The 120,037-nt window shown below is 37.2% G+C and overlaps 4 protein-coding genes and 2 long non-coding RNA genes across 15 annotated transcripts in view; 2 read left to right on the plus strand and 4 right to left on the minus strand.

The window, feature by feature from the left end:
* Positions 1 to 23,347, minus strand: part of LOC141444480 (uncharacterized) — a 52,811-nt gene extending 29,464 nt beyond the window's left edge. Inside the window, exons 1-13 of the mRNA XM_074110032.1 lie at positions 23,233 to 23,347; positions 22,593 to 22,646; positions 22,277 to 22,327; positions 20,066 to 20,110; positions 19,661 to 19,681; positions 19,292 to 19,339; positions 18,336 to 18,419; positions 17,815 to 17,838; positions 16,935 to 16,982; positions 16,790 to 16,834; positions 16,134 to 16,178; positions 14,346 to 14,366; positions 13,885 to 13,932 (exon numbers count right to left, since the gene is read on the minus strand). Coding sequence (XP_073966133.1) covers positions 13,885 to 13,932; positions 14,346 to 14,366; positions 16,134 to 16,178; positions 16,790 to 16,834; positions 16,935 to 16,982; positions 17,815 to 17,838; positions 18,336 to 18,419; positions 19,292 to 19,339; positions 19,661 to 19,681; positions 20,066 to 20,110; positions 22,277 to 22,327; positions 22,593 to 22,611 — 499 coding nt within the window. The 5' untranslated portion in view covers positions 22,612 to 22,646; positions 23,233 to 23,347. The remainder of the gene's footprint in view (positions 1 to 13,884; positions 13,933 to 14,345; positions 14,367 to 16,133; positions 16,179 to 16,789; positions 16,835 to 16,934; positions 16,983 to 17,814; positions 17,839 to 18,335; positions 18,420 to 19,291; positions 19,340 to 19,660; positions 19,682 to 20,065; positions 20,111 to 22,276; positions 22,328 to 22,592; positions 22,647 to 23,232) is intronic.
* A 2,275-nt stretch (positions 23,348 to 25,622) lies between these two features.
* Positions 25,623 to 49,814, minus strand: LOC141444669 (uncharacterized). 6 transcript variants are annotated; one of them, XM_074110250.1, is made up of 14 exons: positions 49,702 to 49,814; positions 43,239 to 43,332; positions 40,740 to 40,820; positions 38,681 to 38,761; positions 36,612 to 36,691; positions 34,487 to 34,567; positions 32,593 to 32,621; positions 31,987 to 32,011; positions 30,449 to 30,472; positions 29,551 to 29,598; positions 28,327 to 28,371; positions 27,032 to 27,076; positions 26,334 to 26,354; positions 25,623 to 25,681 (listed from the first exon to the last, which is right to left on the minus strand). In XM_074110250.1, exons 1-14 carry the CDS (start codon positions 49,763 to 49,765, stop codon positions 25,629 to 25,631), a joined length of 771 nt encoding a protein of 256 aa, XP_073966351.1. In that variant the 5' UTR covers positions 49,766 to 49,814; the 3' UTR covers positions 25,623 to 25,628. The 6 variants fall into 6 exon arrangements, with proteins under 6 accessions (XP_073966351.1, XP_073966350.1, XP_073966352.1 ...); XM_074110249.1 differs by having other exon boundaries at positions 40,740 to 40,829; positions 49,702 to 49,813; XM_074110251.1 differs by lacking the exon at positions 34,487 to 34,567 and having other exon boundaries at positions 40,740 to 40,829; positions 49,702 to 49,809.
* An 8,863-nt stretch (positions 49,815 to 58,677) lies between these two features.
* On the plus strand, positions 58,678 to 74,999 carry LOC141444554 (uncharacterized). Its single transcript, XR_012453180.1, has 3 exons — positions 58,678 to 58,728; positions 70,245 to 70,402; positions 74,923 to 74,999. It is a non-coding gene; the product is annotated as an uncharacterized lncRNA (long non-coding RNA).
* LOC141444534 (uncharacterized) lies at positions 64,500 to 80,078 on the minus strand. 2 transcript variants are annotated; one of them, XM_074110090.1, is made up of 4 exons: positions 79,749 to 80,078; positions 73,235 to 74,612; positions 71,073 to 71,172; positions 64,500 to 67,836 (listed from the first exon to the last, which is right to left on the minus strand). In XM_074110090.1, the coding sequence occupies exons 2-4, from the start codon at positions 73,716 to 73,718 to the stop codon at positions 65,910 to 65,912; spliced, it is 2,511 nt and encodes an 836-aa protein (XP_073966191.1). In that variant the 5' UTR covers positions 73,719 to 74,612; positions 79,749 to 80,078; the 3' UTR covers positions 64,500 to 65,909. The 2 variants fall into 2 exon arrangements, with proteins under 2 accessions (XP_073966191.1, XP_073966192.1); XM_074110091.1 differs by lacking the exon at positions 79,749 to 80,078 and adding an exon at positions 74,943 to 75,034.
* Positions 80,079 to 81,164: 1,086 nt separating this feature from the next.
* On the plus strand, positions 81,165 to 104,938 carry LOC141444533 (uncharacterized). Of its 4 annotated transcripts, none has more exons than XM_074110086.1 (9): positions 81,165 to 81,239; positions 81,342 to 81,465; positions 82,415 to 82,526; positions 84,439 to 84,569; positions 86,513 to 87,089; positions 88,144 to 88,274; positions 100,459 to 100,654; positions 102,147 to 102,237; positions 103,269 to 104,938. In XM_074110086.1, the coding sequence occupies exons 3-9, from the start codon at positions 82,499 to 82,501 to the stop codon at positions 104,764 to 104,766; spliced, it is 2,652 nt and encodes an 883-aa protein (XP_073966187.1). In that variant the 5' UTR covers positions 81,165 to 81,239; positions 81,342 to 81,465; positions 82,415 to 82,498; the 3' UTR covers positions 104,767 to 104,938. The 4 variants fall into 4 exon arrangements, with proteins under 4 accessions (XP_073966187.1, XP_073966186.1, XP_073966190.1 ...); XM_074110085.1 differs by having other exon boundaries at positions 81,342 to 81,461; XM_074110089.1 differs by having other exon boundaries at positions 81,342 to 81,461; positions 102,150 to 102,237.
* Positions 104,939 to 112,985: 8,047 nt separating this feature from the next.
* LOC141444662 (uncharacterized) lies at positions 112,986 to 118,150 on the minus strand. The gene is made up of 2 exons (XR_012453196.1): positions 117,880 to 118,150; positions 112,986 to 116,723 (listed from the first exon to the last, which is right to left on the minus strand). It is a non-coding gene; the product is annotated as an uncharacterized lncRNA (long non-coding RNA).
* Between the last annotated feature and the right edge of the window lie 1,887 nt (positions 118,151 to 120,037).

Consider the following 120,037-nt stretch of genomic DNA (forward strand, 5'->3'; position numbering starts at 1 on the left):
ATGATTAAAAAGAACATACTGACGAACAAGGCGAATGCGTCATAGAGGCCACCAATAAGTTCTGAAAATAAGTAACAAATCATTGCATTATTTTATAAAGTACAAATCAATATCGAACTAAAGTGAATAACGATATTAGAAAAAAAATATCCGGGTCTGAACGATTATGTTCTATAATCTTCTCTAATACAAGGTGGGCCCTGCAACAGGAGCAAAAAATTAAACCACAGCTTCCACTCCTTATCTTGAGCTAATTTTGCAATTTTACAACTTTTGAAAATAACTTGTATTATGATTTTTATTATAGTTTAATTAGACAAGCAATGTATTGCGAAATCAGTCATTTTGTTACGTGACAGGCGATGTGATTTAGGCTATTGGATGCCGTACATTGAAAATACCATTTAATTTGTTTGGAATAAACATAATGACAAAATTACTTATTTTTGAAAGTTGCAGTTCCATTTGAGTAGCAGAACCTGTGATTTAATTTTTTTGCTCCTGTTACAGGGCCTATATATAAAATTCTCGTGTCACAGTGTTTTGTAACAAAACTCCTCCGAAACGACTTGACCAATTTTTATGAATTTTAACTTAATTAGTTTTAAATAATTATTGATTATACCTATGTTAGTCTTTAAGGTATTTATTGTATGGGCCAAGTTGCCCGAAATAAATGAATGTATTATTATTAAAGCAAATGCCAACGAACTGAGATAAAATTATGTCATGAGACAGAAAAGGAGCGAAATAGTAATAATGAACGTATCAGACAAAGATGAAAGTATATCTCATCTCGTTGGCTTTGCTTTAGTGATGTTTCTCTTTTATGCCTAATAGGTATACATAGGTAAAACCTACGGGTAAAACAGATGATTGTTCAAAATAGTAATATAAATAAATAATAAGTAATCAAATCTTTATTCATTTAAAGTAAACATATTACAATATATGTCTAGAAATACTTACTTATATAGCCAACATCCGCAAGAAGCTTCTTAACATTACCGAGGGAGTCTGAAATTAAAAAGATTATAATTTTTCAGAAGAATAATTTTATATTCATTTACATGAAGAATTAATACGAAAATTATATTATAATATGCAATGAGTGCAATACTAAACATAACAAACAGAATGCAGTGCACTTGTTTAGCTCATATTTTGCCATTTTTCAAGATTTATAAAACAAGATGGCAACATATTAAGTTACATAAAATTGAGAACTTCAAAACTAACAATGGACTCAATACGTAATATAATATTTTGCCTAACAAGTATAATAAAAGTTACGAATGCTACCATTTTACATAATACGGTATTTGACTTTTTTATTTAAGTACTTTATAAATTAAAACTTGACAATGCATGTCAAAGTCAAAGTATCTTAATACAATTTAGGCTATAACAAGCACTTATGAATGTCAAAATGTCGATTTGAAGGGATCGTTCGATCGTTCGATTTTCATGTAATCAAATCAAACAGAAAAACAAATTTTAAGATATCTTTAAATATAACAGTTATAAAGGTTTGAATTTCAAGATTAGACAGAGAATGACCTTCTGTTCTGGCATGTGAGTAGCGCCTTACTTGCTGCATAGTGAAAAGCGTTTTAGAAAGAGACAGATATACTTATCGATTTAAAAAAAAACCGCTGTAAATCCAATTCTCAACGGAATAATTTTTTCTCTTCGCTAAACATTGTCTGTGTAGCAATATTTTTATAATATGGCAAAGCAAGAATATGGCAAATTCAACAGTTATCAAATACCGTATTGTTAAGTTTCTCATATAAAAAAGTGACAATTATATTAAGTATGTAGAATTGCAGCACTTAAGTAAGGGCCAGTTCCTTTAATTAATAGTTTCACTGAAAATTATACTATTTATTAGGTACGTTTAATTTTAAACTTTTTGTATTTGGATACACTGCCATGTTTTTATCTTATTATAAATAATATCACTGGTTATTTATATGAGGTAGGTAGGTATCTTTTTATTTCATTGTAACTACATTATAGTATGCTTGTATATAAGCATATTATTTTTTAATTTCTATGCATAGTTCTTATTAGAAATTGGCTTCTTTTAACGTACTTTTGTGAAAATTGTAATTTTGAAATAAGAGTAAAAGAAAATAGTTATTTTTACCTGGAAGACCGTTTGCAAAGATTTCTGTAAAAACAATAAGAATGTTAAAAACATTTATTAATATAAAGCTTTAACATCAAAGCAATATTGTCATCATTGACGAATAACTTTGATTACTTCGTAGCCACTTAAGTAACCTAATTAACATAAACTATATTTTACTTACGCAAAGATGGGAAGAGTCCATCCTAAAAAATAAAAACAAAATTAGGTTGCCATACAACATTCAATACATTTACATTACATACACATAACATTAGGTCGGCCATTCTCATTTCATTGTGCACCTGTCTCTAATGAAACTAGGTGTACGGTAATCCTTACCGCTTTTTTCCCGCACTAGTGACACGGTAATTAAATGGCAGGCAGCCATCTTCTAGATGTGCACTCAGTTTCAGTGCCGTGTCGATTTTGCATGACAAAGAAACGGTAAAATGAGAAAAACCGAGGTGCACTACAGCATTTTTTGACATGTCTTATTTAATGTGATTTTCTACCTATCATGGAAATAAATTACATTACATCGTTTGCTTGGTCATTTGCAAAAAATATGCACCCTTCATGCGTCCCAAACTTTTGTATGGAAAAATATTTATCAGGTTCGTTACATTTAAAAACATTCATACTAAAATGTAACAAAACTGAAATGTATTAAATATAATGACCCGGATAACTCACGTCTTAAATCGAGTTTAGCTCGACGTGTTTCGGGCTAATCCGTAACCCTTCGTCTTCGGAGCAACGCGACTCAGCGGCTGCTGCAACACGCGCACCAGCCGCTGAGTGAGTGAGTGAGTGAGTGAGTGTGTTTGAGTGCGCGTGTTGCAGCAGCCGCTGAGTCGCGGTGCTCCGAAGACGAAGGGCTACGGATTAGCCCGAAACATGTCATATTTAATATGGGTGAGTCTCACGGTAGTTTCATGTTCAAAACTGAAATGGATATTTGGTACATTTTGATGTCCCAAAATGTTGTATAGAAAAATATTTCTCAGGTGCGTTACGTTCATAGAAATGACATGGAACAATAACGAACTGAGTTGGAAAATTTGTGACCTATTTTCTCTTGTATGAGGTTCCAGTGTAGAAATGATTCTGAGTAAGCCTAAAAAAAACAGTTTTCTGAAAAGACATATTCTCTTATATGGAAGGTTCCAATGTAGAAATGATTCTGAATAAGATAAGCCCAAAAAAAATTAAAGGTACATCCAACAACCACCGCTTTGTCAAGATTTGACGCACTAAGAACCTCGACCTCTTGTAAACCGTTTAGCTCAGTGGTAAGAGAACCTGACTACGAAACTTGAGGTCTCAGGTTCGATCACCGGTCGGGGCAAATATTTGTATGAAAATAGTTATTTGTGCAACAAGAGAGCAAAGTTGTTTTTTGTTGCGAGTGTTGATTTTGAATCCCGAGTAAGCGAAGGATTCTATAATTGAATCACGAGCGTTAGCGAGTGATTCTAGGTAAGAATCCTGAGATCAGCAAGGGATTGAAATACACGAGATGCAAAAAAACTTTGGTCTCGTGTGACACATACAATTTTTCACCTCAGCAGCGAGAACATAATTTAAATGTAACATAAGAATAAACCACATATACCTACCTGTTTACAAAACAAACACACATTTTTTTAAAATAGAATCCGATTATTATCAAATATAATAATTACATTTAAAACCATAAAAAGAGTCCAGTAGCTACAATACAAATTGCATACTTATAACATGCAATCTTAACTTCTTGTACGAATGTCACACTTATTTTTTAATACTGCAAAAAGCCTTATCTCGGGGTAATTGAAAAGGTTGAACAATTAAACCTTTAAATATGATTTTTATTAAAATTTCTATTACATTAACATAAATAGATTTGTTAAAAATCATTCAATTTAACAAATAATAATTATACTGTAGAGGCAGTATACGGAATTCTTTTATAAAAAAAAAACAAGAGAAGCGGCTTTCGTGCAACGAGGTTGCATACTTTATTAAAAGATCGGGAAAATTTCCAAAATGTAAATTTTTCGATATATTTTGAATACCATAAATTTAATTTAAGTTTGTAATCGACAAATTTGATCCTATCTCTTGCTTTTTTCGAGTTGAAGTGAAATGACAGATCAAAGTAAAGTTCAAATATTTGGAATTCAGTGAGTAGACCCAACACTGTACTCAGCATTTAAAAAAAATAATTAAAAAGTTGTCTCAATGCGATTTTGCTCACTGATTTCTCATAGCAAAACCTGCCTGTTTGAGGTGCTGAGGTGAAAATACTTTTTTCTTCTGGAGTCTTGAGTGTTTAAGTATGTATATCTATTAATGTACTGTTTATTCATTGCCTAGTACGGTCAAGGACTTTAAGTCATGATCGAGTAACCATGGAACCATTTCGCAGTAGGTGAACGTCATAGTGACATCGCATTAAGTAACAAGGAGAATTGAAATGACTTTTCCTTTTAAAAGTTTCCATGGTGACTCAGGAATTGAAGTCTTGACCGTACATACCTGTAACAAACTTAATAACTAACACAGCGGATAAGACATCCAGATTATATCCCTATCCCGTGGGAATATCGGGATAAAAAGTAGCCTATGTGTTATTCCAGATGTCCAGCTAGCTACATACCAAATTTTATTACCGCGTTTTAATGTGAATACACACACACATAGTCACAAAATTGTACAATTACTCGTATTTTTTTTTATTCGACTCGATAACGAGCAAGTGGGTCTCCTGATGGTAAGAGATTACCACCGCCCATAGACACCTGCAACACCAGGGGGATTGCAGATGCGTTGCCCACCTAGAGGCCTAAGATGGGATACCTCAAGTGCCAGTTATTTCACCGGTCTGTCTTACTCTCCACGCCAAAATACAACAGTGCAAGCACTGCTATTTCACGGCAGCATTAGCGAGCAAGGTGGTGGTAGCAATCCGGGCGGACCTTGCACAAGGTCCTACCACCTGCAAAACTAGTAGTAGGATTTAAGAAGCTCACTGTATTTTCGGTGTACGTGGGCACGTACGTCGTCCTGTAGGCTCCATTCCAAGTCGATAGTTGTACTTTTCCGATTATATCGTAGATCTGCAGCTTGGAATCGGAAAAATCTAAAAATAAAAGAAAATTACTGTTTAACATTGGCTTTCTGTACAGACCCCTCTTCAGGCACACTGGGCACGTGCCCATGAGGCCTGCGATGCATTGGGGCCCCCTACTCCCTATTCCATAACCGCTCGGTTTGCGCTAATGTCGCCCCCTTCGCAGAGCTTTGTCGTATTGATGTCCATTTGTCCCATGATATTTTGGGCATTTCCATCTACCATTGCACCCTGCAGGGCTACTACGAAACTCGAAACTCGAAGTACGTGTCGTGCGGTCCCTCTGACATTTATACTATTTAATACGAGAGCGAGAGGGACGGTACGATACGAACTTCGAGTTTCGAGTTTCGTAGTAGCCCTGCTGAGTTTATCTCTCCGATTTTAACAAAATTTGGTAGGTAGACTCAGTCCATGATTATGAGCTGGAGAAACAGGGTCTCCAGATGTGTCCCCAAAATATTGTATGGACTCGCTGCTTTAATTTGATAGTGACACAACTAAAAATTCTAGGGCAGTACAGTTTGAAATATGTCACTATTCGAATAAAGTTAAATTTTAACGCTCCCTTTATTTTGAATTGTGTTACTAATGTCCGTTTTCATACGAATTTTTCTTACTAATTCGTAACAATTTTCCAACTCGGAATCATGGACTGAGTCTACCTACCAAATTTTGTAGAAATCGGAGAGATAAACTCAAGGTACAATAGTAGATAGAAATGCCCTTTTTAGGGCTCCGTAGCCAAAATGGCAAAAATTGAACCCATATAGTTTCGCCATGTCTGTCTGTCTGTCTGTCTGTCCGTCCGCGGCTTTGCTCAGGGACTATCTATGCTAGAAAGCTGTAATTTTTCATGGATATAATATGAAAACTATGCCGACAAAATGGTACAATAAATATTCAAAAAAACAGTTTTTTTAGGGTAGGTACCTCCCATAGACGTAGTGGGGGTGTTTTTTTTCTCATCCAACCCTATAGTGTGGGGTATTGTTGGATAGGTCTTTAAAAACCATTAGGGGGTTGCTAAGACGATTTTATGATTCAGTGGTTTGTTTGCGAAATATTGAAGTTTAAAGTGCAAATTTTCATTAAAATCGAGCGTCCCCCCCCTCTATAATCTAAACCGGTGGGTGGAAAAATTTGAAAAAAAAAACAGGAATTTGAATTTGAATTTTACAATATTATAATGGCAACACTAGTGTTGACGTTTTATGTTAAGTAATAAGGTTTTGGTGTAGTTTGGTTGCAAGTGTGTGCGTGCCACTGTGTTAGCACACGGATTGGTGTAGTTTGACCGGCCTCACTTTGTTGTTCGCAGCGCCCTGTCTTTAGTTTTTATTTGATCTGAGACCTTTAACTGAGAAATGATTAAAAAAAAACACACAGTGTAAAGGAAAGGAGCGGATACGATGGGCACTGGGAGAGGTGACTCTATTATTTATTATTGTCTATTATTATCTATTCGGTGGTGCGCCACTAGGCCCTGTTTCCATTCAAACTTACCTGGGAATTGCTTGTTTTTGTTGTATTTCGACAAGGCGACGAGGTATTCTGGAAAAAAAGTAAATTAATAATACTTATATACTTGTCATATTATCATTGACATTGTCATTTTTTTTATTATTATTACGTGTGTGGATATGCTGAATATTTACTTAAAAAAACATTGTGTAGGAGCGTCGTATTTATTGTTGTTTACAGGAACCGATATTTACTATACGTGCCTGTTACACAGTAGGTACAAAGTCATGACATGAAATAACTATATTTTTATTATTTTAATCATATCATTGCACCATCATTACAGGATACTTATCATTATATAGGTAAGTATTTACCATCCAAAGCATAGCGCCCAACTGAAAAGAAAAAATTAAAATTAAAATAATTAATTTTACGTACAATAACGTGACTATTATGATAGGATAAATTATTGTTAACTTGTAATTTCGCGGGATGAACTGCCTATTTTACTCGGGAAAGTATGGATGCGTTAAATTATTATTAAATTCGGCTCAGTAGCTTTAGACAGCTATGCACAAGTTTCAGAACCTTATCAGAAATGTAGCAATGTAGGAAGTTTCCGGAAACATTTTTTTTTTTTATACGACTGGATGGCAAACGAGCAAGTGGGTCTCCTGATGGTAAGAGATCACCACCGCCCATAAACATCTGCAACACCAGGGGTATTGCAGACGCGTTGCCAACCTAGAGGCCTAAGATGGGATACCTCACGTGCCAGTAATTTCACCGGCTGTCTTACTCTCCACGCCGAAACACAACAATGCAAGCACTGCTGCTTCACGGCAGGATTAGCGAGCAAGATGGTGGTAGCAATCCGGGCGGACCTTGCACAAGGTCCTACCACCTGCAAACATTCAGGAAAATTAAATGAGTAGGTATATTTTTTAACATGTTAAGAATATTATTATGAAGACAAGTAGATTTTAATAAGGCAAGCTGTTGAAACAACTAAAAAACCATGTATCTAGTCAGTTCTTGATCTGATTTCATTGTTGACTAAAGTCAAGTTTCTGTTGGGAAAAATTTATCAACTTAAGAAGGTGGTGAGTAAACAAGTTTTATTTATTGTATACTACGCGCTGGCAGACTCCTTGATCAATTACGGGTTAAACGTTTACGGCCGCACCTTCAGTACCTACATAAAGAATGTAGAAAATTTACAAACCAGAATAGTAAAATATTTAGTGGACAGGAAAGTAAAAAATATGTGTGATGATTAAATTGAGTTATTTCCAGTTCCAGTCGAGATGAAAATTAAGTATCTGATTTCTTTAGAAAACTATTATTTAAATGAATATAAATGCCCCGTAACTAATAAATACAACACGAGGAGGGTACGAGAGGGTAAATTAATACAGCCTCCGGCAGCCAATGATTACGGGTAAAGGTTAAATAAATATTTAGTGCCGAGTCTGTTTAACGAAATAGGGTGGTTAAGAGACAAACCTAAATGTAGTAAACCGGTCCTAAAAAAGGGACGGAAAATAAACCTTTTAGAAAAAATATGTAAAAAATGTAAGTAGGTATTTTGTGCATGTTAGTTTTTAGGTGTGAACTGTTTTGTATGGTGCATGATTCAATAAATGTATTGAACTTTTTATCGCCAACAAACTGGTAACAGTTTGGCGATACCAAAATTTAGTGTATTAGCATGTGCCGTTTGATTAAATAAAAAAAAGAACATTCCGTACATAATTTTTCGAAAGTTTCGTAATTAGTTGAGTTATTTCACGGAAATTTTGATTCAAGATAAATTCTGCTCTTTGACTCCCTTTGAACAGCGACCAATATTATGAAAATATTTCTCAAGCACACTTCAAAAATCTTGAAAAATCTTTATAGATGTTTTGTCAGTGTATATGTAGGTAAGTCAGCACCAGTACCCATACTAAGTATACTAGTTCAATGGTGTATGCAAAGATTCCAATTAACTAAAGACTACAAGTACATAACTGTGGCCCAACCCTTATCTTTTTGACACAATGCGCGTGTCCAGCCGTGGGATGTAGGTATAAAGGATAAATCTACAAAAAAAAAACTATAAATTTACTCACGTGCTCGCTGCTGGCTTTCAAATATAACACATGACATAACGACGACTGTAAGAAAAAAAATAAGCAAAAATAAAAAATATTGTACGACTATCAGAGTAGCCATTGTAGTGGCTAAAATTTTACGTAATTTTAGCAATAAAAATAAATATCTTGAGGAAGTTCCACGAGTGTAAGCGTATTAGCACACAATAGGTACAAAAGAAACGCAACTGAATTTCGGCGTGATTGCTTATACAACCGAATTTCGGTTGAGCGCTAACCGAATTTCCGCAGCTGATCACACCAATCGTGACATGTTGGCAAATGAATTGCTAATAATTGAAAAGACTGCGTACGTAATCACGCCAAATTTTCGTTTCGTAAATTCCACGCTTATGGTGTGTTATTTGAGCCAAACATAACCGAAATTCAGCCACATATCTTCGGCACTGTGGGTTTAGTTAGACACGAGATGGCTATTTCGTACGATTTCTGTGCTACAAGTAGATTTTGAACACTCCGATACATAAACAAATTACTTACTGTTGATTGCGTATGCTTTAAGGTCTTCGCCACTCCATTCATTGCAATCATCTGTAAATAAAAAAGACGATTAATTATAATTTCAACTTCACAAAACACATTTGCTCGCTAATCCTGCCGTGAAGCAGCAGTGCTTGCACTGTTGTGTTTCGGCGTGGAGAGTAAGACAGCCGGAGAAATTACTGGCACTTGAGGTATCCCATCTTCGGCCTCTAGGTTGGCAACGCATCTGCAATACCCCTGGTGTTGTAGTTGTTTATGGGCGGTGGTGATCTCTTACCATCAGGAGACCCACTTGGTCGTTTGCCATCCAGTTGAATAAAAAAAAAAAACACATGCTAGTCACTCACGCTATTAATTATACACTTGCATATGCCAAAGAACAAACAGCAAAGCCTACCTGTGTAACTTAACCTGTGTAATTGTTGTTATAAATAAATGTTTTTTTTTCATTCTTCTTTCTTTTCAAAGCGGCGATGGAGTACCAGCCACACCTCTTAAGTTCGTTGTTCGAAGATTTGTCAGTAATTTATTGAATCAGGCGTTACTTTGCGGAGGTCCATATCAATGAACTAAAATAATTTCCTTGCTCACCCGCGACCTTACGATAGCTAAGCTTATGCAAAATATGCGTGTTCATGCAGTTCCTCCACCTCCACACTGTAAGAACACACACAAATCACACAAACCCATCTATCACCACCACCACACTACACTGACGCGTTTCGAACTCAAACAGAGCTCATTTTCAGAGTGACACAACCGTACACCATGCTACCAGTTGTTAGACTAACGAACCACAACCACCGTTTTAACTTGTCACTGTAACTCCCCAAGTACCCACATACGTTTTATGAAACAAAACAAAACTACCCACAAATTATTAATAAAAAATTTTAACCGTCCTTCAAAACTACCTTGATTTTTTATTTATTTACGGTTGTGTCACTCTGAAGATGAGCTCTGTTTGAGTTCGAAACGCGTCAGTGTAGTGTGGTGGTGGTGATAGATGGGTTTGTGTGATTTGTGTGTGTTCTTACAGTGTGGAGGTGGAGGAACTGCATGAACACGCATATTTTGCATAAGCTTAGCTATCGTAAGGTCGCGGGTGAGCAAGGAAATTATTTTAGTTCATTGATTTGTCAGTTCTTCATCGTCAAAGGTTTTCGTTATTAATACGCAGTATTGCCTAATACTTATTTATTGTTAGAATCATACTTACTGTCAAACATGCCAGCGATGAGAAGCATGCGTTCGCAGACGAGCTTTTCGTTTACTGCAAAGAGACAATTGAAAAAATAATTTTCATGTGACTATACGTGGCATGCCTGCATGCGTGTGTGCATGAAGACAGAGTCTTCGACCAGTGTGTTGTTGCCAGTGATGACTTATGGCGCTGAGACGTGGTCCTTATGTTGCCTCTTAGATAGGCTCAAAGTCACGCAACGAGCTATGGAGAGAGCTATGCTTGGAGTTTCTTTGCGCGATAGAATCCGAATACGGAATTCGTCAAAGAACTAAAGTCACTGACATAGCTGGAATAATATGCAAATTGAATGGCAATGGGCAGGCCACATCGCTCGAAGACAGATAACCGTTAGAAAAGTCCTCGAGTGGCGACCACGAACCGGAAGACGAAGCGTTTGCAGGCCTCCCACCGGTGGACTGACGACATCGTGAGAGTAGCGGGAACCGGTGGATGCAAGTGGCAGTTGTCGTTCATTGTGGCGTTCTAAGGGGAGGCTTGTCCAGCAGTGGACGTCTCGGGCTGATGATGATGATGATACGTGGCATGAATAATCATAGAATATAAGATTTTTTATAATGATTTATGTTTTTTTTATTGAGTTCTCTGTACTTTGCTAAGAGCAAATAAAATATTTCTATTCTATTTTATTTTAAGACGGACAGACGGACACGTGGTAGCAATTAGATCTCCGTTTGGAACCTTTGAGCACGGAATCCTAATAACTACCCTAGGCTCGTCCTGCCCAATGTTCTCAATAGATGTTCACATTAGATTTAGTGGTTCCTGCCCAGCACATTTTAAAAATCACATATTCGAATTTGCCACCTACTGGTTGAAATTTTAGCAGTTTGCGATTTATTTTGCTCGTTTCTGATTGGTTGGAGTATAGGCTTTGCTGATCAGTGGCATGCCACAATGCAAGAATGGCGCGACTTCGCAGAAGAGGCAAATTGGACCTCGATTTGTCTTGGTCATCTTATATGATTTTAAAATGAGTATTATACCAAATAGAAGCCTAGCAGTTTAAATTAGTGGTAAAGTTTTTATTTTTGCTAAGTAGGATTTAAGTCAACTTTTAGAATTTTGTACTTTTTAAATCACATTGGGCAGAACCCACCAGATATAGGTCAAATTATTACTTGACTGAAGAAGAGAAAGAAGTACTACTTTTCAATTTTATGTACGAATCTATGTTGGTTAGTCTATTTCTTTAGCACACCCTTGAACTTAAAATATTTTTTGATATGAGGTGGTGCATATTATGTATGTATGTATGTAAACTCTTTATTGTACAAAAGAAAATTAACTAAATACAACTGACAAACTTTAAGATACTTGTACAAAGGCGGACTTATCCCTTTAAGGGATCTCTACCAGTCAACCTTTGAGTGGATGAGAGGAGAGGAGCAATACGTTAGGGTCATATCATACCTATTACATAATTTGATAATTTAATTCATCGTAATTTAGTGATGTATAAGGTATCTAATATGCAGTCAGTTGGGTTTTTAAATGCTTTTAAAGTTTATTTGTTATAGTAATGGTTTATTGACAGTTCGAAAATGTATGTATATTTTATTCCGTTTGATGATTATGTCGAAGATTATCAGTATATTGACCCACAATGTTTCGGTCGTCTCTTTGTTTACGTTTTATTTTCTAAGTATGGTCTTTACCTGCAAGAAGCAATTAGTTATTTTATGTTTTTGTTGATTTAAACTTTGTATTACAATAAAACAGCTTTAAAATTAAATAAATTAGTTTTTTTATCAAAAAAAAAAAAGAATAAAGTATATTACTAAAGCTTATGCCCAATGTTCTTAATAAATGACAATAATGATAGGTGACTATGGCAATTCTGCCTAATGTTCTTAAAAAAGAACAAAAGATATTCGACTCCAAAACAGCTCATTCTATCATGTACATAGTACCTAAATCCTAAACCCTTCTTGCCTTTAAAACCGAGTTTAAACTTGCAAGAAAAATCGTGCAAGCTGCATTACATTGCGGGGCCGTAAAGCCAACGGCCAATCGAACTTCGCAATGTAGGTACTTAATGCAACTCGCGTGATGTTTCTTGCAAGTCTAAACGGCTTAACGCCTTCATTTCAACAAAAATTGCCTTGGGCAGAACTTACTAACATAAAAGTGTGCTTCATTAAGAGCACTGGGCAGAATCCGGAACTTCCTATAAATGACTTTGGCAGGACGAGGCTATTTAAATTAGGCGTTTACTTAACTTTATCCAAATTCATAAGCTTTCGTTTGTAATGATAACATTTGATTGATTTTATAAACATTATTTTTCTTTATATAAATAAAAAGAATTTCTGGCGGCAAGATGAAGCCATTCATCGATTTAACGTTAAAATTAAAGTCACTCACCAGACAATGCTTTGACTCCTTTTCCTTTGGTGTACGCATCGATGTACTTAAATGCTTGTTCCTTGCTGTTTGTGACGTTGTAGAACTCGATGATATCGCTCTCACTGGTGCAGGTATCGATGTCATGGTAACCGTACCCCGCTAAGGTAATCCTTTTGGCAGATATAGGGAGTGTCATGGCCTAGAAGATTAATATGTCAAATGATGAATTGGTCCTTACTATGTAGGTTTCGTAATTTACTCTTAAATAAATCAATCAACTAGATGTCTCTACATAAAATGGATCTTGACAGATTAATATACAACGATGTGATCCTTTGAGGGCTACAATATAATGGTTTAAAGAACATTCTCAAAATGTTGAAATGCTCTAGGAAATTGAAGGGAACTTTCCATTTTGTAAGTTCTCTGTGAAATTTTCAAATCAAATACATTAGATTTCATTTGTTACGATCTGGTTTCGTCTCAGATAAGCGTACAGTAATTAAACTTAATTCTGTATAAATATAAATTTAAATTCCATCGTATAATTACATATGTACACTGTGAAATTGAACGATCAAAAATGTATTCTGATGGTATTATGTATCAGATGTTTGTACAACGTGTAACGAATCTCTGGACAGTGACAAAAATCTTGAGTAGAGTTGTTTCTCAGGAATGTTTTAATAATATAAATTATTTAATTAGATGAATAAAAAAAATAGTTGAAAATCAAATTTATGTATTTTCCCAAGTATTATATTTTAAATCAGTAATTTCTCCGTTAATACTGTCGCGTTTAGTATGAGTCTGTAGGTAGGTTAGAAATGCCTTAAAGAACACGTTCTATTCATCTTTAGCCAGAAGGTAGAGAGACGCTGTATGAATAAGGTAGACTGTTGTCATAACTAACCTGAGGAGCCGAAATAGCAGGCGAAGATCTTTCCGACGGCGGTCACGACTGAAAATAAAATACTGTTAAATACACACACACACAAACAACACGCCTGTATTCCCAAATGGGGTAGACAGAGCACACGAAACGTTACCGCTTCGGAGCTACTTTTAGCAACTGTTAAATAAAATGTTTAAATATTGCCGAAGAGAAAAAAAACGGAAGATCCACTGTGGAAATTCTGAAGACTTAATCAGGACCTAACCTAACCATGTATCTTGTGCATATATATACTGAGTTGTATGAGATTGATTTTCAATACGTTTCCAGAATAACTTTGAATTTGGCCGAACAATACACGCAACAATTTGCATGTTTAAACGAAAAACTTTTAATGATTATCAAGTCATAAAATTTCATGGATAAATAAATATAACAGTAGAATAAATTGCATGAACATTGATAACAAAGATACTTACGGTTATCGAGAAGCTTTCCAACTGAAAGAAAAAGAAAACTTTCATTACACGTTGATTAGTACATAGTTACCTACATACAGACGGACAGGTGGTGGTAATTAACTTTTTTTATGATATGTAAAGATGATTATTTATAAAAAATATAATATATATGTACTTACATCGAGCCTTATAAAAAGCAGTTTAGTGTTAGTTAGCAATATAAATAAATAAAAAACCCGACTGCCTTTAAAAACTAAATAGATTATAAAAAAAAACAAATCTTCAACACGATTTTGTTTGAATGAGCCGAGTGTTGAACTTTTGAATAACTTAAAACGGAGTTCTATACTTTTCGACTTGCTTTTTCCTTTTTAGTGCTTTTTCTTTCTTTACAAGCCTATACTACTTATCAATGTTTCAATTAATACTAGTTTTTTTGACAGTTTTTGATATGACTATATTTTTAAAACAAAATGAGCACAAAGCGTGGAGAAGCGGATAAGGTGTCCGCTGGGAGAAATGATCAAAGTCAAAGTGAAAGTATTTGTTCAACTTAGGCTATGCACTTATGAGTGTCAAAAAAAATCTACCATCGGTTCGGAAATACATCGGTTGAGAAAAATCCAACAAGAAAGTCAACAAGGTATATTTAGGGGTTCTCTATCGTTTGCCCGAATTTCATATGCCCGAATGTATCGTTTTCTAGAATTTTCATTTGCCATAAAGTAATTTATTTCTGAAATAGTAATTTCGTCAGAGTTGATATTAAACTAACCTAACCTAACCTACTGCATTCTATAATGATGTCATTTAGAAAAATCCTGAAAACAGCACGGTTCTATATATTTTATGGCAAACGTTGGTATGGCAAGTGAAATTCGGGCAAATGAAATTCGGGCAAGTAAAGGTAAACGATATTTAGGTGTATATCTTGAAAAAGACAAGATTTTAGGCTGGGTTATGTTAACCTCCTAACGCCCAGTCCTTAATAAAGGACAAAAATTTGACTTGGGCGTTTGGCTCAGCGAGCTATGGTGAGGGCTATGCTCGGATTTTTCTACAGGATCGAATTAGAAATGAGGAGATACGTAGAAGAGCCAGTTCCACCAAAAAAAAAGAAGCAAATTAGCTCAATAAACAGGCCTTAGCACAGAACAGATAACCGATGAGGCCGAAAAGTTCTCGAATGGGTACTGCGGAGGATGGCTACCACCGAGATGGCAGTGTGGCCTATTTGAAGCTGCTGGTTAACGGAGGATGCAGGCAGCAGGGCTACTAAGAAACTCGAAGTTCATGTCGTGCGGTCCCTCTGACACTAATACTATTTAATGCGAGAGCGAGAGAGACCGCACGACACGAACTTCGAGTTTCTTAGTAGCCCTGCAGTTTCCAACCGAAGCAACTAGAGGTCTATAGGGAACGCCCATGTTTTTTTTTTATTCGACTGGATGGCAAACGAGCAAGTGGGTCTCCTGATGGTAAAAGATCACCACCGCCCATAAACATCTGCAACCCCAGGGGAATTGCAGATGCGTTGCCAACCTAGAGGCCTAAGATGGGATACCATAAGTGCCAGTAATTTTACCGGCTGTCTTACTCTCCACGCCGAAACATAACAGTGAGCACTGCTGCTTCACGGCAGGATTAGCGAGCAAGATGGTGGTAGCAATCCGGGCGGACCTTGCACAAGGTCCTACCACCTGCAAAATGTATAAATGTATGCCGCTGATATGATAATGATGATGATGTTAAGACTTAGGTGTAAGGTATCTAATGATAAGACGGAGTCTTACTGCTAATACTTACGCCCTGGGATAGCGTTGTCAATGATTCCACCAACGACACGTCCAACTAGAAATAATAATAATAATAATACAATCAAGGCAGAAAAAAGTCAATGAGAAGTAGTTAATTTGAAGCCGAATAAGAATTAAGTATATTATGAGGACACAATTCCAAGCAATCAAATTTCAATTGTAAACATAAAATTTTCTTTAAAACTAAAGTACACTAACAATCGGGTTATGTGGTAATGCAGAATGCCGGGCAAAGCGGATTGGAAATAGGTAGTATTGCAAAAATTGCAGAACATTTTAAAATATGCAAGAATTCCGAGAAGTTTCCAGAAACTTTCTCAAGAATTAAAAAAAACTTTTATTCAGCAAGTTTCCTGTATGACTTTGACGTAAGTTTATTTTAAACAGAATTATGTAGGCTGTTGAACTAACAAAAAACATGCATGTAGAGAGCTCTTGATCTTGAAATATAATTTCTCTTATTTCTGAGAAGTTTCCAAATAGAAAGTTCACAACTTTGGAAACTTGTTTTCGGTGCAATGCTAAGTAATAGGAATTAAACATTTCCAGACCAGAAGTTACGATTGGGTCTTAAAGTAATTACGTCATTAGAACACGGGAAAAGAAAAAGATTATACAAAAAATAAATGTTTCATAAGAACGTACCAACGGTCAAAGAGCTAAATCCGTCTTCGAGGACACCAGGAAGTTCTGAAAATAAGTAACATTACATTAATAACTATCAACTAACCAAACGAACTTAGAAAAGTGAAAATGTAAATGTAAAAAAAGTGGAAAACTAAATACTTACTTAGACTAACGAGATCACTGAAAAGGATCTTTTCTTTACTGACGACATCTGAAAATAAATATATATTTTTCAAGTTTATTGATTAACTTACTAAGAATTTTACATTAGTTTAAGTACATAAGAAACTTATGCTTAAATGTGTACCTACAGTGTATTTTTGTTACAAGTACAAACTTTAAAGGTAGTTAGTAGGTAGGTAGTTTTACTCCTGTAATGATACTGTAAGTGATGATAATGTAAATAATTAAATAAATAAGTGTCCTAATAAACACACTTTCCCTTTTTATATGAAAAGTGACTATTTTTCGTCATAAAATAAATTAGCACGCAATATAGTATCACTACATGATCGCTACTTTGTTTTTATTTACCTATTACGATCTGGTAGTTACTGCCAAACTTAAAATTTACTGTAATATCGCTTTACAGTACTAAAACAAAAGACTGCTTATTTTGTGTTTATTTAAAAATACACGCTGTATTAAAAAAAGAGCGCCGGTACTAAATAAAACCATAAAGCATTTTGCCTTTAAAAAAAATATGACAACGATCAAAAATTTATAGTTCACCGAAAATTATACTACGTGATATTATGCATTATGACCATTGTTTGTTTCGTCTATTACATTTTTTAACTAGACATATTTGAGAACGTTTCCATGTTTAGAATTTATTTTATAGTCACTGTGGATATTTATATGGGTATATATATATACGACATTACGGTACATTAACACTGTCATATTTTTTTATAATTGAAGGTAGAGTTTTTAATTATTATTATTAAAAATAAATAAACAAAGAATTCTCCCTTATATATAAAAAAATGATATAGGCACTAAATATATAATTCTAATATAAGCAAACAAATTGTCCGTACCTGTAAGACCCTTTGCGAAGAAAGCTGTAAAATAATAAGTATGTTAAAGAAAGTTCCTATGACAATGGCATTATAAGAAAATCAACGGCACCAATACTAGAAGTATCGTTGACAAACTGCAAAAATGATTTTTCAGGACCATATTGCACGAATAATTTTCAATTCAATGTAGAAATTAGGTAAGTAGATTCTGTAACTTTTTTCGTATATAAGAGTATATTAGACCTCACATACAACTATTTGGTCTGGGTATTTACTCTAGTAACGCTTACTCGCTTAGGTACTTGTTTTCTTTACAAAAGCAATAACGGCTAATAAACTTTGTCCAAACTTAAAAAAATAAATGGGCAATTATAATAATACAAATAAATTTTAGCAAAGGTCGACATAGCTGCAATATTGTCGACATTTTCAATATCGGTAACAATATTAGCAACTTCCAATACCCAACATTTTTTAATAATGTTACTAATTATATCCTTTTAAACATCTTAATTTACGTAAATGACGTCTTTACTTACTAAGAGCCTTGATTTCTAATTTTCCATTCGGTTTGTGTACGGTATTGATAATGTCAGAGATCTCTTGGCGGGCGTAGGAGAGGTCTAAAAAAATAAAAATATGTGTAAGAAAATCATTGTTTAATCTTTTTCTTCCAAATTCCATTCTATTCCCTAGTAAAATACATACATTTAAATATCATATGAACCTCAACGAACCTAACTTTACATTAAAAATAAATAAATAGCAATTAACAATATGCAGAACATTTTTAGAATTGTTCCAGGAAGTTTTTGAAAAATATGGTGATAATTAAAACGACTTTATATTCAGCTAGTTTCTTGTGAGCATTTTTAATAAATGTATTATGAATAATATATTTTAATGTATCAGATATTTATAAGACTGACTGTTGAATTAACTAATGCATAGCTCCGGATAGTGATCACTTCATAATGATTCCGTTGCTAGCTAAATTTTAATTACTGAGTAATTTCAGAATTTCTCCTCTGTGCCCCGGTGGTCTTGTCCACTCGTACGCACAAGGTCACTGGGACATACGTTTGCCTAAATTATTTTTTATCCACCGAGTTTTTTTTTTCAGCGAGCTAGGGAACGAGCTATGCTCGGAGTTTCTCTGAAGGATAGAATCCACAACGAGGCTATCCGAAACAGAACTAAGGTCATCAACATAGCTCAGAGAATTAGCAAGTTGAAGTGGCAGTGGGCTGGTCATATCTGTCGCAGAACCGACAACCGCTGGAGTAAACGAGTTCTTGAGTGGAGACTGCGTCTTGGCAAACGTAGTGTAGGACGCCCTTCGGCCAGGTGGAGTGACGATCTACGAAAGGCTGCTGGTAGAAGCTGGATGCGTCTAGCCGAGGAAAGGGCGAAATGGCGCTTTTTGGGGGAGGCTTTGTCCAGCAGTGGACTGCTATAGGCTGATGATGATGAAATTTTATTTATCCAAATTTACCTGGGAATTGCTTGTTCTCGTTGTATTTGGACAAGATCTCAAGGTATTCTGAAATAATAATAAATAGGATATAAAGTTTTAACATAACATTAATTTGAAAATGTATTTATTTTGTTGTAATTAGTAGGTTGGAACTATAGCCCAAGCCCTCTTGTTCTGAGAGGAGGCCTGTGCCCAGCAGTGGGACGTATATAGGCTGGGATGATGATGATGATGATGAATTAGTAGGTATGGGTTAGCTGTATATTGACTTGAAGGAGCATGATTTTAGACATTCATTTTCACTGCTGACAAAGACAAACCCATCTTAACTTTACAGTTGATCTGAATTTTTACACATTAACTAATTAGTATTGTATAGATATTTACGATCCAAAGTCTGGCCTCCAACTGAAATGAAAAAAAAATCAATTAATAAGCTATCGCGGTATACTACGGACAAAACGAATATTAATAAATCACATTAGATTCACATACATATTTTATAAGCTCCGGTAGGAATTCAGCAATTTCACAAAGTGAAAAACCCATTGTTAATGTATAATAATATATCCGAAAAAAAAATGCCCCAATAGAGCAGTCTTCTTGTTGCAGAACCTTCTCAAAATTTCAAAAATGTTCTAAGAAGTTTCCAAAAACTTTCACGACATTTTAAAGTAAGTTTCATTTTTCTAACAACAAAGTGCACTACACAACTAAAGCGCAAGCCTCGTGTTTCTGAGAGGAAGCTGTGGATTTTATATAAAAACAATAGATTTATAAAAGTTTACTTACGTCCTTTCTGTTGCTTTTCAATTAGAGTACACGTCGCAATGATGACTGAAAAAAAAAATAGTACATTATTGCGGAGGTCAGCACGTTGCCGATTGCCGCATGAGTATTGGTTATAAGACCGAGCGCAACCGGGTCCTTCCATTGTAAGGGTCAGGTATTCGCATTCTGTCTGAAATGTTAGGGTTTTTCTTAAAAAATTAAAAACAATAAATATGCGGAATAATCGAAAAATGGGAACAACAACCGAAATATTTTATTCCGAATTTGCTAATTCCGATTTTCAAAACTCCGATTTTCACAATTCCTAAGACATATAATTCCGATTACTTAAAAACACGAAATTTATTTTTCCGAATTTCAAAATATCGATTTTTTAATATCCGATTATTAAAACTCCGAAGAATGAAAAGCACGAAATGTTATTAGCCCGAAGTACAGTATTCCGACTATCGATTTTCCGAAATGACATCGCTAACTCTCGAATTAATATCAATCAATTTAGATAAATTGCGACAAGGGACGAAGCACCATAACTGGGCGGAATAGGAACTCCGCGAAGCGGAGCTCCGTCGGCCTTGTGTCACATTGCTGAAAATTAATAACAGTTAATACTGTTTTAGGCCAATCTAACCTACATAGCTTAAGTTAATCAGTCGGGATTTATTATTGATCGGTGTAATAATATTCGGAATTTTGAAAATCGGTATTTTAGTAATCGTATTTCGTATTTTTGACATTTCGGATTATTATTGAGTCGGACTTCTTATTGTTCGGTTTATTCAAATTCGGGATTTTGAAAATAGTAATTTTAAACATTTATGAAGAATCGGAATAGTCATATTAGGAGTTTTAAAACATTCGGAATTATAATAATCGATATTTTGAAGTTTGTGATTCCGACTTTCAAAATACCGTCCTCTAAAATCTAAACTGTAGGGTGGAAAACACCGGGACACGCTCTTGGCCGGTTTTTATTTACTTATTAAAGGCGCTTTGCATTTTCTATCTCCTTTTCCACAAAGCAACATCCGTGTGAAGCCGGGCTGCATCATAAATTTTACATAAATATTATTTACAAATACCTTTCGTGAAAAATTATCTAACTAATCAAAGATCGCATATTCCTTGCATAGTTTAAAAGATCTGAGCGAACATACATACATAAGGGATAAACGGCGGAAGTTGCATTTAATTTAAACTAGGTGAAATACAATAATGATAAATGCTTGGTGACTACAGCCATCGCAAGAACACCATGACGAAGATACGTGGCTGAAAAACGACGTGATTAAGCCAGCAATGTTTTTTAATTACTAGCAACACCATTTGCCGAAATTAGGTACAGTCACCACCATTATCTGCCACAGCGGAGCGTGCAAAAATATCTGACACGTCCTTCCGGCCCTAGAAATAGAGTCGTATCAGATATTATAATATAATATATCACGGGACAATTCACACCAATTGACCTAGTCCCAAAGTAAGCTTAGCAAAGCTTGTGTTATGGGTATAGGCAACGGTTAAATATAATTTAGATAGATACATACTTAAATACATATTAAACACCCAAGACCCGAGAACAAACATTCGTATTTTTCATACAAATATTTGCCCCGACACGGGAATCGAACCCGGGACCTCAAGCTTCGTAGTCAGGGTCTCTAACCACTAGGCCATCTGGTCGTCAGTATGCACGCTTGTTGTGTCAGATATTGGTGCTGGTGCAATCAATCTTCGGTTAACGTTAAACGTCGGAACTTAAAATGTAAGACTGAAACCAGCCTTATTTAAAAATATATTGTATGAGTGAGACAGAAACATGTATGTATGCAGGTGAGAGAAAGAGAAATAATAAATGAGTCGGAAAATGGCTTTCTTGTGTTTTATTGTATCTTACAAAAATCAGCCGCGGAAATTCGGTCGTGTATATTCAGCACGGTGTCTAGACATGATTATTTATTTAGGTGCAACTCGATTTTACACTTTTTTTTTATTCCACTGGATGGAAAACGAGCAAGTGGGTCTCGTGATGGTAAGAAATTACCAACCCCCATAGACACCTGCAACACCAGGGCAGATGCGTTGCCAACCTAGAGGCCTAAGATGGGATATACTACGGAAAATTACGTCATACGGTGATAATTTCTTCTGTAAGTACTTCCTTTCCTGATTTATTTTTAATTAAAAAATTAAAGTATTATAATTACTTACTGTTGATCGCGTATGCTTTGAAGTCTTCGCTATTCCATTTACTGTAATCCTCTGTGAATAAAAAAGGTCAACTAATATTTTGACAGAAAAAAGAGGAGGACTTTGGCCTGATTGGGACACTAATGGGCTAATAAAATTCAGTCGCGTAATTTCTGCTCCATTCGGTTTTAAATAAAAGTCTAGTTTGTGCCATACGGTAATCAAAATGGGTTTTAAACTAATAGAACATTTGTGTGAGATCAAAATAACTTGACCGAAAATAAGCGACTCAGAAAATTACGTTCGTTTGCTCTCGTGTTGCTAAATCTATACTTACTCTCAAGCAAATCGGCCATGAGGAGATAGCGTTCGAAGATGATCTTCTCCGGTGCTGCAAAGAGAACATAAGATTAAAATAAAAGATGTTACAAAAACAAATAAATAAATAACAAATAGCATGGGACAATGAGGGCTATCGCGTATGAATTCGCCGCTAGAGGCGCTAGTGTAGCGTGAGGTCTCCGAAATGTCAAATCTCATAGTTTTTGTGTGAGCTACGCGGTTTATTTATAATTAGAATAGTTTTGTGAACATTTTGCAATATCTGTAATTAATTATAAATGGCAAATATGCGTTCCGGGGCAATGAATGTCTGTGTTTTGAGACAGTTTTGTCTTTCGGAAACCTTTGTCCTCCCTTTTTTCCGAACAAAACGGGGACTATGCAACACTGTGGCATACTCGATATTTATATGGTACGGTTTATAGGTGTATGATATGATTTTAATCTAAACTTTGTTTCCACGCCCGTAATAACAGACTTTCAAAACCATACTTAAAAACCTCACGCAACAGTGCGCCATCTAGTGAGACAAAAAACGATAGCCCTCATTTGTTTATGTTCTTTAAGTTTATAATTTTTGACACTAAAATTAAAATGTTCTTCGAATTGACGTTAACCTTAAAATATTCACTTACTAGGCAAAAATTCGCTTCCTTGTCCCTTCGTGTAATCATGGATGATTTCAAAAGCTTGTTTCTTGGTTTTTTTGACCTTGTAGAATTCGATGATGTCGCTAGCACTGCTGCAGCTGCTAATATTAAAACCATACTGCTAAGGAATTCGTATTTTTCATACAAATATCGGCACGTTAATCGAACCCGGGACCTCAAGCTTCGTAGTCAGTGTCTCGACCACTAGGCATCTGGTCGTCATTATTACGAGTACATTATGTAGAAGTTTCACAATGATCACAAATCGGCAATAGTGATGCACTTTTCAGAATCTGTGGACTGAGGTGGGAAAACGATTGTCATCTGTCAGTGAGAAAAAAGTTTTGCCCGTGTCGATGATCTTAAGATTTGGTTGACGTTTCTTTATCATAGTTTTTTCTTGGAGTTATTGAGAATGAACGATTCCTTGCGTGCGTAATATCGCTAGATGACTTTAGTGTCGGCGTATTGGCGTTTAGGGTGTTTCATAAAGGCCCTTTCTTCTTGATCGACAGCTCTGGGGAAAGCTGAAATGGACGGAGCCACTTTGCGGTCCAAAGGGGTAATGCGGCCAGCATCATGGGAACTCTGCCACGGGCAGATCTTTTGGAAGTTTTCTTTTTATAATTTTTATCAGTTATTAAGATAAGGTTTCGTAGGTAGGTAATTCTTTGTCTTCTATTATGTATTTTATTTCATGAGGTTTGTTTGATGTTAGTCTTGCTTAGGATTACGAATTTATGTAAAAAAAAAAATTCAAAGGTTGTCAAACAGACCTTGCGTTACTAACGGCAACTAGTCTGTCACAGAAACGCTAATTGTTGATGAACATAACATAACTACTCGTAAGTTTTACTCAAAGCGCAGAGAGACCAAGAATGAGAATGAGAATGAGAATGAGAATGCTTTATTTGCCAGAATACATAATATAGAATACATAAGATGTTGTTGTACACGTGGCACGGAATTCAGTCGACTAGACAACGACATGCAAATGTTAAAAAAAACTACTATTTCAGTAAATTAAATTAAACTATACTAACGATTAATTATAAACAATTAGATATATCATGTCAGAATCAGAATAAAAGGATAAAAAATATATAAATTACAATAAATTATTACTTTTACATTAATTATATGTCATTTTAAGATTTAAGTATTCTTTTACACTATAAAAACAATAATCCAACAGCCATTTAGCAACTTTTGTCTTAAACTCTTGACCATCTAGGATCTTCAAGTCAATTGGTAAGGCATTATACAACTCTATACACATATTGTAGACATTTTTCCTATAGATAGCACTCCAGCAGCGAGGCCGGTATAAGAGACCCCTGTACTGCGCTCTTTCTATTCCCACAAAGACATCCTTCCTCATATGAAAATGTTCTGGATGCTCCTTTACTAAAAAACAAGCTTTCTTGATGTACATGCATGCCAGCGGTAGTACATGAAACTTTTTAAAGATTGGCCTACAACTATCTCTATACGAAGCATTAGCTGTTGCACGCATACACTTTTTTTGCAACAGAAACACCCTATCGACGTCTACTGAATTACCCCATAGTTTAGCACCGAGTTTCCAAGTTTTCGTTAAATTTGAAAAAGTTACAAGTTTTGAATGTGTGAACTAAGAAACTCAAATTTACTTACACACGGACTATAAAGCTAAGTATTTGTTACAAAAGTAATTTAATCTGCAAGGAACTGAAACAATTACCTACTTTGCTCACCCGAACTTGAGACCCGCGATCTCAAGTATTTGTTTCAGTTCATTGATATGAAACTCCGCAAAGTAATGCATGATGGACAATACAGAGATCCCAGAAGATTAGCAATACACAAATTTCAAAACTTTAAAGATGAAAGTACCGTGAGATATCGAGTTTAGCTCGACGTGTTTATTTTATTTTTATTTTCTTTATTGAGGAAAACAAACAGCAATACAATCATACATGAAGCTAGTATACATGCAGGTAAATCATGAGCCAGTAAAGTTTTCACTGATATGACTACACTTATTAGGAAAATATTATGCACAAAGTAAGTTAAACAACAAACGAAAGGAATGATGACAATTTTTTTTTTAAGACAAACCAAATTCCATGAAAACATGCAGAAAACAGTCACTAAACAACTACAAAGTGCTTCTTATTGCGGCCACATAACTATTATACTTTTGATGAAAAATATCAGTATGGTTATAATCACTATTATGTGTGTTACTGAACATTGGTACCTACATAAGTTGCAAAACATTATAAAAATGAAAGAAGTTCTATTAAGTTTCCATTTAGCAAGTTTCCTAAAGGAATATTTACAAATCGACTATGAATAGTATTATCTTTAATGTATTCATAAGCAGGATGAAAGAATAACTAACCTTGGGGGGCGAGGACGCAGTCGAAGATCTTTCCAATGGCTATCACGACTGAAAATAAAATACTGTGTTCAATTTCACCGAAGAAGGAATAATAAAGATTTTTTGGTCGATTCTGCTCACTTAATTGTAGGCTAGCGTTAATTTTGTAGAAGAAATTTGTGACATTTGATTAGATTTCTTTTGTTACACAGTACACTTAAGTAATATTCGTAAAATGACCAAGATGCGAAGGTTTCACGTAAATCTAATTTTAAGTACAAGTCAACGCACGTAAAAAGAGCTCTGGGTGGCTTGTGGAGGGGATACGTTTGCGGATCTGTCAACTAACAAGCCAATGGCGTAACGGCCGCGCGCGCGCCTACGCCCCCTCCCGCGTCCCCCACTGCTCCGCCGCCAATTTGGTCCGTATTTCGCTCACTGCGCAGGTATATCGCCAGGAGCTCTTTCTACGTGCGTTGATTTGTATTACGTTAACTGAATTGTGTAGGATTGACCTCGATTACGTTTCCAGAAATATGTATATGCGCATATATGTAAACTCTTTATTATACAAAAGAAAAGAAACAAAATACAATGTTATTTCGAAATATTATTTAACACTGAAAAACTTATAGTGTTAATATTAATTAACATTTTTTCAACATGAAATTCATAAACAGTTTGATAAAAATAAATATTAGTCAATAACAAAGACACTTACCGTTTCCGAGAAGCGTGCCAACTGAAAAATAAGTTTTTGGTAAAAAAAAAAAATAATAGTATCTTTTGCAATGTCAAAGTCAAAGTCAAAATATCCTTATTCAATTTAGGCTATAACAAGCACTTATGAATGTCAAAAAAAAAACTACCACCGGTTCGGAAAAACCTCTGCTGAGAAGAATCCGGCAAGAAACTCAACTTTTTTTAGCTTACTGTACTTTTTATTGACTGTACTTGCATTGTCACCCAAACTACATTTGCATACCAAATTTCAAGTCGATGCCATTAAACGTGGAAGAGTTCCGTCCTGTGGCGATGATCCTGGCCGGCCTACCAGGATGTCATTACCAGATTATTGTATTGTCACTCAATTTACATGCTATACTCATTCATTCAAATCAATCCAACTACTGGAAGTTGGTCGAATTTAACTTGCAAGATTTGATTACAGACAGACAGACAACGGGACAGGTGAAACTAAATAAAAGTTTGTAAAAAGACAAGATGTTAAAACCAAAATGTTAAATAATCGAAAACAAATTGAGATATTACAGCGTGTGTGCCAGCCAAAGCTCGGTTTACCAGAAAATGGTGTAACAGCAGAACATAAAGTAGTAAGTATGTAAGCGGCATTAAGCTATTCATAACAGTAGGGCTCTAATTCTAAGGATAAGATGGAGTCTTAATGTGAATACTTACATCCTGGGATAATGGTATTGACGATTCCACCATCGGCACGACCAACTAGAAAGATAAATCAAATTAATTATCTCTTCTCTTTTCTTCTCTATATTGATCCAATTTTAAGAACTACTTGTATTTGAAATGTAATTGTAATTGAAATTTATAATTTTTGTTTTAGTTTTGAAAATATAAAAAATAAAAAAACTGTTTTGGATTACGTTTTAGTTTTGGATTATGTATTCTTGTTTAGAGGCTAATTAAATATTTTTCTTTATTATTTCTGTTCCTTAAACATAGTTGCCATTTGCCGCTAACCATTGTTTCTTGTAAATCGTATTTTTTACCCCACGAGACAGGCCATGCCTAGTGTGGGGGTCAGCACAAATGTATTCTGCGTCTTTAATATTTTTGGAAATAAACTATTTGTATTTGTTGTTGTTGTATGTTACTTAATTTTTAATACAATCAGAATCAGAATCGTTTATTTGCTTGAATACAATATTGATGGTGTTACAATCTTCTTGTTCATTTTATCCAGCCTGCATGCTGGCGTGCAAATTATTAACCCATTAAACAAAAATCAAATTTTAGAAAAAAAAGTTATTAGTGGGAAATTATATGCATTTTAATATAACTATGAGTCATACATAGAGATCATTAAGCTATCTAATATACAATATCTCCAAAACATATATATCTTCATTAATTTCAACATAAACTGTGCAAGTTGCAGAACATTCTCAAAAATTCAGGATGGTTCTGAGAAGATCCCGGTAACTTTTACGGGAATTTAAAGCAAATTTCCATTAAGTAAGTTCCCCGTGGTAATTAATTCTCCATACATAAATGTATTATGATTATGAATAAATTATGTTGCTTGTTATTCAATTTATTCATAAACTTACATTAAATTGACTTTCATTTTATAATATTATTCTTTTAATCTAAGTTACTTTAAAACAATAATGATTTTATTCATGACAATCACAGCTTTTAAATTTTCTATTTCAGAGAACTTTTGACATAGACATTTCACAACTTTTTTTTGCCGAAAATGCCAAAATAAAATTCGACTCGGCCGCTGAAAGACAGGGATATCGAAGCACTGTTGCAAAGAATGATCAGAAAATTTTATTCATTTTTATTTATTTATTTATTCAACAACAATAATGATACAGCAAACTTTCATAACACTTAAGCTTAGATATTGGTCCAGATTAGCGTTTAAATGCAGATTAATTTAAAAATTGTTACGGCAGAAAATAACTAAACAGATTATTTATAAATATAAATTATTCAAAAGAACATACCAACGATTAAGGAGACAAATCCGTCTTGGAGTACACCAGGCAGTTCTGAAAATAACATTTTATAATTTAAAAATTGGTACAAATTTTAATTAGACAGAAAATTAAACATGTCAAAGCGAAGAACGAGAAAATTAATCTAATCCTGAACGTAATTTCTCTGGAGAAGTATGGATAGACTGAAATAACTTGGAGTTGTGAAATAATAAAAAATAAGAATTTATACATTCAATACTTCAAGTTACTACTACAACTTTTAAATTAAAACTATGTACATAAATCTATCCTAAAATTAAAATACTATCATAAAATAAAAATAAAAACCTAAAACTACAACAAATTACTTAAAGTACCCCCCTTAGGCAAGGTCCCGAAGATGCTGGCAGCGTTTCCTCTTTGAATAAGCTAATTCTTTGTCCTAGGAAGCTGCCAGCTCGTCAGTCCCCTATGACGTCTACTAACCTTTTGGACATCTATTTGAAAAGTTTTAAAGCATGATTGGTTTTTTGGAGTCTTTTTGTATTTATTATTTCAACTCCAAATTTGTTACTTTTACGGGTATCCCGTGAAACCATATCGAAAATACAAACTGAGACATGGACGCACAGAAAAACCAGAAAAAGAGACCAGCGCTGGGAATCGAACCCAGGTCCTCAGCAATCCGTGCTGCGTGCTATAACCCCTACACCACCGCTGGACAGGAATCTAGACACGATTTTTTCCTATTTTTCCTATTTTTCTTGTCTGGGTGAGCGGTTGGTTCCGAAAGAGTGTGACGTCTCTCGATGAGAGCGGAACATAGATGTCGCTAGTGCTGCTGCATAAGTAGCGTAGTAGAAATAAGCAATCTGAGATATGTATGCATAGGAAAAATTCTCTAGATCTCATTGTCTAGATTCCTGTCCAGCGGTGGTGTAGGGGTTATAGCACGCAGCACTCCCAGCGCTGGTCTCTTTTTCTGGTTTTTCTGTGCATCCGTGTCTCAGTTAGTATTTTCGATAAGTTTTGAAGCGTTAAATATGTTATTGCAATTATTTATTGTGCACTAGCTTAGTAGCTTTTCCCCCTGATTTCGTCAGCTCAGAATTAAAATTTATGGTACAGATTCTTTGATCTAATAAAGTAAAAAAACAAGGTCAAGTGAGAGCTGGACTCACATAGTAGAGGTCACCAAAAATTAACACGCTTCATGCATAAATATAAAAAAAATATCGTTCAAATACTTACTCAGATTTACGACATCCTCAAAAATTAACTTGTCTTTACCAACGGCATCTGAAAACAAATAGATTACATGGTTTAGGTATAAAGATTATTTATTTTAATTATAAATTTGACGTTCACGTGAAAACTTAACACTAAAATCTAGAAAAGCAGGTAGAATGTCGATCATTTCACATTTTGGCTCTTTTCATAAAGGGAGCAGAATTTATGTGCTAAGTAAAACTAACTAAGTTAAATGGACAATGATAGATGATATACATAATGATCAATTAATATAATGCGATTTTCTCGGAATTATTGAAATTTAAAGGATCAAAGATAACATGATCAAAACAGTTCGACCAATGAATAGTCTTACCGAAACTTATACTAACTCTATATCATAATGACCACTATGTAATTATTTGGTAACTTTGTGTATTTGGACACGATTCCGTGTTTTTAGGATTACTAGCTTGTGCCCGCGGCTTCGCCCGCGTGTAAATCGGTTATCGCGCGCTGTTCCCTCGGGAACTGTGCATTTTTCCGGGGTAAAAAATAGCCAATGTTACTCTCGTAGCCCATAAACTATCTCCATGCCAAAAATCACGTCGATCCGTTGCTCCGTTTCGACGTGAAAGACGGACAAACATACAAGCACACACACTTTAGCATTTATAATATTAGTAGGTATTTGTATGGATTACCGCAGATGTTTTTAAGGATATCTCTTTATACTTATATTTGTATACTGTGCAACTGTATTATTACGTTTTTATTATTTTTGTAGATGTAGTTGGTTTCATTAGTAATATTACTTGCAAAAATTAAAAAGCTGAAATCTCTGGAACAAAATTCCCATGATGCTGGCAATAAATTTAATATTTACTTAGTTCTGATTTAGAAATAAAAATGTTCTTACCTGGAATACCTTTTGTAAAGATTCCTGTAAAATAAAAAGAATGTCAATATTTTTGGAAATTTGTGTGTTTTTTATTTTTATTTAAAGACTTATATATCTCGCCGTTTCGCTGTAAACTGTGTAACAGGTGGACAGACACGTGAGTGACCGAGATAGGGATCCCTTAAGGCCTTTGGGTACGGAACTCTAAAAATGATGCGTGGATACCTAACTCGATTGATGAGATGACCTACTTTTAGATTGAATAACCTAACCATAAAAATTTAATTTTTAATACAAGCTTTTTTGCTGACTGTACTTGCGGCCAAACTACATTTGCATACCAAATTTCAAGTCGATGCTATTAACCGTTGAAGAGTTCCGTCCTACTGACACGATCCTGGCCGGACTGCCAGGATGCCACTACTAGATTATTGTGTTGTCACGCGATTTACAAGCATTCCAATGTTCAAGTTAATCTGACTACTGGAACTTACAGACAGACAGACAACGGGACAGGTGAAACTAAATAAAAGCTTTTAAAAATGTTTGTCAGGTAGGTATTACCAATTAATGAATCCAAAAAACTAAATTTTAACGAATTCAATTTTAAAGTGTTTTCATTCAACTTTTTATGGCGCAACACTTTTCAGTTTTGGTACCTATTTGTATTTTATTAAGTATTTATTTATTATAGTAAACTAGCCGTTACCCGCGACTCCGTCTGCGTAGAATTCGGCTATCGCTATCCCTCTGGAACTATGCAATTTTTCCGGGAAAACTATCCTAGTTAAATTGGTGTTATTTTAATGTATGATAAACAGATGGTCCCAAAGGAAGGACAGCGCCGTTCGCAGGACCGGCAATTTTTGCTGATTTGGGACCATTTCGTGACATACAACTTTAAAAAAAACTCTGTTATGCTACGCTACTTTGTCACGAATAAATGTGACAATCCGTAGCAAAAGGGTCCTTATGATTTCTATTTCTATTTATTTCTATTTCTATGTCCTTCCCCGGGCGGGACTCAAAACTATATGTATGCCGAATTTCATCCAAAAAGTGATGAAGTAACAAACCGACTTGCAAACTTTCACATTTATAATATTAGTGGATAACACAAACACAATTCAATATTGCACAAGGTGATGGTGCAATTTTTCCAAAAATTTCAACATTGGTACAGTCAACTACAAAGAGATGTATCCAAGTTAATCTTACAAAATGATGTAGCCCTGCGGATGCCATAATTAAGTAGCCATTGAATGTGACAAACATGGTATCCACCGAACCTGACAGAAACATGTATGCCTCTAATGTGCAATATTTGTGTATCCCCTTACATTTCATTTGAAATATATACTGACAACCTTAATCTAATATCTATCCACAAATTGTGACATAAAAATTGGATACATCTCTTTGTAGTTGACTGTACAATATAAAAAAAATGTTTGTTACAAGAAACAACACATATTGGCGAGTACGTATTTTTAAAATCAATTTAAATGGCTATTAATCAAAAATATCTTATTTATATAGACTATGTGTTTACTTACCCAAAGCGTGAAAGATGTCTTTCCCCTGAAAAAAGTTAATTTATAATTACATGGTACAAAATACGCAAGAGAAACCTGCCAAAAGCGTGTCGGACACACCCAAGTTAGGGTTCCATATTACGAGAAAAACAAGTACTTAATATTTTACCAAGGACTTTTTTTTTGGACAGAATATTCCAGGAAGATAAGCCGAGCCTAGCCGAGGCTATAAGACCAGCATGAATGGGAATGTTGGAAGAGGAAGGCCTAGACGAACGTACCACGATCAAATCGAGGATGTTCCGAAGAAAGGTCGGGTCAGGAGTACTCTAAACCGACGTGCATGCATGAAAAGATTGATGATTGATTGATTGTCCATCATCCCGCTCGAGTCTCAAGTCTCGAGTCTCAATTTCAGCTCATTTAGACCCCAAGTGCCTGCCAAACACCAGCAGATGTTCCTGCGCTCCGACTTCTGGCCGGAGGGTGTGGTGTTCCGTCGTTTTAGGGTAGCGACGAAGATGGCGTTCAAAAATCCCTAATTAGCTTTCTCTAAGAGCCAGATTTGAATATTTAATTATCTGCCATTGCCACTAAGTACGAGCTCGAAGGAGTGAAGAAGCTTACCCCAGCAGGCGGGGCGTCTCCGAGAAGATCTGATAAAGAAAAATATAGCAGTTACTGAAATTATTCCCACAATTATCCAGTCTTCTATTTACTACTCAGTTAAAATACAAACAATGACTGTAATGTTATTATAAGTATTATGTACTTATGAAAAATAAAAATGATTTTTTGAAAAGAAAACGTTTTTGGCCATAATAGTAGAAAGTTCAACGAGGGACTAAAACGAGCCATAATGACACGAGATGTTTAGCCACCCAAGCAGAGCGAGGGTGGCTATAGTTCGAGTGGCATTATGGTTGTTTAGTCTCGCGTTAAACACTACTGTTCACTTTGAATGCGAGGAAAAAAACAATGTTCTGTTAAAAATTACAATATCACTTTTTTAAAACCGGCCAAGAGCGTGTCGGAAATGCCCGAAATAGGGCTCCGTAGCCATTGTTAAGTAACATTTTTCTAAGGATTTCGTATTTTATACGGAATCTTCCATAGTTGAGGTATATTTTATACCTTAGGCTTAGGCTGCTATTTACTCTACATTCTCAAGCAAACTTAACCGTTATAATTTTTTCTTGAAAGTTTGATATACCTTCTACCATCTTGAATCTTTTCAAATTTTTCCACCCACTAGTTTAGATTTTAGAGGGTCGCTCGATTTTAATGAAAATTTGCACTTTAAAGTTGAATATTTCGCTAACAACACGCTAAATCGAAAATACCTATCCAACGATACCCATACTATATATAAAAAAAAACACCCCCACTATGGGAGGTCTATGGGAGGTACCCTAAAAAAATTTATTTTTAATTTTTATTTTACCATTTTGTCGGCATAGTTTACATATATATCCGTGCAAAATTACAGCTTTCTAGCATTGAAAGTCCCTGAGCAAAGCTGCGCACGGACGGACAGACAGACAGACAGACATGGCGAAACTATAAGGGTTCCGTTTTTGCCATTTTGGCTCCGGAACCCTAAAAAAGTACGCTCGACTAATGGACAAGCCATCTGTGAAAATTTAAAAAAACGAAAAAAAAATTTGCTGCGCGGTTTTTTCTTTTATTTTATTGTTTATGAAGTGACGCTTTAAAAGCTTGCATATTTAGCCAACAGTTTCAAAATTGAAAAACTATTTTAAAACAAATTGGACTACGCATAATAAAATGAATTAATCCTTAATATAATTGAATAGATTCATATTCGTAATCATTAATTGTTTCACGAAATTAAATCGTGTATTTTTTTATATTTTTGCAGTTGTCATTTTGAAGTTTTGGCCCTTTAGGGGTATCCAACGTAAATTAAAAAAAAAATTAATCCCTAGAGAATAAAAAGGAGCTTTAGTCCCGATATGCAGAGCTTAATTAAAGTAACATTTTAAGAGCATCAGAAGTGAATAGTTAGAGCATCAAGAAGTGAAAAGTTAAACTATCAGTTGAGTTTCTAACTAATCTGAGGCGTCGTGTTAACTATCAGTTAGTTTCTAACTATGAACTTCTGCCGACGGAAGTAACATAAAACACATAAAATTAATATTTAACTACCTACTTGATAACTGGACCCCGTTATCAAGCGGGCAGTTTGGTGGGTAGGTACCTAATATTATTGATGTGCAATGTTAATAAAAAAAACTTTTTTAAATTGAGTGTTCAAATAAATTTTGGAGTTCCCATACATAGCTACATCGCATGGACTTGGATAGTTTGTATTGTGCATCACTAAATGTTAGGTAGCCACCAAACTGCCCGCTTGATAACGGGGTATGTTAATGACTAAACTACAACTAGAAAACAAAATACAAAAGTGTTTACACTGCATAATTAACTATCTCAACTCTCGATTATCTTTTAACCGGTAACAGCTAGCGCCATTAGTATCGTGGAGTAAGCACCATACCTCCTCCAAGGGTTGCGCCAATGGCCGCTCCTGTGCCTCCAGCGACGAGGCCCCCACCGACGGCGGCGCCGACTGCTTCCCCTGGTATAGATGGTTTTATAAAAAAAACATTAAATTTAAAAAATCAAAAAACCCGACTGCCTTAAAAACTAAAAGGAAGAAAATAAGTTAAGTGGTCTAGAACTCTATCAAGAAGCTCATTTTAGGTTCAACAGTCGGGACTCATTATGAAGATTTTTTGAGCTGGTTACGGTTTGAATGGTTCCGACTGTTGAACCTTAAATGAGCTTCTTGATAGAGTTCTAGACCACTAGACTTATTTTCTCCTTTTAGTTTTTAAGGCAGTCGGGTTTTTGATTTTTTAAATTTATTGTATTTTATTTTATACTTTTTTGATATTTCTGTGAAAATAGTAGGTTAAAAGTATTATAATCTATATATATTTAGAATAGGCTAATTATTAGCTTTCATTTGATTCCCATATACAATGTAAAAGATTTTTTTTTATTACTTCGCCATAATTTTTTTCGCGGACGCCATTTTGAAATATTATATACCCTATGTCACTCCGACAGTTATGAAGAATCCAATGATACCTCATATGTTACAATCCGTCTAGCCGTTTAGGCTGCAGCGAGGAACAAAGAAATGGACATACATACCCACATACATACATACATACATACATACTTACATACATACTTACATACATACATACGCTCGAAAAACATAACCCTCCTTCGGGCAGTCGGGTAAAAAGCTTATAAAGCCACACATGTTTAAACATCACACCTGTATTCCCAAATAGGGTAGGCAGAGCACACGAAACGTTACTGCAAGGCTACTACGAAACTCGTAACTCGAAGTTCGTGTCGTGCGGTCCCTCTCGCTCTCGTATCAAACAGTGTAAGTGTCAGAGGGACCGCACGACACGAACTTCGAGTTTCGAGTTTCGGAGTAGCCCAGCTGCTTCGGAGCCACTTTTAGCAATTTTATGTTTTAAGTTTGACAAACCGGTACAAATACAAATACAAAATACTTTATTTATTTAAATAAACATAGCCAGTACAGGAGAAATATCCATCAGACTCCAAACTAGGCTGAGCCTGTATCTTAGACGTATGCGGGTGCGAGTAACTTATAAGAAATTGCAGTAACAACATAAATGCGCTAAATAAGGATGTTGACATGACGCCATTAAAAAATAATTCAAAGACACGACTCCAGTTAAAAAACGCTTTATTTTAGGCCTGAAAACCAGATTAATTTTCGATTAACTGCAAAATTAGATTTTTTGTTGCTTTAAAACAAATAAATAGTTAAGTAGTTGATTTATTGATTGTGTGCGAACAACAGTGGCGATCCTAACATAGAAGCCTAAAAGCCGGGCTTGCCTTATAAAGCGAACAACGTCCAAACGAGAAAAAAAAGTTCTAATAAAATCACTTTTAGTACATTGTGTCTTAAGGGCGGTAGATTCATATTCGTAATCATTAATTGTTTCACGAAATTAAATCGTGTATTTTTTTATATTTTTGCAGTTGTCATTTTGAAGTTTTGGCCCTTTAGGGGTATCCAACGTAAATTAAAAAAAAAATTAATCCCTAGAGAATAAAAAGGAGCTTTAGTCCCGATATGCAGAGATTAAAGTAACATTTTAAGAGCATCAGAAGTGAAAAGTTAATTATCAGTTAGTTTCTAACTATGAACTGAGGCGTCTGCCGAAGTTTACGGAAGTAACATAAAACACATAAAATTTATATTTAACTACCTACTTGATAACTGGACCCCGTTATCAAGCGGGCAGTTTGGTGGGTAGGTACCTAATATTATTGATGTGCAATGTTAATAAAAAAACTTTTTTAAATTGAGTGTTCAAATAAATTTTGGAGTTCCCATACTTAGCTACATCGCATGGACTTGGATAGTTTGTATTGTGCATCACTAAATGTTAGGTAGCCACCAAACTGCCCGCTTGATAACGGGGTACCTATGTTAATGACTAAACTACAACTAGAAAACAAAATACAAAAGTGTTTACACTGCATAATTAACTATCTCAACTCTCGATTATCTTTTAACCGGTAACAGCTAGCGCCATTAGATCGTGGAGTAAGCACCATACCTCCTCCAAGGGCTGCGCCAATGGCCGCTCCTGTGCCTCCAGCGACGAGGCCCCACCGATGGCGGCGCCGACTGCTTCCCCTGGTATAAGATGGTTTTATAAAAAAAACATTAAATTTTAAAAAATCAAAAACCCGACTGCCTTAAAACTAAAAGGAAGAAAATAAGTCTAGTGGTCTAGAACTCTATCAAGAAGCTCATTTAAGGTTCAACAGTCGGGACCCATTATGAAGATTTTTTTGAGCTGGTTACGGTTTGAATGGGTTCCGACTGTTGAACCTTAAATGAGCTTCTTGATAGAGTTCTAGACCATTAAACTTATTTTCTTCCTTTTAGTTTTCAAGGCAGTCGGGTTTTTGATTTTTTAAATTTATTGTATTTTATTTTATACTTTTTGATATTTCTGTGAAAATAGTAGGTTAAAAGTATTATAATCTATATATATTTAGAATAGGCTAATTATTAGCTTTCATTTGATTCCCATATTGTTACAATGTAAAAGATTTTTTTTTATTACTTCGCCATAATTTTTTTCGCGGACGCCATTTTGAAATATTATATACCCTATGTCACTCCGACAGTTATGAAGAATCCAATGATACCTCATATGTTACAATCCGTCTAGCCGTTTAGGCTGCAGCGAGGAACAAAGAAATGGACATACATACCCACATACATACATACATACATACATACTTACATACATACTTACATACATACATACGCTCGAAAAACATAACCCTCCTTCGGGCAGTCGGGTAAAAAGCTTATAAAGCCACACATTTAAACATCACGCCTGTATTCCCAAATAGGGTAGGCAGAGCACACGAAACGTTACTGCTTCGGAGCCACTTTTAGCAATTTTATGTTTTAAGTTTGACAAACTGGTACAAATACAAATACAAAATACTTTATTTATTTAAATAAACATAGCCAGTACAGGAGAAATATCCATCAGACTCCAAACTAGGCTGAGCCTGTATCTTAGGCGTATGCGGGTGCGAGTAACTTATAAGAGATTACAGTAACAACATAAATGCGCTAAATAAGGATGTTGACATGACGCCATTAAAAAATAATTCAGACACGACTCCAGTTAAAAAAACGCTTTGTTTTAGGCCTGAAAACCAGATTAATTTTGATTAACTGCAAAAATTAGATTTTTGTTGCTTTAAAACAAATAAATAGTTAGTTGATTCATTGATTGAGTGTGTGAACAACAGTGGCGATCCTAACATAGAAGCCCAAAAGCCGGGCTTGCCTTATAAAGCGAACAACGTCCAAAGGAGAAAAAAAGTTCTAATAAAATCACTTTTAGTACATTGTGTCTTAAGGGCGGTAGATTCATATTCGTAATCATTAATTGTTTCACGAAATTAAATCGTGTATTTTTTTATATTTTGCAGTTGTCATTTTGAAGTTTTTGGCCCTTTAGGGGTATCCAACGTAAATTAAAAAAAAAAACCCTAGATAGTAAAAAGGAGCTTTAGTCCCGATATGCAGAGATTAAAGTAACATTTTAAGAGCATGAGAAGTGAAACGTTAATTATCAGTTAGTTTCTAACTATGAACTGAGGCGTCTGCCGAAGTTTACGGAAGTAACATAAAACACATAAAATTTATATTTAACTACCTACTTGATAACTGGACCCCGTTATCAAGCGGGCAGTTTGGTGGGTAGGTACCTAATATTATTGATGTGCAATGTTAATAAAAAACTTTTTTAAATGAGTGTTCAAAAAATTTTGGAGTTCCCATACATAGTTCGCCTTGTACATATTATCCTGTGTTATGTTTTTTTCATGGTGTTTGTACAATAAAGAGTTTACAATACAATACAATACAATACATAGCTACATCGCATGGACTTGGATAGTTTGTATTGTGCATCACTAAATGTTAGGTAGCCACCAAACTGCCCGCTTGATAACGGGGTATGTTAATGACTAAACTACAACTAGAAAACAAAATACAAAAGTGTTTACACTGCATAATTAACTATCTCAACTCTCGATTATCTTTTAACCGGTAACAGCTAGCGCCATTAGTATCGTGGAGTAAGCACCATACCTCCTCCAAGGGCTGCGCCAATGGCCGCTCCTGTGCCTCCAGCGACGAGGCCCCCACCGATGGCGGCGCCGACTGCTGCCCCTGGTATAGCTGGTTTTATAAAAAAAACATTAAATTTAAAAAATCAAAAAACCCGACTGCCTTAAAAACTAAAAGGAAGAAAAATGTCTAATGGTCTAGAACTCTATCAAGAAGCTCATTTAAGGTTTAACAGTCGGACCCATTCAAACCGTAACCAACTCAAAAAATCTTCATAATGGGTTCTTCCTTTTAGTTTTTAAGGCAGTCGGGTTTTGATTTTTTAAATTTATTGTATTTTATTTTATACTTTTTTGATATTTCTGTGAAAATAGTAGATTAAAAGTATTAAAACCCATATAATATATATTTAGAATAAGCTAATTATTAGCTTTCATTTGATTCCCATATTGTTACAATGTAAAAGATTTTTTTATTACTTCGCCATAATTTTTTTCGCAGACGCCATTTTGAAATATCATATACCCTATGTCACTCCGACAGTTATGAAGAATCCAATGATACCTCATATGTTACAATCCGTCTAGCCGTTTAGGCTGCAGCGAGGACCAAAGAAATGGACATACATACCCACATACATACATACATACATACTTACATACATACATACATACATACGCTCGAAAAACATAACCCTCCTTCGGGCAGTCGGGTAAAAAGCTTATAAAGCCACACATGTTTAAACATCACACCTGTATTCCCAAATAGGGTAGGCAGAGCACACGAAACGTTACTGCAAGGCTACTACGAAACTCGTAACTCGAAGTTCGTGTCGTGCGGTCCCTCTCGCTCTCGTATCAAACAGTGTAAGTGTCAGAGGGACCGCACGACACGAACTTCGAGTTTCGAGTTTCGGAGTAGCCCAGCTGCTTCGGAGCCACTTTTAGCAATTTTATGTTTTAAGTTTGACAAACCGGTACAAATACAAATACAAAATACTATATTTACTTAAATAAACATAGCCAGTACAGGAGAAATATCCATCAGACTCCAAACTAGGCTGAGCCTGTATCTTAGACGTATGCGGGTGCGAGTAACTTATAAGAAATTGCAGTAACACAATAAATGCGCTAAATAAGGATGTTGACATGACGCCATTAAAAAATAATTCAAAGACACGACTCCAGTTAAAAAAACGCTTTATTTTAGGCCTGAAAACCAGATTAATTTTCGATTACCTGCAACATTAGATTTTTTGTTGCTTTAAAACAAATAAATAGTTAAGTAGTTGATTTATTGATTGTGTGCGAACAACAGTGGCGATCCTAACATAGAAGCCCAAAAGCCGGGCTTGCCTTATAAAGCGAACAACGTCCAAACGAGAAAAAAAGTTCTAATAAAATCACTTTTAGTACCTACATTGTGTCTTAAGGGCGGTAGATTCATATTCGTAATCATTAATTGTTTCACGAAATTAAATCGTGTATTTTTTTATATTTTTGCAGTTGTCATTTTGAAGTTTTGGCCCTTTAGGGGTATCCAACGTAAATTAAAAAAAAACCCTAGATAATAAAAAGGAGCTTTAGTCCCGATATGCAGAGATTAAAGTAACATTTTAAGAGCATCAGAAGTGAAAAGTTAACTATCAGTTAGTTTCTAACTATGAACTGAGGCGTCTGCCGAAGTTTACGGAAGTAACATAAAACACATAAAATTAATATTTAACTACCTACTTGATAACTGGACCCCGTTATCAAGCGGGCAGTTTGGTGGGTAGGTACCTAATATTATTGATGTGCAATGTTAATAAAAAAACTTTTTTAAATTGAGTGTTCAAATAAATTTTGGAGTTCCCATACATAGCTACATCGCATGGACTTGGATAGTTTGTATTGTGCATCACTAAATGTTAGGTAGCCACCAAACTGCCTGCTTGATAACGGGGTATGTTAATGACTAAACTACAACTAGAAAACAAAATACAAAAGTGTTTACACTGCATAATTAACTATCTCAACTCTCGATTATCTTTTAACCGGTAACAGCTAGCGCCATTAGTATCGTGGAGTAAGCACCATACCTCCTCCAAGGGCTGCGCCAATGGCCGCTCCTGTGCCTGCAGCGACGAGGCCCCCACCGATGGCGGCGCCGACTGCTGCCCCTGGTATAGCTGGTTTTATAAAAAAACATTAAATTTAAAAAATCAAAAAACCCGACTGCCTTAAAAACTAAAAGGAAGAAAATAAGTCTAGTGGTCTAGAACTCTATCAAGAAGCTCATTTAAGGTTCAACAGTCGGGACCCATTATGAAGATTTTTTGAGCTGGTTACGGTTTGAATGGGTTCCGACTGTTGAACCTTAAATGAGCTTCTTGATAGAGTTCTAGACCACTAGACTTATTTTCTTCCTTTTAGTTTTCAAGGCAGTCGGGTTTTTGATTTTTTAAATTTATTGTATTTTATTTTATACTTTTTTGATATTTCTGTGAAAATAGTAGATTAAAAGTATTATAACCCATATATATTTAGAATGGGCTAATTATTAGCTTTCATTTGATTCCCATATTGTTACAATGTAAAAGATTTTTTTTTATTACTTCGCCATAATTTGTTTCGCGGACGCCATTTTGAAATATTATATACCCTATGTCACTCCGACAGTTATGACGAATCCAATGATACCTCATATGTTACAATCCGTCTAGCCGTTTAGGCTGCAGCGAGGACCAAAGAAATGGACATACATACCCACATACATATACATACATACATACATACATACATACATACATACATACATACATACATACTTACATACATACTTACATAAATAATGAGAATGAACTGAGGCGTCTGCCGAAGTTTACGGAAGTAACATAAAATACATAAAATTAATATTTAACTACCTACTTGATAACTGGACCCCGTTATCAAGCGGGCAGTTTGGTGGGTAGGTACCTAATATTATTGATGTGCAATGTTAATAAAAAAAACTTTTTTAAATTGAGTGTTCAAATAAATTTTGGAGTTCCCATACATAGCTACATCGCATGGACTTGGATAGTTTGTATTGTGCATCACTAAATGTTAGGTAGCCACCAAACTGCCCGCTTGATAACGGGGTATGTTAATGACTAAACTACAACTAGAAAACAAAATACAAAAGTGTTTACACTGCATAATTAACTATCTCAACTCTCGATTATCTTTTAACCGGTAACAGCTAGCGCCATTAGTATCGTGGAGTAAGCACCATACCTCCTCCAAGGGCTGCGCCAATGGCCGCTCCTGTGCCTGCAGCGACGAGGCCCCCACCGATGGCGGCGCCGACTGCTTCCCCTGGGTATAGCTGGTTTTACAAAAAAAAGCTTATAAAGCCACACACACAAACATCCCGCCTGTATTCCCAAATAGGGTAGGCAGAGCACACGAAACGTTACCGTTTCGGAGCCACTTTAGCAATTTTATGTTTTAAGTTTTACAAACCCGGTACAAATACAAATACAAAATAGTTTATTTAAATAAACATAGCCAATACAGGAGAAATATCCATCAGACTCCAAACTAGGCTGAGCCTGTATCTTGGGCGTATGCGGGTGCGAGTAACTTATCAGAAATTACAGTAAGAACATAAATACGCTAATTATTATGTTTAAAATTGTGACAGGTTACTATCCTGTCGCCTACGGTATACCTTAACCTATATCCTCAGTCGCCTCTTACGACATCCATGCAAGAAATGGAGAGGTGTAGGTAATTCTAACCCGAAAATACAAACTGAAACATAGATATTGCAGAGAAAGACCAGAAAAAGAGACCAGCGCTGGGACTCCAAAAAACTAATCTTAATTTGATTGCTTAATAGCGACATCTCTTGTTCGGGTGAGCGGTTAGTTCCAATGGAGTGCTGAAAGTTTCTCCATGAGAGCTGTAGCATAGATGTCGCTAGTGTCGCTGCTTAAGTGACTAGTTAATAAACAAACAAGCCCGAGATAATGTGGTGCATAGGAGAAATTCATGTCTGTACTACTGTCCAGTGGTGGTGTAGGGGTATGGCACGCAGCAAGGAATGCTGAGGACCCGGGTTCGATTCCCAGCGCTGGTTTTTTGTCTCAGTTTGTATTTTTAGACAGCGTTAGCAAGTTGTCCCTCCCTCTCCTCCCGTGGGCGCCGTAGAAACCGGCTGAGGAATAATATCAGAAAATGGGCAGCAGCATCTTCTTGGACTCCTTAAGTCTAACCAGAACACATTAAAAAAACATAAAATAAAGGTTGGGGCTGGGGATCGAACCCGGGTCTTCGTCAATCCATGACGTAGTACACCACCTTGCAGGCATAACACCGCAGCGGTTAGCAAACAGTCAACGGCGGCCTTACCCATTGCGTGGCTCCGGGCGGCAGGTCTTTGCGAGGTCCTTTGTCCTTCTTCGTGAAATGTATGTGACGCGAAAATAAAGTAAAAAATATTTTTTTTATTTTTTATTTGCTTGGGTTGTTGCAAGAGCGAGGCCCCGGGCGATTGCCCTATTCGCCACCCCCTCAGGCCGCCGCTAATACACTCAAGATAAAGTATGACTTACCACCAAAGGAGCCCCCAGCGCCTCCCCCCCCTAGTCCTCCACCGGCGATGTCGTTGAGAACACCTAAGCTTGGAGAGCACGCGGCTACGGCAAGCTAGCAAAAACAAGTTTTTAAATATAGGGCAGAAGTACCGTTTGTGGCTAGGCCACTGTACCGTTATGTAATAAATTACATACATACATAAAATCACGCCTCTTTCCCAACGGGGTAGGCAGAGACTACATCCTTCCACTTGCTACGATTCTGGCATACAACTCTCGCTTCCTCTACATTCATCAATCTTTTCATGCATGCACGTCGCATAAATTTATAGCAATAAACTATTTATACTTTTTTCGTTTCAGTATAAACTTTTCAAAACTCTCAAAACATATTACTTTAATACTATAACTTTTTATATATGACTGGAAGTTTCAACTGGCCAAACACGGGATTAAGGTGGCCAAAACCGCTACTTCTGCCCTACGTGGTATCGAATGCGCCATGGTTCCTCAAAACAACAGCAGTCATACTATGAAGTGCAAAATTCGAACTTCGTATCTTGCCATCCCGCTGAAGCTAATATTATTTAACACGAGAGTGAGAGGGACGGAACGATACGAACTTCGTTTTTGTAATTTCGTAGCAACCCCCCGAACTTCACGAAATCCTCGATAGGCTAACAGTCAAAGAAGAAATCGCTTCTTATGGCGATAAAAAAAAGGAAAACTACAAAAGGATATTCATCACCATCATCATCATCGTCCCAGCTGATGTACGTACCGTGCAGGGCACAGGCCTCCTCTCAGAATGAGAGTGCTCGGGCTGCAGTTCCCATGCAGACCAGGTGCGGATTGTAAACTTCACCGTACCATTAAATTTCTTCGCCGGTGTATGTAGGTTTCCTCACGATGTTTTCCTTCAAAGCTCGTGGTAAATTTTATATGTACATATAAAAAGTATAAATTCTGAAAACTGAGGTGCGAACCCGGGCTCGAATACACGAACCTCTGCTGAAGAGGTAATAGGTCAAATTACTAGGCCACCACAGCTAATAACTTCTGTATGAAAGTTGACTCACAAGATTTAATATCCATCCAAAAAAAAAATTTATTTCGTATTTCAATCAATTTCCTCTTCACGAATACAAATAACTAAATGAAAGAAATCAAGTGGAATTACTGACTTATCTAGGCAAGTTAACGAATATTTTTATGAAATAAACCTTCCTACTAATATAATCTTACTATACTAATACTAATATACTAATACTTATCATACTTAAATATTCTACTTATAATATAAATGCGAAAGTTTGTGAGTGAGTATGTTTGTTACTCCTTCACGCTGAAACGGCCAAACGGATTTGGATGAAATTTGGTATGTAGATAGCTAGACACCTGCAATAAAACATAGGCTACTTTTATCCCGATATTCCTTCGGGACAGGGATAAAATCTCGAAATAACAATCGCTAGGCTTAGAGCCAGGAAATTTGATTTGTAGGTAGCTGGACGTCTGGAATAACACATAGGCTACTTTTTATCCCGACATTTCCACGGGATAGTATGTAACTAAGGGACCCCTTACATCCCTGTATTATTATTATTATATATTTTTTTAATTGTATACTGTAGTTTTAAGTATTTTATTTGTAATTCAATGAATGGGCTACACCCGGAATACGTAGGAGTAGGGACGTCTTATATGATCTTTATGATAAGAAATCGTGTACCACTGATGAACGTTTCCCACCAGTATGTCAGGGATTATTCAAAATTAATTCAAAATTATATGTAATAAAGCAAAAGCAGCCCATGTAACTAATAAAATTAAGTCCTCTGATGATAAATTAAAACAGTTTGGAAAATTATAAATACTGAAACCGGTCGACGTAAGAACGCGGAGTCCTCTATATCATTAAAGATTAACAACGTATTAGAAACGGACGCGGTTAAAGTAGCTAACGAGTTTAATACCTACTTCTCTAAAATCCCCATCGAAACGACAAAATGTCTCGCGTCTTCCTCAAAGTTAGCTGAATCGCTCTTAAAACAAAATGTATCTATTCCAAACTTAAGTAATTTTAAATTCACGCATGTCTCTCCCTGTGACATCATTAAGACTTTTAGATTATTGAAAGTAAAAAAAACGGAAGACTTGTGGGGCGTCTCAGTTAAGGTTCTACATTCCATTTTAGATGTCGTTGCTCCAACTTTAGCATTATATTTAATAGCTGTATAGATGAAGGCGTATTTCCAGATTTGATGAAATATAGTAAAGTAGTTCCTATTTTAAATCAGGTGATAAAGATAATCCCTCTGATTATCGTCCTGTGTCCATCCTATCAGCGTTTAGCAAAATATTCGAAAAAATAATGCTGACGCAAATGATCTCGCATTTTAATACCCATAAAATCATGCATCCACAGCAGTTCGGATTCACAAAGGCAGGTCTACTACAGACGCGGGTCATAGTTTAGTTAAATTCATATTGCAAGCTTGGGAGGAATCACTTGACGCTATAGGTGTATTCTGCGACCTTTCGAAAGCTTTTGATTGTGTGGATCATGATACTTTAATTTGTAAGTTAAATTTTATGGCATTCGTGGCCTCGCTTTAGAACTCATTAAATCTTACCTCACACAAAGAAAGCAAAAGGTAGCGATTAACGGAACGTATCGGAGGGATCTGTGGTCGAAATGGGAGTGCCTCAAGGATCCATTCTTGCCCCATTCCTGTATTTTATTTATGTAAATGACCTAACTTATATGGCAAGCCAAAAGTCGGGTATAGTTATGTTTACTGTTCAAGGTTAGTAGAAAAGATACCGACTTCATTGAGCCCAATGAAACCCTGTCCGTGATATCCGCATGGTTTGCTGCCAATAATTTGTTACTAAATCCTAAGAAAACTAAATGTATTAAATTCTCGTTGATAAATTCATCTAGCTCGAATTCAGTTTCTAATATAAAGTTAAATGGTCAAACTATTGAATTTGTAAATCAACAGTATTTTAGGAATAACGCTCGATTCTAAACTACAGTGGGGACCTCACGTCACAGCAATCGCGGGTAGATTGAGCTCTGCTGCTTTTGCAGTTTGGAAAATACGGCAGCTAACCGATGTGGCGACGGCACGGTTGGTGTATTTTGCTTACTTTAATAGCATTATTTCGTACGGCCTTATTTTATGGGGATCTGCTGCAGACATTGAGTCAATTTTTATCTTACAAAAGAGAGCAATTAGAGCAATTTATAATTTGAAGACGCGTGAATCTTTAAGATCTTTTTTTAAGGAAACAGATATCCTAACCCTGCCGTCGCTTTATGTTTTTGAAATAATCATGTATGTTAGGAAGAACATATGTGATTTTCCCACTAACGTCGATAAGCCAAAGGCTACTAGAAACACAGGGAAGCTTAAAGTTCCATCTTACAGACTGGCTAAAACCAAAAAGTCTTTTCTGGGAAATTGCATACGTTTTTATAATAAAATTCCAAAAAAATATTATAAATGAAACGGATACAAAATTCAGATCTATTGTCAAGAAGACATTAATATCAAAGGCGTATTATAAAGTTAATGATTATATCATGGACAGGGATATTTGGAAATAATTCCGATCCGCATTAGCGATCCCTTCAAATAGCGAACCTACTGTGTTAAAAATAAAGTTGTGTTAAATACTTGTGATGTAAGTATACATATCATTTAATAATATTGTAAATCTGTTTTAAAAAAATATATATATATACCTCGTTGAGTTTCTTGCCGGATTCTTCTCAGCAGAGGTTTTTCCGAACCGGTGGTAGATTTTTTTTTTGACATTCATAAGTGCTTGTTATAGCCTAAATTGAATAAAGATATTTTGACTTTGACTTTGAATCATTTTATTTTGAAAAAAAAAATGACTGCCAAGTTTCTTGCGGCGCATTCTTCTTGGCAATGATGGTCTTTCCGAAAGCGATGGTAGTTTAAAAAATGACATGTAAAAGTGCCCATTGCGACCTATTTACTGAATAAATGATTTGAATTTGAATTTGGATAGGGAAACATTTAGAAATTTCAGCACTGGGTTTAGAATCTTGAATTTTGTACAGTTATTCACAACAAAACCTCAATGAAGACCACGATATAATTTTTGGAAATTTCCAGGGGAATTTTGTAAAATCCCGAAAATTTCAATTGCAACTACCAGACCGAATAGTTTACGCGTGTGAAGCCGCAAGTAAATGTTTGTCCCTATCCCGTTGGAATATGGGGATAAAAAGTATTCTATGTTTTAATCCAGGTTATAAACTAACTTTTTGCCAAATTTCATCTAAATCCGTCAAGCCGTTTCAGCGTGAAGAAGTAACAAACATACTCACTCACTCACAAACTTTCAGATTTATAATATTACTAGCTTTAACCCGCGGCTTCGCACGCGTAAACTATTCGGTCTGGTAGTTGCAATTTTTCAATTTTCGGGATTTTACAAAAGTCCCCTGGAAATTTCCAAAATTTACATCGTGGTCTTCATTGCGGATGTGTTGTTAATAACTGTACAAAATTCAAGACTCTAAACCCAGTGCTGAAATTTAGAAAATTTTCCCTATCCAAATTCAAATTCAAATTCAAATCATTTATTCAGTAAATAGGCCGCAATGGGCACTTTTACACGTCATTTTTTAAACTACCAGCGCTTTCGGAAATACCATTATTGCCAAAAATAATGCGCCGCAGGAAACTTGGCAGTCATTTTTTTTTCGAAATAAAATAGTTATAAATAAAATACTTAAAAACAACAGTATACATTAAAGAAAAAAATACAAAATAATAATACAGGGATGTATGGGGTGTCCAGCTACTTGCGAACCAAATTTCATCCAAATCCGTTCAGCCGTTTCAGCGTGAAGAAGTAACAAACACACTCACTCACAAACTTTCACATTTATAATATTAGTAAGATTTCAAGGACTTACCTACGTGTAGAGTTAGAAATCAAGTAGAATTACTATTACTGATTTAGCAAAACCCTCGAATATTTTTTGAAATCCTACTAATATTATAAATGCGAAAGTTTGTGCGTGAGTGAGTATGTTTGTTACTTCTTCACGCTGAAACGGCTGAACGGATTTAGATGAAATTTGGTTCGTAAGTAGCTGGACATATGGAATAAAACATAGGCCACTTTTTATTCCGATATTCTCACGGGATAGGGATAAAATCTCGAAACAACAACCGCTGGGCTTGGAGCCATGAAATTTGACATGATCGTTTTTAATGTAACGTCAATGAAAACCACGATATAATTTTCGGGAATTCCCCCGGGAATTTTTAAAAATCCCAAAATTTCAATTTAGCTGCTGGATCTAATGATTTACGTGTGCGAAGCCGCGGGTAAACGCTAGTTATTAATACATCTAAATATATACAAATAATAAAGCTAAACAGGGTCGAAAAGTCAGCACATGGAAGATTTCCGAAAAAAAGTTGGCTGGGGACACTTAGAATCGATAACAGAATTTAAAAATAATAAATGCAATAAACTAACTTAGATTAACACCTTATATAAGGTAAAAAAACTTTTTTTTTCATTCGACAAGGTTTTTTTTATTACTAGCTTATACTCGTTCCTTCACTGCTGTGGAAGTATTAAAAAAAAAACAACCCCGAGGGAATTTTGAAAAATCGCTTAGTCCACCTTTATAGTAAGTACTCAAGTACACTACTGTCGAATTTCTAGAATTGTACTGGTTTAGTATTTATTTAGTATTTATTTATTTGGCAAAAAACATAAAATACATAAGGCCTTATTCTAATAAGTCTTACAATATTATGCACCCTGGTAGGGTATAGCCACATTTATAATAATGTTATCTAATTCTATTAAACAACAAAAAGGTAAGATATCCTACGTACTTGCATTAAAGCTTAAAAACTACGGTTACATTATACTATAAATTAAATTAAACTGTTATAAACTATTATGGCACAGTAATATCGTGTTTACAAAAATGCTTATAGTAATATAATATAATATAATTTAAGTTTAATGATATTTTCATTCATCCATAAATTCCTTAGTAGAATAATAACATTTTTCTAATAGATCTTTTTTTAATTTAGCTATGAATAATGTATTACTATTTATATTCTTAATATTTAACGGCAATTTGTTGTATATGTTAATTGTTCTATAATACGGGCTGTTTTTGTAGATTTCTAGTATGGGTTCTGGAAGGATAAGTTTATGGGTTCGACGGGCACTTTTTGAAAATTGGTATAAGTGTAGGTTTTTTCTAACAAATATTGCTGTTTCCAGGATATATAGCGATGGAAGGGTCAATATATTAAATTTTTTTAAATATGGTTTGCAACTGTTCAACTGTTTAGGATGTATGTCGTCTGACAGTGAGTCAATGGGTCAGTTAGTCCCGCTAGTTTTTTTATAAGTTTTCTATAAGTTTTTTTATAAGTTTTTTTATAAGTAAACTTACCCAAGAAACTATGATTATAACACTCCTCATTTTGAAGAAGTCTAAGCAACTGAGGGACGCACATTATTTTACCCTTCTTTATATCCAAACTTTATTTGAACACCTGTTAAAATTAATAATTTAATGCTTTAAAGTTGGTATTTATTTCAAAAAAATATTGCGTATCAATAACGAAGTACCTATACTTACGTCAGTTTGTAATACAGGCAGTGTTTAATATAATGTGACAATTTATTTATTAATCAAGTGTATTTTGTTTCTATGATGTGTTAAGATTGTTTTTTTGGAATCTTTTCGTATTTTTATTCAATTCCAAATTTTTTGTTACTTTTACGGTAATCCCGTAAAACCTATATCGAAAAAAAGAAAAAGAATTAAATACAAAAAGATTATAAAAAAATAATCTTAATTTGATTGCTTAATAACGATGTCTCATGTCCGGGTGAGCGGATAGTTCCGATGGAGTGCCGAAAAGTTTCTCGATGAGGGCTACGGCATAGATGTCGCTAGTGTCGCTGCTTAAGTGGCTAAATAAGAAACAACACAAGCTGAGATATGAGGTGCATAGGAGAAATTCGTGTCTGTAATCGTTGTCCAGCGGTGGTGTAGCGGTATAGCACACGGCACGGAATGCCGAGGACCTGGGTTCAATTCCCAGCGCTGGTCTTATTTTTCTGGTTTTTCTGTGCATCTATATTTCAGTTTGTATTTTCGATCTATGATGTGTACTTTTTTTCTTTTTGTATTTTCTATGAGTCATGTTACTTGAAAGAAATTATTATTATTATTTTAAACATGGGGCTTTAAGTCCAAGGTTCGATTCTACTCTCAAAACTGTTTAACTTTTTTTAAATATGACTGTTACATTCTTTCCATACAGATTCAATATAATTTTCAATGTAAGTATGCAATCCAATAGTAATTTGACAGCACACCGATAAATATCGTTTATCTAAGAGATGTTAAATAAATGTCAGAAATTATTTAAAGGCCCCCGTACCATAAGAGACAGCATAACACCTCCGCCATGTTCGGTACACTGATTTAACGATTAAACTTTGCGGATCTAAATAAATTATCTAAATTCAAGTTAAATGCGAGTAGATTACATCTTCAATTCAAAGCCCTGGTCAGAGACATACTGTATATAGAATTAATAATTCACACTTGATATAATAAGAATATTTAGGGTTCCTGAGTCGAATGGTGCCAATGAGGGCTATCGGCTACTGTCGCGTGAGGTTTTTAAGTGTGGCTTTGAAAGTCTGTTATTACGGGCGTGACTTCCATCTCTTTCTTCATCATCATCATCATCATCATCAGCCCGAAGACGTCCACTGCTGGACAAAGGCCTCCCCTTAGAACGCCACAATGAACGACAACTTGCCACTTGCATCCACCGGTTTCCCGCTACTCTCACGATGTCGTCAGTCCACCTGGTGGGAGGCCTGCCAACGCTTCGTCTTCCGGTGCGTGGTCGCCACTCGAGGACTTTTCTCCCCCAACGGTTATCTGTTCTTCGAGCGATGTGGCCTGCCCATTGCCACTTCAATTTGCATATTTTTCCAGCTATGTCAGTGACTTTAGTTCTTCGACGAATTTCCGTATTCCGGATTCTATCGCGCAAAGAAACTCCAAGCATAGCTCTCTCCATAGCTCGTTGCGTGACTTTGAGCCTCTCTAAGAGGCCAACAGTCTAAGTCTAAGGACCACGTCTCAGCGCCATAAGTCATCACTGGCAACACACACTGGTCGAAGACTCTAGTCTTCAGGCACTGCGGAATATTGGACGAGAAGACATCACGAAGTTTCCCGAACGCTGCCATTCTTAACCTAACTAAAAAAAAGCGATGGAATATGTTCGTGACGTAAAAAATATCAAATTTCTTGTTTTAAACGGATGTTCGGCGTTCAACCTCCAGTGTTGTATATATAAGCTCCTTGGTCACGACGTGCATCTAGATGGCCATGCTGAAACGTGAAAAAAAAGTGTCATTGACGTAACTAAATACTTTCCACCCTAGAGATGAAAACGCAATTTTCCACCCGGCTATCTACCCATGAAAATTAAACTTTCCGAACAGGAGAGATGAAAAATAAATGAAATGTTCTTTTCTGGAACGTTGTTGTCCGCTCTTTGTGGCCAGTACCCAAAATCCCATATTTAAAAAATAAAACTGTATTAAGGTCTGCCCTCACTAGGCAGCCTGGCTGCGGCAGCAAGTCGAACATAACGAGGCTGCAGGGCTACTACGAAACTCGAAACTCGAAGTTCATATCGTACCGTCCCTCTCGCTCTCGTATTAAACAGTATAAGTGTCAGAGGGACCGCACGACACGAACTTCGAGTTTGGAGTTTCGTAGTAGCCCTACTGCATAGGAGCACCCGCACTGTATTGGGCAGCATGGGTGAAAACGAAATATTCGCGGATTATGTCGCGGGAAACAGCAGTATTATATACTTTTAATTACACAGATGTTTTAAAATAATAACCAAGAACTATTAACGCGAATATATTTTGTTGCAATGGAATTATAATTACTGACGCATGTTTATAACAGTTTGTTCAAATATAGACGACCATGATTTCGCGTTTTGGACGCAGTAGAAATTATGTGGTGGCCTAGTGGTTTGACCTATCGCCTCTCAAGCAGAGGGTCGTGGGTTCAAACCCCGGCTCGCACCTCTGAGTTTTTCGAAATTCATGTGCGGAATTACATTTGAAATTTACTACGAGCTTTGCGGTGAAGGAAAACATCGTGAGGAAACCTGCACAAACCAGCGAAGCAATTCAATGGTGCGTGTGAAGTTCCCAATCCGCACTGGGCCCGCGTGAGAACTACGGCCCAAGCCCTCTTGTTCTGAGAGGAGGCCTGTGCCCAGCAGTGGGACGTATATAGGCTGGGATGATGATGAGAAATTATTGTCCTTTATATTATTTGAAGTAAAAAATATTCGATCTTAGAAAATGTAATATAATATCTATACAATACTTTACAATACAATACAATACAATACAGTTTTTGCTAGTTGAGTCATGAGGAAAACATATTTAATGTATTAGCATAACAAAGTACGAAGTAAGTACATCACGTTGCAACACATGCCATCGCAAAGTTGTAAAATAACAATTAATATTAATTTATTCGTTTTTTCACGAATTAATAAGTTTTTGTTAAAACTTTCAATTTCAATACAATTTTTTTTGCTGGTTGTACTTTTTGTTGACTGTACCTACTTGCATTGTCGTCCAAACTATATTTCTGTACCTTTCAAGTCGATATCATCAATTGTTGAGGAGTTCAGTCTTGCGGAGACGATCCTGGCCGGACTACCACGATGTCACTGCCAGATTGATAAATTTCAAGTCAATCTGTGAACACTGGAAATATTAAGATTGTTTTTTTGGAATCATTTTGTATTTTTTATTTAAATTCCAAATTTTTACTTTTACGGTCATCCCGTAAAACCTAAATTGAAAATACAAACTGAAATATAGATGCACAGAAAAACCAGAAAAATAAGACCAGCACTGGGAACCGAACCCGGGTCCTCGGCATTCCGTGCCGCGTGCTATACCGCTACACCACTGCTGGACAACGGTACAGAGACGAATTTCCCCTATGCGCCACATATCTCAGCTTGTTTGTTTCTTATTTTAGGCACTTAGCTGGAAATATGTCAAATTTAACTTGCAAGATTGACTTGGAAGTCCCAACCTTGATATTGTATGCGCATAACAATTTGTGAAAATAAACATTTTTCATTTTTTTCATTTTCATTTTCATTTTTTCAAGATTTGACTCGCACACACATCCTACTTCCTACTATTATGAAAGTTTGTGAGTGAGTGAGTATGTTAATTACTCCTTCACGCTGAAACAGCTGGACGGATTTGGATGTAAGTCAAAAAGTTTGTTTATAATCTGGATTAAAACATAGGATACTCTTTATCCCGATATTCCCAAGGGATATGGATAAAATCTCGAAACAACGAACGCTGGGCTTAGTCATGAAATTTGACATGATTATTTTAAATGCAACGTGACGTCAATGAAAACCACAGTTTAATTTTCGGAAATTCCCACGGGCGCCCATTTTTCAAAAATCCTAAAATTTCAATTCAGCTGCTGGATCTAATCTTCTGCTATAGTAATTGTTCTTATAAATACAAAGGTCAACTTATACTGGTAATTGTATTTTTTCGTTTTTATAGCAAAACTTACAAGTTAAGTCGAATAAAAATATATATATATATATATATATATATATATATATATATATATATATATATATATATTATATATATATTTTATTCGACTGGATGGCAAACGAGCAAGTGGGTCTCCTGATGGTAAGAGATCACCACCGCCCATAAACATCTGCAACACCAGGGGTATTGCAGATGCGTTGCCAACCTAGAGGCCTAAGATGGGATACCTCACGTGCCAGTAATTTCACCGGCTGTCTTACTCTCCACGCCGAAACACAACAGTGCAAACACTGCTGTTTCACGGCAGGATTAGCGAGCAAGATGGTGGTAGCAATCCGGGCGGACCTTGCACAAGGTCCTACCACCTGCAAAATAACTACATAAATTAGTCAAAATATTACATAAATTAGTCAAAATATTACATAAATTAGTCCAAATTTATAAATGAATAAAGAAGCACACGTCAGGAGATAGATTCTCGTTCCCGAGAACATTATCAGAAGTTACCGAGAACGTCTCATGCTGAAAGTTTAGCAACTTTGGAAACTTCTTGTCGGTGCATTGCTACACTGACTAAGTATTCTATGCAGATGAACTCTGGTTGGTTGAGTTCAAAATGCGTCAGTATAGTGGTGGCTTTGAGTATTTATCTAGATAAATCCACTCCTTGAGTATTTATCCAGATAAATACTCAAAGAGTGGTGGTGATGTAGGATTTGTACGATCTGTGCGTGTTCTTACAGTGTGGAGGTGTAGGAGTGACAAAATGGCAAAAACTAAACCCTAAAAATGTATTTAAAAAATTTAACGACTTCATAAAACCAAGAAAGACTTCAAACTGGTAGAAAAATAATTTTGTGTTTTTTTTTAGGTAAATACAATTTATTCTACTAATATCCCACTTATATTACAAATTCGAAATTATGTAAGTCTGTTTGTTTGTTCGTTTGTTACTTCATCACGTCTAAACCGCTGAACCGATTTAGATGAAATTCGATAGACAGATAATTTGAGTCATGGGGAAGCACATAGGATAGTTTTTATCCCGGAAATTGCATAGTTCCCGCGGGATAGCGATAAACGAATACTACGCGGACGGAGTCGCGGATAACAGGCTAGTGTTATGTAAACTATAATTTTTATTGTAATACGGAAATTAACATAAAATCTATTGACTCAGGCGGTCGACAAATTAATATATTCAAGGCTGCACTTTTGTATCTACATTACGATTTTGCTTGCTCTGTGATATCATCAAAAGAAGGTAGGGTAAATCATCAATTACTGGCCACCGTTCAATAACTGGCCACCATAAACTAAAACTAAAATCTAGTAAAAAAAGTGAACTAAAAGAATTTCCTTGCTCACCCGCGACCTTACGATAGCTAAGCTTATGCAAAATATGCGTGTTCATGCAGTTCCTCCACCTCCACACTGTAAAAACACACACAAATCACACAAACCCATCTATCACCACCACCACACTACACTGACGCGTTTCGAACTCAACCAGAGCTCATCTTCAGAGTGACACAACCGTACACCATTTAAAAATAACAGAAAAAATATTGATTGAGCAAATACATTACTTCTTAGATAACCACAATGCATTATCAGATGTGCAGCATGGGTTTCGTAAGAGGCGAAGCACGACGACTGCTCTGATGCGTTTTGCTGATGATATTAACGATAAATTAGACAAAAGAATGTATGTAGCTGTGTTGTTTATAGATTTTAAAAAGGCATTTGACACACTGGACCACGAGTTGCTACTGCAAGCTATGCACGAGTGTGGGATTCGAGGTCCCGTGAGTCAATGGTTCCGTAGTTATTTAAAAAACCGAACATTGTATACTATGATTAATGGGGAAAGAGGAGAGGAAGCAGACGTCGTGTATGGTGTGCCGACCGGGTCTGTGTATGGGCCTGTGGGCTACACCATGCACGTGAACAGCGTTAGCAACGTGGTTGAACACTGCTCCACTTACATGTACGCGGACGACACGTGCCTGGTGTGCGCCCATAGGGATGTTGCAACCATACAACATCAGCTTCAAGCTGACTTTAATAATTTGTTACGGTGGGCACACGATAATGGCATCATCCTTAATGTCGCGAAGACGAAGTGTATGTTGATTAATTCTCCGCGCATGAGGAAACCCCATGAGCCAATTGAAATCGTCGGGCACTCCTACGAGTGCTTGCATAATGGTTTGTCTATGTGTAATTGTCATCCTTTAGAGGTTGTGGATACCTATAGGTACCTTGGCCTCACGATAGATTGTAATTTCAATTGGAAACCTCATGTCGAGAACGTTTGCAATAAGCTCAGATCTATTCTATGTAAGTTTAAAAACCTGAAGTGCGTACTCAACAGGGCGACATTGCTTACATTGTATCACGCTTTGGCTGACTCAGTAATTAGCTATGGACTGGCTGCATACGGTCGTACCTTTCAAACGTACCTAAATAGAATTTTGAACCTACAATTAAGATTGCTAAAAGTGATTATAAGTAAAAAAGAAAAAAAAAACTGTAAAGGTAAATACAACACTTTGTTTAAGAAATTTGACATCTTACCTGTGCATGCCAAATTCAAATACCTGTTAGCAGTTGATCAGTATGGTAGCCGTGATTTTAAAGTGTGTAAGACATATAACCATAATTTAAGAATAACGTCGCGTGTGAGCTATAAGGAACCAAGATCTTGTAACTACTACGGACAAAGAACGAGAGCTTATCTAATCCCGCGGATCTTCAATAAACTTTTCCCTGAAACAGAGTGTATGAGTAAAGGAGCATTTAAAACCAGAGTCAAAGCGTATTTGATAGATGATTTCTTGGAGGAAAATAATTAATTAACTATCATAAAACTAAGTTATAAAATATAAAACTACACGATGTAATTTAATTAATAGTAGGTACCTATTGTTGAATATTATAATGTTAAAAATAAGGAGTGTAGTATTCGCCAACAAACTGTTTTGCAGTTTGGCGAAGTATTTGTCATAAATTTAATGTATTTCTTTTTGTTGAGATAAATAAAAAAAAAAAAAAAAAAAAAAAAGTAAGAAACACAAGCTAAGATATGAGGTGCATAGGGAAATTCGTGTCGGTACCGTTGACCATCAGTGGTGTAGCGGTATAGCACGCGGTACGGATTACCGAGGACCTGGGTTCGATTCCCAGTGATGGTCTTATTTTTCTGTTTTTTCTGTGCATCTATATTTCAGTTTGTATTTTCAATTTCGGTTTTACGGGATGACCGTAAAAGTAAAAATTTGGAATTGAAATAAAAAAATACAAAAAGATTCCAAAAAACCAATCTTAATTTGATTGCTTAGAAACGATATCTCTTGTCCGGGTGAGCGGATAGTTCCAAAGGAATGCCGAAAAAGTTTGAGGGCTTACGGCATAGATGTCGCTAGCGTCGCTGCTTAAGTGACTAAGTAAGAAACACAAGCTGAGATATGAGGTGCATAGGGAAATTCGTGTCGGTACCGTTGACCATCAGTGGTGTAGCGGTATAGCACGCGGTACGGATTACCGAGGACCTGGGTTCGATTCCCAGTGATGGTCTTATTTTTCTGTTTTTTCTGTGCATCTATATTTCAGTTTGTATTTTCAATTTCGGTTTTACGGGATGACCGTAAAAGTAAAAATTTGGAATTGAAATAAAAAAATACAAAAAGATTCCAAAAAACCAATCTTAATTTAATGCAATCTTTTTGCTGACTGTATTTTTTGTTGACTGTATTTTCGTTGTCATCTAAATACCTTTCAAGTCGGTTCCATTAACCGTTGAGGAGTTCCATCCTGCGCAGACGATCATAGCCGGACCACACCAGACTTTAAAATAATAAAAATAAGAATTATTTTATTCGTAATTCGCAAAAATAAAATATATACATAGTTGACAGAATGAGTTGATTTACTTCCAAATTAATATATTTTCATTTGATATATATGTATAAGTATGCCTAATTTCACGTCAATTCGACCACTGGAAGTGAATCAAAATTAACTTGCAAGATTCGACCCAACAAACACGGCAAACTAAATAAAAGCTTGTGATAAGTTTTTGTTAAAAATATAATTTTTAAGACAAGGTTTTTTGCTGACTGTACTTACTTTAAGTTGACTGTATTCGCATTGAAGACTTCTTTCCTGCTTAGACGACCCTGGCCGTAGTAGCAGGATGTCACTACCAGATTGTATTATCACCAAATTTACATAAGTAATGCCAAATTTCATACAAATTTCAATACAATGAGAACGGACAATGTGGTATTTGACTATTTTGTATATGTTTTATAAATTAAAACTACATAATGCCTGTTATCGAATAGAGAAACAATTATTAAGCTACCTTTACAAATAACAAAGTTATAAAAAGGTTTGAAATTCAAGATTAGACAGAAAAAGACATACTGGCTTGTGACGTCACACGCCAGTACCGCCATACTTGCTGCATAGAGAAAAGCGTTTGAGAAAGAGACAGGTATATAGGTTTTCAAAAAATCAATATAAATCCAATTTTCAACCGATTTAAGTTTTCTTTTTGCTAAACACTGTCTGTACATCTATATTTATATAATAATATTAAGATATGGCAAATTCGGGAGTTGTCAAATACCGTATTTAAGCACATAACAGGTTCCGTGCAATTCAATGCATCTGTAGATACCTATTTTATTGGAGAATCAAATTGAATTCAAAAGAGGAAGCTTAAACAATTATTTTCTTACACAATATATTTCTTTTTCTAGACCTGTCCGGTTCCACACAAGCGATCTACGATATAATCAACAAGGTACAGCCGTCGTCGTTCATTGGGGCTTTCAAGATCAAAGACTCTATCGGATCCCTAAGCAAAGAGATAGTATCCCAGCTTAAATCCGAGAGTGCGACATTAGACTCTTCCAACAGCAGCAGCAACTAGAAAGTTATTGTCGCTCGGGAGGGACTCGTCAGTTTTCGTTTTCCTGAAGATTCAAATGAGAAAGAAAAAGAAAACCGATCTTTTGTTTCGAATTCCGAACGACATTAACAAACTAGTTTAATGTGTATATTTGCCAACGTTGATAAAAAATACAAATACAAGAATGTTACACAAATATCGTATAAAACATAAAACAACGCGCGAACACCCAAAACTACACAAGAAGTCAATTACAGAACGAAATGGCAATTGGCCGCCGCGTCCGCTCGCTCCCCCGGGCTCGACGTTTGACAACAGCTGCAACCTAGTAATACCATGAAACTGGACAAGCGTCGCCCGTCATACAATTTGCAATGAAACAACACTGCGAATAAGCTAAGTTATACTTGTCCACTATATAAGCTAAACTTGGAAGATTCCGTATAAAATACGAAATCCTTAGAAAAATATTCTTAATTTTTTCTTAATGGCTACGGAACCCTATTTTGGGCGTGTCCGACACGCTCTTGGCCGGTTTTTTTGAAAATGCTCCGCACGAGTACGTAACGCTTAATCAAACATTTGGTCAACGTCATTTGGTATCTTGTAACTGGTTCTAAAATGGTTTTTTTATAGTTCTAATCAGTTCGTGGAAGTTAATTATACCTACCAATTTTAAATGTTGTATGTTACATGGTTATCCACGGCCTACAAGCAGCTCTCTATCGCTTCTATTGTTTCAAATGAACAGAACGAAAATAATCAGAATATTATGATTAGGAAGGTCGTAGGTCAGTTGGGATTCAATGCTGTTGTACAGTCAGCAACGAAAGTTGGTGAACGAAATACGATTTCAAAAATTACTTGACATTAGCACTTAAGTTGCTGGACAGAAGTGCAAACAAAATTACTTACATCTTAGAATTCCAATAATTATATGTCGCACGGGCGGTACTAGAATTACGAACATCGACTCATTAATGGCCTCAGTCTTCGACTTCGGGCTTCTAATAGACTCTCGTTCGTAATTACTTATTTACCGCCCTTAAGACACAATGTACTATTTCATATTACTAGTTTAGTTAAAAAAAGTAATTAATGTACTTTTACTCATTAAATAACGCACTTTCGATATCAGTTTAAAGTTTTCTAATTTATTGAATCAGGCGTTACTTTGCGGAGGTCCATATCAATGAACTAAAAGAATTTAAACAAAAACGAAACGAAACGCAACTAAAACGGTGGTTGTGGTTCGTTAGTCTAACAACTGGTAGCATGGTGTACGGTTGTGTCACTCTGAAGATGAGCTCTGGTTGAGTTCGAAACGCGTCAGTGTAGTGTGGTGGTGATAGATGGGTTTGTGTGATTTGTGTGTGTTCTTACAGTGTGGAGGTGGAGGAACTGCATGAACACGCATATTTTGCATAAGCTTAGCTATCGTAAGGTCGCGGGTGAGCAAGGAAATTCTTTTAGTTCATTAAAGTTTTCTGATAGGTATATGTTATATTTAGAATAATCCCCTGGCTACACTTAACGATTACAGCCTGTATACACAGTTTTACACTGGCCGGTGTGAAATGAACCACGACAACGAAGTTACAGTTACCAATGAACTGAAATAATATTTGCTCACCCGCGACCTTATGTTAGCTACGTTTATGCAAGAAAGTGTGTTCATGCCGTTCCTCCACCTTCACTCTGTAAGAACTCGCACAAACCCGTCTATCACCACCACACTACACTAACGCGTTTCGAACTCAACCATAACACACATTTCTTGCATAAATGTAGCTATCATAAGGTCGCGGGTGAGCAAAGTAATTGGTAAAATCATTGATATGGACATCCGCAAAGTAACGCCTGATTCAATAAATTATTTATAGTTACCAACAATCATCAGAGACACAATGTCGTGACATGTTGGCACAATAAATATCATTGGTTGGCACTCTTCTCGGTGATTCTCCAAATTCAAACTGAAGTTAAGAAATACGTAATATTTTCAGCTACTTTTGAAAAAATAGTGTACCTACCTACATCTTTCTTTTTCTGTTGTTTCAGTTGTCAATCGATATTGATAGTGATACTTGTATTAAATTAAGTTCAATAACGTATGAAACTTCATAACTAGGTGTTATGAAAAGGATGTTTCATTATGAACACTCGTTGCTGGCTGTACATACTATATATTGACGTCGTAAGCGGCCATATCTAAAAACCCAATGTTAACTGTGCCCCAATTAGTTAAATATACGCAGTGAGCGATCATTTTATAATAGACTGTTTAGACCCTGTTATTTTCTTTTGGTAAATGAACAAGCGGATTATCTGATAGGAAATTATCACCACCGATGAATACTAACAACTCAAGGAGAGTCCCTGGCCTTGAAACCTATATTGAGTTCGCAGAATAATAAAATAATACGCACATGTGACGTTCACATGCCAACACTAAGGTTGGCAGGTTTGGGCAAAACATTTTACTTCCCAAAAATTTATAGCAGTAGTTTTACTTCCTAAACGAGTTCTACGCACATTTACATTTCATATTTTATTCATTTGGTCAAATTATCATTTGGCATAAATTGTCAATTATTATAGTCTTTAAGCAAACGATTTGAAACTCTTGGACCGTGAGGCCAAGAGCACAAAAACTTTTTAAATTTAAAAAACCGGCCAAGAGCGTGTCGGCAACGCCCAAGACGCGCACCTTTAGAACGAATCACATTACTAATAGGTATAAACTTTGTATAAAACAAAACATGATTGAGTTTTAAAATGAGAACATTTTGAATTGTGTCGGTTTCGTTCTAAATGTGTAGGGTTCCATAGCCATTACGAAAAGTCAAGTAATATTTTTCTAAGGATTTCGTATTGTATGTGTACGGAATCTCTCAAGTTTAGGTAATATTTTATACCTTAGGTTGCTATTTACTCATAAACTACTAATAATTCTCAAGCAAACTTAGCCTTTATAGTTTTCCTTGAAAGTTTGATATACTTTCTAACATCCTGAATTTTTTGAAATTTTTCCATCCACCGGTTTAGATTTTAGAGGGGGGGGGAGGGGACGACGCTCGATTTTAATGAAAATTTGCACTTTCAAGACGAATATTTCGCAAAATAAAATACTGAATAGAAAAATCGTCTTAGCAAACCCCTAATGGTTTTAAAATACCTATCCAACAATACCCCACACTATACGGTTGGATGAGAAAAATAAATCACCCCACTTTACGTCTAAACGGAAAATTGCATAGTTCCTGCGGGATAGTTAAACGAATACGCGGAACGAGTCGCGGGCAATAGCTAGTTATTAAATAAAACTTCGCATTAGTTTTTTTTGGTTGGCAACCCTATTCTACGCTCATTTCAATGTGGTGCGTTCCACTGTCACCTAATAACCGGCATACCAATGAAAACGCACACAGCTAAACATGTCCTTGTCTCTCTACTAATGTAGTAGCTACTGCGCTACCAAAACAAGGCATAAAGCCTGAAACACAGAGAGAGAGAGTATGAAAGATGGCACACAGAATACCGTGCGGGTAAGCGTGGCGCAGGGCGCAGGTCTTTCCGAAAGCGCTGGTAGTTTAAAAATGACGTGTAAAAGTGCCCATTGCGGCCTATTTACTGAATAAATGATTTTGATTTTGACTTTGCAGCAGGTGCGGATCCAGTACCCTTAGTGTAAGTTTTCGGTTACAAAATACGTCTCTAGCGGAACGTTTGCGATCTTCGTGTTTCCATACAAATTGAGATTTTAACGCGAACGCGATCGAGACATATTTTGTAACCGAAAACTTGCACTAAGGGCACAGCCCTCAAAAAAGGTTGTGGTCACAGCCACTCAAAAATCGGTCAAGTGCGAGTCGGAGTATGCCCCTCGCCCATGAACCATCATGACTCCGTGCATCAAGACATTGGCCTATCGATCTCGCTAGACTGACTGTGAAAGGGTGTCTTCACAATTCTTTTTGGGTTGTGGGCATGCCCATCGTGCCCACAACGGTAGATCCGCCCTTGTGGCGCAGTATTCTGTGTGCCCTCTTCCACGTTAGATCGAATATTACAACCGGCACCGCCTGCGCCGCGCCGCTCCGCTTCCGGCGTCAGTGTGTTTCTACCTTAAGATAGAAACGCGGTATCCATGCCGGCACCACTTGTACTTCCCAGCCTATATACGTCCCACTGCTGGGCACAGGCCTCCTCTCCGAATGGGAGGGCCCAATGCGGATGCGGATTGGGAACTTCACACACCACCATTGTGTGTGCACGTTTCCCAACGATGATTTCCTTCACCGTAAAGCTCGTGGTTTTTTTTGACTGGATGGCAAACGAGCAAGTGGGTCTCCAGATGGTAAGAGATCACCACCGCCCATAGACACCTGCAACACCAGGGGGATTGCAGACGCGTTGCCAACCTAGAGGCCTAAGATGGGAGACCTCACGTGCCAGTAATTTCACCGGCTGTCTTACTCTCCACGCCGAAACACAACAGTGCAAGCACTGCTGCTTCACGGCAGGATTAGCGAGCCAGATGGTAGTAGCAATCCGGGCGGACCTAGCACAAGGTCCTACCACCTGCAAATTCGTGTTAAATTTGAAATGTAATTTCGCACATTAATTTCAAAAAACTCACAAGCATAGGCGTATATATAGGGGGGGGGGGCCCGGGTGGGCCGTGCCCACCCCAGTATGGTTGTGCCCACCCCAGGATGTTGGACTACTGATTCGAAATTCTATAATACTGATATCTTACCACAAAAAACCGGCCAAGAGCTTGTCGTACAGCGTGTCGTCGGGTTCCGTAGCCATTACGAAACAATCAAATAATATTTTTCTAAGGATTTCGTAGTGTACTGAATCTTCCAAGTTTAGGCATATTTTATACCTTAGGCTGCTATTTACTCTTAAACTGCTAATAATTCTCAAGCAAACTTAGCCGTTATAGTTTTCCTTGTAAGTTTGATATACTTACTACCATCCTGATTTCAAATTTTTCCACCGACCGGTTTAGATTTTAGAGGGACCCGATTTTAATGGAAATTTGCACTTTAAAGTTGAATATTTCGCAAACAGATCACTGAGTAGAAAAATTGTCTTAGCAACACCCCAATGGTTTTAAAAGACCTATGCAACGACACCCCACAATATAGGGTTAGTCGAGAAAATAAAATCACCCCCACTTTACGTCTATGGGAGGTATCGTAAAAAAATTTTTTTACTTTTTTATTGTAGCACTGTCGGCGTGACTGATATGTATATTCGTATTCATGACAAATTACAGCTTTCTAGTACTAGCTTACCCGCGGACAAACAGACAGACAGACAGACAGACAAGGCGAAACTATAAGGCTTCCTAGTTGACTACGGAACCCTAAAAATAAAGGCCAGAACCCCCTGAAAAATAACCTGACATTCGCCAATGCTCACGAGGGGAGAGCCCGGGTTTCATTGAACCTGCTCTGCTTGAGAAGCTGTCGTATGAGGCACGCCTTCAATCTAGTAGAAAAATATTTTCAAGTTTTTCGTACTCGGTTCAATTTTTTGTCGGTTTTACTATTATATTTTTAAAAAAACTTTATTTTATTTAGGAAAATACCCAATTGAGCTCGTAAGCACAAAGAAACACGGTTATGAATGAAAAAATACAGCTTCGATTCGTTTAACAGATCGGTTTATTTTAAGGTTTGATAAAAATTTGGAGAAATTACAAAAAAAACTAAGAACTAAATACTTAATGCTATTTATATTTACGTTCTAATTAACAATCGATTAAATCTTTGAATAAGAAATAACAAGTTAAGTAAATACATTTAAAACTTATGTGAGAGATTAAAAGTATTAAAATAAATCGTCCTTTTTTTTGTTCAGGCTTTGAACACTCCAGGCTACGAATAAATAATAAGTCAGAAGTCTGCGTTCGAAAAATGGTCTTGCGTGTCCTACTAGGCGGGCTGTGTTCTCCGTGTCATCTGACTAGCATCACGCGCGCAAACCAATCCCTGCTTTCTTTCTGAATTTTAACCAATCAACATCGTCTATTTTTAACCTCAAAATCGTATTCGCATTTGAATCATAAAGTCGTCTTCGTTTAAGGTATGACCACTTTTTAGGTGGAATTTGTTTTGAGTTACGCTTCCCGAGTTATTATTTATTCGTAGACCAGCTCATGAAATCGTGTTTACAGTGATCCTTATGATTTATGTTTTTTGTCATTTCATCATCATCAGAGTAATAAACAGCTATAATATATTAGAGGTTCAATTTCAAACATCGCTTGCTTCTTAACGTGACAATTGCAATGTACAATTTTTGCCATTAGAATGTTTAGTCCATTATTGTTATTTGTATTAGTAAGATGGTGTACTGCCTTTTCGGCGAAATTCACTTAGCAACCAACCTTTCGCTGAAGTTTCATTTAGCAAACCAATCCTTGGAATAACTTTGCTTCGCATTTTTTATATTTCGCAACATTTTTACATTGCACAATTTTACTTCATCACACTTTTATGTGGCAAACAATTATGTAGCAAATGATTGGCTAAGGCAAATAACAAATAGTCAAATAACATTTGGCCAATTTTTATACATAAGGTAGGTATATGAGTCATGATATATAATAAAATGAATAAAAGTTAAATTATGTGGCGGTGACCGAGCAAAGCGAGCGAGCAAGACGAGACTAGGCAGAAGCGACTTGGATAGGTTAGGTTCAGAAGGCTAAGGCGGGAGCGAAGCGTAGCGTAGCTTCCGCCTTAGCCTTCGATGTTAGGTTTTTTTTGTAACAGAACGGAAAAAATCATTGGCATGCTTGCTTGTTTGCTTGCTAAAATAAGGAATGCCAATCAACGCATTTGACGAAAACACAAATGACATCTTAAAAAAATCCCAGGTAATAATTTGCATAATAATCATTTATCAAATCATTAGTGGGGAAATGATATCAGTGCGAAATTTCGCCTAAATAAAAATATGGGATAAATAGTTTGGGAGTTAATAATTTGCTAAATAATTTTCGCCAAAACATTAGTAAACCTAGTTAGATTGTACTTATATTAATTATTTACTTAAGAGTTCCTATCTTCTAATGGTTCTGGACTATCAATGGCTTTATTTCCTAATTCACTTGAAGTACAAGTTTCATTTGTTGAAATGTCTAAGATTTCTTGATTATTAATAATTTGATTTGGTCGCTCTATTGGTTCAATAATTACATTTGTTCCACTATCTTTTGGGTTAGGATTGCCTATTGCTTTATTTTCTGGTATGGTTGGAGTTAGAGTAGAAGTTTTATTCGTTAAATTGTCCGAGTTTTCTTGATTGTTAATCATTTTATTTGGTTGCTCTGTTGGTTCAATAATTACATTTGTTCCACTATCTTTTGGGTCAGGATTGCCTATTGCTTCATTTTCTGGTATGGTTGGAGTTAGAGTAGAAGTTTTATTCGTTAAATTGTCCGAGTTTTCTTGATTGTTAATCATTTTATTTGGTCGCTCTGTTGGTTCAATAATTACATTTGTTCCACTATCTTTTGGGTCAGGATTGCCTATTGCTTTATTTTCTGGTATGGTTGGAGTTAGAGTAGAAGTTTTATTCGTTAAATTGTCCGAGTTTTCTTGATTGTTAATCTTTTTATTTGGTCGCTCTGTTGGTTCAATAATTACATTTGTTCCACTATCTTTTGGGTTAGGATTGCCTATTGCTTCATTTTCTGGTATGGTTGGAGTTAGAGTAGAAGTTTTATTCGTTGAATTGTCCAAGTTTTTTGGACTGCCAGCATTAATTTTATATGGTCGATCTGTGCGTTCAATAATTTCACTTGTTCCACTGTCTTTTGAATTGACTAGATTTTCTGTGATAATAGTATTTGGAGCAGCCGAAATATTCTCGAATAACATTTTAGCACATTCTTCAAGCTGTTCAATTTGTTTATTAATATCTTTTGTTTCACCATCTGCTGGGTCAGAACTATTGATAACGTCTGATTTTTCTTGATTATCAGTACCATGATCTCTTTCAGTTGGTGCAGTTATATCATTTGTTGTATCGTTTCCCGCTTTTTGACTCGTCGTCGTTTCAGATGTTCCTATATCGGTAACTTTATTATTTTTGTCACCCGTATTAGTTTTATTTGGGCACTCAACGGTTTTTTCAGATGCTTTTGCAATGATTATAGATATCTTTGTCTGACTTTCTTTACCATCTATGCCAGATTCAATTGTATCTATCACGACGCTGTCTATTTTCTGGCCTAATAATTGTTCAAGGATTCCGTTTCTCGTAGAAAATAGTTCTGTGGCCGAGTTTTTAACGAAAGGTTCATTTAGATGTACAGTCTGCACCTGCGCATCTTTTGTGCTTTTAACAGCTTTTTTTTCGTCATCTTTAGTAAATTCGTGCTTCATCCATATGATTGGTATGATTTTTTCATCAATGACGGCAATTTTCTTCACTTTAAGCCTGGTGCATATACGATGAACTTCATAATGGTAGTCGTAGTTATCTTCGTCAAACTCCAAGCCGCACATGCAATGTATTCTTGTAATTTTCTCACCAGGGTCACAGTTGTTTAAGTGAGTAAACAGGAACTCTGGCCGTTCGAAACTCAATCTACAATCACATGTATAAACAACACAAGATTTTTGTTTTGCAACTGCACTGGCTTTAATTTTATCTTTAAATTCTGCAACGCTGCCTGCGCCTTCCTTTTTCTTAAATTTTTTCTTCATTCCTCCAATATCTATATTTTCAACATGAGTAACGGTAACATCCTTTTTTTTAAGTATGTTGAATTGACGATGCACTTCGCAATGGTAGTCGTAGTTATGTGTGTCAAACTCTAAACCGCATACACAGTGTATCCTCGTAATTCTGGTAATGGGTGAACAACTGATTAAATGCTTGAACATGACTTCCTCACGGTCAAAACACAGGCCACAAGCATTACATTTGTAGACAAGTGACTGGTTGAGGCAAGGAACCCCGAAGTTAAAGCTGAAATAAACAAAAAGGTCCTTAAAGATTTTTTTTTGTTGTGTATGTGTATTGTATGTATGTATGGCTAGTTTTATGTATTTTTGATATTGATATAATCCGTAAATTACACCACCTGCTAATTAATATAATTAGCCCTACTTCTGTCTGTTATTAAGGTTGCCTGGAAGAGATCGCTCTAAGGCGATATGGACGCCTATTGCGTGCCTTGGAAAAACCTGTTTTCTGTACTGTCTATAAATAGATTTATTGGATAATGATTTGCCATTGCAGCGGCGGCGTAGCGTGGGTTGGCACACGGGGCGGGTTGCTACCCCAGACCCGTCGTCGTCGTCACCTCTCAAAAATAATAGACGACTTCTTCGTATAACACGTCTTGCTGAAGCACGTTGTCTTTGGCACCCCCCTTAATGCTGGTAGCCGGGGCGGACCGCACCCTCCGCCCCCCTGTGCCGCCACTGTGCCATTGCACAAAACAGATACATAGGTACAGAAGTCAATCTCATGTACCTAATGTACTTCACTTTTCACACCTACGCTTGGCGGTCGCTCTATGGGGTTTACTATCATTTGGCAAACAACGTTTGACAAACTATTCATTTCACAGCCACTTCATATCACAAACTGCTCATATGACAAATGATCATTTAATAAATATACTCTTAACAAACCTTGTAGGATCTCGGTCCTTTATTTTGAACTGGTTGAGGAAATTGGGAAGTAATTGATGCAGCGATCTTTTTCGTGTTCGATTTATTTGCCAAGAGAGAAATGACATGCGCCATCTTGCATTCTCGGGTGTCACAAGTGGCGCCATCTGACTGAATCTACTTGGTTTAAATCCGCCGCTACTGGGACGGCAAGTTTGGAAATAACACTACAGATGGCGTCACCTGTGACAAACCTGTCACTTTACAAACACATCATATGATAAATCATCATTTAAAAAATGTCCATTACCCAAACGACTCATTTTTCAAACTAGTCACTTCACAAAACATAAATTAATAAATGATTATCTGAAAAACTAGTTACATAGCATTTAAATTGGTAGGATTTGGTTCTCGCGGCTCGTTTTTGTTGCGCATTTCTTAAGGTCGCAGTTCTATCTAACCTAACCCAACCAACTAATGGTGCTAACAGTAGTTATCTTTTCTATGGGTCGCAGTTCTAACCCAACCTAACCTACTGTACAGGCAGTGGTTCGTTTTTTCTTAGGGTCGCAGTTCTAACCTAACCTAACCAACTTTACTAGCAGAAATTGGTTTTTCTCAGGGTCTCAGTTCTAATCTATTATACTTTCAAACTTCAAAACGAAATAAACTTCTTCTGAAACTTCTAACCTAACCTAACTTAACCTATTTCTTAACCAAGATAACCTGAGCTATAGGCACATTCTAAATTATTCTTGTGTTTAGCAAATGATACATTTTACTAAACGTTATATTGCCAAACGTCGATTTGACAAACGTGGTTTTGCCAAATGACGAAAATAATAAATGAATAGTTTGCCAAATAATGATTTGTTATATGATGGTTTGTCTAATAAAGAGTTTGTGAAATGATCAATTTGCGAAGTGTGGTGTTATAAAACGATTAACCTGTCCTCTCCCAGAGGCACAAATTAGTGCCCAAAATCCTTCGATCCTGTTATCCTGGGAGATGACAGATTAATTGGTGAAACAAAAGATTCCGAAACGTTGTTTGTTAAAGGAGTTTTTGTTGAAACGTTTGTTGCCAAATGATTGGGTACTCGCTCTAGGGTTGTCAACTATGGCTTATGCACAAAAAACTATTGTGGTAGTGGCACTCGTACAGATGTCATGAATAATGTTTTTCCATCGTATTTTGTCGCAAAAGTTCGTAATTATCTTGCTTTCTCAACTAGCTCACCGTAAAGCTCGTGGTTTTTTTCTTCGACTGGATGGCAAACGAGCAAGTGGGTCTCCTGATGTTAAAAGATCACCAGCATTCCATAAACATCTGCAATACCAGGGGGATTGCAGATGCGTTGCCAACCTAGAGGCCTAAGATGGGATACCTCAAGTGCCAGTAATTTCACCGGCTGTCTTACTCTCCACGCCGAACACAACAGTGCAAGCACTGCTGCTTCACGGCAGGATTAGCGAGCAAGATGGTGGTAGCAATCCGGGTGGACCTTGCACAAGGTCCTACCACCTGCAAAAAATACGAAGTTACCCGGCAAAATACGATGGAAAAACATTATTCAAAAGATCTGTACTGTATCTAATTCTTGGATTTATTGTTGAAAATGAAACGGGAAGAATGGTAATATAAATTAATAATAACTAAAATATTTTAATGTTAAGGTCATTGTTATATTAAATGATATTGTAACGGATAAGTTAAATCTAGTTTAGCTCGACATGTTTCTGGCTATTTCGTAGCCCTTCTTCACAGGACACGCGACTCGGTGGCTGCCGCAACACGCTTTACGCGCCGCCGCTCTGCTCGCGCGACTCACCGACGAAACTAACACCGGCGCACAACTACCCGCATTTAATTTTTTTTTGTCTCTGTGCTGCTTTTGGTGACAGACCTGATGGTAAGTGATCACCGCCGCCCATTGACACCTACAGCCTTATGCCTTATTAGGACTGCGGGTGCGTTGCCGGCCTACTAAAGGGGGGGCTAAGGGGAAAGGCAGGTAAGAAGGGGGGGAGGGGAGTTGGGCCTCCGGATCTCCCACTCACCGTACGAAACAGTGGCAAAACTACTATTTCACGCCGGTATTCTGTGGGAGTGTGGTACTAGCCCGGTCGAGCCGGCCCATTCGTACTGCAGCCAGCAAGTATATATGTATGTAAACTCTATATTGTACAAAATAAGTAAACTCAATTGACAAGCATTGAGATATATGTACAAAGGCGAACTTATCCCTTTAAGGGATCCCTACCAGTCAACCTTTGAGTGGATGAGAGCATAACGAAGTCATATGGTCATTTTGTATTGTATTTTATTAACCCCCGACGCAAAAAGAGGGGTGTTATAAGTTTGACCGCTATGTGTGTCTGTGTGTGTGCCTGTTAGTCTGTGTCTGTCTGTGGCACCGTAGGTCTTGGTCTTGAACACGTGAACCGATATGAATGCGTTTTTTTATATTTGAAAGCACGTTTTCCGGCAATGGTTCTTAGACGTCATGTTTTATCGAAATCGGTTCAGCCGGGGTTTTTCCAATTTTTTGTTAGTTAGGTTATCTATACATAGATACTTACGCGTCGGGTAGGTTGATGCCGGGAACGATAAAGTCAAAGAGCGGTTTAGAATCCCCCTCTCCACTTGTATTCCCGAACACGCCTCCATCAACCCCGCTTTCTAAAAAAATATAATACGTTTATGTTAATTCATTGAATCAGGCGTTACTTTGCGGAGGTCCATATCAACGAACTAAAAGAACTTCTTTGCTCACCCGCGACCTTATGATAGCTAAGTTTATGCAAGATATGCGTGTTCATGCAGTTCCTCCACCACACTGTAAGAACACACACAAATCACACAAACCCATCTATCACCACCACCACCACACTACACTGACACGTTTCGAACCCAATCAGAGCTCATCTTAAAGAAGAAAAAAATACATTTATTCACAACACAAGACACAACAATAGTATTAAGTACAAATAGACAACACGTAGGAAAGTATGTGTCATTGCGGTTGTGAATCGGACACTGGCTCAGCATACATACATACATACATATAATCACGCCTCTTTCCCGTAGGGGTAGGCAGAGACCACTTCTTTCCACTTGCTACGATCCTTACATACTTGTTTCGCTTCGTTCACTTTCATTATTCCCTTCATACATGCTCTTCGGTTTAGGGTACTCTTGACCTGGCCTTTTTTCAAGACGTCCCTGATTTGGTCTCGAAACGTCCGCCTAGGTCTACCCCTTCCAACACTTTCATTCACACTCGCCTCATACACTTTTTTCGTCAATCGTTCTTCATTCATTCTCTCGACATGGCCAAACCATCTCAGCATACCTTTCTCAATTTTTGTCACTACATCTTCTTTCAGACCACAACGTTTCCTTATCTCACTATTTCTTATCCTGTCACTCAGTTTAACTCCTATCATACTTCTTAACGCTCTCATCTCAACTGCATTTATTCTGCTTTCATGTTTCTTCTGCCATACCCAACTTTCACTTCCGTACATGAGTGTCGGAACCAACATCCCCCCATGAACAGCCAAACGAGCCTTGTTAGACACCTTCCGACTGTTCATGAAGGAGTGCAAAGCTCCCTTCACCATGTTTCCTGCATTCACTCTTCTTTCAATATCACTCTCACACTTTCCATCTCTTGTAAACTTTGAACCCAGATACACAAACTCATTCACCTGTTCAATTTGTTCATCTCCAATCACGATATTGCAGTCTGTCACTGTCTCATCTCTTTCAAACACCATCACTTTCGTCTTCTTTACATTCATCTTCATTCCCTTTCCAACAAAAATGTTTGTAATGTTTATTATTATTATTATTATCTTCGGAGCAACACAACCGTACACCATACTACCAGATGTTATACTCCCATGTGAGACGCATATCTTGCATAAACTTAGCTATCATAAGGTCGCGGGTGAGCAAAGTAATTCTTTTAGTTCGTTGACGTTTATGTCAAATAAATACAATCCTTCTATTTTACGTCTCTCTTTGTCTTTCGAAAGTGTCTCTTTGCCTTTGGAAAGTCAGTCAGAGAGGCTCTGCAGGGCCATTACGAAACACGAAACTCGAAGTTCGTATCGTACCGTCCCTCTCGCTCTCGTATTGAATAGTACAAGTGTCAGACGGACCGCACCACACGAACTTCGAGTTTCGAGTTTCGTAGTAGCCCTACAGCTTCACAGGATTCGATTAAGCCAACAGATAATTATATGATTTACTGTCATTCGGTGCCAGTGGCGAAGTGTCCATAGAACCCCATTTTCACCGGCTTGCCCAAATATTTACAAAATACGACAACAGGGCGCAAATTATTTATGAAGGATGAGGGCGATCCTTACTTCGGCTTTACCACGGAAATATGTAACGCTACGCTACTGTTCGGTGCCAATGGAAAATCGTCCGCTCGAGTTGACCATTTTGAAAGAAAGAAAGAAAGATTTATTTGGTTCCATCAGTACCACCACCGTACAGTAATAAGACTATAAAAAAATAAATAAAAAACTGATTTTAGAGTGAATCTCAGAAGACCAAAGAAATGGACATAGGTATATTATACCAACAGACTCGCGCTCGAAAACCATAACCTTCCTTCGGGCAGTCGGGTAAAAAAAAGGAGGAACGATTTTTGCAGGTACCGAGTCTTTTGGTTACACGCTGTTGAGTGGTGCGATGGTATGGTACGATTTAGTAGGTAAATACTCACCAGATTTTCCATTCGGCGGCTTAGTCTCGGCTGGCTGGTCCAAGCCCCCACTCAACGGCTTGGTCTCTGCTGGCTTGTCGAACCCCCCAAACGGCGGCTTGGTCTCTGCTGGCTTGTCGAACCCCCCAAACGGCGGCTTGGTCTCTGCTGGCTTGTCGAACCGCAAAAACGGCGGCTTGGTCTCTGCTGGCTTGTCGAACCGCAAAAACAGCGGCTTGGTTTCTGCTGGCTTGTCGAACCGCAAAAACGGCGGCTTGGTCTCTGCTGGCTTGTCGAACCCCCCAAACGGCGGCTTGGTCTCTGCTGGCTTGTCGAAGGCCCCACTCAGCGGCTTGGTCTCTGCTGGCTTGTCGAAACCCACAAACGGCAGCTTGGTCTCTGCTGGCTTGTCGAAGCCCCCACTCAGCGACTTGGTCTCTGCTGGCTTGTCGAACCCCCCAAACGGCGGCTTGGTCTCTGCTGGCTTTTCGAAGCCCCCACTCATCCGCTTGGTCTCTACTGGCTTTTCGAAGCCCCCACTCAGCAGCTTGGTCTCTGCTGGCTTGTCCAACCCCCCAAACGGCAGCTTGGTCTCTGCTGGCTTGTCGAACCCCCCAAACGGCGGCTTGGTCTCTGCTGGCTTGTCGAACCCCCCAAACGGCGGCTTGGTCTCTGCTGGCTTGTCCAACCCCCCAAACGGCAGCTTGGTCTCTGCTGGCTTGTCGAACCCCCCAAACGGCAGCTTGGTCTCTGCTGGGTCGTCCAACCCCCCAAACGGCAGCTTGGTCTCTGCTGGCTTGTCCAACCCCCCAAACGGCAGCTTGGTCTCTGCTGGCTTGTCGAACCCCCCAAACGGCAGCTTGGTCTCTGCTGGGTTGTCCAACCCCCCAAACGGCAGCTTGGTCTCTGCTGGCTTGTCCAACCCCCCAAACGGCAGCTTGGTCTCTGCTGGCTTGTCGAACCCCCAAACGGCGGCTTGGTCTCTGCTGGCTTGTCGAAGCCCCCACTCATCCGCTTGGTCTCTGCTGGCTTTTCGAAGCCCCCACTCGGCGGCTTGGTCTCTGCTGGCTTTTCGAAGCCCCCACTCAGCGGCTTGGTCTCTGCTGGCTTTTCGAAGCCCCCACTCAGCGGCTTGGTCTCTGCTGGCTTGTCGAAGCCCCCACTCGGCGGCTTGGTCTCTGCTGGCTTGTCGAAGCCCCCACTCAGCGGCTTGGTCTCTGCTGGCTTGTCGAAGCCCCCACTCGGCGGCTTGGTCTCTGCTGGCTTTTCGAAGCCCCCACTCAGCGGCTTGGTCTCTGCTGGCTTGTCGAAGCCCCCATTCAGCGGGTTCGACCAGTTCGAGCTGCGGCCCGCCATGCGATCTTCCAGACAAATCTCCTGTATAGGTCTTCTACAGTCTCTGTAACAACATAAGTACCATTTCAAGCTACAAGGCATATTATACAAGTTACACAACATATATTACAAACTAGTGTGTTTACCCGCGGCTTCGCACACGTAAATCATTAGATCCAGCAGCTGAATTGAAATACCGAGACTTTTAAAAATTCCCGTGGGAATTCCCGGAAATAAAATCGTGGTTTTAATTGACTTTACATTAAAAACAATCATGACAAATGTCATGACTCTTAAGCCCAGCTGTTATTTCGAGATTTTATCCCTATCGCATGGGAATATCGGAATAAAAAGTAGCCTATGTTTTATTCCAGATGTCCAGCTATCAACATACCATTTCATCCAAATCCGTCCAGCCGTTTCAGCGTGAAGGAGTAAAAAACATACTCACTCACTCACAAACTTTCGCATTTATAATATTAGTAGGATACAAATAATTTATTTTGGACTTCGAATCCATAGTGTTTGTAGTTACTAATTATAATCTTATCACTATAGTTGATATTTGTGGGGTTATCTGGGATAAGCTACCTTGTTGTCGGTATTGAGTTACTGATATCCTCATAATCTACATACATTTAGCTATAGAACCATGTAAGAGACATGCATGTAGGTTAAATAGATTTTTTTTTTAAATGTTAAACCTCAAAAGCCAGAAAAGGTGATTATGAGAAAATTGAATTCAAACTTATACACCCAATAAAAGTATGTTGTTGTTGGAAGTTACATAGATAACATGCTATTTGAGTAGATTGTACGGGCTTTCAGGTTTCAAGAACAATTTTGTAATTGGAAAACTGTTTTCCTATAGTTTACCTTGCCAAAGTGCATAAAGTAAAAAAAAGTGGTGGATGGATTTTTGACTTAGTTTTCTATTTATAGTATATTTCCATTGGATTTTATTGAAGGAAAAAATATTATGCGCAATTGGACACTAAATAAGAACTACTTCGTTTTGAATTAACGTTGTTTAAAATATAAAAAAATACTTTAACAAAAATAACTTTGTGGTTTACAAATGTAATGAAACAGTCAAAATCAACAAACTTTTATATTTAGTACGCTAAAACATAGCCAAATGAGACCAAATTAACTCAACAAATCTTAAAAAACTAGTTTTTTCAGTCTCAAAATTCAAGGTAAAGTTTAGTGAAAAGTTGGTACAATCACTATATATTTTCGAAAAGGTACCTTATCGTCGGTGGTAAAATATTTAGTGATATGAAGTGATATCATTTGAAAACGACTAATAACTTACGATTAATTTTAATTATCTTAATTTAAGAACACTAGTATTAAAACTCTTACCAAAAACCTATAATTTTGTCTCAGCAAACACTAAATGATTAACGTATTTGAAAGGGTACCTTATTGTCGGACGTAAAATGTTTAGTGACATAGTTAAGAATAAGATCTAAAAAAATGCTTTTTCACTTCTCATGCTCGTAAAGTTCGTGTTTATGTTGTATCTAGTCGACATAAAATGACTTTTTATGCTCTAGTGCATAAAATAAAATCTTCGTCTAAGACCAAGGTAATCAGGTGTGTCAACAGCCACAAACAAAAAAGTTTCTGTATATTTTTTAGATAATTTTTAATTTATATAAAACTAAAAAACATTCAAATCAATCAAAATAAATCAGTAAAATAAAAAAATAAACAAATTATTATAATAATGCATAAAAAATAAAAGGTACATAGAAAGTGAATCATTGTTTCGACTGTTGCTATTTCATTTCCTTCCTCGCATCGAAGTGAAAAGCAGAGTGTAAAATTCTAACATTAAACCCATTTTCCCCTCGACGTGTCTATCTACCCTCGCCGTACCGACTCGGGTGGCTATATGAACGCCTCGGGTAAAATGGCTCGTTTTATGCTCTTGTTGTAGAATCTACTATTGATTTGTAGTCGTAAATATTAATCGTTACTATTATTATTATAAATCAACCTCTAAAGACACAAATTGACGTAAATCGTCAATAAGGGCCTTATCACACAAGCGATTTACGGGAGAGTATAACGTATAACGATTTCGCCGCAAGCGCGCAACGACATCGCCGCGAGCGCGCAACGATGTCGCTGCTGCGAGCGCGTAGCGAGTTCGCTGCTTTAGCGCCAAAAACGCCATATTGTAGACTTTCGTATAATAATAATAGGGCGTCTTCGGCACTAACGCAGCAAACTCGCTGCGCGCTCGCAGCGACATCTTTGCGCGCTAGCGGCGATATCGTTGCGTGCTTGCGGTAAAATCGTTACGCGCTCGAAGCGAACTCGCTGCGCGCTCGCCTCGATTTCAACTCGCCCGCAAATCGCTAGTGTGATAAGGCCCTAACTGGCTACCGCCTAATTGTGGCCAGTTATTGATGATTTACCTTACTCTAACTAAACGCATTTTATGATGATTCTGATTGACGCTTTTTACGCGCCGACAAGCACCGCACTGGGCCCGCGTGGGAACTACTGCCCAAGCTCTCTCATTCTGAGAGGAGGCTTGTGCCCAGCAGTGGGGACGTATATAAGCTGGGATGATGATGATGATGACGCGCCGACAAAGTACCGACGTCCGACACGTCTTCCAAACCGATACCGAGCGCCCAGAAAGCATTCAAGAGCGGCACCGACAATAAGGTACCTTTCTTACTAAACTTTAAGAGATGTTTTAACTCATAAAAAATCGTTGTAAAAACTTGTGTCTCTGTCAAATTAAAATTTAGACCCTGTTTATTAATATAGAGCAAAAAAAGAAAAAATGATTTTTTTCGCCATTTTACTTTAAACGCGATTATCTCCGAAACTAGAACCGACAACAAGGTACCTTTTCCCAGATAACGCCACATTTTATAATTAATTAAGCTAGCTAAACTTATAATTTGATTTTATGTACGTCACCAGCATTAATATCTGCCACAGCGGAGCGTGCAAAAATATCTGACACGCCCTTCCGGCTCTAGAAATAGAGTCGGATCAGATATTGGTGTTGGTGACTGTACAAGAAAGAGTTTTTACAATGCAATACTTAAAAAAAACTAAAAACGCCTGGGCACCAGCGTTACAGGCGCGTGCAGTTGCAAGTAATGTTGCAGCAGCCGTCAGTCCCAGCGGTGGGCTAGCATGCTCAAGATGCTATTTGAGTCGCCCAGACTACGGTTGAGGAGAATATTAAAAAATCTCTAATATAAAACTACAAATATACACACTTATTCATATTATGCAAAAGCTCGGCTCGTATTTGAAAAAATCCAAGTACTTTATTATGTCTCCATTAATCTCATCAATTAATTAAAACAAATATGAATTGACAATATGAAGTGCTATGGATGATTTAGATTAAAATAAACACTAGATAATATAATTACACCTTTTACTTGAGCTGTATTTTATGACATGATTAAACTTTTTATTCATGGATATAATTTTTTTTATAATAAACATCATTCGAAATATATTGTTTTAAAATTTTAAAAGAGTGAAAAAAGTTTTATCTCAAAAATTATATCTTAAAGTAATAATCCTGAAGTACCTATTTATTTTATAGTTAAAACAATATTGAATATTTACATGTATTTATTTCTTTGCCAAACATATACCTACTTTGCTACAAAAACTGCGTGCTGATAACACATTAATTACTATTAGGTATGTATTTTAGATTAGATCCTACATAGTTGTTAAGATAAAATGTGTGTTGGTTTGACAATTGTTATAGATAATTTATTGAATCAGGGGTTTCTTTGCGAAGGTCCATATTCAATTCTTATAGTTCATGTTATAGAGAAACATATGAATAAGTCATAACTCATAACACAAAGAATAAGTCATCTACACCTGTAAATTCCCCTGTACCTAACACACAATAAATTACTTTGATTTGAATTTGAAGGAAATACAGCCAGCCTTTTGTGCACAATGCTGCGGAGGGCATTACTAGATTTCATTTAGTTTTAAGGAACTAATTTTTATTTAGTTATTTAATTTCATCTCTTTTATTTAATGTTATTTTTTTGTGTAATTTCTTCTTTGTTAATACTATTAAATGTCAACAAGAAAATTATATTCTACCTGTGACAACAATAAATTTTGGGTATTGAAAATATTAAATTAAGTAAATCTATTGCACATGTAATGACATGCCATCACTATGACCATTTCTTTTCAAAATATAGGACAGTCACAAGACCTGGACGCAAACAGTTGATACTTTATTACTTACTGTTCAATGTTTTATTTTTTTCCTCCCAAATGTATCTTTTCCTGTGTATAGATAAGCGACTCTTTAATGTAATAACCCGAGGGATAACAGGGTATTTCTGACGATAATACGAGTAAAAATGTTATACATAGGTTCAATTATGTACTTTAATTACTAATTCAATTAAGCTTTTGTGAACAAGTCTTTAGTTAAGAGAGTGAGTAAGAGGAACCAATCTGACGTGACAATCAGTAATCATTTTAACCATTTAGTAACATACTTAGGGTGTATTACACTTGAGATTTTCTACTTATGATAAATAACGATTATCTCAAAAACGGGTTGTTATAGACTACATGTTATACTACTTTATATACTCCAATTGGCTCTAAAATCAATGGTTAAAAACGGTATATAAAATTACATACTACATTAGTTCGCTCATATTTATAAATTTCTGAGTAATTGGTTGTCTGGAAGAGATCGCTTTTTAGCGATAAGACCGCCTATTGTCTACCTGATTTTTTATTTTTGTAATGTCACTGTACTGCTTTTAGTGATCAATAAAGAATATTTGTATTGTATTGTAAAATTTATATTTACTAAGCGACATTTTTTTAAGATAGTGAGTCATATAAATGTTCGGAATCAGTAAACTTATCTCTGTCGTTTGAGCAAATTTTCACAAAAATGTTGCAGTCAATGATATATTGTATGCGAACGCACGGGTTTTGACAGCTAGAAGAGAGACTTTTGCATGCAAGCACATGGCGTGTCCTGTATTTTAAAGTGATTTTTATTGAAATAAAAGTTATTAAGGCAGTTGCTGTTTATATTTTCTTGGTGCTCTGGGCTAGGGGCTCAGGACACAACAGTCAATTTTTCCTTTATTTAACCGTCGAAATGTACTTTTTATTCATACCAAGGCAATTTTAATAGAAAGGTACTTACATTCAGTAGACTTCACGTGTAATACACATTCTAATATGATTTAAGGAACAGAAGAACCAACCAAGCCGAAGGGCTCTCGGCTCTCACTGCGTAGTTAGAATAGAATTTTAATTCAATCACAGACTACTAAAAATAAGTATAATCAGTTGCAACTTGCAACATCGGCATCTACAAAACAAATCAAATCAAACACAAACTCACTGCACGAATCGCATGTCGTCAAAGAAATTTTAATAAATGAAAAGCACAGATAGCAACTAGAGAATAGCATCTAGCTGCTGAAAAGTCCCCAACACAAACTACTTAGGGATACCTACTACGTGACTTACGTGTCCCTACTCCACGAAGCGAAATGTTTGAGTTTTTAAATTTGGAGCTGCCAGCTGTAAAATAAAATTACCCTGACACATTAGATATTTTTATGTAAAAAAATAATTAAAGTAGAACAGCCTATCGTGACAGCATGGAGAGGGACAAACAAAAACACAGTGGGAATTTGAACATATTTCACGGATAAAAAATTGGCACAAGCCCTATACTACGAAGTACAAAATTCGAACTTCGTATCTGGCCGTCTCGCTAACGCTTATATTATTAATACGAAAGTGAGAGAGACGGAATATATATATATATTGTGTGTTTATAAAACATTAATACACCTGTAACTAAGATAAGATAAAGAAATACACATTACATACAATAAGTAAATCACCTTGTATATTTTTTCTTAGACAAAACAAAACTACTCACAAAATATTAATAAATTGTAATCGTCATATAAAACTACCTTGAGTTTTTAATTTATTTACTGTCAAGGAGTGTTTTATTAACTACTGTTACTGAAATTAGACCCAAGCCGTAGCAAGGTAGATGGTACTAAATTTACCTGCCCATTAATAATAGACCCCATACTATTGTACCTAATTATCTCCATGTATTCTAGAACATCGAGACGAAACCCCTTGCCGCAATAATGTAACACTTCATACGAATCTAATAAAGAATGATTTGATTTTAACAGATGTTTGGCAAAATTTGATCTGTCAGGATGCTCATTCCTATATGCAGAGACATGCTCTTTAAATCTAACATTAAAACTGCGACCTGTTTGACCTACATATACTTTATTGCAGTCATTACAAGTAAGCTTGTTCCTTTATCCACCTTATCTTTGTGGTAACAAAGCCTAGAGTACAAAGAGTTGTTAGTCTTAAAGGCAACATTAACATTGTTTGATTTTAAAATAGCATAAATTCTATCAGACAAACGACCAACGTATGAAATGCCACACCTATATTTGTTAGTAGACTGAGATGGCAACAATTTTACTGAAAATTTTACTTTGTTTTATTTCAATAAGAATCTCCCTATTTTTCCCGATTTTTAATTGGCAGCAACACCGATTTCATAAATGTCACTGCTACATATAGGGACTTTTCCATAATTATTTCGTCATGTTCTTAATTATGTTGTCGAGTGCTTGATTTTAAAGTAATTATAAAATTACATTGTGCCTTTGTATTTGATTTGTTATACTTATTTATTCTTAGTAGTCTGTGATTGAATTAAAATTCTATTCTAACATTGTTTTAGTGTTAGTTTCACCAACGGCCTTACTCTACGCCCCTTGGTTATGCTTTGGTTTGGTTGCACCCACTTTGATGTCTATATCGATATCTTCTGTTTCTTAAATCACGTGAATGTGTATTAGATGTAAGTACGTATTGTATTCAAACTGCCTTGGTATGATTAAAAAGTACATATAAGAAGTTATTTAAACATTAGATACACAGGAAGGAATAAAAAATACATTTGGGAGGAAAAAGATAATAAAACATCAAACAATATTGTAGTCGCTTAAGGATTTAGTAGGTGGCAGGGGACCGACAGACGAGGAAACGTGAAAGGAGGCCTACGTCCGACGACGGAGGCAACAAGGGCTGCTATAGATAAATAGATAGATAGAAGGATTTAGTAGTGTATTGAACCGTTTAGTGTCCACTTTTAATTTTTCAAAGAAATTGGAATAGTTATGGGGTTGCCGGTAAGAAGTATATAAAAACTATTATTTTTTATTTTCAAAACATGGAATTTATTTGTCACAGGTAGAGTTTATCACAATTGATATCATTTTCTTGTTAATATTTAATAACTTAATTACACAATGCAAGACACAGACATAAGCTGAGTCGCTTACCTTTGTTTGTACTTTTAATTGATTTTATTAATTTGTGATGCGTAACTTGTAAACCAAATATTGGATAAATATCTTGTTTTTACTTTTTATATAGACCAGACCTCTGTAAAGTAATAAATCACTTAATCAATCAAAGAATACTTATATAGCATAGAAGTTATGTTATATATGTAAGTATCATTTGATTGATTCAGTTTATTTATTCTTATTTATTATCTATGTTTCAGTTCAGTTTCAGTTTATTTATTCAAAAACAATTTACATTGTGTATGAACAGAACATTTAAAGAACATCATTAAAAAAAATAAGAAAACATTACAATTAAATAATTATGTCATGTATCCTCCTGCCTAAGATAGAATTGAAAACGATTTTATCGTTTTTCTACTCTGACATTGTAATATGTGCTAAAGATCCTTATATTTATTGTTATGTTGTTTAGCTTGAAATGGTACTTATGTTGTTTCAGGGACCATGGGTATTCTAGTCTGAAGAATTGTCCATAAGGGTTCTGCGGTCAGTTACCAACTGCAGGAAGTACCTACCAGTCAATATGTTCGGAGAAGCATGCTCCGGAAGCGGTAACATAATTTATGACTAATTATGACATTCTCAGTCAGTGTCTGCTAGAAATTCCTTAATGGTATATCTAATAACTTTCTACAAAGTAGTACATGTGGTGAATATGATTTGACATTGTGTTTTGTCGGAGAAGTTCATATTCGTATGTTTGAATATTCACACATTTAGAATGAAACCGACACAATTCAAAATGTTCTTTTAAAACTCAATCATGTTTTGTTTTATACAAAGTTTATTTCAAATTTATCTTATTTTCTCAATTAGCTTAGTGAGTAAAGAATAATACTTACTAACTAATTTTTAAAGGAAGATAAATATGAACATATCTGACAAAATATGATGGAAACTAATAAACTTGAAAAACTTGTGAGCAAAAATATGATCAAAAATATCTGAACACGCTTCTATGTCGTTAACAATAGTTGTATTCCGATATTTTTGCTCAAGTTTATGAACTCTACTGTAACAGCCTTTTATACGCTGAGACAAGTTTCATCATCATCATCATCAGCTGGAAGACGTCCACTGCTGAACAAAGGCCTCCCCCTTAGAACGCCACAATGAACGAGAACTCGCCACTTGCATCCACCGGTTACCTGCAATTCTCACGATATCGTCAGTCCACCTAGTGGGAGGCCTGCCAACGCTTCGTATTCCAGGTCGTGGTCACTCGAGGACTTTTCTCCCCCAACGGTTATGTGTTCTTCGAGCGATGTGGCCCGCCCATTGCCACTTCAACATGCATATTTTGACAGCTATGTCGGTGACCTTAGTTCTTCGACGAATTTCCGGATTACGGATTCTATCGCGCAAAGAAACTCCATGCATAGCTCTCTCTATAGCTGGTTCCGTGTCTGAGCCTCTGAGATTCTGATAATTATATATATATACAAGAATTGCTCGTCAAGCTTCTCGTATAGCTTTTGTCCGCGGCTTCGCCCGCGTGGAATTCGGTTATCGCGCGCCGTTCCCTCGGGAACTGTGCATTTTTTCGGGATAAAAAGTAGAATATGTCACTCTCAAGCCCCTAAACAATAATGCCAAAAATCACGTTGATCGACGGCTCCGAACATAAAAACATACAAACACACTTTCGCATTTATAATATTAGTATTAGTTTTTTGGAGTCTTTTTGTATTTTTTATTTTAACTCCAAATTTGTTACTTTTACGGGTATCCCGTGAAACCATATCGAAAATACAAACTGAGACATGGATGCACAGAAAAACTAGAAAAAGAGACCAGCACTGGGAATCGAACCCAGGTCCTCAGCATTCCGTGCTGCGTGCTATAACCCCTACACCACTGCTGGATATTAATTTTTCCTATGCATACATATCTCAGGTTGCTTATTTCTACTTTGCTACTTAAGCAGCAGCACTAGCGACATCTATGTAGCGTCGACAGACGTCACACTCTTCCGCAACCAACCGCTCACCCAGACAAGAGATGTCGCTACTAAGCAATCAAATTACCCGTAAAACTCCGGAAAACCCCCGGGATACCCGTAAAAGTAACAAATTTGGAGTTGACATAAAAAATACAAAAAGACTCCAAAAAACCAAACGTAATTGCTATGTACATTAGTATAAACGAGCTAACCATAAAAATTAAATTTTTAATACAAGCTTTTTTTGCTGACTGTACTTTTTGTTGATTGCACTTGCATTGCCACTCAAACTACATTTGCATACCAAATTTCAAGTCGATGCTATTAACCGTTGAAGAGCTCCGTCCTGCGGAGACAATCCTGGCTGGACTACCAGAATGCCACTACTAGATTATTGTATTGTCACGCGATTTACATAAGTATTTAAAATTTCAAGTCAATCTGACTACTGGAAGTTGGTCAAATGTAACTTGCAAGATTTGATTTGAGAGTATAGATTTATTTGATGTGTTTCATTCCAGGTTCTAAACAGCTGGAAACGGGCACGGCGCTTGTCACATACAACCCAGTTTTGGACACAGAGGTGATCGTCCAGAAAAATGGCAGATTCACAAGCGCCAAAGTCAAATTACACTGCATCACTATTATGAAGGTTGGCTTTTTTATTAAATAGCTGGAAAACTAGCATGCGGGTCACCTGATGGTAAGTGATCACCGCCGCCCATGGACAACTAAAGAACTATTAGGACTGCGGGTGCGTTGCCGGCCTACTAAAGGGGGAGGGGAGTTGGGCCTCCGAATCTCCCACTCACCGTACGAAACAGTGGCAAAACTACTATTTCACGCCGGTATTCTGTGGGAGTGTGGTACTAGCCCGGTCGAGCCGGCCCATTCGTACTGCAGCCAGCAAGCGGTTACAGTAAGGCTCTGCCACATAAAAATATAGCTACTGAAATAGGGCCTACGCTGGCTGACGCTTGCACTGCGCGGGTGGCCGCCTGTAGGACAACAGTAGGAGCAGCGCTAACTGCGCGCGTCGCGTGCATACGATGTTACCTGCACCAACACAAACAGTGCACCCAACACAGATAGCGGAGGGCCTTGTTTCTAAATAACTGATTGAATCAGGCGTTACTTTGCGGAGGTCCATATCAATGAACTAAAAGAATAAACTTTGCTCACCCGCGACCTTATGATCGCTACGTCTATGCAGCAGCAGTGCAGCTCCTCCAGCAGTGTGTGTGTATGTTTGTAACTCCTTCATAGCTTCACGCTATAACAGGACGGATTTGGATGAAATTTGATATGCAGATAGTTGGACATCTGAAATAACACATAGGCTAATTTTATCCCGATATATATATTTTTTTTTATTCTACTGGATGGAAAACGAGCAAGTGGGTCTCCTGATGGTAAGTGATCACCGCCGCCCATAAACATCTACAACACCAGAGGTATTGCAGATGCGTTGTCAACCTAGAGGCCTAAGATGGGATACCTCAAGTGCCAGTAATTTCACCGGCTGTCTTACTCTCCACGCCGAAACATAACAGTGCAAGCACTGCTGGTTCACGGCAGGATTAGCGAGCAAGATGGTGGTAGCAATCCGGGTGGACCTCGCACAAGGTCCTACCACCTGTAAAATATTCCCACGGAATTGGGATAAAAGCTCGATTTCTCATTTGTTGAGTATTTATAGCCTTGAAATTTGGCACTGTTAATTATAATGCTACGGCAATAAAGACTATGAAATTATTTTTGGGAATTCCCTCGGGAAATAGTTAAATTCTGGAAATTCTATTGTACCGCTGGCCTTAACTATTACGGTAAGTACCTAATTTATCCTACTAAACCTATTTCCCAATAATATTATAAATGCGAAAGTTTGTAAATCCTGTTTGTTACTTCATAACGTCTAAACCACTGAAACGATTTAATTGGAACTCGGTATACAGATAGTTTGAATCCCGGAGAAGGACATAGGAAACTTTTATACCGGAAAATTTAGCGCGGACGGAGTCGCGGGTAACGGCTAGTCCTGCTTATATTATAAACGCGAAAGTTTGCGAGTGAGTTTTGAGTTAGTTTTGTTACTCTTTCACGCTGAAACGAGTAGACGGATTTGAATTAAATTTGGTATGTAGGTAGCTGGACCTCTGGAATATCACATAGGCTACTTTTTATCCCGATATTCTTACGGGATAGGAATAAAATCTTAAAATTTCAACCGCTGCGTGTAGCGTCTTGAAATTTTGTACAGTTGTTCTTAACATAACAGGACCACGATATAAATTTTGGGAACTCACAGGGGATTTCTTAAAATCCCGGAATTTTAATTGTAACTCCCAGATCGAATAATACGCATGCGAAGCCGCGGGTAAACTTTAGTTTTTATATATAACCGGAGTTGATTATTTTTTTATTATCAGAGGGAGCCAAACAAACATGTGGGTCATCTGATGGGAAATAATCACCACCGTCTATGAGTACCAACTACTGAAAGAGAGTCATTGCTCCGGCGCGGCCTTTTTAGGAAGTGTAAGCCCTTTTCTTGAAAGCCCTGATAAACATTGAACACAAGTATAACATATTCAGGAGTACGAGAACAAGTCCATAGAAGAACTTCGGTTGGAAGATCACAGGGCGTTACGCTGCAAGTGGTCAACAATAAGGGAGCCCTGGGTGTCGCTTAGTGGGGACTTGGGCAAGTTGCCCGAGACCAAGCCGCCGTTTTTGCGGTTCAACAAGCCAGCAGAAACCAAGCCGCATTTTGGGGGGTTCGGCAAGCCAGCAGAGACCAAGTCGCCGTTTGGGGGGTTCAACAAGCCAGCAGAGACCAAGTCGCCGTTTTGGGGGTTCGACAAGCCAGCAGAGACCTACCCGCCGTTTGGGGTGTTCGACAAGCCAGCACAAACCAAGCCGTGTTTTGGGGGGTTCGGCAAGCCAGCAGAGACCAAGTCGCCGTTTGGGGGGTTCAACAAGCCAGCAGAGACCAAGTCGCCGTTTTGGGGGTTCGACAAGCCAGCAGAGACCTACCCGCCGTTTGGGGGGTTCGACAAGCCAACACAAACCAAGCCGTGTTTTGGGGGGTTCGGCAAGCCAGCAGAGACCAAGTCGCCGTTTTTGCGGTTCAACAAGCCAGCAGAAACCAAGTCGCCGAATGGAAAATCTGGTGATTATTTATTAAATCATACCATACCTCCGTCCCTCCTTTTTACCCAACTACCCGAAGGATGGTTATGGTTTTCGAGCGTAATGTAGTACGTTTGTCTATTTCTTTGGTTTCTCCAACAAGATAGACTTAAAACAGTTTATGTTAAAACAGGCTTGCTTCGGAAGTGTTTATGGAATGAAATCTAGAATGTACAATCATTTGCCAAAAATAATAACACAGTCTGAACAGCCGAAATTTAAAAAGGCATATTTTTCAATTCAAGAATATTTAAATGAACATTTAAATGACAAATAAAATGATTGATTGAACACGTAGGCTAATTTTTTATCCCGATATTCCTACGGGATAAAGATAAAATCTCGAAATAACAACCGCGGGGTATATAGTCACGAGATTTGGCACTGTTGTTTACTTAATACAACGTCAATAAAGGCCAAGGTGTGAATTTTCGGGAATTCCCTTGGTAATTTCGTAAAATACCGGAGTTTAAATTAAACTGCTGGATCGAATAATTTACGCGTGCGAAGCCGCAGGTAAAATAGTGTCTTGTCAATAAATATAAAAAAATGCCCGTTTAAATGTGTATTACCTGGGCGATCGAGCTTTGCTGGGGCTAAAACTCGTTAATAAGCGTTTTCCCAGAAAAAAGACCAAGCTAGATCGATTTGTCATCCCCAAAAACCCCAACATACCAAATTTAATCGAAATCGTTGGAGCCGTTTCCGAGATTCTGATTATATATTATATATACAAGAATTGCTCGTCAAGCTTCTAGTCTAGCTTTTGTCCGCGGCTTCGCCCGCATGGAATTCGGTTATCGCGCGCCGTTCCCTCGGGAACTGTGCATTTTTTCGGGATAAAAAGTAGCCTATGTCACTCTCGGGCCCCTAAACAATTTCTATGCCAAAAATCACGTTGATCGACGGCTCCGAACATAAAACATACAAACACTTTCGCATTTATAATACTAATATGGACATTTGTATAAACAAGCTAACCATAAAAATTAATTTGACGTGAAATTAGATTTATTTGACGTGTTTCTTTCCAGGTTCTGAACAGCTGCAAACGGGGACAGCGCTTGTCAAATACAGCCCAGTATTGGCCACAGAGGTGATCGTCCAGAGTAATGGCAGATCCAAAAGCACTGACGTCAAATTTCAGTGCATCACTATTATGAAGGTTGGTTTTTTTTTATCAAATAGCTTTCAAATTATTATTATTATGTTGAGTGAATAAATAAACTAAACTGAACGAGCATCCGGGTCACCTGATGGTAAGCGATCACCGCCGCCCATGGACAACTAAATAATTGGGACCACAGGGCCACAGGGACGACCCTGTGGCCATAAAAATGGTTTATAACGCATTAGTAAGGAGTAAGTTGGAGACTTCATCGATCGTATGGAATCCCTATGAATCGACGTATGTCTTACTTCTTGAGAAGGTTCAGAAAGTGTTTTTAAGGTTCCTTTATAAAAAAATATTTGGATTCTACCCGTATCTGTACCCTACTAAGTATCTTCTTGGTTCCCTTGGGTACAACTCCTTGGAGGTCAGACGGAATTATCAGCTTCTGATCGCGGCATGTCAAGCTTTGCGTGGTGAGTCGGACTGTCCCGAACTTGTAGGACGTCTTGTGCGACTGCATGTCCCGGATATCCCGAGGATAGCCCTCAGGCCGCGACGACGCGATCTGTTGGCCGTGCCGCCGGCGCGCACCGTGTCGTGCAGAAACTCGCCGCTGCCCCGTGCCCTTACACAGCTCAATGCGGCGGGTGCGGGCCAGTGGGAACAGCCTCCTGAAGGCAGTGGCCGATGCACTGTCCGGTCCTTTCATGAGACACTGGCTATCTTTGCACGCACCTATGCCTCCATTCCAACGGCTCCTTTAATTTTATTATTATTATTATTATTTTTCGGACATTTAATTTATTAATTTTGTACTTAATGCGCTCCTGGCATCGACACCTGAGTGCGATTTGTTTGCGTGGCGATGGGCGGCAATTTGTACTGAATGCTTGAGGTACTGTGAGGCGATGGACGATAGATGTTCTACTGTTCCAGTATAATTTGTTTGTTATCTGTTAGTGTTTAATTGTTTATTCTTTAAATCAATAATCCTTCATAGTTAGTTTAAGTTTCATGATGAATTGGTCATTAACTGTAATGTCATGTAAACGTTTTTATCAATAAATAATTATTAGGACTGCGGGTGCGTTGCCGGCCTACTAAAGGGGGGGGGGGAGCGGGTGGCCGCCTGTTGAACAACAGTACGAGCAGCGCTAACTGCGCGCGACGCGTGCATACGATGTTACCTGCACCAAGACAGATAGCGTAGGCCCTTGGTTCTAAATAATTGATTGAATCAGGCGTTACTTTGCGGAGGTCCATTCCTCGTCAATGAACTAAGTCAATTACTTAGCTCACCCGCGACTAGGGTTGCCAGACCAGCCAGTTTGGCCGGACTTTTGGGCAAAAAGGCCGGACGCCCCATCATTAAGGACTAGAACGAAGCTACGAACGCGTAAAAAAAAATTTTTTTTTCCTTATAAATAGTAGCCTATGTAGGTACTTCCCAAAGTAAACTCTATACCAAATTTCATCTTAATCGGTTTAGTAGTTTAAGCGTGAAGAAGTAACAGGTAGGCAGACCGACAGACAGACTGAGTTACTTTTGCATTTATAGCATTATGTAACATTAAGTAGGGATTTTGTGTCTTAGTATACCTATATGACAAAAAAAATGTATGTATTCAGTATTTATTTATTGCAACACCTTTTACAAAAAATTATAAAAAATGATGCCCTGTTGGGGCGCGGCAATTTTAAAATTAATTACATTAATTAACTTATACGTAACATATTATGCTATTTTAACCTCATGTATTTTTTAGGAAGAGGTTTAAGGAACACTTATAAATTAACTTTATATAATTAAGGTATCTAAATAAACTACTTATACATTTATCTAGATATAACATAAACTTAGAACTTATGTGGTATCACAGAATGAATAGATAATAGGACAAGTAATACCTAGTGCAATGAGATCATCTTTAATGACAATAATAATAACAGTATAACTATTTTTCTTTATTCTTCTAAATATTCATTTATACTGTAGTAACATTTCTGAGTTAAAAAATCCTTTAGTAGTCGTATAAATTTTTTATCTTTTGTTTCTGATTTTATTTGGGTAGGTAATTTATTGTATACTTTTACAGACATGGCGTAAGTACCGTGTGAATGAATTTTGAGATAGGATGGAGGCAATTTTAATTTATTTCTGTGGCGTAGTGAGTGTACTGTCTACGTTCTATGGATATTTATTATCATTTTTATTTTTATGAACTTATAGTCACTGGTAAGTTGTAAAAAGCCTAACAAAAGCCGGACAGGCCGGACACTGTTTAATTTGGCCGGACTAGCATTAAAAAAGCCTAACTATGTCCGGCTTTATCCGGACGCCTGGCAACCCTTCCCGCGACCTTATGATCGCTACGTCTATGCACCAGCAGTACAGCTCCTCCACCTCCAGACTGTAAGAACACACAAATCACACAAACCCAACTATCGGCACCACTACACTACTGTGGGGACTGTAACTTAGTAAGAGTTTAGGTACTGGGGATCAACGCGCGTGACTTTAAACTCAGTTCAAAATAAACAACTTCTTCAATCATTAATTAATTATATTTTATTTTAGAACTTGGTAGTACTTATAAATAGATTTACATAAAATGGCACCAGCCGCTTAGGCTATCGGGAGCAATCTGCTCTCCGGCATGTATACCGCTGTCAATCTGTTTTATAGTTATATTATAGAAACACAATATAAAAATCCTATCCTTTTATACAAAACTAGGTTAATATAACCTGCCAGGTGCTCAGCATCTGGCTGGCTGGGGGCTGGCAGGTGGTCAGTTTTACCACCTGCCAGCGGTATACAGCCTAGTTCCTACATATCCCTCCTTCCTCACAGAGGTGGGGACTTAATCTACGGCCCTACCTAACGGGGACATTACAGACAGAAAAGGGCCTTTGCTAAAGACTAGTCACATCCTTTTCATGAAATTCTAGTCTATGTTACTACAATCATAAATAGGTTTATATATTTCAAAATTTTCAAATCAAGGATGGGACTTCGCCGGGCAAAAACCCCGTAACAAAAAAGGTACGGCGCCTTTTCAGTAAAAAATTATCCTAGCTACGAAAGACGCGTGACATTGCCTATGCAACCCGACACGTCATTCTTGCTTCTGAAACACCCGTGTCATATTTACTCTTTGGCCATAATGCCACTAGACAACGGTGCCTCATGGCAAGAATATCATACTGCCAACATCTGCATACTCGCATATGTTGCCAGCATAATCTGTGCATGCTGCCAACATCCGCTCTACTAGCAAATGTTGCTAGCATAACGCCGCTTTGACAGCAGTTGCTGGCAACAAGACCCATTTTTGTCTATTCCTAGACAGAGCATTATGACAGCGGTAACTGCCATAACATTCCATCTATTACCGGAATAGATGAGATGCATGCAAACCCAGGCCCCTCCATGAGGTGCACCTGAGCTTTCATCCAGCTCATGGTTACCAAGATCAATGTGCTCACCTAAAATACCGAGCTGAACACATTGATTTACCATCCTAATTTGCTATTAAGTATCTACTTTCTCAAAGACTCAAAAGTTCAAATCATTTATTGCAAAACCACAGGATCAAGTAAATTCATGTATTTCTTCAGCTGTGGAAGTCTTCATGCTGCATGCTGTGCCCCTGGTGTTCAAGTTCTTGTTTCTCAGCACCCCGAGCGGAGTTGCCGTTCAACAACGACAGCAATAGCCGCTGGGTTTCCATCTTATTCTTATTTCACAGCCATGGCCTCAGTGTTCCATCTTATTCTTATTTCTCAGCCATAGCTCCAAGTTTTCCATCTTTTTCTTATTTCACAGCCATGGATCCAAGTGTGGACCCCTGGGCAAGCTCCATCGGCGATCCCAGTTGGCTGTGTGAACTTCTGTTGCTTGAAAACTATTGAAAGGCACAGAAAATCAATCATTAAATACACCATCAATTAACACCACATATTTCTGGGCATATTGAACACATGAAGGTATGAAATACTCCCACATGCTGAGATAGACTAAAACTACTCATTCTTTATATATAGAAATTCACATCATATATGATTACAGTTCACATTGGGAGATGTATGAACAGGCAATCTCATATTCGTGAAGTTGAATATGTAAACAATTATACTAAGTTCACTATGTAAATAAAAGTTATCTGTTTGGTTCTCCAGCGATGTCATCAGACATCAGTTTTGACAAGAGCAGCTGGGAGTGTTGTGATATAGCGTAAAAGAAACCCAGTCAATGGAATTTAAAATGCATACGAATAACGATTTTTATTTTGGTTTAAGTGACAAGACAAACACGACAGTTAATAACAAAAAGTTGCTAAGGAAACAACCATAGAGTTTAACACTTTCCCTCACTTTAGAAAATAAATGGTCGCGCACATTGGTCACTTTGCATTTTAAATAGTTAGGTACACTGTAATGTAAGGGATGTTTCTTCTTGTAAGGACTTTCCCTTTCTCAATAGTGTACATCCACTAGTCCCAATGCATGACATAGAGACGAAAACGTCGGTCGAGGCAGTGCCTTCGTGAGAACATCTGCCACCTGGTATGCTGTGCCGATTCTCTGTACTTCTATAGTGCCTTCAGCAACCAGTTCTCTTACATAGAAGTGTCGTATGCGGATGTGCTTGGTTCGCTTGTGAAACTCGGGATTGTGGGCAAGCCGCACAGACTAAAATTTGGCACGCGTTCTCGAGCTTCAGCGCCAGGAGAACTCGTACACACAGACGTTTGTGGACCATTCAAACCAAGCTATTCGAAACTCCAATATTACGTTTTGTTCAAAGATGATTACACAGGATATCGTATGGTGTACTTCCTGCGACGTAAGTCCGAAGTCAAAGATAAACTCGCTTTGATGATATCTCGAACAAAAGCAGCGGGATACACTGTAAAATGCCTGCTCAGTGATAACGGCGGCGAATTTGACAATAAGTCAGTTCGAAATATTCTAAACTCGCATGGAATTGAGCAAAGACTTGTCGCCCCGTATACACCGGAACAAAATGGCTCAAGTGAGAGAGAAAATAGAACTTTAGTAGAGACAGCGAGATCTATGATGTATGCACACGAAGCTATGCCTCAAGAAATATGGGCTGAACTTATAAATACAGCGGCGTACATCCTTAATAGAACCGGTCCTACAAACACCGATAAAACTCCGTATGAACTTTGGTATGGAAAGAAACCGATAATAAAGCACCTCCGAATTATAGGTTGTACTGCGTACGTACATGTACCGAAGCAAAAGCGGAAGAAGCTTGATAAAAAAGCTATCAAAGGCAGACTCGTTGGTTATGACGAAGATTGTTATCGTATTTGGATTACTGACGGAAAGAGAAACACGCTCGTCCATTCCCGTGATGTCATTTTTGATGAGAAGCCACTTGCCATCAACGACAATGCCCCTGTATCTGAAGAAATCGCCACAGACACGAGGGAGTACATTATGCAAATGCCGTTGCAAAATGAAGTTGAAAATAACAAGCCGGCTACATCAGAAATATGCGAAAATCCTGTCACGACTGAATCTGCAAGTTACGACAGATATTCCAACGATCGTGAACAAAGTCTCGAGGGAGAATTAACAGAACAAGTTCCAACAGGAGACATTGTTCATAGTCCGCTGGAAGATCACGAACATATAGATGATCGCGACGATCTTGAAGAGGAAGAATTTCATGATGCTGACCAGTCATTGCCTCAGCCATTAACGACGCCACCGCCGCCGCGTTATAATTTGCGCGACCGTAGCGAAATTAAGCGACCTGAAAGATTTAATGATTTTGTTCTTGTTACAGAAACGTATCCATCAAATTTTTCAGATGCCATGAAGCGAGACGATAGTGAAGAATGGCATAAAGCTATGAACAGCGAAATGAAATCACTGAAAGATCTCGAAGTTTTTACGCCTTGCATGTTACCAGAAGGTAGAAAAGCCCTCCCCTGCAAGTGGGTGCTGCGTATTAAAAAGAACCCAGATGGCTCCGTTGACAAGTATAAAGCCCGACTTGTCGTAAAAGGGTTCAAACAAAGAAAAGGTCAAGACTATGATCAAACTTTTAGTCCGGTTGCCCGCCTAGCAACAATCAGAGCTGTACTGAGTGTCAGTGCACAAGAAAGCTTACACCTTGTTCAGTTTGATGTCCGTACTGCGTTCCTGAATGGAAATTTAAAAGAAGAAATTTACGTACAACAACCTGAAGGATATAATGATGGATCATCAAAAGTCTGGAAGCTGAATCGAAGCCTATACGGTCTAAAGCAAGCTCCAAGGTGTTGGAATTCATGCTTTGAAAATATTTTATTAGATATGGACTTCAAGCAGTGTGAAGCCGACTGCTGTCTATATACCAAGCAAGTAAATGGCAAGAAGCTACTCATCACGCTGTACGTAGATGACGGATTAGTAGCTGCTACAGATGAAGACCTCGCCAATACGTTCCTTTGTGACTTAAAGCAAAGACTGCAGATTACTACGAAGCCTGCGTCTCATTACTTAGGTTTGCAAATTGAAAGAGAAGAAGACGGTTCAATTATAATAAACCAAGAAGCTTATGCAAAGAGAATTTTGGAGCGCTTTGGAATGGCCAGCTGTAACCCTGTTACAACACCGATGGAAAAGGAACCTTCAAGTTCAGGGAAAGCTGAAACCGAGGAAGTGGTAGTTTTTCAATATCGAGAAGCTGTTGGCGTTCTAGCATATCTCATGGTCGGAACACGTCCGGACATAGTCTATGCTGTGGGAGTTGCCTCAAGAAAACTAGAATCCCCCTCCAAAGAGGATTGGCTTAAAGTGAAGCGTATTCTACGTTACATTAAAGGCACATATTCTCTTGGAATAAAATATAAAGCACGATGTTTACCCGGCGTGCTAGAAGGATTTAGCGATGCAGACCATGGTGGAGACCGAGAAACTGCACGATCCACTACTGGAGTTGTCTGCCGTTATTCCGGTGGTATAATTTCTTGGCTTAGTCAGCGACAATCGTCGGTTGCTATTTCTACAACTGAAGCTGAACTCGTAGCAGCCAGCGAAGCAGCCAGAGAGCTCGTGTGGCTTACAAGAATTATGCAAGACTTGACTACGCTTACAGAAACACCAACACTTAGTGTGGATAACCTGTTGTGATATAGCGTAAAAGAAACCCAGTCAATGGAATTTAAAATGCATACGAATAACGATTTTTATTTTGGTTTAAGTGACAAGACAAACACGACAGTTAATAACAAAAAGTTGCTAAGGAAACAACCATAGAGTTTAACAGAGAGCTGCCATCAGTTTTCATCAGCCACTGCATGGCTGCTGCAGATTGCCATCTCATTTCTGCATTTAATTAATTGATCTCCCAATATGAAAACACACAAAAAAACATATATTAGTCACATAATAACATTATAACGCACATTAGTCATATAATTTCATTATATCATTAGTTTCCTACCTACTCAAAAAACTTTCAATTCATTTACCTATTATTATTAAATTCAATCGAAAAGCTAAATTTACAATGTTTACATTTGAATGACATTGTCAATCATTGGTCGTGTCAATTTTTTTCTAACAGTTGACACAGAACTTCTCGGGTGAACTTTCAAAAAGTTTTCAGTCAAACCATAAAGTTCATTCGGCTTGAGACAGCCATCACTTTCCGTCCCTTTCACTCCTAAATGAACGTTTTTAAATTTTATGTTTCGTTCAGTTAGCGATCCTTGCTGTGGGAAAAACCTTTTATTATCATAAATTAGATAATGACGTGACTTTTTATTACCTTTTCTACGGAATCTATCAGGTCCGTTTCCGTTCTCACGTCGTCGCATTGCCACTCTTACATAACAACCAGAAGGCTCCTCTCGCCCCTTCATCAGACCTGCCGAACCCATCTGCAAATTTTCCGACTTTCGTACCCTTTCAGGCTTCGAACTCAACTCGCCTTTTTCGCCGCGCCATCCTTTTTTTCAATCTTTCTATCGATCCTCGACGCTTTCCCAATTGACTTCGACTTCTCCAACTTTCCTTCACTCGAACCTGAAGCAAAAGAATTTAAACCACGGAACCCTAACAATTTTTTTACTGATCGCACTTTACTTTTCACGGTCAAGGAGTTAATTTGCTCGCACTCAACCTCTTTCATGGCAACATCATTTGCACAAACCTTTTCAGTCAATAATGAAATGTTGCTCGTGTCACTCAATTTTCGAATAAAATTGACACGGAATTTTTTATTCAGAGTCAAAGTATGACTACTAAAATCAATCAATGCATTATTTGCAGTCAAAAAATCTTGTCCTAGAATGCAAAAATTTGTGCCATCATTAATTACCAACAGTCTAATTCTACAATAATAATTATCTATCAAAATATATGTATTTACAATTCCTATAGGCTGAATCATGGAGCCTCCTGCTACGCGCAAAGGATCACTGAGCTTGTGCTCATATTTTAAATTAATTTCCTCTGCAAGGGAAACAGATATCAGTGACACATTGGCACCACTATCTATGAGGGCCTTGCAAATCCTGCCATTGAGCTCTATGGGCACAAACGTGTTCAGACTATTTTTCTCAACAGTACAAACATCGGGAAATTCACTTGAAAAAATCGTATTGATTTGGAAACCATCAGTATTTCCTTGATATCCTTGACGCTGCTGCGGCACCGGCTGTAGCTGCCGCGGCCTCAAATTATACCTTCCGTAAGGCATGCGTGATGTTCCCTGCTGCATTTCTTGCGGAACTACCATTGTTGGCGGCGTTTGGGGCGTGTTATACTCCGAACGCGGCGTGAATCGAAGAGGTGGAGCATCTCCTTGCTCCCACGAGTGTTGATAATCTTTTGTAATATTAATCGGCAGTTCTACTTTATGTGTTTTCATGTTTAATTCTGTATTAAATACATCACACAATTGAAGAATCGTTTTTCTTAATTCCTCCCTCGACGCGAACAATCTGGATGCTAAATGGAATTGCCATTGCGAATTGATAGACTTAATAAAATGCTTGATAAATCTGCCATCTTCAGTGATTCCTGCTTTTAAAGCTAACCTTTCTAGCTCATAATAAAATGACAGTAGCGGTTCTTTCGGTTCCTGCTTTCTATAATAAAAAGACTGTGCATAGTCTTCTTGCGACGGGAATTGTTCTATCAATCCCTGCTTTATCAAATCATATGACTCCAACGTCGTGAAATTGGCCTTGTACCAGGACAACGCGGGTCCTTCTAAGTAGAGTGCGATTGCTACTCGCTTCTGTTCTGCGGACCAATTCTTTATGATCGCAATCGTTTCAAACTGGTGGATAAAATCGTCCACATCCGAATATCCTGCGAATTTTTCCGCCATTTTCTTTTCTTCTCCGCAATCAACTCTATTTGCCCGCAAATTCTATTAAACACTGGGATATAGGAATAAATAAAATAACTCACAGTTGCTTCCTCAAAAATCGATACATTTACCAAATTGCTTCACATTTCATGCGCTCTGTTCACATCAACGCTCGTCTTTTAGCGAAAATCCTTCATAGACCGCTGTTATCTCTGCGGTTCTCCGTCGTCCTCTGAAGCGATAGCTAAAACATAAAAAAGTACACCGACCGCGCCTAACTCCACCACTTGTGGGGACTGTAACTTAGTAAGAGCTTAGGTACTGGGGATCAACGCGCGTGACTTTAAACTCAGTTCAAAATAAACAACTTCTTCAATCATTAATTAATTATATTTTATTTTAGAACTTGGTAGTACTTATAAATAGATTTACATAAAATGGCACCAGCCGCTTAGGCTATCGGGAGCAATCTGCGCTCCGGCATGTATACCGCTGTCAATCTGTTTTAAAGTTATATTCTAGAAACACAATATAAAAATCCTATCCTTTTATACAAAACTAGGTTAATATAACCTGCCAGGTGGTCAGTTTTACCACCTGCCAGCGGTATACAGCCTAGTTCCTACACTACACTGACCTGTTTCGAACTCAACCAGAGTTCATCCTCTAAATGTGTGTGTATGTTTGTTACTCCTTAATAGCTTCACGCTATAACTACTGGACTGATCTGGATGAAATTTGATATGAAGATAGTTGAACATCTGAAACAACACATAGGCTAATTTTATCCCGATATTTCCACGGGATTGGGATAAAACCTCGATTTCTCATCCGTTGAGCATAAGCCTAGAAATTTGGCACTGTTGATTATAATGCTGTGTCAATAAAGATCCTGAAGTTAATTTTGGTATTAAACTCAGGAAATAGTTAATTCTGGAAATTCTAGTCTACCGCTGCGCTGGCCCTAATTATTATTGGGAGGGTGCGCAGTACTAGGTGGGGGTAATGAAATCTATCGCAGCGCTCATAGTGGCCAAAAGAAGAAATAATCTAGGCTCGGTCATCTGTCATACTCACATGAATCTGTCATTAACAAAGCAATTTGTATAGACCGATAGATTTAAGTACCTAATTTTAATAATAGATGTTTGTGTTATGATGCGAGCTTGAATTATTGAACACTGTCCCTGTTTTGTTCTTAATTCCTCTACATCTCGGACATGTCCTAAAACAATTTTCCTTATGGAACGGTTTGTGGTTGAAATTTTATATTGAGTGATACTCACAAAACCGGTCTTCAAAATGATACTCATTTTGATCTGAAAACGATATTTAATTTATTACTAGCGATATAAGAACAATTATATAATTTTACTATTATTCAAAGAAACAAATAAGATAGCTTTATCTTTTCGTTTTACAGTAAAAGTACAACTAAACATGAAGTAAACAAACCCTGACATAACGAAAATAAAACACACTTTTTGAATAAATTTTACTTACCTGATTTAATTTTAACGACCAAAAATGAATTCACAACCTTTTGTCCACCAAAATCACGGTATCACAGTATTTTTTTATTGTTATAAATTAATACGTTATAGGTTTAATTTTTGACACAATGTCGCGATGAAATTTCAAAATGTCATAGCATCAGAACCAAAAAAGTTGCGGACGCTAGGTGGCGCTGATGTCGTGCACGGAGCCAATACGCTACCTAATTTATCCTACTAATATTTTAAATGCGAAAGATTGTAAGTGAGTATGTTTGTAACTTCTTCACGCTGAAACGTCTGGACGGATTTAGATTAAATTTGGCAAAAAGTTAGTTTATAACCTGCATTAAAACATAGAATACTTTTTTATCCCGATATTCCTACGGGATAGGGATAAAATCTCGAAATAACCGCTGGGCTTAGTAATAAAATTTTAGTATGTAGGTAGCTGGACCTCGGGAATATCACATAGGATACTTTTTATCCCGATATTCCTACGGGATAGGGATAAAATCTCGAAATAACAACCGCTGGGCTTAGTAATAAAATTTAGTATGTAGGTAGCTGGACCTCTGGAATATCACATAGGATACTTTTTATCCCGATATTCCTACGGGATAGGGATATAATCTCGAAATAACAACCGCTGGGCTTAGTAATAAAATTAAGTATGTAGGTAGCTGGACCTCTGGAATATCACATAGGCTACTTTTTATCCCGATATTCTCACGGGATAGGAATAAAATCTTGAAATTTCAACCGCCGGGTTTAGCGTCTTGAAATTTTGTACAGTTGTTCTTAACAACCACAATGAAGACCACGATATAAATTTTGGGAACTCCTAGGGAATCTTTTAAAATCTCGGAATTTTAATCGTAACTACCAGATCGAATAGTTTACGCGTGCGAAGCCGCGGGTAAACTCTAGTTTTTAAATATAACCGGACTTGTTTTTTTTTTTTTGGTGGTTCATCTGATGGGAAATAACGCAGATATAGATAACACTAGATTACGCAAATGCATCTACTTCGCGTGTCCGAACCCCGACCAAACGTCGGGGTTGGCCCCATACAAAGACTGACCGCTAACTGACTAATCATGACTATTGACTGACGCGAGCCCCACGTCGCGGGCGGGCGGCGCATTTGAATCGATTTTGCGCGAATATCGGGGAATTCACATCCCTAATTCTCTCTTGATACGTCACAGTAGATATAAAAAAGTGACACGGTTGGTTTTTATACAGATTGAGGTGTTTGCGTTATCTAGTGTAATCTATCTGTGGGAAATAACCACCACCGTCCTACCAACTACTCAAGGAGAGTCGTTGGTGCGTTGCCGGCCTTTTTAGAAAGTATAAGCCCTTTTTTTAAACACTAGTATAACCTACACAGGAGTACGAGAACAAGTCTATCGAGGAACTTCGCCTGGAAGATCGTATGGCGGGCCGTGGCCGGTGGTTCCATTATTTAGGGGAGCCCTGGTGGTCGCTAGGTTCGGTCTTCGACTTCGGACAGCCAGCACAGACCAAGCCGCTGTTTCGAGGGTTCGACAAGCCAGCAGAGGCCAAGTCGCCGAATGGACAATCTGGTGATTATTTACTAAATCATACCATAGCTCCGTCCCTCCTTTTTACCCGACTGCCCGAAGGAAGTTTATGGTTTCTGAGCGTAATGTATTATTTTTGTATAATGATGTCCAATGGGCATTGTCCATTTCTTTGGTCTCTCCAACAGGTTTTTTTTTATTCGACTGGATGGCAAACGAGCAAGTGGGTCTCCTGATGGTAAGATATCACCACCGCCCATAAACATCTGTAACACCAAGGGATATTGCAGATGCGTTGCCAACCTAGAGGCCTAAGATGGAATACCTCAAGTGCCAGTAATTTCACCGGCTGTCTTACTCTCCACGCCGAAACACATCATCAAGAATATCATGTTTTGCGAATATGATGTTTTGCGAATATCATGTTTTGCGAATATCATGTTTTGCGAATATCATGTTTTGCGAATATCATGTTTTGCGAATATCGTGTTTTGCGAATATGATGTTTTGCGAATATGATGTTCAGCGACGGAAGGTTCCCACGGGAATTTTGTAAAATCCCGGAATTTAAATAAACACTAGTCAAAAAATAAAGATACAAGAATTTCTCGTTTAAATGTACGTATAAGATAATAAACGTAGGTATTATATAGTCTCTGACCATGGCCCTTTTAATCCAAGGTTCGCAAGGTTCGATTCTACTCTCATATGTCATAACTGAGCTACTTTTGTTCTGCAACTTTTTAAAAATATGATCACTGTTAATTTGACTTTTTCATACAGATTAAGGGGCTGTTTCACCATCCCTTGATTAGTGTTAACTGACGGTTAAATGTGATGCCGTCTCTATTTGTTTTGTTCGAATAGACGGAGACGGCATCACATTTAACCGTCAGTTAACAGTAATCAGTGGATGGTGAAACAGCCCCTAAATGTAATTTTCAATGTATGCGATACACTACAAAATTGACAGCACATTGATAAATGTTTATCTAAGAGTTGCCACAAACATGTCAACAATTATTTGAAGGGTCCACGGATAGTACATGCCGGCGACGCTGCGGGAGGGGGGGGGGGGCGACGCTACCAAGAGCGCAGCCTAAGGAATCGCTAATATTGGAAGAATTATATTTTCACTTTTAGAAAAATAAAATTTTACTCGCAAATGTGGTGAAAAACATTGTATGTCGCACGGGCGGTACTAGAATTACGAACTTCGACTCATTAAAGCCCATTAAATTTCGACTTCGGGCTTCTAATAGACTCTCTCTCTTAACACATGTGATGACTAACTTTGACTAGCTTAGGTGACAGACACGTCCTTCAGTGGACCCTTCATTTACTCGTAAAAGCCCCCCTACCAAGGTACTGTGATAACACCGCCATGTCCGATACACTGATGAAACTTTCAGGATCAATAAATTATCTAAATTCAAGGCTTTGAAAATGTCACAACACAAAAGTAGCTTAGTTATGCGAGTACAATAGTACCTTAATTTAGAGCCCCTTGGTCAAAGACATCCCGTATTTATAGAAGGCGGGCTTGGCGAGGGCGCGTTCGGCGATACGAGTGGCGAGGGGACTTCGACGGTGGCCTTTGGAGGCACCTGCAGTAACATACCATGGTGAGTGACTATGCGAATGATACTATATTCAGGGGCGTACCCAGCTTCTGGCCTAGCCCCCCCCAACCCCCCAAGGCAGATAGCCCGCACTTGTTTTGTCATACACACTGCACAAAGACACCTACATGAAACACAAGGTATATGTAGTGTGTAGGGCAAACACCCGCAAGGGATCCTGCTTCATAGGTAAACGGGGCATAATATATTGTAGAACAAATAATTTCCAGGCGGGGGCAGTTGCCCCCCCCCCCCTGCGTACGCACATGACTATATTATACAGGTGTTCATTAAGTAACCGAAAAACCTTACACTCCAAAATATTTTTTCATTTTAAGTTGATGCATTTATTTTCGAATACCATCGTTTATTTACCCAAAACTTGGCAGCGTATGCGGGCCAATCAACTATTTTACCGACACTTTGGGCGTCTCCTGCGTTACCAAAATTGTCTCTGGCGTTACCAAAAAATCGTACTTCCAACAAGATATTTCACGGTTTAATAGGTTGAACTTACGTAGGATGGCATGTATTCATGTACACCATCTATTAAATTTCAGAAAAAACATGTTTACTTACAAAAATCTGCAATTGTTTGAAAAATGTCGCGGACAGATTAGTGTCGGTAAAAAAGTTGATTGGCCCATCTAATAAGATACATAATTTGAGATCATCTTTTTGTATTTTTTTAAAGTTATTTTTGTTAGCTCTACAAAAATGTAACGAGGCTTGAATTGAGTTGGTCACTTGTCTCAACTTGCAAAGTTTAGGGTTAAAAAAATTATTCGTGTGTTTTGCTAAGTCAGTAATTCTACTTGATATCTACACTCGTACTTTGTATTTGTCAGTTGCACTTGGACGTTTTTAGAAGAAAATGAAAGCTTCCTTATATTCGCCACTGCCTAAGCACATTAGTAGCAAATTGTTTTAACGGTTTTTATAACTGGTGTCTCTTAGACAACGGGACAGAATAACATACAAGAAAAAGTTGATTGACTCAAAAAATTAATTACAGTCTCTTCTGTTTATTTCAGCTTTAACTTGGGGGATCTTTCAAACGATGTCAGAAGTACTAATAAAATGCAGTTATGCTCGAGAAACCCAAAGTTCGCGTCACAAAGTGAAAGAAGTTTAAATTTCCAGAATTCCCAGTCTCTCGTCTACAAATGTAATGCTTGTGGCCTGTGTTTCGACCGTGAGGAAGTCATGTTCAAGCATTTAATCGGTTGCTCACCCATTAAGATAATCACGAGGATACACTGTGTATGCGGCTTAGAGTTTGACACAAATAACTACGACTACCATTGCGAAGTGCATCGTGAATTCACTACCCTTAAAAAGAAGGATATTACCATTACTGATCTTGAAAATATTGATCTTAGAGGAATGAAGGAAAAATTTATGCGAAATAAAAAGAAAGGAATAGTCAGCGATGCAGAACATAAATGTAAAAAAATTAAAGCCAGTGCAGAAGACTATAAATATACAGCTGAAGAAGCAAGTATCTGTGAAAACCGAAAATCGTGTGTTGTTTATAGATGTAATTGTAGATTGAGTTTCGAACGGCCGGAGTTCCTGTTAAGTCACTTAAACAACTGCGACCCTGGCGAGAAAATTACAAGAATACATTGCATGTGCGGCTTGGAGTTTGACGAAGATAACTATGACTACCATTCCGAAGTTCATCTAATATTCACCAGGCTTAAAGTGAAGAAAATTTCCGTCAATGGTGACAAAATAATACCAATCAGTTCAATGAAGCAAGAATTTGCTAAAGATGATGAAAGAAAAGCTGTTAAAAGCACAAAAGAAGCGCAGGTGCAAACTGAACATCTAAATGAACGTTTCGTTAAAAACTCGGCCGCAGAACTATTCTTTAAAGGAGACGGAACCTTTGAACAATTATTAGGTCAGAAAATAGTCAGCGCCGTGGTAGATACAATTGAATCTGGCATAGATGGGAAAGAAAGTCAAACAAAGATAACTATAATCATTGCAAAAGAATCTGAAAAAACCGTTGAATGTCCAAATAAAACGAATACGGGTGACAAAAATAATGAAGTTACCGATATAAGAACATCTGAAACGACGACTAGACAGAAGGTGGCAGACAATACAACAAATGATATTACTGCACCAACTGAAGGAGATCATGCTACTGATAATCACGCAAAAGCAGACATAGCACTAAATGAAAATATTCCTAAAAATAAAGCTGTCAATAGTTGTGACCCAGCAGACGGTGAAACAACTGAAATTACTGAACAAATTGAACAGCTTAATATAAATATTACTTCTGCTCTGACTCTAACCGTACAAGAAAATAAAGCAATAGATAATCCTGACCCAAAAAATAGTGGAACAAATGCAATTATGGAACCAACAGATCAACCAAATAAAATTAATAGCAATCAAGATAACTCAGACATTTCAACAAATGAAACTTGTACTCCAAGTGAATTGGAAAATAAAGCCATTGCTAGTCCAGAACCGTTAGACGATACTTTTAAATTAAGTAATTCATATAAGTAAGTAAGTATTCATGTAAGTAGGTAAGTAGTTTTGCAGGTGGTAGGACCTAGTGCAAGGTCCGCCCGGATTGCTACCACCATCTTGCTCGCTAATCCTGATGTGAAGCAGCAGTGCTTGCACTGTTGTGTTTCGGCGTGGAGAGTAAGACAGCCGGTGAAATTACTGGCACTTGAGGTATCCCAGCTCCTTAGGTTGGCCAACGATCAGCAATACCCCTGGTGTCTCAATGGTTCTTGAACATATAATAGATTCAATTTATTATATGGAAATTTTTTTTATATATTTTATGTCGAAATGAAGTAAAACACTCATGTGACCCATTATGAAATTCGGCTACGCCTCGTTTCATAAACCCACACTCGTGTGAAAGGCCTTTCCACGGTTACATACAGTTGCATAAAATATATAATAGCTGTCTATTACTCTGATGATGATAATGAGATGACAAAAATAATAAATGATCATAATGATCATTGTAAGCACGATTTCATGATGCGGAAATAATGACCTGAGACCGTATTGCCTAAATTCTGACGTTCACGATCGCAATCAAATGACAGTTTTTGTACGGCGAAATCTGTATTTCGCGGGCGTCATTAACTTTTTTTTTTAATAAATGGCTTGTCAGTAACGTTAGGCAAAACGGCCTCTGCAGTGTTCAAAGCCTCAACAAAAATGAAAAGAAAAAGAACGATTAATTTTATTACTTTTACTTTCTTAGTTTTAAATGCATATACTTAACTTGTTTTTTCTTATTCAAAGATTTAATTGATTGTTAATTAGAATGTTGATATAAATAGCATTAAGTATTTAGTTGTTAGTTCTTGTTTTATAATTTCTCCAAATTTTAATCAAAACAAAATATTAAACCAATCTGTTAAATGAATTGAAGCATTTTTTTTTCATTCATAACCGCGTTTCTTTGTGCTTACGAGCTCAATTAGGTAGATTTCTAAATAAAAAAATATTGTATTTATTATAGTCTGTGGCAGATTTTCAGAAAATATGGAACACTTAAAATCTGGAAACAAAAAAAATACAATGAAAAGAAAAGTATGTAGGTGTTGAATACCACTCCTGTTCGCTCGTGCTGAGGCCCGACGTCAAACTAGAAAAACAGCATTCATTGCAACAATTTCTTTGCCATAAATAATATTTCACATATTGCAAAAATTACAAAATTATTCTAATTATAAATAACCGGTAGCCCCCAAAAATATGACATTTACATTTCCAGTAACGCTATTAATGCCTTATGGCAATTCATTCTCATTAGGTTATTTCATAAGTTATTGTATTTATTAAGTCTGTTAGATTTTCAAAAAAAATCATCATCAATCATCCCAGCCTATATACCCATGCTGGGCACAGGCCTATCTCAGAACAAGAGGGCTCAGGATACAAAATGAAGGTTATGTAGCTGACATTGACAAGAAACTTGCAGTTATGTGTAGTTCTGACGACAATACAATAATAATGGTTTCATCGAGCTGCGAGTACTGCCTTTTCGCAACGTAACGTTTGGCAATGCAACCTAAAAAAAAATACTTAACTTCGTGTGGGGTGCCTCACACTCATACATGTTAATACAGAGCTAGAGGGACCGCAGCACGGATTCAAGTTCGTTAGTAGCCCTGCTGTTTGATTTCGCAACTTATCATTTCGCAAACTAAAACTGTAAACTCCAATTCAACAGAATCTTACAATCCTGTAGACACTTCCAGTACTAGCTAATAAACACCGGGCTGCCAAAGGCTTTGTGATGTGACTATTATTCTTTTTTGATTCCTTTTAGATGATATTGCAACAACAGGGACATATATAATCAAGTGTGCCCACGATAGGGTGTCTTAAATATGTAGAAAATTTACAGATTCTATTGAATTGTACTTTAAACATTTCAGGATTTATTTCAGAGCCATCGTGTAGAACCCTTTAGGTTAGGTTAGGTTAGTTTTATAAAAAATCTGAAATATTCACTGTTTCAGAAATATTAAACGGTTGGGAAATGAAGCCCGAGCAAAGCTCGGTCGTCGCCCAGGCACTTCATTAAGCTAAGTGAGAAAGCAATCTTGCTTTGGATGCGAAGATAAATACGACGAACTTTTACGACAAGTTACGATGGCAAAACATTATACACCGAGTACTTTTTTACTAAATGTCAATGTCACAGATTTATTATCAAATCGATACGTTGTTTTGGATTCAATTTGTAGCATTCGAACATGGCGGATGTAGACAATATCTAATTTTGCTATTTCTGTTTCTTTGGCTAGTTGAAGTATAATTTTGATATTGTTTTATGCGGCGATTAACCTTAATAGTGAACAGTGATCACAAAATTCTATATTTCTCTCGTGTCTGTCATTTTTTAATGCGCAAGTTGTCTCCACGTGGTTTCTGGAATTTTACTATCAAGTTGCAAAAACTACAATCACCGTACAACGTCCCTCTCAAAGAGAGTTTACCTTGACACTGGCTGAAATTGTCCTATTAATTAGGACAGAAAAGCCACTTAATTTCATTTCATTTGCGCTTATGCTCCATGGTGAATTTTTGCTCGCTGGGCGTGCCAATAATTTAATCTTATTTAGTCCATAAATATACCAGCGGTTTTTGTTTAGTGCAGGGATTCGTGACCAGTAAGACGCGCCCCACTTGGGGGGCGCAGTGTGATTCAAGCGGTGGGCGCGGGCGGCTTTTCTCTTTTCATTTTCAAGTTGAATATTTCACAAACTAATCACGGAATCGAAAAATCGTCTTAGCAAACCCTGTAATGATTTTAAAAGACCTATCGAACGATAACCCACACTATAGGGTTGCAAAATTACAGCTTTCTAGCATTGATAGTCCCTGAGCAAAGTCGCGGACGGACGGACAGACAGACAGACATGGCGAAACTATAAGGGCTCCGGAACCCTAAAAAAGAGGTCGGATTGACAGCTGTCAGTTGTCAAATGCCGCCGTACGTACGTACGTGTGTCGTTGTCTTTTATTTCAAAAGGTCATAAATAAATCTATCTGTCTATCATATATAGATTATAGATAAATATCTTATAATATATTATATACTTACTCGAGAGCAAACTTTCGTAATACTTATTCATACAAATATCTGCCCCGGCCGGGAACCGAATCCGGGTCCTCAAGCTTCAATTACTTAGTCAGGTTCTCTAACCACTTGGCTTGGTCGCAATGTAGGCCAATGCCAACCGGAAATATTATTTTAATTAAATTAAATAGTTGCCCAATAAAAGACAAAACGCGATGCATAGCGTGAGGGACGAACATTCTAGAACCGTCCAAACGACCATAAAATTCTTTATTAGCACCACGCAAATTGTTTCCTCGAAATAACCAATCGTAAAAAAACTACTTAGTTAAATCAACCTTAATTAAAGTTCATCATCATCATCATCCCAGCCTACATACGTCCCACTAGGCACAGGCCTCCTCTCAGAATGAGAGGGCTTGGGCCGTATTTCCCACGCGGGCCCAGTGCGGATTGGGAAATTCACATACATCATTAAATTTCTTTACAGGTATTGTTCCTTTACCGTAAAGCTCATGGTAAATTTCAAATGTAACTTATGTTTGGATGTTAAGCTGAGTTTATATTTGCAAGAAAAATCGTGCAAGTTGCATTACATTGGACAGGGAGTATTTCGAGGCCGTAAAAAAGCCAACGAGTTTGTAGTGGTCAATCGAGCGCCGCAATGTAATGCAACTTGCACGATTTTTCTTGCATAGTCTAAACTCGGCTTTAGGTATTAAAAATGAGTAGTTTCCTCGTTAAAAAAAGTATATATAATCACGCGGAACTCATCATGGCTGTATCCTAGTTATATCTTCATTATGTTTTGTTTAATTATAAATACGAAAGTTTGTAAGACCGTCTTCACATTATCCGATCCGATATCGGTATCGGACGACGATAGACGACATCCGATAGCCGACCGACACCATGTGCTGCTTTCACATATTTCCGACAAAATCGTTCCGATACGGCCGGCTCAAAATGGCCGCCACGCATCGGGCTCTGCGCACACAGAGACAATTTAGATACACGCATAGCACACATACAAACTTTATCGTCCGACAGCCCACGGGCGTCCGATGGTGCCGTGAACATATCGGTGTCGACTCCGATATCGGCTCCGATATCCGATATCGGGCCGGACAATGTGTACAAGACAGGTAGGAAATAGGTCATTTTACTTGCCCCGATATCGTATCATCGTCCGACACCGATATCGGATTGGATCGGATAGTGTGAAAACGCTCAGTTTCTTAATAATCTAACAGACCAACTAAGTTTAATCATAATAGATTTAGGGGCTGTTTCACCACCCGTTGATTAATTTTATTTAATGGATTAATGTGATGCGGTCTCCGTCTATTCGAACAAAACCAACAGACGGCATCACATTTACCCGTCAAATAAATTTAATCAATCGGTGGTGAAACAGGGGGTTAGGACACTGGCGTATTCCAAACAACTCTGAGGTGTTAACCCGGGTTTGAACCCACGATCCTAACGAGAAGCCATGCAACTGCCGAAGATATTTAAAACTTAAATGGTGACATAATTTTACATATTGTGTGTGAGTGTGTATGTTTTGAAATTCCCACGGGAATTTAGTACCTAAGTCCCGGAACTTTCAAATGCTGGGTGTAATGATTTACGCATGCGTGGCCGCGAGTTAACACTAGTACTTACATATTTTTCCGCAACTGACAAAGGTAAAGGTTAAAGGGAAGTGAAGAGTAAACCGCGAGTTTTGCGACGTTTCTCAAACGTCCGTTCCCGTCTGGAAGCGTCTACGGACTGAATCTATACATTACAATACTCTTTGGACTGAATTGACACTCGTTTGTCTTTCACTGAAAGCTAATAGTAGTAGAGCTACATATTAGTAATCTGTGTAGTAGAGGCACAGAATAACTAATAGTACCACCGGTAGAGGTGAGATGTATTTACGGGAACAGCAGGGCTACTACGAAATTCGAAACTCGAAGTTCGTGTCGTTCAGTCCCTCTGGCACTTGTACTATTTAATACGAGAGCGAGAGGGGCGATACGACACGAACTTCGAGTTTCGAAGTAGCCCATCAGGTTTTTAGAATTCGAGTTTCGGAGTAGCCCATCAGGTTTTTAGAATAGGTATCATGAACGTCAACTTACCCGTACCCGTACTTACCCGTTCCCGCCCGGGTGTGGTATGCCACTGGAGTTTTTAAATGAACCAACGAAACTGCTATTTATAATTGTGTTAACTTCTATCATAAAAACATAATAGATACCGCTAATAACAATAAATGTACATGTAGGTATTTTTAGTCCATTTGTGTTCGAAATACCGAGAAACGTGTAATTTGACCGTTAATTCAAACCTTAAATTAAACGGAGTATAGCTAGAGGATTAACATCGATTAATTCAGTCATATAATTATTGAAGATGGAGGAGAAAAAAAATAGATATTTTTCCCAAAATCAAGGTTTGTTTTTGTTTTTCGTAAACTTCGTGTTGAAAAAATCGAGTCTGTATTATCCGGGCCGGTAAATAGTGTCACCCCTTTTCGACAGCCATTGAACGGAATGGATGAATGGAAATAAATACTGTCAGAATAGTAATTATTAGTCCTGGCAACACTGCTCTTTTTTTTAAACTTGCGTGCAACGGAACGCTCGTGATGACGTTTTGTTAATACCAAGTTATTTGAAGCGGTGGCGAAATTCGGAACTATTATTTCCCCATACAGATTTCGTTATTTATCGATAGACGACAGCGCCACTGTTGTAGCTTAAGATAATGATGTTACAATGTGCATTCAAGTTGCATTCTTGAGATTTTGGTATTCCCCGACCAAAGTTATCAGCTCAAAATATTTATTTGACTACCAGAATAAATATTATTCTATCACACTAGGTACTTAACAAAAATTACTAAAAGTACTGTTAAATTTATTACGAAAGAGATTTATTATAATAAAAAATGTATCTTTATTCAATAGTTTGTACAATTATGATATAAAAACGAAAAGAACTAACCCAAGATATCTTAATATTATTTAATTATATTTATAATCAGATTTTGGCACTTTTAATTTAGAATTCAGTGTTTAAGTACCCTAGTATTTGATTTTGTATATAGATGTTTTAGTTTCGATTTTACTTTACTACATCTTATAAATACTGAAAAAATCATCAGACAGGTTGTAGGACCTTGTGCAAGGTCCGCCCGGATTGCTACCACCATCTTGCTCGCTAATGCAGGTGGTAGGACCTTGTGCAAGGTCCGCCCGGATTGCTACCACCATCTTGCTCGCTAATGCAGGTGGAAGGACCTTGTGTAAGATCCGCCCGGATTGCTACCACCATCTTGCTCGCTAATCCTGCCGTGAAGCAGCAGTGCTTGCACTGTTGTGTTTCGGCGTGGAGAGTAAGACAGCCGGTGAAATTACTGGCACTTGAGGTATCCCATCTTAGGCCTCTAGGTTGGCTACGCATCTGCAATACCCCTGGTGTTGCAGATGTTTACGGGCGGTGGTGATCTCTTACCATCAGGAGACCCACTTGCTCGTTTTCCATCCAGTCCAATAAAAAAAAACTCAAATCTAAGTTATTAAAAGTTATTAGTTTTCTGACTTCTGAATGCAACAACTTATGAGCTAGTCGATTCTTTTTATTCCATTAGAAAGGTAATTATAACAATAATAATATCTTTACAAATTACACTAATTGACCTAGCCCCCAACTAAGCAAAGCTTGTACTATGGGTACAGTACAAGATTGGGGTGGGTTGGGTATTTATAGGTACAACTTAGGTTACTATAAAAATGCATTATAAAATTTTAAATAACGAACCTATCACATTACTATAATTTTATGTTCTAGAAGAGGAATAGGTCGGGTGGAATCAAACTCAAAATTGACCAAGCTGATTGATGCTTGACCAAGGAACAGCTAGATATGTACAGTACAGGCACCTGTCACTAAAGTTGCTTACAACTGCCTGCCTGATAATTTTAATCTTGCGGATTCGATTTGTAGCATTCGAACATGGCGGATGTAGACAGTATCTAATTTTGCTATTTCTGGTTTCTTTGGCTGGTTGAAGTATAATTTTGATAGTATTTTATTTTTAACAGTGATCACAAAATTCTATATTGCTCTCGTGTCTGACATTTTTTAATGCGCAAGTTGTCTCCACGTGGTATCTGGAATTTTACTATCAAGTTGCAAAAACTACAATCACCGCACAACGTCGCTCCCAAAAAGAGCTTACTTTGACACTGGCGAAATTGTCCTAAAATAGGACAGAAGCCATATTAAAAAAAAAGCTTACTTATTACTAATATTAAAAACGCGAAAGTTTGTGTGGATGGATGCTTGCTACTCTTTCACGCAAAAACTACTGAACGGATTTGCATGAAATTTGGCATATAGGTAATATATACCCTGGATTAACATACAGGCTACTTTTTATCCCGAAATAATGTATGATTCCTGTGGGATCAAAAAAGGTTTAAGCTACATACTAAATCTGCGTGAGCGAAGCTGCGGGCAAAAGCTAGTTATAAATAATAATAATAATAAAAATATAAATTGGGTAAAAAATAAAACGACCGCTTATTATGATAAAAAATATATTATAAAAAATATCTTGTGCATTAGCCACGCCGCCCAAGAGATTAATAATAAAATTAACCCAAATTAATTAAGAAGCCACAAAGGGATCACAATTTCTTTCAGGAATGCTACTAAAATAATGCTATTGCCGAAAGTGAGACGGCAATACGAAGTACAGTCACCAGCACCATTATCTGACAAAACGAACCGTGCATATATTTGACGACTGTATTTCTAGATTCGTGTCAGATATTTTTGCAAGCTCCGCTGTGGCAGATGTTATGCAGGTGACTGTATTAATTTTGAATTTCGAGTACGAGTTTATACTTATGACCTGAGACTTTGTCTAACTGACGAATTCAGTCATTATCACATTCATGATTTCTTTCTGTCAAACGGTATAAGTACGGTAAGGTTAGAAAGGGATGGTGAATGCAATTGCAAGCGCCCGCGCATAGACAATATCTGTAGTCTGATCAAGCATTTAATTATTATTTGTATTGTATCTAATCTAGTACGGCATAAAACGAATAGGGCTGAAAAACTAAAATTTAACATGAACATTTTGTCATATTTAAGTACAAGTAACGTGAAAAATGCGACAATAAAATTCATATAGTATAAAGGTAGTGCCACGAAAGACATAAAGAACTGATTGCATTTTCCCTAACTTGAAAATGGCTAAGGGCAACACTAAAGCCCAAGTCCAGTAACAAAAAAAAACTGACTGCATAAAAGGAGAAGGAATTAAATGAATGAGTGAATATCAAAATCCCGCTGTCATTACATGACGTCGTGATCTTGTATGTTTGACCTTAACTTTGGTGGCACTACCTATGCCTAGCCCTCATTTGATTACTTACTACCTACTATTAAATGTCGTACAGTCGCCGTCATAAACATCTTAATGTAGCTGTCTAGCCTAAGTGGTCAAAAAATATCCAAACACGCTTATACAATTGTCAGTCAATACTGCCGTGTTCATATATTTTTGAGCCCTCTCACCGAGAGCGACTGTACTTTAGCGCAAGGCACAAAAATAAAGCACTTGTGACTTAGTATTAATCAACGTTTTTTTTTCTATACATATACATCGAAATGCCTAAGCACAGGTTTTCTCTTAGAGAAAGAGAGTTTGGGCTGTATTTACCATACCACACGTGCTCAGGGCAGATCGGGAAATCCACACACACCAATGAATTGTTCTGCAAGTTGTTCTTCACATTTATACATACCACAGCATGATTATCACATAATGCCTTAATATTTACCATCCTGATCAATGTATAGATGGTTAATTTTAATACAAGTAATATAGGTTGCCACTTATCCTAAGAAGCTTTTACAATTATATTCTAAGAAACTAGTGTGTTATAGGAATCGGAAATTCGGATACATATTTACCTAAACTTCGGCAGTTGCGGTGCTGCTAAGCGGCATGAAAGCGGAATCAATTTAATTTGATTAATAACATTCCCGGGATCGGTAACTAATAAGCAGAGCCCGGAATTTTCGTGGCATTTTTTGATAATCTGCCATAGTGACTTCTTACCACGGCTTCTAACTTATCGACTCTAAAATGATTATAATCGTAATATCTTTTACAGTCACTAATGGAATGGAACACTTATTAGCACTACAACAGAATTTGAAATTAAATTATTAAATAAGTATTAACAATTACTTATTCATTGTTTTCATTGCATAATGCATATTTGTCTATTTATTTTCAACTGCTCAAAAGTTAACTAGAAGAGATTGCTCTTTAACGCTAAAACCGCCTATTTTTGACCTCTACTTTTTAATAGTTTTAACTTTAACATGTTGCGTATCGATATTGAATATAGGAAGTCGATAAATGAGAAGTCACTATGACAGGTCAAAAGTGCCACTTTGTTAATAAGGCCAAAATAAACGCATATTCAAGTATATAAACAAACTTTTTGAAGTTATGTTCAATTTATAGATGTAACAAATGTTATATTTAATTTACCTGTAAGTAATTGATTCAATTGTAATTTACCTTTTACTACAGAAGGTGCCTCTTAGCACAGGTATTTTATACTTAAAAAGAGGTGCCAACCATTGTAAAACATTGTACTTTTTGTAACCTTAATAAACTATTTTGAATTTTGAATTTGAATTTGAACTGTCAAAGTAGTAATCAAATACCGTAGTTTCAGTAAATATTTCAGTTTAAGGGAACTTAAAGAAAAATATGGTCATATAAAAGTGAATAGGTAATTACCCTGCAGCCAACGCCATCGATTGCCGTCCTTGTCTAAAGTATGGCAGGTTAGAAGAGGTAGGCAAGCAATAACCTGAACATAGTTGCGATTAGTGATTACGTTCTTGTAGATGATTAAAAACTTTTTTTAAGGTGTTGAGTTGACACCATATTTTCTTACATTATACCGGGGTTTCCGAATATCCGATCCGATGTTACTTATCAAACTCTCATTTACCAAAGTATTTACTAAACCCTTACTCATACAAAGTTAGAAGCTTCTTAAGAAAAAATATAGGTACCTATTAGAAAGAAGACCTATTTTGGCTATGAATGCTTCAACCTACATATGAATAATGGGTCAGTTTATACTTAATACTACAATACAAAGAATTAATCTTACAAATATTATTTTATTTCAATTAAAACTATAAACAAAAACTTCTATAAATTGTCCGAACTGTTAATATATAAATATAAACTGTTACCATATAATAGAAGTTAGTGTTTCGACAGACTATCGATAGTTTGAGCAAAAGCGATAGTATCGATATAACTTTTCGTGCAATACTATCGATATTCAACAATACTATCGAATAGTTTCGGTCTTGATGGCGAATGAACCATCGATACTATCGATAGGCCTATCGATAGTATGGCCTTTATTTCTATTGAAACTATCGATTTTTCGGCAACACTAACAGAAATCCATCTTCCTCACAGGGACCAGTCTGAAAACCAGCGCTGGGCAATCAAGCCCAGCATATGCCGAGACTGGGGACCCATTGTCCCAACTTTTTATTTTTCTCCCACATTTTGCTGATTTTTTTTTAACAAAGTGTAATTTTATGTAATTTTTAAGTTGTGGCAATAAAGGTTTTTTATTTATTATTTATTTAAATGTACGCAGAAATGGACTCGATGAATTTTAACACAGAAACCATAGAAACTCGTGGTTTTAAATTTTAAAGAGTAGTCCAGGGGACGTAACCCATGGCAACAATAAAATGTTGGTCGACCCACTTACTTTTTTAAAGCTACCTCGAAAAACCGCTTATGATGAACCGCTCTATGGACACAGATACATTTAGGTATTTACAAATGCTTGAATGAAAACAAGTTTTAAAAATAACTATGGGTTTAAACTGAAACTGGAAATGACTATTTCTCAAAAAGTTGTCCATTTTCAGTTGTACACTAATTTAAAAAAATCCTGACGCTATTTCAACACAAAATATAAGTAATATTGTGTTTAAATATATACAAAAGCTTGTGGTAAAGGTGTTAAAAAGTCAGATAATCTTTGTTGTTGGATCCAACAGAAAGTTTCGATGTGGTTACAAAATTACGATTTTTTTTCCTCACAAGATTTCGTGACCTTTTCCTGACGTCAAGAAATTTTGGATGTTTTATGCAGTTTGTGTTTTATGATCACGTCCTTAGTGTTAATAATTTCTTGACAAAAAGATTTCTTGTCAGTTTCCTGACGGGGCAGCTTTGAGAAAATACCTCAAATAATACTTTTGGTTGGACACCAATAAAATATATCTTTAATTTTACAATGCAAAAAATACTGGTACATTACATTTATAAAATCAGTTGCTTATTCGTTTAAGCACAATTTCCACCAAGGCACGCATTGCATCGGATCGGAATGAATACGATAATAAATCATACAACCGCATGTCGCGGAAGACGCCGGGGATCAAGCTGATGCTGATGTGCGTGCGCTGATTTTATAGACTTTAAATCATTATCGTTCAAAGATTGTAAAATTCTTTCCGATTCGATGCGATGCGTGCCAGTTGGTGGGAATTATCCTTTAAAGGATTTAAAACCCTATGCGAAAAATTCTTAAAAAAATCTTAGTTCCAGAAACTGCTACTGGCAGCACTGAAAAAGTTATTCGGCGTGGGAAAACCATTATAATTGGCAGTATTAATCATGTTGATGTTTGTAGTTGTACAGTTGATTTTTCTTGGTCTCTCTGGCCTTGGGTTTTGGAGTTCTGTTATGAGTTGTCATGTGGCGATCTAGAGAAGCCTTCGACGACAACTCTTTGCCGCAATGGTTGCACCTAAAGCGAGTGATTGGTGACCTGCAAGTTTTTTTTACTGATGAACAAGCCTGTTTCCTAACATAACATTTTTTTTAACCCATGACGCAAAAAGAGGGGTGTTTATAGTTGGCAGATTTATGCAGGTGACTGTACGTGATTCAGTTCTCGACTGTGCAGTATCCACGGTGCTCACGTGAAGTTGCGAGCAACATTTAGTTTATCTATTTTATCTTATCTTCTATATAATAAAGCTGAAAACGGTCGATAGCCTTTACATCAGATATTCGAAAAAAAGTTGGCTAGGGGCTTGTACTTAGAATCAATAACAGAACACATTGCAGCATTTTTGTGTGCTTATCTGTTTATTTGACCACGAAACACGTGAAAACCTCTTGAACTGATTAATTGAATTCGGTATACAGATAGTTTGTCCCGAGGAAGGACATAAGAATAGTTTTTATCCCGGAAAATTGCATAGTTCCCGCGGGAAACCGATTAACGAATTATACGCGGACGAAGTCGCGGGCGCGGGCAACAGCTAAATAATATGCAGTTGAAATTAGATTTAACTAGCTTTTATTTAACTTTCAATGTATACCTACCTAGTATGGTTCAAATCTTGCAAGTCAAATTGACCCACATTCAGTGGTCGAATTAACTTGAAATTTGGGGCACGCATCTGAATATCGAAAATTGAAATATCTTTAGTTAAAATATTGATGGTACAAATAACGAACCAACCTAACCTACTTTCGATATCTTGACCGTTATGACTTTCGGTATTTTGACTTTTTAACATTAGATATATTAATTTTCGATATTCAGATACGCCCCCGAAATTGTAAGGGGCTGTTTCACCATCCATTGATTAGCGTTAACCGACGGTTAAATGTGATGCCGTCTCCGATAATTCGAACAAAACAAATAGACGGAATCACACCTAACCGCCAGTTAACACTAATCAATGGATGGTGAAACAGCCCCTAAGTTTGGTGACAATACATTAATCTGGTGTGAAATTCTGTTAGTCCAGCCAGCATCGTCTCCGCAGGTCGGAACTCCTCAACTATTAACGATATCGACTTGAAATTTGGTACGGAAATGTAGTTTGAATTTTGAATGCGAGTACAATCAACAAAACGTACAGTCAGCAAAAAAGCTTTAATTAAAAACTAAATTTTTAACAAAAACTTACCAAGCACTCAGAGCTCTAGACGCAACATTACTCGTAGCTGGTTTCTTCTTAATTACTTTCACGTCTTTCCCAGAGTCATGGGCATTTGCATAGTGGCGACTATAACCCGCCTTCGAAGTATATTTCTTATCGCAAAGCTTGCAAGCAAATAACTCTATCTTTTCTAAGTTGGCATCTCTTTTTTTCGCTGACTTTTTCTGATTATTGACTGGCTTGGGCTTAGGTTTAGCGGGTCTGTGGGAGTTGTTTCTCGGCTCGTTGTGGTATAATGTTTCAGAAGTCATTCCATTCTGTTCCCACAGCAAAGACATTGTAGCGCTGAAAAGATTTAAAGGGTTGAAACAAAACTATCGATATCGATATTATTGCTGTATGATGACGCAAAACTATCGACATAATTGCTGTACAATGACGCAAAACTATCGACACTATCGATAGTTTTGAACAATCGATTGTCACCGTTATTTCAAAGTATCGGTTGCATCTACACGGGGAGGTTGGCAGAACAGAAGTTGCAGCAACTGAATCTTCAATCTTCTAAGTACTAAGAGTAAGTTGGTTAGGTTTAATTTTTTTTTTCAATCTTTTTGTATTTTTTATTTCAATTCCAAATTTTTACTTTTACGGTCATCCCGTAAAAAAAAGAAAGGTAAAGATTCCAAAAAAAACAAAACCTTAATAACGATATCTCTTGTCCGGGTGAGCGGTTAGTTCCAATGGAATGCCGAAAGTTTCTCGATGAGGGCTACGGTATAGATGTCGCTAGCGTCACTGCTTAAGTGGCTAAATAAGAAACAAACAAGCTGAAATATGTGGTGCATAGGGGAAATTCGTGTCTGTACCGTTGACCAGCAGTGGTGTAGCGGTATAGCACGCGGTACGGAATACCGAGGACCTGGGTTCGATTCCATTTTTCTGTGCATCTATATTTCAGTTCGTATTTTCAATTTTGGTTAGGTTTGTTAGATTAGATCGTATATTGCAAATTCGTTACAAAATATCACTGGATAACCGCATATTAAATACTATTCTGCCACTCACTTTTACATCTTGCAGTCTTGCTTATAATAACCGATAGTATTGTAATACATTACATAATATCGATTGTTAAAAACTAGCGATAGGATCGACAGTTTTCGTAGGATCGACAGTTTTCGTAGGATCGACAGTTTTCGTAGGATCGACAGTTTTCGTAGGATCGACAGTTTTTCGTAGGATCGACAGTTTTCGTAGGATCGACAGTTTTCGTAGGATCGACAGTTTTCGTAGGATCGACAGTTTTCGTAGGATCGACAGTTTTCGTAGGATCGACAGTTTTCGTAGGATCGACAGTTTTAGTAGGATCGACAGTTTTCGTAGGATCGACAGTTTTCGTAGGATCGACAGTTTTCGTAGGATCGACAGTTTTCGTAGGATCGACAGTTTTCGTAGGATCGACAGTTTTCGTAGGATCGACAGTTTTAGTAGGATCGACAGTTTTCGTAATTTTCTGTTCAATACTATCGATAGTTTCGATAGTTTTGCATTATTAGACAGCAATAATATCGATACTATCGATAGGCCTATCGATAGTATGGCTTTTTCCGATTAAATGTATGTATACAGTATACACACATAAATATACCTGTGTGTGTACACATACTCATAACATAAACCATCGCACTTATACCTAAACTAACTAGCTTTTGCCCGCGGCTTCGCGGATTGCATTTTTCCGGGATAAACAGTAGCCTATGTCACTCTCTGACCCATGAACTATCTCTATGCCAAAAATCACGTCGATCCGTCGCTCCGTTTCGGCGTGAAAGGTGGACAAAACAACATACAAGACACACTTTCGCATACGGATATCAGTCAGTAGGATTGGATTAGTAATTATTTCGTTCTTCCGTAAAACACGTCCAAACAATAGATATGTATATTACACTCTACGTTATCTTTATCTAACACAATCGAATTATGTATATCAACTATATCAAAGATATTTTTTAAAGATGTTTTAAAAAACTTAGGTGCCCTGCTCTGCTCATAATGAACAACACGTACTACCTATTGTCAATCATGTGAGAGTATAATCCGGTACTTATTTAAAAGTGGATGGATCAGAATGCCACAATCTAGCTGTGATTCAGCGTGTATAGCGACTTAGTGATAAACT

This window comes from Choristoneura fumiferana, chromosome 30 (assembly GCF_025370935.1).
Source record: "Choristoneura fumiferana chromosome 30, NRCan_CFum_1, whole genome shotgun sequence".
Lineage (NCBI taxonomy): Eukaryota > Metazoa > Arthropoda > Insecta > Lepidoptera > Tortricidae > Choristoneura > Choristoneura fumiferana.

Bases quoted from the DNA above. Each gene is read 5' to 3' on its own strand.
- LOC141444669 (XM_074110249.1), bottom strand. From the start codon at position 49,765: ATGTGCGTCCCTCAGTTGCTTAGACTTCTTCAAAATGAGGAGTGTTAT. The intron at 36,692-38,680 runs GTATGGTGCTTA...ATCTTATACCAG, and splicing joins TGGCGCAGCCCTTGGAGGAG to GGGAAGCAGTCGGCGCCGCC. The intron at 32,622-34,486 runs GTATGGTGCTTA...TTTCTTTATCAG, and splicing joins TGGCGCAACCCTTGGAGGAG to ATCTTCTCGGAGACGCCCCG.
- LOC141444534 (XM_074110090.1), bottom strand. From the start codon at position 73,718: ATGAGTGGGGGCTTCGAAAAGCCAGCAGAGACCAAGCCGCCGTTTGGG. The intron at 71,173-73,234 runs GTGAGTATTTAC...ATATTTTTTTAG, and splicing joins GCCGCCGAATGGAAAATCTG to AAAGCGGGGTTGATGGAGGC. The intron at 67,837-71,072 runs GTAAGTATCTAT...TGTTTATTTCAG, and splicing joins GGCATCAACCTACCCGACGC to CTTTAACTTCGGGGTTCCTT.
- LOC141444533 (XM_074110086.1), top strand. From the start codon at position 82,499: ATGTTCGGAGAAGCATGCTCCGGAAGCG. The intron at 82,527-84,438 runs GTAACATAATTT...GTTTCATTCCAG, and splicing joins AGAAGCATGCTCCGGAAGCG to GTTCTAAACAGCTGGAAACG. The intron at 102,238-103,268 runs GTGAGTGACTAT...TGTTTATTTCAG, and splicing joins ACCTGCAGTAACATACCATG to CTTTAACTTGGGGGATCTTT.